Source organism: Dasypus novemcinctus, chromosome 21 (assembly GCF_030445035.2).
Source record: "Dasypus novemcinctus isolate mDasNov1 chromosome 21, mDasNov1.1.hap2, whole genome shotgun sequence".
Classification (NCBI taxonomy): Eukaryota; Metazoa; Chordata; class Mammalia; order Cingulata; family Dasypodidae; genus Dasypus; species Dasypus novemcinctus.
In genome coordinates this window covers 49,796,307-49,940,485 of record NC_080693.1, presented here as the reverse complement: position 1 = coordinate 49,940,485, position 144,179 = coordinate 49,796,307, and the positions used below count along the sequence as shown (strand labels likewise).

The window sequence follows — 144,179 nt, the reverse complement described above, 5'->3', positions numbered from 1 at the left end:
TTTTAAGCTTTTTGTTTTAGGCAGGACTGGAGCAGCCTTTGATCTAGGGCTAAATTTTCCTCATTACCGAAGTAATACATTTCTGATTATTCTACCTGATGGGCCATGAAGTACAGGATTTTCTCCTCTGGCTGGTGTGAGCACAAACTATTCTTGAGCATGTGAGTGCCAGCAACTGTGCCTTTGCTCCCTTTGGGATGGTCTTTCCACAGTCCTGTGTCATTTCCTCACATGCATGTGCTGGTCAGTTCTCAGGTGAAAATTTGAGGGAACTCTTTGAACATTTCTGCAGCTCTCTCTCTTTGCAAATATATTCTCTCCAGGTATCTGTCCTGCAAACTCTAGCCAACTTTTCCTCTCTAAATACCCAGGCTTATCTCCTTGACTTAGGAAGATGAATGGACTCTGGCTGGGTTCCCCCCTCCTTGTGTTGCTGGGTGGAAACTCTGTCCAGGCAGTAATCCAGGGCAATTGTTGGGCTTACCTTGTTTGTTTTTCAGTAATCTCTGTCCTGAGTTCCCTGTTTTCCAGTGCCTAAAATCCTCCCCAACCCCATATATATATATTAGCAAATACATATTTTTCTAATATATATATATGTGGGAGAGTAAACCCAGTCCACTTGGTTAGAAGTGCAAGCCCTGTTATTCTATTTTCAAGATAAAACTTAAGTTTCTTGGCTCTAAAACACTCCATTCTGCTTTGGAATGTTCACATAGGTACCTTGATACTTGGCAAATAATTTTGGAGAAAACAGATAAACTCTTTGCCCTTAAGGCAAAAAAACTTTAAATAAACGATAACATACTAGCTCCCTCTCACTATCTCATTATGCTACGTTGTTTTTCTTCATAGTACTTTGCCAATTAATGCACATATGTCCATTGGTTTACTTTTTGGTATCATTCCAATGAGACTGTAAACTCCATGAGAGCAAGACTGTGTAAGAATCCAGTGTAGGGAAACGGACTTTGGCCCAGTGGTTAGGGCGTCCGTCTACCATATGGGAGGTCCGCGGTTCAAACCCCGGACCTCCTTGACCCGTGTGGAGCTGGCCATGCGCAGTGCTGATGCGCGCAAGGAGTGCCCTGCCACGCAAGAGTGTCCCCCGCGTGGGGGAGCCCCACGCGCAAGGAGTGCGCCCCGTAAGGAGAGCCGCCCAGCGTGAAAGAAAGAGCAGCCTGCCCAGGAATGGCGCCGCCCACACTTCCCGTGCCGCTGACGACAACAGAAGCGGACAAAGAAACAAGACGCAGCAAATAGACACCAAGAACAGACAACCAGGGGAGGGGGGGAATTAAATAAATAAATAAATCTTTAAAAAAAAAAAAAAAAAAAAAAGAATCCAGTGTAAGGCCAGCATGTAATCTGGAATATCTCTTAGAATATGGTCTTTGAAGCCCCCTGCATTGGAATCGTTTCAGGCAATTGTTTACCAGGCAGATTCCTAGATTCCCACACCTCCTGATCCCCCAATATCCACTGATATTGAATTTCTTAGGGTGAGGTCCGGGAATAAAAATGTTGACCCCCTTTCCAGATAATTTTTACTTACCCTTAATTGAGAGCCACTGGCTGTGGGTTAGGGAAAGGTTAGTCTACACCCTGAAGGGTGTGCGTGTAGACATGTGTGCTGTGGGCTTGGCTGTGGGTTTAACGCTGAGGGGAGAGCATTTCCAGGAGAGGGAGCCGCAGAGCCTCCAGGTAGGGAAGAGCTCTTTCAGGAAGGGTTTTTAACGGAGCAAAATGATTAGGTTTATATTTTTTGAAAAGATCACTCTGGCTGCAGTGAGGCTAGTTTCATTTATCTGAAAGTTTGCCTTACTTAGTAGCTGAGAGGTATCATGTCGAGAAGAGATCACATCTTTTGGAATCTTATTAGCTGCGTGAATGAAAAAAAGGACCTACCTTCCCTGAGCCTTACTTTCCTCACATGTAAAATGGGGATAATACTTTTCTTATTGGGTTGTTTGAAAGACTGACAGATTTAATTCATGTAAAATCTGGTACACATCAGGCCTGGGAACAGTGTTCCTTTCTTACAACCCTCCTCCTCAAGGAGCTTCTGCTCTTTGTTAGAAAGCCACGGAAACACATCAAACACTAGCATAACCACATCCAATCCTGCCCGGATATGAAGCCAGCCACAGGGCTGAGGAGTTCTGCACAATCCTGGGGGAGAGTACGGCTGGGCAAGGGCACACAGAGGCAGGGGCAGGAAAAGGCAAAGAAAGCGGTAGGACCATTCTCACTGGAAAAGACACGACTGATTTGTATACTGGCGGCCAACTATTCAACAAGATCTTTCTCAAAGACAAGCACAAATCACTTTAGTTCCAGGAATAAAGTTTTCCAAGTATTTCATGACATTTCCCTTCTCCTCTGATGATACATGTGCTGTGATTGCATAGGAATAAAAACATCAAGAACATCCTGCTTCTTGTTTTCTCCTCCCTCCCTTCCTCCCTTCCCTCCCCTCCTTCCTCCCTTCCCTCCCTCCCTCCCTCCCTCCCTCCCTCCCTCCCTCCCTCCCTCCCTCCCTTCCTTCCTTCCTTCCTTCCTTCCTTCCTTCCTTCCTTCCTTCCTTCCTTCCTTCCTTCCTTCCTTCCTTCCTTCCCTCGTTCCTTCCTCAACCCCCACACCAAGTAAGTATCTTAACCGTCAATCCTACTCAGTCAGACTGAGAATTTATTAGGGAAGCCCCTTACTCAGTGAGGGCAACAAAGCAGTTCCCTATTTATAACTTGTGAATTGAGAGTCCCCACTCAAATAAGTGTCCCAGATATTTATACGTATTGATATTAATCCATTATCTATCATATACATTAAAGACATCTTTTTCCATTTTGTTACTTGCTTGTTAACTTTATTTATGGTGTCTTGTGTCATTCTAACATTTTTCTTTTGTGATGTAGTGAAATATATATCAAATGTTTACTTTATGGGTTTTGATTTTTGTCTCCCCCTCCTGATGTCATAAAGAAATTTTCCTTTATTTAGAATATTTTCTAAAAGTTTTAAAATGTTGTTTTTCAGTTTGAGGTTTTTAATCCATATGGAATGCCTTTTGATGTATGGACTGATGTAGGGATTTATCCACTTAAAATTTTTTTTTAACAAATCAATATTTTGATACAATTAATAAAGCATAAATCCATCCAAATTGTAGAATCAGTGGTATTTGGTATAATCACATAGTTGTGGAATCATCACTTCAGTCATTATTAGAGCATTTTCATTATTCCAATAGTAATAAGAAAAACAAAAAACAGAAGAAACAAACAAAAACCCATGACCTCTCAATCTCTCTAATGCTTCCCCTGCCATACATAGCTGCTATTCTGTTTCCTTCTCTTTAATTTATTTGTATTTATATTGTAAAAAGTCTTATATATGCAATATAATCCATATTCATATTTTACATGAGGTTTCACTATGTCATACAGTCCCATGTTACATTTTTTAGCTTTCCTTCTAGTAATATACATGTCCTTAGACTTTCCCTTTCAACCATTGCCATACTCATATAATAGCTCTGCTAGTTCCAAACACCACGATGTGCTTTCACCATTTCTATTCATTTCCAAAGATTTACAAACAGCTTTTTTTTTTTTAACCAATTCTGCACAGATTAACCTTCAGCTTTCAATTCTCTACTCTCCTATTTTCTGGTGACCTATATTTAATTATTAACTCCATGAGTTTACATAGTAAATTTAGTTCATAATAGCACAATCATACAGTATTTGTCCTTTTGTGTCTGGCTTGGTTCACTTAACATAATGTCCTCCAGGATCATCCATGTTGTCATATGCTTCCTGACTTCGTTTCTTCTTATAGCTGCGTAATATTCCATCGTGTATATATACCACAATTTGTTTATCCATTCATTGGTTGATGACCTCCTGACTTGTTTCCAACTTTTTGCAATAGTGAATAATGCTGCTATGAACATTGGTGTGCAGATGTCTATTTGTGTCCCTGCTCTCAGTTCTTCTGGGTATATACTGTAGTGGTATTGCCGGGTCACATGGCAAGTCTATATTCAATTGCCTTAGAACTGCCAAACAGACCTCCACTGTGGCTGTACCAGTCTCTATATCCACCAACAGTGAATATGCGTTTCTGTCTCTCCACATCCTCTCCAAAACTTGTAGTTTTCTGACTTTTTAATAGCGGCCATTCTAATACGTGTGAAATGATATTTCATTGTAGCAGATCTATTTACTTTTATTTCCAGAGGGATATTCAAGTGTCCCAACAAGACTGATCTAGCCTTTTCCCATTGATTGGTGATGCTGCCAACTCTCCACATACATGTAAGCTGCATATTTTATTTTGTTGGTCTATTTATCTGTCTTCATGCCAGCAAAAACAGTGTTCTACCTGCCGTGATTTACAGTAAGTCTTGGTACCTAGTAAGGGAAGATTCCCCTCCTTGTTCATCTTCTTCACAATATTCTTGGCTATTCTTGGTCCTTTATTTTTCTACAAGAATTTAAGAAATAGCTGGTCAAGCTCCATAAAAGAAATCTTTGGGTTGACATTTATATGATATATATTTTTTTCAATCCCTTCATTTTAACCTTTCTGTGTCCCTGCGTTTAGGTATGTATCTGGTAAACAGCATCTACTGGGATTTTTTTTTAAAAAAGCACACTGAATGAGTTTGTGTTTGCACAGGGAAGCTATTTATATTTATTTAGATATATTTGAACTAAAAAAAAATTTTACTTTGTGTTTTCTATTTTTTCCCCTTCCCGCCCCCTTTTTTTCTTCTCCTTTTCTTTTACCTCTGGATGGCCAAATCACATGCTCCTTATTCTTTTCTTCTCCCCTCTACAGAAGCCCTACATTCTATTTCTATTCTTTTAGTATTTCATGTATACCTTCAAAAGTCTAAAATGAATCAATTATCTTTCACCTCTTCCTAAATAATACAAAACTCTTAGTTTTCCTCCAATCTCCATTTCCATTTTTCATGTTTTTGTTCTTTAGTTTGAGTTTATTTTTAATCTCTCCACTCAAAGTCAGTCAATATTATTCTTTTTTTAATAATCAGTACTTTAGCTTTACCAACATGTTTGCCAATTCTTTTCTCATCTTAGCTTTTTTATCTTCCTCTTCCTATCTGGGTTTAAAATCCCTTTGCCAAAGTATATTCCTTAAAGGTAGTTTAAATGAAGGTCTGTGAATAAGAAACACTCAGTCTTTGTGAATCTGAAGATATATTTATTTACTTTCCATCATTCTTGAATGAGAGTCTAGCTATGTATAGAAACCTAGAATGGCAAATATTTTTCCTTAGCTCTTTGAAGATACTGCTCCATTGTTTTCTGGCTTTATTGTTACTATTGTCAGCCTTCTCTATGCAATGGTTATTCCTTTCTGAGTCATCTGTCTTTTTTCTCTGGGAGCTTTTCATGTTTTCTCTTTGCCTTTAATATTTTGCTACTTCACTATAGTGTATCTAGGAAAAAGTTTATTTCTGTTCATTCTTTTCAGCACTAAGAATGCTCCTTTAATCTGAGATTTGTATCTTTCTTAAATACTGGCAAAATTATGATCCAATCTGTCTTTGAATATTGCTTTTTTCCCCCCTTTCTGTGTCCTATTAGAATTCCTGTTATGAGGAATTTTGTATATTAGAATCCCTGTTGTGTGGTCCTATCTCACTCTTTCCTCCATTCTCTTACCTTCTCTTTCATATTTTCCATTTTGTTGTCTTGGGATGCATTTCAGGTGTCATCATCAGCTCAGTTTTCTAATTCATCAGATCTATTTCCCCATTCATCATTTATTTCCTTAGCTGCAGATACTCCGCTTTTAACCCACCCATTATTTATTTACTAACAAGATTACTTATTTACTTGCTTATTTATTTCAATGACTATGTTTTCACTATGAGGTTTTCTATTTGGTTCTTTAAGATATCTAACTTTCTTTTTAAAAGTTTTAACAATGCCTTGTGATTTATGCTCCATTCTTTCTGAATAATAAAAACTTACTTATTTAAGCATATTTTTTTCATATGGTTCCACTATCTCTTGTTCTTCTTGCCAGTTCTTTCTATTTATTGCGTCTTCTGACTTTCCCTCATGTGGCTTAAGCATCTATTGTATAATATGCCATGTCCTGCAGGAAAGAGATATCTTAACCAGGCATAATATCTCTTTTTGAAGAATTTATTGTTTACCAAGAAACTGCAAATCCCCTGTAATGTGGAAAGGTGGAAAATGAGAAGAAAGCAATGAATTGTTCAGAGATGGAGAACTCACTTTTCAGAAGGTTCCTTGAAAGGTGTAGCAAGTTGAATAGGGTCAGGTATGGCCGTGTGGAGCCAAGAGGCAAGCGATTCCAGGCAGGACCAGAAAATATAAAGTAGGGAAAGGCAAGGAATTTTTTAGAAATGTTAAGCAGACCCTTCGGAGAGAGTATATGTGTGGAAGCAGAGAGAGATAAGGTTGAAAAAATAGAGGGGACATTTAACTAGTATGAGTAATAATTATAGCTAATCTTTGCTAGACACTTATAATGTGCCAGGCATAGTCCTTGGTGCTTTAGATTCATTATCTCCCTGAAAGTTTATAGCTAACCTGCTATTGATTGATATTACCATCACTTTAATTTTGCAGATGGATAAACTGAGATTTAGAGAAGTATCTTGTCTAGGTCACCTGGAAAGTAAGTCTCAACCTGGTGAAATTGAGACTCAAATTCAAGGATGTATAATATTACTAAAGCCCATGGTCGTATCAATGGAACTGTTCTGTCACTCAGCAAACATGACAATTGCTGCCAAATGGGTCCTGCTTACAAGCTACAGAGCTATAGCTACAGCTAATGAGATTTTCTTTCTCCACTGTTTTACACTGGTCTGTTGTTATTTCCCTGCATGCTTTCAGAGGACTATCAGGGAAGAGCTGACCCTAATCTCATCCTGGTGGAGAAAGAAAAGAGAAAGAGAATGTAAATGAAGTTAATATTCAATGTTGAAAAGTTATCTCGTCTCTTCAGACTTAGCTATATGAAGGTTGGGACTTCATAGGTTGCTACTAAGAGAATGGACTTATCCACCACTAGACTTATATTAGGAGAGGGATGGGCAGGTCCCTGAGGCTCTGGACAATATATCACTTGAGGCACCTAATAAGAGGGGATACTGTGCTTGGTATACAAGATTACTGATTCTGGAAAACTATTCAACCTGATTTGCCTGGGCAATTTTTAAATTTATGCTTGTTGACTTGCCATGACTATTAATAGCTCCTTCTTTACTCAGAAGGTGTAAGAGTTTAGACCATAAATTATATGTTCAACTTACTGAAGGTCAGAGCAGCACAAGGAGATTGGAGCAGCTCCCAGCTCTGTCATCTTAGGTCAGTTTTCTGCCTTAGAGGGAGCGGGAGTCTGAAGTCAGGAGGCCAGACCATTGGACATTTCCATTTCTGTTGCTTCAAAGCCTGAGAGAATAAATGATACTTTAGGGAAGTGACCCATATCCACTAAACCAAAAGACTGTTGGCAGCTCTAGGGACAATGACATCAGGTGCTCTTCTTGGCATTTGAGGGAATGAACTCACGGTGGTGGAAGAGGAGAGGATGTCCTCATCTACGAAGTCAGCAATTTGGGGAATGGGCGGATATTGGCTCAGAACTTCAGTCTCAAGAGATCCCATTGAAATCACAGTCAAGTCATGAGTCATGTGAAGAGAGGCATTCGTTGTGTCCTGTGGATGGAAGATTCTTTACAGGACATTTATGAAGTCCCCCTTTTTCTAGAAAAGAATGTGCTTATGTTGGAATAGTTCTTCTTAACCTTTGAAGTTTCTTAGACCCCCCAAAATGAATATAAAATACCACCAATATCAGGTTACCTCTTAACTTGGCATACTTGGGTTGTTGCTGATATGGAGGATATTATTTTCTCATGAAATTCATTCAGAAAATATTTATTGATTACTTATGATATGCTGGATTATTATGATCAGGGTTGAGATTGTGAGATACTAGATATTAGTGAAAGATAATGTCGTTCTTGCTCACAAAGTTTATTCTTACCATCCATGGGGGCAACACACAGCAAACAATAATTTAAAATATAATGCAATGTGTTATTTAGTAGAAGTAAACATTCTGGACATGTGATGTTGGACCTTCCAGTGAGAGGAGATGATAAGAACTGCCATGTCCTCACAAGGTAGACTATCAGCCATCATGCATGTGGCCATTTCCTCTCCTCTCCCCTCTGACTTTGGTAGGTTGCTGTCTTGACCCCACTGCTTCTCTGATATCCTGAGCTGTTTCTGTATCACAACCCAGGGCAGGACCAAGTCCACCTTGGTCATAGTCCTATGTCCAGCATCCATCTTGTTCATAGTTGCATATTCAATATAGTATTGTACATGCTCAATATAGAATTGTGGAAAGAATAAATAAATATTTGTTTCCCATTTATGTCTTTTGCTCTCACTTCTCTGTTTTCCAAAAGTCACCACCCTGAACAGAAGTGATGCTCTTCCACCCTGAGTGAAGTAATAAATGATCACACCAGTGCTTCCTCTTCTTTTGTGAGCATTCAGCCAGGCAGCTCTTTATTTTACCCTTTCTTGCCAATAATAGTATACGTGAGCTGTACCCCTAATCATGGCTACCTTTGACAAATGCACTGTCCTTGGTTCAAGCTTGTGTGCCTTAACTATCCTCCCTTAGGTTGATACCTTCTCATCTAAGAAAGAAAGGAAGGGATCATTCAGTAGAAGAAAGGGCAAAGGATGTTTTCAGTCAATTCACTGAAGAAAGCTGAATACCATGATATTTGAAGAGGTGCTCAACCTTCTCAGTCATCAAAGAAATGTGAATTAAAGAATATTGAGATAAAAACTAAAATGCCTGATAACACCAACGATTGGTGAAGATATAGGAAAATGGGGGCTCTTATACCTTGCCAGTAGCACTATAATTTGGTATAACTATTTAACAATACCTAGTAAAAATAAAGATGTGCCTATCCTACAACCCAGCAAATCCACCTCTAGAGGAGCCCTCCAGAATAAGATAAGGAGGCTCAGTGCAGCTTCGTTTGTAATGCTGAAAAACTAGAAACATCCTGATTCGCCATCAATAGAAAAAGGACAGATAAACTGGATTATTCATATAATGGACGACTACTACACAGGACCCAAAATGAATAAACTACATTCTATAAGAAGAGATATAAAAGGCATAATGTTAAGTGAATGAAAGTAAAGTGCAAAAAGCTACTCATATAAAATACCACTAGAACAAATAATTTTAAACACTACAAACAATACCACATATTGTTTATGGAGACATTCATATTTAGTAAAAGTACAAAAACATGCATGTACCAGGTGCAATGGATGTATCACGATGATGGGAGAGAGTGTTGCTGTGGGGGGAGTGGGGGGCGGGGGCGGTGGGGTTGAATGGGACCTCATATATATTTTTTTATGTAATTAAAAAATAATAATAATAATAAATAAATATTAAAAAAAATAAAATAAAAAAAAAAAAAAAAAAAAAAAAAACATGCATGATCTATAACAACTCTTAGATGCCAGTTAATTCTGGGAAGAGAGGGAAGGAGAAGGAAGAGAGGGAAGGGATGGCTCTGGGCTTTAGCTGTATTGGAAACATTTTATTTCTTTGAGGGAGGGAGAGAGAGGGAGGGGCCTGAAGCAAAAATGGCAACATGCTAACAATGTCTTTTATATCCTAGTTAATTCTATTAAATCTTGAAATGATATCAGGAATATTAGTTTCTGTAATTTTCTTAGTGTTTTGAGTTATTTTATAATAAGACGTAAACAAAAAATCCTACAACTGCCTTCTAAGGAAGGTGAGTCTTTTAAAATGAGTGGTCCTTTTGGAGTTACAAAGACTGACCCACAAGGGTGGTGTAACAGTTTGATATTACTGATGAATTCCACAAAGAAATATTGGATTATGTTTGTAAACAGATCTTTCCCTCTGGGCATATTAGATTATATTGGATTCATAGGTCTACTTAATTAAGTAATTATGTGAGCCCCTTGTGCCAGTAGGGTGGTGGGGACTCACAGATAAAAGGCACGGCAAAGGGCAGAGCTGGGGGTTTTTGATGTTGGAGTTTTGATGTTGGAGTATGATGCTGATGTCTTAAGTTTGAGCCTCAGGAAGTAAGCTCATAGAGGAAAGAGAAGCAACCTCCAGGAACATAGGAACCCAGGAAGCCTGAACTCTCGCAGATGTCGGCAGCCATCTTGCTCCAAATAGGCTTTGGCAAGGGAAGTAACTTATGCTTTTTGGCCTGGTATCTGTAAGCTCCTACCCCAAATAAATACCCTTTATAAAAGCCAACCAATTTCTGTTATTTTGTATAAGCACCTCTATGGCTGACTAATACAGGTGGAGTGAAGAAGAAAGATGGAGGGGAAAAGAGAAGTCAGTGAGAAGCACTAAGCTATGGTCTCACAGGGTCATGGAGTCTATGAATGGCTTGCCCAGATCAACAAAAAGTAATTTATGTGAAATTTGCAGTTACATATATTACTGTAACATAAACCTCTCCTTCGAATCACACATGTGTGCCTGGTGATGGTTTTTATTATTATTGTTTTTTAAAGGGAGGAAGGTGCCAGCTTCTTATTTTAGGCAAATTTGGTATAGAAAGAAATAGCATGGCAGGCTCAGGATCAACAAACCACACCATTGGCTAGCTCATTGGAAGCAGGAGTTGAGAACCAGAGTGGTTTAAAAGGATCTACCTCTTTAGGAATTCACAGACAATTTGAGGGGGACTTTGGATTTCCACAGGGAAGGGCATAAGAACAAGTGAGTTGAGGCAATCTGCTATAAATCTTGAGGGCAGGGAGACTTCAGCTGATAGTGAATGAATTTCTTTTTTAAGTTAAAAAATGTTTTTTATTAGAGAAGTAGTAGGTTTGTAGAAAGACTATGTAGAAAATGTAGCGTTCCTATATACCCTCACACAGTTTTCCTTATTATTTATACTTATGAAAGAGACTATAGGAAAATATCTGCAAAATAGGAAAAGGGGAGGGAAGAGGAGTGAAAATGTGAAGGGACAGAAAGAAAGAAACAAAATAAAGACAGTGCATGAGAAACTTGTAGCGAGGCTCAGGAGGGCACCTGAGATCTTGCTGAAGGGCACCTGAGCAATAAACAGGCCATTCTCCTTGGCTTAGAACATCTCCAGGTCCTAATAGGACTCATGGAGCAATTAGAGCTCACCCTCCCTACACACCCAGGACTTCTGCTGGAGATGGCATTTGGAATGTGGAAGATGGACTTGCCCAGATGTCTTGCTTTATTCTGACTTTCAGACTGTGGGCCACCAGAAATCTTACTAATTCATTGACTGCAGACACATTGGTCATCTCCTCCAAGTTGCTGGCAAATGATCTGATCAGAGAACAGACTAAGGTCAACTGCCCTTTTAACAAGATTGAGAGGTAGTAACTACCAGAAGGCAGAAAGGGGAGAAAAAGTTTATTTGCCGCAGCCACAGCCTCAACTTTAATCTTTTCATTTTCTAGGTCTGGTATTAGCTAGGGTCATCTAGTAGGTTATTTCTTCGCTAGAGAAGCAGTTACTACAGTGGTATATAAAGTTAGGGTGAGATGGTGAGAGAGGGGTTTGGGAGAAGGAAGAGGCAAGGGCCTGAAAGAGTGCAAGGGGAGGAGAAGCAAAACATCTTTCTTGAAAAGGAAGCAGCTCCTACAAAAGAACAGCCTGATGTGATAAAAGCAAAGTAATGAAGAACAGATCACATTTCCCTGAAAGCGGAGAGCCAAATAGCAACTGGCTTTTGGCTGTTCCTAAATCATTGTATCAGCCTAAGTTCTTCCCCAGGCCCTGGGTGGGATAGGGTGGGGGAATGTTTCTTCAGTCTCCCCAGTCACTCTATGGCAATGAGCTCAAAGCGTTGGAAGTAGTAAGCTTTCTCCACCTCCCAACCATGATTGCTCCTACCAGAACGACAAATATGGAGGTGGGGAGTTTTCCCCCTCTCAGTCCACTGGCTCCTTCTTCCAAATCCACCTCCTGTCAACCTCTGGCACTGCCAAGGCTACTTCACTAGATCATCTATCTCGGAAAGAACTGTCCATGCGGCTTGCCCCTCATCCTCTTGCTAAATGGAGTCTTGTTTAATTAGAAGAGGCCGAAGGTAAGTGGAATCTCCAATTTCACACAGCTCTTTCTGTAAGGGCTTCATTTGATAGTCCTTATTCAAAGGCATCAGGGGCGGGATTTCATTTGGATCAGACAGCTTACCCTTCCATTTCCTCCTTCCCGTATGGTTTGGCTGATTTCCTCATAAGCAGGATCCCCAGAGCTTTCTGCAGCTTGTACCAAAACACAGCCTGACTTCTTGCACCATCAAAAGACCGCAATTTCTAAAACCTGGCAGGAGCAGACTGTTTCAGTGCCAGCTGGAAAAGGGGAGAGGCAGCCTGTAAGAAGGCGAGACCTTGACCACAAGCTGAGAGATCAATGGACTTGGAGGTACAGCTCTATGTTAACCCAGCATCCTCGTTTACTCCTGAGAACAGCGGTAGGGGCAATTCCAAAGCAGAGACATGGATGAAGAGATGACAATTCAACTAAAAGCCTCGTTGGAATGATCAAAAGAATAAGTGACAGCTACGCGACTTTCCCACATACTAGCTGGAGTGGGAGTTGAGGCATTGGTCCCTCCAGAGGTTTCTCTCTTTTTATCCAAATGGATTCTGGTTTTCCTAGCCCTTCATCTAACTAGGTGCAACTTGATCTCTCTTTTGCTTTTAATTGTCATGGAGCCCAGCACAGCAACACTGGTTGAGTTCAGGTTGTGTGGGGGGGGCCTAAGAGGAGCTAGATGCTGTGGTGGCTGTCAAAAGAATCGAAGCCATGGCTTGTGGAGTCACAGGAGATGGAGAGCACATGGAATGAATTAGAAATGGTTTACCTTTGACTTACAGGGGTGTACAGATGACTGCAAATTATTAGTGAAAACACAGTACAAAATTTTTTATTTGACACTTAGTGGAAATTTTATAGAGATTCTTATCTATGAAAAGTTAAGGTCCACTAGGCCAGGGGTTTTGATCTGTTTTATTTCCTGCTGCCTCCCTAAACCTTGAAAACTGCCTAGGCATACTGTATATATTAGGTACTCAATAAAATTCTGTTGAATGAATACAGCCATTCCAGCACAAATCTTTTTTTAAATCTTAAGTATTTGTTCAAAAATCTTCCTAAATTTCTTACAGTATTTATCGCTACCTTAAAGATAATAGACTGACCTTAATTTAAATTTCTGCTTGGTGACTCAGTGCCTCATTCCAACCTAATTAATTATTAAATGAGGAGAGTAGATGGCATAAGATATTAGTGAGGGATGTATCTATTTGCACCTCTGACAAATGACCCAGACTGTGTGAGTTCTCCTGTTGTATTTGCATTATTTTTCTGTATCCTCCTTCAAGGTTAATTTATAGTTTTAACATCTTTTTATTCTTTGAGTGTCTACTGATAACCTTCCTCATTTCTAATTTGCTTTGACTCTGTGGCCTGACATGGCATAGCCTAGTGGATAAGGGTCCAGCCTTGGAGATCTGGGTTTGATTTCACCTTGTCACTTTATTTATGTGTAACAAGATAAGCTAATGAATCCTTCTGGGCCTCAGTGGTTTTGTCTTTAAAATAGGCATACAATATCTCACTGGTTAGTGTGAGGACCCAACAGAATAACTGATGCATAAATCCAATGCCAAGAAACTCACCAACCAGTGAGGACAACACATAACTTTAAAGAACAAATTTCTCTCTGGCCCTGCCCTAGAACTCAGTACCTCTTACTTAATTCCCCAGTTGAGTGGTGGAGCTCCCAAAGGGGTGTAGCGTGTGGGCTGCTTTTTCTTCGCCTGTGCCTGTTGCTCGCCTTGTGTGCTGTTTCGGAGACCTCAACACAGAACAGATGCGCTGCGGCGTGCACACCACGGGGCAGCCCCGATGCCCCTGTCTTGGTAGGAAGGAACACTTCTGGGCCTGTGCAGAAGGAGGAAGGAGGTCCTGCTGCAGTCTGGGTTCAGAGTCTCACAAAGCCTTCCCTGAATAATTCTGGCAGCTTCTCGCTTCAGTCCTTGCCCAAATCGCCTTGCCTGTCATGAAGTAACAGCTCTCTCCGTTTACGGACTTTTCTCCTTTAACCTGGTAACTCGCTCCCAGGCAGTGAGGCTATGTGGGAACAGGCACCTTTCTGTCTACTCTGCACACATCCCCTCTGCCCTTGGCCTTGCGGCCTGAATTCAAAATTCTCTTTTTATCTGTGTTACAAAGCCCAAACAGTGACACACCTGGAGTGGAAGGAGAGCTGTGAATGAGACAAGAATGGTCAGTTCCGATGCAAAAGATCTCCGAACTGAAAAGAAGAATTCCAAAGAGGTACAAATGAAAGCAACGGTGGAAACTGCATGTAAGGTAATCAGATGGAGGCCAGGGACCGTTATCCTAAGTTTCACTCTATGTCACCCCTGCAACATCCAATATGCAAAGCCAGACTCCAGTGTCGCCAGGTGCACCCAAGCAAGGGAATATCAAAGGACAACAGATCCTGCTACAAGAACAGGCTGTATGAATCCCTTCATTAAACAATGTTCATCGAGTTCTTACTGTGAACCAGGCACTCTACTCTGCAAACCAAACCCTTATCAATTCTTTTCTAATGGATATTTTGGTTTAGTGGAGGTGAGTGACATTAATTAGTTAAATAGATTAATAAATAATGCATAAAAATAATGATGATGATGGTGGTAGCTAACATTTACTGAGCACCTAACTGCATGCTTGGGATAGTGCTAAGCATTTTGCATGTATAATTTAATATTCTTAAACTATATTGAAGTAGGGACTATCATTCCCATTTTACACATATTAAAACTGAGGTTCAAGGAGGTTTGTAATTTGCCTAAGGTCACACAGCTACTAAGGAGAAAATCTGGTATTCCAATTAGGCAGCCTGACTCTACAACCTCCATTTTCAATCATATTCTGTATGTGGCTATCACTATGAAAGAAAATTTCAGGGAGGTATAACACTTTGTACAAATGGGCCCTGACCTAATATGAGGTGTGTGTGTGTGTGTGTATCAAAGAATGCTTCCCTGATGAAATGATGGCTAAACTGAGATGCAAAGGGCCAGAAGGAGTTAACTGGCTAAATGGGTTGGGAACTGGAAAAGATTTTCATGCAAAGGAATCAGTATGTGGGGTGGACCTGAGTTGGAAAATAGCACAATGTCCTTGAAAAAGTGAAGGAAAGCTCATATTCATTGGTGTTCATTTTATGGATACAAGGCTGGGCCAGGTTATGCTTGTGAGTAGCATGGGAAGCAGTGTCTCAGGGAGAGTGACGTGAGCTGATGTGGCCAAGTCAGTTTCTGCTCTGACTACACCATGGTGACCCTCAAGGCAGCAGTGGCATTATTTTTTCTACTAAACATCTCTTAACTTGAGCTCAAGATCACTAGAATATTATTTTTTTCCTCATGCTCTTCCCCGCCAGGCTTAAAAATCCTTGAATGCCTTCTCCTCACTCTTTGGATGAAGACAAAAGTACTTCATATCCCACCAAGCCCTGTGTGATTTGGCTGCTTTTTGCTTTGCAGCTGTATTTGTCACCCTGCTCCCTCCCACTGTCTGTGCTCCAACCTTCCCATCACACTGAATTCTTTTTTGGTGCTTCATGCTTCTTCCATCGCTGTTTGTCTGAACAATTATCCTTGCCCTCATTGCTTTGCTTATGTATTCAACAGTTTTTTCCTAGTATCCACTGCAGGTTGGGCACTGTTCTAAGTACTAGATCTCAACAAAAGTTCAAGATGTATGTGAAGGATTTGCAGATAAGGAGAGCAGATGATAAATAAAGATTAAACACAAAACAATACCAGCTCATGATAACAACCATTCAGTGAACTCAAGTCAAGGGACCTAATAGAGAGAACTTGAATGTACCTTTACGTCAGGTGGTGAGGAAAGTCCCTTTTTAAAGTCCTCATATTTAAACTGGAATCTGAATGATGAGAAGGAGCCAGATAGACAAAAATGATGGGGAAGAATATTCCAGGTAGAGGGAACAAGCTCAAAAGTTGGGAATGAACAAGGAATGTTTGAAGAACTAAAAGAAGGCAATTATTCTAATTGCCATTGGAGGGTTTTCTTAGGAAGACTGACCTTAGGATCACTATTGCTGTTGTGTGAAGAATGTACTAGAGAGGGAAAGAGTGAAATAATTCATGAGACAGAGAGAGAATGGACCTGGGTGGGGGTGGGGGGGGGGGGAAATGGTAAAAGGTGGTAAATTGGCATGTTATAAAGGCAAAACTGGTAATATTAACTGGTGAACTGCTTGAGTTCAGGAATGAGAGAAATAGAGAAATCAAGAATAATTCTTTAAACTTTTGGTTTAATTAACTGGATAGATAGTAGCAATGAAATGGGAAGGCTAGGGGAGGAGCAACTATTTGAGAGTTGTTACAGGTTGAATTGTCCCCTAACAATTGGCATAGACTCTGTGCTCTGCCGAACCTGATCTCCATCTTGGCCTCCTACGTTCTGTGCTATAGAAAGAAAGGGTTGGTTGATACTTGTGTAGTTTTTACCAGGAGAGGGTAGCATTCAGGATGAGTCAGTCTTGAAACTGTCTCTTTCATTGTTTAGAGATAAGGACTCTTATTGAAAATGTATTTTACATTCCTGCAGGTGATAGCAGCACAGGGACTGGTTTAATTATCCAATACCCATGTGAGATGCCTTAGATTTTTTCTGGATGGTGTGGATGCCTTTTGTATTTATCACAGCATCCGTGACCATTTTACCAGCTCATTTATCTCTGCGGAAGTGTTATATCATTTATTTCTGCATGATATAGTGTTTTAGTTTGCTAAAGCTTCTCAAAGCAGATACCATAAAATTTTTTAACAATGGAAATTTATTAGCTTATAAGCATACAGTTTTTCTTTTTTCAAGATTTAATTATTTAATTCTCCCCCCACCCCCCACTGTCTGCTCTCTATGTCCATTTGCTTTGTGGTCTTCTGTGTCTGCTTGTATTCTCATTAGGCGGCTCCGAGAACCGATTCTGGGATTTTTTGGAGTGGGAGAGAGGCGATCATTCTCTTGTGCCACCTCAGCTCCCTGTTCTGCTACATCTTCTTACTTTCTTTCCTCTGTGTCTCTTGTTGTGTCATCTTGCTGCACCAGATCTCTGTGTCAGCTAGCACTTCTGCATGGGGCAGCATTCCTATACCAGGCAGCACTCTTGTGTGGGCCAGGACTCTGAGTGGGACAGCTCGGTGTGCAGGCCAGCTTGCCTTCACCAGGAGACCCTGGGCATCGAACCCTGGACCTCCTATATGGTGGATGGGAGCCCAACTGCTTGAGCCACATCTGTTTCCCTAAGTATACAGTTTTGAGGCTGAGAAAAATGTCCAAATCAAGCCATCACCAGGTTATGCTTTCTTCCTGAAGAAGTGCCTGGACTCTGTCACATGGCAAGGCACATGGTGGCATCTGCTGGTCTCTCACTTCTTTTCCGGGTTTCTTTGCTTTCACTTTCTTGCTTCTGTGGTTTTCTCTCTCTTTGTCTGAATTTCATTCTTTTATAAAGGACTCAAGCAAGAGGATTAAGACCTACTCTGAATTAGGTGAGTTACATCTTGACTTAAGTTATGGTCCCACTCACCAAAGATCCTACTGATAATGGGTCCACACCCACAGGAATGGGTTACCATTAAGAAGATATTTTTCTGGGGTACATACAGCTTCAAACTACCACACTCATCTAATTACAATTTTTAAGGTCATTATCCTTTCTTGAAAATTCATTTGTGTACTTTCAGTTCCATTTTCAACTACCTCGATCCCTGGAAGAGTGGGCCTTTTCTGTTTCTCAGCTTTAGGTCATGACCCCCAAGTACACAGACTTAACCTCTATACCATAGGTTAGGGCTGGACCATGAGAGTTCTTAGCATTCCAGAGCTTTTCCCAGAGCTTTTCCCAAAACAAATGTGGCTTCTGTATGCTTATCTAGTCCTCAAGAGTCAGTGCAGCCTGGGGGTTAAGAGAATGCAATTGGAAGCTAAATGGTTGATTTCTGCTCCTGGGTTGGCTATTTTATAACATGTGATCTTAAACAAGTTACTTAATCTCTCTAAGTGTCCGTGAGTCATCTATAATGTGGGAATAAAAATAGTCCCTTCCTCAGAGGTTGTTGTGAAGATTAACTAGGTAACACATAAAAGTCCTTAGTAATGCTTGCATATCATGAGAGCTCAATAAACATCAGCTGCTATTTTTTTATATTATCTTCATTTCCATTTTGCTTCTGCCTTCCATGATGTTCCTGCCGGGATGATAAGAGGTGATAACTGAAACGCTATCAGTTCACACACCTTTATCTCCTTTCAGCAGGACACAGGAGAAAGAGCATGGGCTTTGAAGTCAGATAGACCTGGCTTAGAACTGGGGTTATACAACTTACTAACTGTGTGACTCTTGTCTACTTACAGCAATTTATGTCACTACACTTCAGTTTCCTCACTTATAAAATAGAGATAATAAAACCAACGTAAAGATCTTGTGGTGAAGATGAATAGGTGTCCTCATCCCCCATTCCAGTTAGCAAGATGATTTGCCATAGTAGATGATCAATGAAGTAAGCCCCCCACTCTTTCCTTACACTTGAATTTCTTTGAGATTCACTCCTCAAAACATCCAAATTCCCATCTGGGATCAATGCTGACCTCCCCTCACCAGACCCCACCAGAGAAGTCACATCCTTATGTTATCATCCAAGGGCAGAAGAGTAGAATAAATAAAATCAGGATTTGATTCCTGCTTTCCCCACATTTGTGTTGGGTAACTCTGGGCAAATTTAAACTTTCTAGCATTCTATTTTCCTCTTCTCTAAAATAGAGATAATGATATGGTACATATCTTATAAGGTTGCTGTGGGGAAATTAAATTTACTTTACTCAGTATATTTTGGGTACCTGTTAATGTGCCAGCTATCTAGATTTTAAATACTGGAACTTCAATAGTGAGCAGCTAGATAGTGTGTAATTGTGCTCAGTACAGTGTCTGGTGTACAGGAAGTTTCACCATATTATGTCCATCATCATCATCATCATTATCAGATCATTATGCTTGTGTTAAGCTATCTAAACACAGAGTAACCCAATTACATTTTATTTTTTATTTTTTTAATTTCTCTCCCCTTCCCCCCCACCCCCGCCCCGTTGTCTGCTCTCTGTGACTGCTTCTATCCTTATCAGCGGCACCGGGAATCTGTGTTTCTTTTTGTTGCGTCATCTTGTTGTGTCAGCTCCCCGTGTGTGTGGTGTCATTCTTGGGCAGGCTGCACTTTCTTTCATGCTGGGCGGCTCTCCTTACAGGGCGCACTCCTTGCACATGGGGCTCCCCTACACGGGGGGATACCCCTGCGTGGCACGGCACTCCTTGCGTGCATCAGCACTGCACATGGGCCAGCTCCACACAGGTCAAGGAGGCCCCGGGTTTGAACCGCGGACCTCCCATGTGGTAGACGGACGCCCTAACCACTGGGCCAAGTCCACTTCCCTGTCAATAATTCTTAAAGTGGATAATCTATATGTGGATAACTGCCCATTCTGGGGGTTGTTATAATTTTTCCCTGGCGTTGACAGGGAGCTCTGAGGTACCTTACATGGGCCCAGAATAAAACAGAATAATGGTAGTTGCGAGCAGGTCTCTAGTTCTCCAAGTTATTATTTTGGGTGGATGAGAATGGCCGGGAAGCGTTGGGGAGGAGGTGGGGGTAAGAAGGCACTTTCCTACAGACAGACTGTGGCACCAGACGATCTTTTTCTTTAGAGCCGATTAGCACCTAAGGGGCGGGGACAGTGCCGGCTCAGTTTCCCGTCTCCTGTCGGCGCTGGGGACTGGCCCTGGTGCCCAGGCAGCGTACAACCTGCTCCCTGAAGTCGGAGAGAGAAGATGTTTGCTCGTCAAAACACCACGTTGTAGCTGGCTGCATGTTCTGAAAGTTCACTACCCAGCTGGGGCTGCAGCCATGGAGGAGAGAGAGAGAGAAATTGAACCAGAATGTAGACAGACAGAAAGACTCAGAAAAGGCATAGAAGTAAATAGATTTCTTATTTTTAAGGAGGGGCTGGGGGAGAGATTGATTTGGGACAAAAGAGAAAAGTAGAAAATGAGTCGACCTGTGGAAGCGGAAAAGACAGAAACCAGCTACTAAAGAATAGTTACTTGACAACCTCCAAATCATAATTAGGAGAAACTTCCTCGCCTCACATTTTCCACATAAACACTCGGACGTTGGGCAGTTAATGGGTCCCTGACTGCAGTGCAAGAGAGCAGCCTCCGTCCAAACCCAGCAGCGATTGACGTCAAAGACGGAGTGTCTCCGAGCAATGTGCTCCGTTCCTCTCATTTATATGTTTGACCCTAACCTTTCCCAGATGTGAAACTGTTCTTCCTTCCAAAGAGGGAATTTCAGCATTTGAGCATCGTGTGCTCTCTGCAGCAAATACAGAAGTCCAAGTGACGGAGCTTTGGAACCGGATGCCTGCACCGGAGTTTCTCGAGGCTGCTGTCCCCTCTGGAGCCTTACTCAATGAGGTTTCTGTCTCTCCATGCCTGTAGTCTCACCTGTAGTCTCACCCCTGGAGCTGCTCCTCAGCATCTGACTGGCCACTTCCCTTTGTCTGGGTGTGGGGAGGCGGGAGTGGACATGGCAAATGAGGTCCACTCTGATCCTGCTGCAGCCTCCTTCTACCTTCGCTCCCTCCAGGCGCACACATAATTTTGCAGTTGTACCAATGTTTCTTGGTGACTCACGGCCTGTGCCTCATTTGACTTTCATTCCTGTTTATATAGGACTGCGGGCTGCTGGATTTCTCTCTTTGTCCCTTTTTGACTTGTTGGGTACCGGCTACCATTCAGGCCTAAAGGCAGTGCAAGTTGCCCGCCCCCAGGAAGCCTCTCCTGCCTCCCTTCCCTGCTCCCTCCATAGACCCCCTGCCCTGCCCTGCATGCGCTCCTAACCGTGTGCCGTATTCCACAGGTGTGTTCACTTCTCTCTCTCTGCCTTTTTTTTTCCTATTTACTTTTTTAAAAAACTTTTAAAAATTGAAATGTATCACTCATACATAAACATACATAAATAATAAATGTATAATAGTTGTGAACTAACAAAACAAACATATAACATCAAACATATATAACATCCTACCACCAATAACTTGCATTGTTTTTAAACCTTTTTAACTAATGATTAAAGAACATTGTCAAAATATTACTACTAAATAAAGTATTTTTCCCCTAACCATTTTATTATTATTATCTTTATATCATTTATATATGAACATACATAAACAATTAAGTGTATAGTAAAAGTTGTGAACTTAAAAAGCAAACATGCATAATATCATACAGGGGTCCCATACACCCTCCACCAACACCTTGCACTGTCATGAGACGTTTGTTACCAACTATGAAAGAACACTGTCAAAACCTTACTACGAATCATAGTTCTTATTTTACATTGGGTGTGTTTTTCCCCCAACCCACCCTATTATTATTTTTTAAATACATTTTTTTATGACAGAAGTTGTAAACTTATAAAACAATCATGCACATGTGCAGAATTCCCAAACAACACCCCTCCATCAACACACCACAATGTGGTGTGTCATTTGCTACAGATAAAATAATATCATCTGATTATTGCCACGTCCATAGTGAACATTTGGCTCACTTTTTCCATACTGCCTCAGTATCAACACAGTACACCTTTTGCATAGAGGCAAGAATATATTATTACCAATAACCACAGTCCATAGGTCACTCCAGCTGTATTTTTCCCATGCTTCTCCACATTTCCAACAACCTGCAGTAGTGATATATATTTGTTCCAACTAACAAAGGACACTCTTGCATCAGTACCATCAAGTACACTTCTCACCCACCTCTTGGTTTACTGTGCTATCCAGTTCCTAGATTATTCTCAACCATTCTGTCATGGCATTTACTTTACTAGACTACCATTTTCAGTCACATCCCATTTATAAACTAGCTGTTACTGTGTATTACCATCTACTCTATACATTTCCACACTTTTACAGTAAAGCTAAAACTTCTCTATATATTAAACATAAGTAGTCCACTCAGTCCTTCTCTTACCTCCTTTAAGAATCCACCACCTACCATGGGGTCTTGAAGATATTTCCCAATAATTTCTTCTAGAAGTTTTATGGTTCTTGCTTTTATTTTTAGTTTTTTGATCCATTTTGAGTTAATTTTTGGATAAGGTGTGAGATAGGGATCCTCTTTCCTTCTTTCAGCACCATTTGTTGACTGGATTATTCTGCCCAAGCTGTGTGAGTTTGACAGGCTAGTCAAAAATCGCTTGACCATACCTGTGAGGGTCTGTTTCTGAACCATAAATTTGGTTCCGTTGGTCTATCGTGTTTGTCTTTAGGCTAGTACCATGCTGTTTTTACCACTATAGGTAGGTATTATGATTCAAAGTCTGGAGATGAGGGTTCACGTTTCCTTTTTATGATGTTTCTGGCTATTCAAGACCCCTTATCCTTCCAAATAAATTTAATGATCATGCTTTCAATTTTATCTTTAATGCTGGTAGAATTTTTATTGGGATTGCATTAAATCTGTATATTAATTTGAGTAGAATTGACATCTTAATGATATTTATTCTTCAAATCCATGAGCATGGAATGTTCTTCCAGTTATTTAGGGCTTTTTTTATTTGTTTTAACATTGAGTTGCAGTTTTCTGAATACAAGTGCTTTACATCATTGGTTAAGTTTATTCCTATTTGAGTTTTATCTATATATTTTATTTTCACCACTCTTTAGTCACTTTTAGTTACTTTTACTGTTATATTTTTCATTTCTAAACTCTCTTCCAGGCCTCTCTCTCCTGTCTTTTCTTTTCAGGCTAGCGCACCTTTTAGTATTTCCTGAAATTCTGGTCTCTTGCTTAGAAAATTCTCTCAGTTTCTGTTTATCTGTCAATATTCTAATCTTGACTTCCGGCAAGATGGTGGCTGAGTGAGCTTGCCTTGCCGTCTCTCCTGGGAAGAGGCAGCTGGGCACCGCTGGAGGTTCTCCGGGACCAGGCTTTTTCAGGATTTTTTCAGGGCAGGAAGTGTCTGGACATCGATTTGGTGGGAAGGTAACGGAAAGGACTGGTCTATAAGATATAATTTGGGACTTTTCAGGAGGGGGAGGCAAGATGGCGGCTGAGTTAACTTCCCGGTTACTAGCTCCTGGGGGGAATCGGCTGGGAGGCGTCGGAGACTCTTTGGGACCGGCTGTCTCGGGATTTTTCCTGGTCCGGAGGTGTCTGGACATCGATTTGGAGGGAAGGTAACAGAGAGGATCCATCTGTGAAATATACACGGAGATCCCAGCTACGTGTGGAGGACTCCCTCCTTGGGTAGGCGGAGCCGAGGCAGCTAGCACCGCGGCGGGTGGCGGGCGGGAGAGCCGAGCCGCGCTGTGCCGCGGCGGGCGGCGGGCAAAGGAGACAAGCCCAGCCGAGCCTAGCCGTGCCGCGGCGGGCGGCGGGCAGGAGAGCCGAGCCGCGCTGCGCCGCGGCGGCGGGCGGTGGGCGGGGAAGCCGAGTCCGGCCGAGTCCGGCCGAGCCCGGCTGAGCCCGGCTGAGCCGCAGCGGGCGGGGGGGCCAAGCCCAGCCACGCAGCGCCGGGCGGCGGGCGGGAAAGCCGAGCTCAGCCGAGCCCAGCCGAGCCGCGGCGGGCGGCGGGCGGGGGACCGGAGCCCAGTTGAGCCCAGCCGAGCCTGGCGGCGGGGTTTCTGTTCTTTGTTTTGTTTTGTTTTTTTATTTTTTTTTTATTTTTTATTTATTTTTTTTGTTGTTGTTCTTGTTGTTCTTTTTTTTTTTTTTCAATCCTCTCTTTCTTGTCCCCAATATTCTTCTTATACTATTTTACCTTAACAATACAATAGGTCCTACAGGAAATACCTCACATTTGCTGGGTTTCCTCACCCTCCACTGCCTCATTTCTCTGTGAATAGATTTAGCCTATCTACACTATCCCCTTTCCCCTACAACTTGATATCCTCCACCATCTGCTATCTCTCCTATATTCCATCTCCCTTTCTTTGATCCACAAAGTGTCTAACTCTTAATTTCTAATACCTTTGTTTAGTTTTCCATCTGGTATTCGTCCCTGAAACTATTACCTTTCTTTTCTCTTTCCCTCTCTCATGAAAACAATAGCCTCTTAGTACGTACCACATTCCTCCCATATTCAGTTGTCTACCTCATTATACGTACTTTCCTACTACTATAACTCTACACAATTTACATGATCTAACCTCCATCCTCCCAGAACTCATACTGTTGCTTTGTAAACATATATCACCAATACTACTTCACACTTTTTCCTTCCTTACACAGTTGACTTTCCCCAGCACTAATACTTTCCTTTAAAGTGAGCTTAACTAGCAATAAGAAATTGGAATAAGAAGAACAAAGTGACAAAGAGAAGATATAACACTTACGCAAAAACAACAGCTAATTAATCTCCAAGACTAGACAAAGAAGCTAAGGAACTGATTAAACCCGTCAAGAAAAAATGTTGACAAGACAGCAACAAAAATCTACAAACCAAACCAGTAATCAGGAAAACATGGCTGAATCCAATCAACAAACTGAAAATCAGGAAGGGGGGCAGGACTTCGCACAAGCAATGAAAGATCTCAGAACATTTATCACCGACAAATTTGATGAAGTAATGAAAGAGGTTAACAGCGTGAAGACAACACTTGGAGGGGAAATTGCAGACATGCGCAAAAAAATAACAGATATGATGGAAATGAACACCACAATTCAAGAAATCAAAAATACACTTGCAGCAAATATCAACAGACTAGAAGAGGTAGAGCAGAGAATTAGTGATGTGGAAGACAGTGCATTGGAAATCAAACAGATAGTAGAAGTGGTCAATAAAAAGGTAGAAAAAATCCAGATAGGACTTAGGGACCTGAATGATAACGCAAAACGCTCAAACATACGTATTATAGGCATTCCAGAAGGAGAAGAGAAGGGAAAGGGGTCAGAAGGAGTGTTGCAGGAAATAATGAATGAAAACTTCCCAAATCTACTGAAAGAGACAGATGTACATATCCAAGAAGCACAGCGCACTCCACTGGTCATAAACCCCAACAGGCCCACCCCAAGACATATACTTGTCAAATTATCCAATGCTCAAGACAAAGAAAAAATTCTAAAAGCAGCAAGAGAAAAGAAAACCATCACATACAAGGGAAACTCCATAAGATTAAGTGCTGATTTCTCATCTGAAACGATGGAGGCAAGAAGGCAGTGGTATGATATAGTCAAGGTACTAAAGGAAAAAAATCTCCAACCAAGAATACTCTATCCAGCTAAACTAGCATTCAAAAATGATGGAGAGTTCAAAATATTCACAGATAAACAGAAACTGAAAGAGTATATCAACAAGAAACCTCCCCTTCAAGAAATTCTTAAGGGAGTTCTGCAGGAAGAAAGGAAAAAACAGGACAGTCAGACATGGAGGAGAGTGTAAAAGCAACAAGAAAGACAAAAATAGAAGGGGAAAATAAAATAATACAAACAAAATATAACAAACACAAATCCAACCAAAATATGGCTACCATAAATAACTCTCTAAACGTAATAACACTGAATGTCAACGGATTAAACTCACCTATCAAAAGATTCAGACTGGGACACTGGATAAGGAAATACGACCCATCTATATGCTGCCTACAAGAGACACATCTTAGACCCAGAGACTCATGGAGGTTGAAAGTGAATGGCTGGAAAACAATCATACAAGCAAACAACAACCAAAAAAAGGCAGGAGTAGCTATATTAATATCAGACAAAATAGACTTTAAATGCGAAACAATTGTGAGAGACAAAGAAGGATACTATATTTTAGTGAAAGGGACAATTTGTCAAGAAGATCGAACAATCATAAATATTTATGCTCCTAACAAGGGCGCCTCTAAATATGTGAGGCAAACACTGGAAAAACTAAGTGAAAGAATAGATGCATCTACAATTATAGTGGGGGATTTCAATACACCACTATCAACTCTGGACAGAACATCTCAAAAGAGAATCACTAAAGAAACAAAACATTTGAACAGTATATTAGAAGAGCTGGATCTAATAGACATATATAGATCATTACACCCAAACACAGCAGGATATACATTTTTCTCAAGCGCACATGGAACATTCTCCAAGATTGACCATATACTAGGCCACAAAGAAAGGCTTAATGAATTCAGAAAGATCGAAATCATACAAAACAATATCTCTGACCACAGTGGAGTCAAGCTGGAAATTTGCAAGGGACAGAGACCCAGACTTCACACGACAATTTGGAAATTAAACAGCACACTCTTAGAAAAACAGTGGGTCAAAGAGGAAATCTCAAAAGAAATCAATGACTACCTTGAAACAAATGATAATGATAACACAACATACCAAAATTTATGGGATGCAGCAAAAGCGGTACTGAGAGGGAAATTTATAGCCATAAATTCATATATCAAAAAAGAAGAAAGAGCAGAAATTGAAGAATTAACTGCACATTTGAAGGAATTAGAAAAACAACAACAAAGTAACCCAACAGGAAGAAGAAGGAAGGAAATAACAAAGATAAGAGCAGAACTAAATGAAATAGAAAATAAGAAAGCACTTGAAAAAATAAACAAGACCAAGAGCTGGTTTTTTGAGAAGATCAACAAAATTGACAAACCTTTAGCGAGACTAACAAAGAAAAAAAGAGAAAAGATGCAAATACACAAAATAAGAAATGAGAAAGGTGATATCACCACTGACCCCACAGAAATAAAGACTATCATAAGAGGATACTTTGAAAAACTATATTCCAACAAAAATGACAATTTAGAGGAAATGGACAAATTCCTAGAAATACATAAGCAGCCCATACTGACGAAAGAAGAAATTGATGACCTTAACAAACCAATCACAAGCAAAGAGATAGAATCAGTCATTAAAAATCTCCCAACTAAGAAGAGCCCAGGGCCAGACGGCTTCACAGGTGAATTCTACAAGACATTCTGGAAAGAACTAACACCAATCCTGTTGAAACTATTCCAAAAAATCGAAACAGAAGGAACACTGCCTAATTCCTTCTATGATGCCAACATTACCCTAGTACCAAAGCCAAACAAAGACACCACAAGAAAGGAAAATTACAGACCAATTTCTCTAATGAACCTAGACGCAAAAATACTTAACAAAATACTTGCTAATCGTATTCAACAACACATTAAACGAATTATACACCATGACCAAGTGGGATTTATCCCAGGTATGCAAGGATGGTTCAACATAAGAAAATCAATCAATGTAATACACCATATAAACAGATTGAGAGAAAAAAACCACATGATTATATCTATAGATGCAGAAAAGGCATTTGACAAAATACAGCACCCCTTCCTGATAAAAACACTCCAAAAGATCGGAATACAAGGAAACTTTTTGAACATGATAAAGAGTATATATGAAAAACCTAAAGCCAACATTGTTTACAATGGCGAAGTCCTGAAATCCTTCCCTCTAAAATCAGGAACAAGACAAGGATGCCCATTGTCTCCGCTCCTATTTAACATTGTCTTGGAAGTACTGGCTCGAGCACTGAGACAAGAACCAGATATAAAAGGCATTCAAATTGGAAGGGAAGAAGTCAAAATTTCATTATTTGCAGATGACATGATCCTATATATAGAAAACCCTGAGAGATCTTCAACAAAGCTCCTAGAACTCATAAATGAGTTTAGCAAAGTCGCAGGTTATAAGATAAATGCGCAAAAATCAGTAGCATTTCTATACACCAATAATGAGCAAGATCAGGAGGAAATCAAGAAACAAATACCATTCACAATAGTAAATAAAAAAATCAAATACTTAGGAATAAATTTAACTAAAGAGGTAAAAAACTTATACATCGAGAACTATACAAGATTGTTCAAGGAAATCAAAGAAGACCTAAATAAATGGAAGAATATTCCCTGTTCATGGATAGGAAGACTGAATGTTATTAAGATGTCTATCCTACCAAAACTGATCTACACATTCAATGCAATCCCAATAAAAATCAACACAGCCTTCTTTAAGGAACTAGAAAAACTAACTATGAAATTTATTTGGAATAAAAAGAGGCCCCGAATAGCCAAAGACATATTGAAAAAGAAAAACGAAATAGGAGGAATCACACTTCCTGACTTCAAAACATACTACAAAGCTACAGTAGTGAAAACAGCATGGTACTGGCATAAGGAGAGACACACAGACCAATGGAATCGAATTGAAAGTTCAGATATAGAACCTCATGTATATAGCCATATAATATTCGATAAAGCCACCAAACCCTCTCAACTGGGAGAGAATGGCCTATTCAACAAATGGTGCCTGGAGAACTGGATAGCCATATGTAGAAGAATGAAAGAGGATTACCATCTCACACCTTATACAAAGATCAACTCTAGATGGATCAAAGACCTAAATATAAGAGCCAAGACCATAAAGACCTTAGAAAGCAGTGTAGGGAAACATCTACAGGACCTTGTAATAGGAAATGGCTTCATGAATATCACACCAAAAGCACGAGCAGCAAAAGAACAAATAGATAAATGGGACTACCTCAAAATTAAAGCCTTCTGCACCTCAAAGGAGTTTGTCAAGAAAGTAAAAAGGGAACCCACACAATGGGAGAAAATATTTGGCAACCATATATCTGATAAGAGACTTATAACTTGCATATATAAAGAACTCATATATCTCAAAAACAAAAAGATAAACAACTCATTTAAAAAATGGGAAAAAGATTTAAACAGACACTTCTCCAAAGAAGAAATACAAATGGCTAAAAAGCACATGAAAAAATGCTCCAAATCCCTAGCTATCAGGGAAATGCAAATCAAAACTACAATGAGATACCATCTTACTCCCATAAGATTGGCAGCCATGAAAAAAACAGTAGAATACAAATGCTGGAGAGGATGTGAAGAAAGGGGAACACTCATCCATTGCTGGTGGGAATGCAGAAGGATCCAACCATTCTGGAGGACAGTTTGGCAGTTTCTCAAAAAATTATCCATAGATTTGCCATATGACCCAGCAATACCACTGCTGGGTATATACCCATCAGATCTGAAAACAAAGACACAAACCGATATATGTACACCAATGTTCATAGCAGCATTGTTCACCATCGCCAAAAGTTGGAATCAATCCAAAAGTCCATCAACAGATGAGTGGATCAATAAAATGTGGTATATACACACAATGGAATACTACTCAGCTGTAAGAACCAATACACTACAATCGCACGTGATAACATGGATGAACCTTGAGAATCTTATGTTAAGTGAAGCAACCCAGGCATTGAAGGACAAATACTATATGACCTCAATGATATGAAATAAGTTAACTGCCTCAGAGAGCTAGAGTCTGGAAAAGTGGCTTACTGGAAATCGGGGGGTGGAGGAAGGATGTGAGTTAATGTCTGTAGGGGTGGAATCTGTGATGAGCTGGGGGTAAGTATGAGCACAAAGAAGGGACAAAATGGGGGCAAGGGGTTACCTTCGGGTGGGGTTTTCTGGGTTTGAGGGGGGCTGGGGATGGGAAGAGGGGTAATATGGTCCAAGAAATAGGTGGGAGGGAGGGGCAACATACAAACATGGGAGAGTGCCAGAAGTTTGTTGAGAACTAAATGTTGAGTAAAACGTATCAAAGTATAAGTAGGAGGGTCACCTGGTTAGGACCTGGTTATGGTCTGATGCGGGACGGACTCCGGAGGGAATAGCTGAAGGCTCATTTTGCCAAGGTGGGTTCTACCATTGGGTGGGGTGGACCCATATCCTGGGGAAGACTAATGCCGTCGAATAGAGAGAACTGTATCTCTCGTGAGAAAGGACGGCTCCCAGGGCATTAGATTGGCAGGCGTTGTGGGCCCTAAGGGGAGGGGAAAATGGACGTGCAATGGATAGAACAAAGGTAAATAAGGGGGCAAAAGAGGAGTTATGTGAGAGTACACGAGGATGAATATAAAACAGCTAATATTACACCAAAAACATATAGGGGACGACAGACTAATAATGAAAACCATAAGACAAAACATAGGATAACTAAAAAATTTAGAAAACTGTACAACCTAAAGTATGGACCACATAGTAAGCACAAATGTTACCTTGTTTGAAAACTATAGTTTCGGAATCTGTACATCAGTTTCAGGAAATATGATATGAATAAGTTAAAAGATTATTGCTGTGGAAGGGAAAAGGTTTTATGGTGGATCTGGGGAAATACTGTATATTGTATATATGAATTTTGGTGATCTAAGACTCTTCTGAAGCTGACATTATGTTGGGATTCACTTTACGGGAAGTTTTGGATCACAGAGTGGTTCAACAATGGCAGCGGAGGAATACTGATATGGGATGTTATTGACAGGATATATATGGTTGACAGGGAGTTATACAGGGCATATGCCCAGGGTATATGGTAATGTCTATATATACTCATAGTGGAAACAATTAAAAACAACAGCTGGGGGGGGTACTGGGCTCCTGGCCGGGGGGTCACTGTTGTGGGCCCTGGGAGAGCAGCGGCAATCCTCCAGGTGCAACGGCAAGAACCAGGAAGGAAGGAGGGCCCAACAGTGGGCCCTTGATATTAATGGCTACACTTTTGAGCCTATGCACCTGCAATAAGAACAAGGCCTAGAGTAGCATTGTGCCTGGGGGTTTCCTCCTGACAGCCTTCATGTTACTCAAATGTGGCCACTCTCACAGCCAAACTCAGCGTGTAGATGTGATGCATTCCCCCCAGCGTGGGACACGACACCCGGGGATGAGCCTCCCTGGCACCGAGGGATCACTACCACATACCAGCTGAAGAAGCAACTAGAAAATGACCTTGAATTAAAGATTCAATGCGGAACAGCAGAATATACCTGTCTACATATAATAACATGACTTCGGGAAGCGGTTTGACCTAATGTAAGGGGGAAATGAAAGGAGAAATGAGATTATAAGGCTGTGAGTCTCTAAAAAAGAGTCTGGAGGTTGTCAGAAGGAATACCCCTATGTACAACTGAACAGAGTCTAAGAGACAGATAAGGTAGATACAACCCCAGGTATTGGTTCTTTTGAGGGATAAAGAGACCCACGGGCTCTATGGTCATGGCAGAAGGGGTTCACTGCCATGACAGATGGCCCTTCTTTGGAGCTGGTGTTTCTGCGTGATGGAAATGGACTCAGAGGGGATCTCTTTTCACAAGACTTGCATGCTACTTTATTGGAATTGTAGTTGGTGCTGAGTTTAAGGTATATGTAGGGGATTTGAATCTCTGGACTGATAATATGACACCCAGGCCCAGGCCTCAACAGACTTCAGCTCCTACACTTTGACTTATTGGACTTACTCCACTCAGCTAACATGGAGTTGAAGAAGGTCAACCACCACAGCATGGAGCCTAGAGTGTCTACAACTAGAAGCGGGAAGAGTGCATCCAGTACCCATGTGGAATCTAAGCCCTCACTTGACATAGGTGTGCAATGGACACAACCAATCCAATGTCCACAGAGGAAATGTGAAATGGGTGTGGGAACGGTAGCCATGGGGGCTGCTGGGTGTGGGGAACGGGAGGAAGAGATGAGATGTGGAGGCGTTTTCGGGACGTGGAGTTGTCCTGGATAGTGCTTCACGGACAATTACGGGACACTGTAGATCCCCCCAGGGCCAAGTGGATGGAACGTGAGAAAGTCTGGGCTATGATGTGGACCATTGACTATGGGGTGCAGTGATGCTCAGAGATGAACTTACCAGGTGCAATGGATGTATCACGATGATGGGAGAGAGTGTTGCTGTGGGGGGAGTGGGGGGCAGGGGCGGTGGGGTTGAATGGGTCCTCATATATATTTTTTAATGTAATTAAAAAATAATAATAATAAATAAATATTTTAAAAAAAATAAAAATAAAAAAAAATATTCTAATCTTGCCCTCATTTTTGAAAGACAGTCTTGCTGGACATAAGATTCTTGGCTGGAAGTTTTTCTCTTGTAGTATCTTCAATATATCAAACCACTGTCTTCTTGCCTTCATGGTTTCTGGTTGAGAAATCAGCACTTAATCTTATTGGATATCCCTTATATCTTATGCATTGTTTTTCTCTTGCTGCTCTCAGAATTCTCTCTTTGTCTTTGACCTTTGACATTCTGATGAGTATGTGTCTTGGAAATGGTCTATTTGGATTTTTTCAGATGGGAGTACATTGTGCTTCTTGGACACAGTATCTATGTCCTTCAATAGGGTTGGGAAATTTTCTACCATTATTTCTTTAAATATTTCTTCTGCCCCTTTACCCTTCTCTTCTTCTGGGACACCCATGACACTTACATTTGCACACCTTTTGCTGTCATTTAGTTCCCTGAGACCTTGTTCAATTTTTTCCATCCTTTCCTTCATCTCTTCTTTTGTATGTTCACTTTCAGAGGCTATTTCTTCAAGCTCACCAATCCTTTCTTCTGCCTCCTCAAATCTATTATATGATTCCAAATGTTTTTAAAATTTCATTGATTGCACATTTCATTCCCATAAGATCTGCTAGTTTTCTATGTATGCTTTCATATTCTTCTTTGTGCTCATCCAGTGTTTTCTTAATGTCCTTAATCTCTTTAGCCATCTCATTGAATTTATTAAGGAGATTTGTGTGAACATCTATGATTAGTTGTCTCAACTCCTTTATGTCATCTGGAGGTTTATCTTGTTCCTTTAACTGGGCCATAGCTTCCTGTTTATTGGTGTGGATTGTAATTTTTTGTTGGTGTCTTTGCATCTGGCTTACTAGAGTATTTTTTCTGGATGTAGTTTTTCTCTCTAGTTTAGGGTTTCCTATAATTTCTCCCTTGCTGGTTGTGCAACTGGAGCCAAGAATGTAGTTAGTGCTGTAAGCTATGGAGGCTCAAGCTGCCCTCATTGCACCAGGGACCAATGATGCTTCTTCCAATTTTCTCCTTTGTCAGGGGTAGGGACAGAGTCACAACTATGTGGAATAATCCATGTGTAGGCCTAGACTGCAGTTGCCCAGAGAGACTGATGTAGCTTCACATCCCTTTCTCCCTTGGGTGGGGCAGGGATGGAGCTGCAGTTGTGGGCAGCAATCTATGTAGTGTGGGTCCAAGATGACCGCAGTTGCCCTGGTAGACTTCTGATTTTCAGTCTAGGCCAGCCAAAGTTCTCTGCAGTTATTTGTATAGGCTGGTGCAGGGCTCCTCAGCCTCCTCCCTGCCAAAGGCAGGACTGAAACCTAGGCTAGGGCTGCAGGCTGATCTGTGTGATAGAAACTGGTTCCTGCCAACATTGAATTTTAGTCAGCTGGGCTTCACCTCAGGCTGGGGGTGGAGTCAGAATGGCAGCTACTGGCCTCTTTCTGATTTAGGCTGGTTCTCACCCCACCCATTCCCAGAGTTATCTCTTAGCCAGCCAAGTCTCCCAATCAGTAGCCAAAATTGGCAGCCAACCTTCTCCTTCTTCCCTGTTTCTGGGAAATGGAGCTTCCAGTTCCCATCACAGAACAGCTCCTGGGGCAGCTTGTACCACCAGAGTAGGATAGTCACTAGCCCCTGCGGCTTGGCCAGTAATTTCCCAGAGAAGCTGGCGCAGGTCCCTGCAGCTTCCTCCCTGCTGGAGGTGGCACTGGGGCCTAGGTTAGACTGCTAAATCATCTGGATGGGAAGAAGCCGGTCCCTACCAGCACTGGGATTCTCAGTCCACCCCGCTTCCCATGTGCCAGTCGCGGAGTTAAGATGGCAGCTCCCAGCCTCTTTCTAACCTGGACAGTCTCAAACCTTAGCTGTTCTCAGAATCATACTGTAGCCCACTGAATTTCCTCATCAGTAGTTGAAATTGGTGCCCAGCCGTCTCTTCCTCCCCTATTTTGGGGAAGAAGAGCTTTCAATTCCAGCTGTAGAACAGCTCCCGAGGCTGCTTGTGCCTCCAGTGGAGAATGGGCACCGGCCTCTGGGGCGTGGAGCCTCTACTTATGACTCTTCTCTGTAGATGGGCAGTCTCCTCCTTCTAATCCCCCAAGGATGTTGCAGGATGCTCTTCTGGTCTCCTGGAGCCCCCAAACAGGTGCTTCAGCTAGCTCCATTGAGCTCTGGGTGTTTGCTAGCTGCCCTGTAGCAGGAGCTGACTCTAGGAGCTCCTTACTCCACCGCCATCTTGCTGGTTCTCTCTCTCTGCTTTTTGTTTAGTTGGTTATTCACATGTTTATTTCTCTAACAAGGTTGAAAACCCTTTAAGAACAGGGACCATATCTGACCCAGCTTGGAGCCTCTAGCATTTAATACTTGGCCTGATACATAACAGGTATTCAGTAAGTGTTTTTGAGTGAATTAATGAATATGGTCAAAGAAATGGGGAGGATGAGGTAATGCATCCTGTCCTGTATCTTGATGACTTTAAAAGAATTAGAACTGACAAAATAGCAAGGCTTTGTACTATTGACAAAGAAAGGCAGAGGAAAATAAACATGCAGTTTACACAATAAGCCCAAGTATTGTTGCTATTACAGGTCCTTAATGTAACCCTGTTGCTTCCTAAGTACTTCACTGATATTATCTCATTTTCTTCTTACCACATCCCTTTTCCAAGTGGCATGGGGATTCTATAATCATTGTTTATATTGTTTCAAGTTTCTAGACAACAAGATTCTGTAGTCTGCGGTAGAGACATGTTCCAAGACCTCTTAACCCTTTGGAAAGTCCTGAATCTCTTTGCTGCAAACTGAGTGTACAAGTGTAAGCAGCTTGAACAAAGGATCATGGCTTTAAAATTCCCTCTGTGCTTATTCCATGAAAACCAAACTTCCTCCTCACCTCTGCACTCAGTTACCAGCCTTCTCTTTTCCAAATCTAAGACTTCTGATGTAAGGCCAGATTCACTAAGGGCTAACAGGGACACAGACTGGGCTAAATTGGTATCCCACTTCCCTGGAAGATAAGAGTGTGAACTTAAGAAAGAGCTACTCACATCTTGAAAACCCTGCACTATATGCTAGGCTTCCACTTAAAAGGGAATTGAAGGTTGTAGCAAAATCTGCAAATGAGGAAGAAATGAAAAGAGGGTTTAGAAAGCATTTATAATAACTTGCTGTTTTCAGTTTCCTAGCTGTTAAACCAAATACCACACAGTGGGGTGGCTTAACAACAGAGATTTATCAGCTCACAGTTTTTGAGGCTAGAAGGCTTGCTTCCTGGGGGCAGGTGGGCTGGGGTGAGGAGTGGGGTGGGGAGGCAGGGAGAGCAGTCGGTATCTTTTGGCTGCCCAGCAATCTCTGGGGTTCCTTGGGTTTTCTGTCACATGGCAATTCAAGTGCTGTATCTTCTCCTTTCTCTTCCTGGTTCCTTTGACACGCAGTTTCTGGTTGTTTCCTGTGACTTCCCTCTGCATTTGACTTTCAGACCTGTTTATATAGGACTCCAGATATCCCGATTAAACCTCGTCCTGATTCAGTTGGGCGGCTCCTTAACTGAAGTCACATCTTGAAGAGAACTTGTTTACAATGAGTTCACACCCAGCAGAACACTGACCAAGACCTAGAACATGTCCAAAGTGGGGTACACAGCTCAATCCCTCCACTTGCCTTCCTATCATCTGACTTGGGTCCATCTCCCTATCATGTATCCCGCTCTTGATCAAGGAACCTGACCCCAATTGTGCAGCGCTCGAAGAAAGCAGAGACAAATGCCGCCACCATGCTATTGCTTCAAACCGCATTTTCTCTAAGTGAGGAGGCAAATGTCACTTTCTCTGTGGTATACAGTAATAAGGATGATTGAGGATTTAGAGCAGAGTTATGTGCTTGTTATCATTTTGTAAGTGTAACTGGAATGAGGAAAAGAGGAATAGATGGGAGGGAGGGAAAGGAGCAAATCCATTTATCTGACAGTTTTCTGGGAGGAGAACCAGAAGGGTTAATGTCTTTCAATGGTGAAATTAAATCTTTCTGGCTTCCCACAACAGGAGATGTCCGCAGGGAATTTTCAATTTGTTACCTCTGTCTAAGGGTAGGTAGACCTCCGTTTTGGCAGAGACAAGGGCTAAATGGGTTAGGTCCTTCAGGGTTGCTCAGGTTTCATAGCTATGTAGGATATTACTTAGAATCTGGGCGTATGTCTGTGTTTGTCTTTTTCAAGACCAGAATCTCTTCGGCTGCCCCCCACAGTATTAGAGAATTATAAAAATCTAGAAAAACCCACCATAGAAAAGCATATAGTCAACAGATAAAGAAAATGAATCTCAGAGAGGTCTAAGGGACGTTTGAGGGTCACACAGCTTAGAGGCAGCAGATCTGGGACTCAACACACGACCTGAAATATTTTGTTGTTTCTGTTATTTTATGCAGTTTCTTTAAGAACGGCTTTCACTGAAAGAGGATAAAGTGGCTTCTCAGAGTTATGGGGAATTTCCCAAGGAAGTTGTGAATTTGTGAAGCTGGGAGCACTGTAGGAAATTATTATTTTGGATTTGATACAAAAGATGTGTGTTTTTCCAGTTATGGTAGATGGGGGGAGGGTTCAGATTCTGTTCTCTCTTAATTTCGAATTCTTTGTTATTTTTCTTCAACTCTAATATCAATATTGGCACAGAATTTTAGTCAATGAACATCTTCAAATCATGGGATAAGTCCATATCCATTTAAACTTTCATTAACTGATATTTCCAAGTAGATAAAGTCAAGAGAATCATGGGAAAAAAAATAAAAATAACCCCCAGCCAAACCTGATACAGAGGAGGAGGAGAAAGTAAAGGAAAAAAAAAAAAAACCCATCCCCACCCACCCACACACACACACAAAACTAACACACCAAAAAGGAGGGAGGAAACCTGGGAAAGTGAAGCTATCCGATTACTTCCCCAGTCAGGAAATTATTGCTAAGTTAATTTAACGGGTACAGGGAAGAGTAAAGTCAACATACCACAGTTCCGATGAGAGATTTAGCTCTCACTTGCAGAAAACATTCCACTGCAATGGTGAAAGAGTGGGGAAGAATAATAAAATTTATTACTGTGGGTTTAGGGATTATGGTTCTCTGAATTACTGTCTCTAACAGACATTTATGTTGTGCCTACAATGTGCTAAGTCTGAGTCAGGCATTTGTAGGTATAAAAATGATTAGGTCACTTGACCTTCCGAAAAAGTGCCCCTGAGTTCTCTGAACTGGAAAGAAGAGAAGGCAGGCCAGAAAAACTGAGTGCTGTCTGAGTTTGGGGTCAATCTGTCTTGAGGTTCCTAACTGAATAACCAGCATTATGAACCATATTTCCATCCTACCCGGCGGTGCAGGCTGAATAATGGCCACTTAAGGTGGCCACCAAGTTGACCAGTTCTTACATGCCAAAAGGGACTTGGACCATTTCAAGATCTTGAGATAGAAGCTTATCCCGAATTATCTGGGTGGGACCAATATAATCACAAGGGTCCTTATAAAAGAGAAGGAGGGAAGTCAGAGTCAGAGTGATTTGAAGGTAGGAGCTGGGGCTACAAAACAGGAATGCAGGTGGTCTCCGGAAGCTGGAAAAGACAATGGAATGGACTCTCCCCTAGAGCCTTCAGAAAGAACACAGTCCTGCTGACCCATTTTAGGACTCTGACCTCCAGAACTGTATGAGAATAAATCTATGCTGTTTCAAACCACCAGGTATGTGGTAATTTGTTACAGCAGCAATTGGAAATGAATACATCATGGAATGGAGAGAAGTAAATGTTAACCAGAGGCTGGAGAAGTCCAATGGAAGATATAACTTAGATTAAAAGTGCCTATTCAAATTTTTGCAGTTTTTTTCCTTATTGGGTTGTCTTTTTATTTTTTTTAAGAATTCTTTATATATTCCGTATATGAGTCCTTTGGTTATATAGGTTGCAAATATCTTCTGCACTGTGCCTTGCTTTTCATTCTTTTCATTCTCTTAATGATCTTTTGATTAAGTCAAGATTGTCTTGACCCTTTTTGCAATTTTACAGTTTTCTATTTAAATTTGCAAGTCACTTTCTACAAAAAAAAAAATCTGTTGTAAAATTATTGGAGATACTTTGACTCTATATTACATATATATTATATATACATTGACTTTAAATTGTCCTGTAGATCAATTTGTACGGAATTAACAACTTTACACTCTTGAGTCTTTCTATCCTTGAACATATTATGTTCCTCCATTTATTTAGGTCTTATTTACATTGTGGTTTTTCTGCAAGAGGGCTTGATATTTTTAGTTAGGTTTTTTTCTAAGTATACAATATTTTTAGATACTATTGCAAATCGTATCATTAAAATATTTTTCTGTTTTCGTAGAAACGCAATTTATATATGCTGGCTTTCTCTACTAAAACCTTTCCAAATATATTTCTTAATTTTAAAATGTTGTCTGCTTAGCAAGTTCAGAGGAAAAACAACTTTCAATATTTTTCCAGTATTATATTTGCTATAGGACTTTTTTTTTATGATTTATTTTTATTTATTTCTCTCCCCTTCCCCCCTCCCCCCCCCAATTGTCTACTCTCTCTGTTCATTCGCTGTGTATTCTTCTGTATCCACTTGCATTCTTGGCAGCACTGGGAATCTGTGTCTCTTTTTGTTGCATCATCTTGCTGCGTTAGCTCTCCATGTGTGTGGTGCTACTCCTGGGTGGGCTGTGCTTTTTTCCCGGCTGGGAGGCTCAATGCCGGGCGCATGCGTTGTGCATGGGGCTCCCCTACGTGGGGGATACCCCTGTGTGGCACGGCACTCCTTACACATGGAGCACTGAGCGTGGGCAGGTTCACCAAACTGGCCAGGAGGCCACGGGTTTGAATCCTGGACCTCCCATATGGTAGGCAGACACTCTATCACTTGAGCCATGTCCACTTCCCATCAGACTCTTTTCTTTCCTCTCCTTCCCTTCCCTCCTGTCTCCTTTTATTATTTTTATTACTAAAATACTTTAAAATTTTATGACATCTTTATATTCATCTATTAAGGCAATTATATGATTTTCTTTATGCTCTTAATGTGGGGGATCACTTAGGTTGACTTTTGAGGGAATGTACCTTGCATACCTAGAAATAACACATTTTGGTTATTCTTTTGTTGTAATTGCTGGATTTCATTTGCTAATATTCTGTTTAGGATGTTTGCCTCTATGTTCATGAGTTCAAGATTGGCCTTCAATTTCCCTTATATAAAGCTTTGGGGGATTTAGTCTAGCATCAAGATTACACTGGCTTTACACACGTTTAGAATTGCTTCCTTTTTTCTATTCCCTGGATGCATTTGGTTAAGATTAATTTTATTTATTTGTTAATGTTTGGAAGATTTCACTGGTAAAGTTATCTAGGCCTAAAGTTTCTCTTGTCCCATTAATGAGGATTCAGTTTATCTGATGAGCATAAAAGTATTTAGATTTTCAGTATCTTCTTGTATTTGTTTTGGGAACTATATCTGTTTGCATTCGTTTGTATAGTATAAACATTTTTTAACTAGGAATTTGTCCATTTTATCTAAATTTTCAAACGTTTTGGCATAAAACTATTCATAACTTTTAGAAGAATATGTTTTACTATCTATATGATCTTTAGTAATGTCCACATTCACAATTCTGATATTGGTATATTTCTGCTCTTTTAAAAAAATTGTCTAACTAGGGATTTATCAATTTTATTAGGTCTGTTTGATAATTTTTTTTTCAAATACATTTTTGGGATAGAACTAACTTCTTGAGATAGTTTCTTAGATTATGGACTTTTAGACTTTCTTCTTTTCTAATATCTGTACTTAATACTATATAGTTCCTTCTAATCTGGCTTTATCTTCGCACAAATTCTGATATATTTTCATTACTATTTGTTCAAAATATTTTCTGATTTCCATTGTGATTTCTACTTTGATCCATTGATTAATTGTTTAATTTCCCAACTTATGAGGATCTAGTTCTATTCCACTAGGGTCAGTGAAATTACTCTTGATTATTTAAATCCTTTAACATTTTTTGAGACTTAATTTATAAACCAATACATGGCTTTTATTTTTACATTTATTTATTTATTTATTTTTGAGATGCCGGGGGCAGGACCTCATATGTGGGAAGCTGGCGCTCAATCACTGAGCCATATTGGCTTCCCTGAGTTGGTTTTTTTCATTTGCATTTGCTTGTTTGTTTTTGTTTTCTCAGGAGGCACAGGAACTGAACCGGGAACCTCCCATGTGGGAGGGGTGCTTAACTGCTTGAGTCACATTTGCTCCCTGGCAATTATGCCTGCAGTTTTGGAGTAGGTGAGGCATGGTAATTGTGTTGCCCAAATCACCTATATCCTTACTGATTTTTTTATGTTGCTGGCTGCTTCAATCAATTACTGAGAAACTATGTATTAAAATTTCTCATTATGATATTAAATTTGTAGATATTGCATGAAAGTCTTATCAATTTTGGCTTTATTTATGTTGAGGCTAAATTAATAGGTGCATACAGATCAAGAATTATTATAGTTTCCTATTGAGTTGAATCTTTTATTATTAATGAATGTCCTTATTTAAGTAATAATTTTTCTGCCCTTAAAGTCTGATTACGGTAATGTTAATACAGCCATACCAGCTTTCTTTCTTTTCTTTTTTTAAGATTAATTTATTTCTCCCCTTCTTATTGTTTTTGTGCTTGCTGTCTGTTTTCTGTTTCCATTTGCTGTGTGTTCTTCTGTATTTGCTTGTCTTCTCTTTAGGCAGCACTGGGAACTGATCTTGGGACCTTCCGGAGTGGGAGAGAGGCACTCAATCTCTTGTACCACCTCAGCTCCCCGGTCTGCCATGTCTCTTAGTCTCTCCTCTGTGTCTCTTTTTGTTGTGTCATCTTGCTGCACCAGTTCTCCTCATGGGCCAGCACTTCATGTAGGCCAGCTCTCCTGTGCAGGCCAGCACTCTGTGTGGCCCAATCGCTTGAGCCACATCTGCTTCCACCAGCTTTCTTTTGATTAGTGTTTGCAAGGTATATATTTTTCTACTCTTGTACTTTCATCACTAGCATGTTCCTGCTTGTGCCTCTTGTAAGTAGCATATATTTGGACTACATTGTTTATTCAGCTTGACAGTCTTTGTCTTTCACTTGGCATATTTAATCTACTTAATGTAATTATTAGTACATTTGTACCTAATTTTACCATCAATTTTTAAAATTTCTATTAATTCCACTTTTTAAATACTTTTTTTAAACTTTTTGTTTGAATTACTATCATTAGCTTTATCTGAATGTGTGATCTTAGGGAAGTTTCCTATATATCCCAAGTCTTGGTGTTCTTATCCTTAAACTAAAATTAATATCTAATATCACTAACTGCATAAAGTTTAGAAATCATGTATAAAAAGTGGTTAGCACTGGCATGGTATGAAGCAGCCACTCAATAAACCATAGCTGCTATAATAATTATTTCTGTTGTTACTGTTGAGTCTAAAGTGGGATATTCTGGATAATGAGGTACAATATGGCTGTGTCCAATAATGGAAAAAGTTGTCTTTATTGTTTGGAGAATCACATCACCAAGATTATGTGTGTGGTTACTCAGAGTATTTGGGGGCCTGGGTTCCAAGAAAGAGAGATAAGGTCCATTGCATTCTCATTTAGGGGAAGTAATTAGGCCCTTCAACATGGCAAAGAACCAGAAGGGAAGGGATGGAGGACCATTGTGGGCACTGGGAATGGCTATACCTGTGTTCTAGTATTTACTCTCCTTCTTGCCTGTTGCAATTTCCTTCTGCTAGAACCTGAACCCTTCAACAAAGTGGTGTTATTTGTAACACAGTGTTATTGCTTGTGCTTGGGTAAATAAGGGACAGAACTGAGTCCATTCTTGGGGTGATGAGTCTTGGGAGGATGACCATGAGGTGTTAAGAAGAGTCTTTTACAAAAGCAGATGCAGTGTCAGATGGTTGACTGAAGTGACAAGGGACAAACAAGATGGCCCTATGGGACATGCCAACATCCCTACTTGGGGTGGGGAACCTGGTAAAAGACTGGGCTTCTTAGAGCAGTAGGATAGGCAGTAAAATAATTATTACTTGACATTTCAGGGAAGTGTGATCCACTATGGGATAGAGAAGCAGGAAATTTGCATTGCATTATTAGTTCTGAACCACATTCCACACCCTGCCTACCACTAGTGAGAGAACAAATGCCTGTTGCCACCTCTCCTGCTTGGAAGGGAGTTGAGGGCAGATATCAAGTTTGAGTCACATGATTTGCTAGCTCCCTGCCTTGAGCACTTGGTCACCACGGCAGTCTGCAATATTGACTTCAGAAGTGGACTCAGCAACATCATGAGCAGCAATACCCACTGCGAGATCCCAGCAACATGTATCCTCTGTCTATCTCTTTTCAGGGTGGGTGTGGGATGGGAAGCAGAGAAAATATGCCTGCTGATTTCTCAAACTCACACATATTTATTCTTGCAATCTGTGCTCTATGCTCTCAGGGCTAAGGAAAGCTGTTGCAGCTTTGGTTTTCACATCTATATACGTGGCTCATATCTCATCCTCTTCAAAGGCATGGCCAAATGCTGGTGGGTCAGAAACTCCCAGCGGGATAAAATGGCAGCTGACGCTACTGTAAAAAGGCAGAAAATCTTCTACTGTCTGAACGTGGGGGGACCTTGGTTCTTTGATCATCTTCTCCTAATTTTGATTATTATTTAGAGAAGATTTTGCCCCAGGGTAAAAAAGGAGGGGCTTTTATTGCATCCTGGGTTCCCTCCATAAACTCCACTCTGCAGACTTCATAAATTCCATCAGGGCTGAGCAAAGCAGACCTCCCTTCTTTGGGACAGGCCATTTCCTTCCACCCTACACAGCAAGTCTCACGGTCTTTCAATGGCTTCCTGGGATCTCTGTACAGAGCAACCAGGGCATGAGTTGGGCTGGTCCCTTCCCATTAAATATGATGCCACCAAGCTGTTACTGTCAGTTACTGCCATTAAAATTACAGCTGTTGGTCAGCCCTCAGTAGAAAGGGGCAACCTCTTCCCTCCTTTTGTTTCTCAAAAGTAACAAGCCTTTCATCCGATCCTGACTTTTTTTTTTTTTAATGCACATACTGACCCAGAGAGGGTTAAGCTGAGACTTTTCCCAGGCAGGATCCACCCAGCAGGCTCAGAGTTCTGAACTTGAGGACATAAACTTGCCAGGCTCCCAGGGACTGGGTTTGAGACTCCACCCTCCCTCCCTCGGCAACTATCCCCAACTTCAGTAGCTGAGAGGATATGTTTGGCTCTGAGATAAGAACTGTTTCTTCCTTCAAAGAGTAAACCCTATCAGGAACATAAACCAAAACAAAAACATGCAAGCCAAGGAGTTGTCATGGAGGAGAGACAGCTGTATGTGTGAGTATACACACACGTGTGTGTACCTGGGGTTCTCATATATGGATGCAGTGGGCATGTAAGAGTTTCTGTGTGTGCATGTGTGTCTTGTGTGTGGTTTATTTGTGTTGAGAGTCAGAAAACTCTAATCTCTTCTCCTCTCTTTTCCCTATCCACAGCTCTGCTCTTCCTTACCCCAAGGTAACCTCTTTATGATTTCTTTTATTTATCTATCTCTTTGTTTGTATGTGTGAAGCAAAAAAAACTGACAGAATTTTGGCAAAGAAGGTTGTTCGCAGATGTGAACAGTTTTTGTAGGTGACAGTCTTTTTACTGGAACAAAGTTCCCAGGCTCATGTGTGGGAAGACTCGATCCCCTGTTGACGTCATAAATCCTGCCCCCCTCTCTATCTGCCTACACTTGGTTATAAGGTTGTGCCCTCTGGCCAGGTAGAATGATTTGAGGCAGCCTGTTAATCCTACTTGGTGTGCATCAGCCATAGCAGCTGATGATCTCTTTTTAAAAATCAAACCCAAGTGCTGGTATTTGCTTCTGAACTTCCTTCATTTATCAACGTGTCTTGAAAACATTTCCCAGTTTCAACATGTCACAAGTATTCTTCAAGGACTCCCCGATACAGTCATATTAACCCTGTGATCTTGGAAAAGTATGGATGGATCCAACCAACTGTTCTTTATTCTCAAAAACCTCTAATAGCTCCCAGTTATCTTTAGGACAATATTCCAACATCTTAACATACAAGGTTCTTCAAAAGTTGACCCCAAACTGTCCTTCTAACCTAATATCCCAACGTGCTCTGCACTGTTTGGCCTCAGCTGTCCCAGCCTACTCTTAAATACGTCCCTCACAAGTGCTGCATCTATGAAGGCCTTGTTCCAGGGTAGGGTTTTGTTTAAGCGGAAAGTTTATTGAAGTGTCTTGGAATAGGCATTAACTCAGATGCTGGTATGAGGAGGTAAGTTGGGGGCCACTTCTAGAGAAACTAGGTCAAGCACCAGGCGTGAGTGATACGTTTCATGCCTGCAGTTGTTAAATGGTCACTCCCAAAGTCTATGAATCAGTCCCCAGATCCATGATTATGACCTTATTGAGAAGCAGTTCTTTGCAGATATAACTAAGCTAAGGATCTTGAGAGGAGATCATCCTGGATTATCTGGGTGGGTCTAAAATCTAATGACAAGTGTCCTTGTAAGAAACAGAAAAGGATCCACAGATGCAGAGAGAAGAGGAAAAGGATATGTGAAAATGGAGGCAGAGATTGGAGCTCTGCCACCACAAGTGAAAGTCTGGAGCCACCAGAAGCTGGGAGAGACGAATTTCTCTTCTCTGGAGCTTTTAGAGGGAATGTGACATCTTGATTTTGAACTTCTGGCCTCCAGAACTGTGAGAGAATAAATTTCTGTTGTTTTAAGCCACCACGCTTGTGCTGATTTGCTACAGCAGCCCAAGGAAACTAATACAATACCCTAAACAGAGCCAAGGAGTTTAGGAACAGATTTGGAAGAGGAAGACAGTGGTGAAATGGTTCAGACTAGTCCTTGAACCCAGTGAGAGAATGAATCCATTCACATATTGGATGCTAGCCAAGTCGCCAGGCTGGGCTGGCTGGTGCAGCAGTGCTGGGTGGGACAGAAAGTGCACTCTGCAGCTAGTCTCTGCAAATCTCCCTGGTCAGCAGGAAGGGATGTGTTGACCAGAGAACTCAGAATGAACTGTTTCTGAGTTTATTCTGTGGGGTCTAAGGAAATAACAACTCCAGGTCATAGGCCATAAGTTGTGATTATTATTTTTGTTTTTAAAAGATTTTTTAATTTTTCTCCCCTCCCCCACCCCCCAGTTGTCTGCTCTCTGTCCATTCACTGTGTGTTCTTCTGTGTCTGCTTGTATTCTTGTCAGCGGCACCTGGAATCTGTGCCTTGTTTTGTTGCATCATCTTGATGCGTCAGCTCTCCATGTGTGTGGCACCATTCCTGGGCAGGCTGCACTTTCTTTTGCACTGGGCGGCTCTCCTTATGGGGCACAATCCTTGAGCATGAGGCTTCCCTACGCGGGGACACCCCTGTGTGGCACGGCACTCCTTGTGCGCATCAGCACTGCACATGGACCAGTTCCACACGGTTCAAGGAGGCCCGGAGTTTGAACCTTAGACCTCCCATGTGGTAGGTGGATGCCCTATTCGTTGGGCCAAATCTGTTTCCCATAAGTTGTGTTTACAACTGCTTGCTATTGTGGTTTCACAAACAGCTGGGTTGATGGAGAACTGAGCATTCACTGTTTTTGAGAATGTCACATCCTGCTTGTCTCAACTCTTACTCTATTGCAAGAATTGAGCACTTCTTGTTTCCAAGTCAGTTTGGATCCAGGCTGAGCAAAATCAGGAGACGTATCCTGCTACCTGGGGGAACCTGACTGGATAGCCTCTAAGGAGTTTCAGCTCTGTCACTCTACCTCTCTCTGACTTCAACAAATTGGCTGAATGAGGTGGCATTTTCTCTTCCTGGTCAATACTCTTATTGCATGACTCCTGTTGGAGAGCCGACACCCTGTGATCCTTTGGCACTGGCTGCAGCTTAAGGAAGCAGTGAGTGACTTAAGCTGCTTCAGATTTACAAGGCACACAAGATATAACCACTTCTCAAATCCAGGTCATATATTTATTATCAGAGCTTCTTCCTTCACTTGTTTTAATAGCAATACTTTCCTTGAACCTAAGTCGTTTCATTAGTAGACTCAGAGGGTTCAGTTTTGAATTGGGCCTTGGGAATGACTCAATCTAATATCTTCACTTAACAGGAGGGAAAATTGAGGTGCAGTACCATGAAGTCCTCTGCAAGGATCCCTGAGCCAGTGAGCAGCAGAAAGCCTGGTTTCTTCCTCCTGTATCATGATCACAATTCTTTCTGATTATGTAAAGAATTAAATTTCATTCTCTCAGCTCTTTCCTTAATTAGTTTTTCTTCCTTTCTCTTAAAAATAGGAAAAAGACCATTTTTTTTAAGAACACAGAGGCATGATATATAAGTTCAGCTTGGAAAGTGACACATCCAACTGTTCTCGTCAATGTTCTCATTCTGGATAATTCAGACACCACTGGCTTTGCTCAGTCTCCTTGACACTGCTGTACATCCCTGAGTCAGAGTCTGCTTCTCAGTCAGGAAAGAGGGATGTCCTGAGCTCAGGGTTTGGAAATGTCTTCTTGGGTAAAGTTTAAGCTGCTAAGCTCCCAGTTGAGCACCTACTGTTTTGTTTCTCATCTTGGACCATGTGCTTCACAGCTGGAGCCTCTTCTGCAGTGATGCCACAGTCTGGAGAGTGATGGCATCATCAGCCTCCTTCTCACTCTTGGCATGCAACAGATGGTCTCTTGACAATAGTCCAGTGCTTCTTAAAATTTCCAAAAAAATGGCTCTGATATGAGTGTGTGGTATGTAGAACTTGGAGGCTTGAGGGACCAGCCCAAAGCAGCCAGCCCTAAATCTGAAAAATTTTAGTCTTTCTTTACCCTAAATATTTATGCAATGTAGTTATTTTCCTCCAAAATCTTTTAAGCAAAATGGTTCTAGGAAGAAGTGCCATATGTATATCCTGTTGCTTTGTGTAATCCACATATTACTTAACTGTAGGATTTCTCATATACCACTTGGTGAAACATGGATAAAACTCCCAGGGTAATCTGAGTTCAAATCCTGGCTTTGTCATGTAGCAATTATGTGATCTTGGAAAGTTATCAATCTCACCTATCTGCAGTTTCTTCATATGTAAAAAATGAATAAAAACACAAAACTCACATGATTGTCATTAAGACAATAACTGAGATTTCCTGTCACATATCCAGGGATATGATTAGTGCTTAACAAAAGTTACTTTCCCAAGTGCAGTGGCAAAGTCCAATAAAGATGGATGGTCCAGTGATGAGCGCTTGATGCTGATGGCTCCAATTGTGAGCCTGTGTGCCTGAAATATGAACTAGGCCTATAGCTGTGGGGTGCCTAAGAGTTACCACCTGAGAACCTCCATGTTGCTCAAATGTGGCCACTCTTTAAGCCAAACTCAGCATGTAGATGCATTGCCTTCCCCCAGCATGGGACATGACTCCTAGGGATAAGCCTCCCTGGCACCGAGGGATTACTATCAAGCACCAGCTGATGATGTAACTACAAAAAGACCATCAACAAAGAGGTCAACTCAGACTGGCAGAATATCTCAGCCTACATGTAATATCAGGTGTTCAAAACTGCTTTTAGACTTTGGATAAAAAGGGGGAAATGGAAAGGATAAGTGAGTTTATATGGCTAACAGTCTCCAAAAAAGAATTGGCAGGCCATCAGAGGGTGATGCTTATGCACACCTCAGCAGGGTACCAGAGACAACCAAGGTAGATGGAAACCCAGGTTCTATGGTTAAGGTAGATAGCTCTGGAGTTCAGGGCCATGTCAGGTGGCCCTACTTCAGAGTTTGTGTTGCTTAGTGTGATGGAGTTGGACTCAGATATAACCTTTCTATACATGCCTCTTCTGTTACTTTTACCAGACCTGTGGTTGGCATTTGGGCTGGTGTAAACTCAGGAGACCTGAATCTCTGAACTGTCCATGTGATGGCCAGGCACTGGGCCTCAGGAGACTTGTGACTCTTACCTTCTGGTTTCTTGGACTTATCCTGGCCAGCTAACAGGGAGGTGAAGAGGGTCAACAACCACACCAGGGAACCAAGAGTGCCTACAGCTGCAAGCAGGAGAATTGCATCCATCATCCATGTGGACTCTAAACCCCCTCTTGATGTAGAGGGGGACTGGACATAGCCATCCCAGGTCAACAAGATGGAGGAATAGAGTATGGATTAGAGTGGACTTACTGGTGTCCTGCTGGGGAGCTATTGTGATTAGTATGGGAAGAAATTGTAGTAGTGATGTGGAGAGGGTAGCTATGGTGGCTACTGATGGTTGGGAGAGGGAAGAAGAGATATGGTGTGGGGGCATTTTCAGGATTTGGAGTTGTCCTAGGTGGTGCTGCAGGGATGGATGCTGGATGTTGTGTGTCCTGCCGTGGCCCACTGGGTGGACTGGGAGAGTGTATGGACTACAATGTGGACCACTGTCCATGTGCTGCAGCATTTCTCCAGAATGTATTCACCGGGTGAGTGGATGTGTCACAATGATGGAAGAGTTTGTTGATGTGGGAGGGGTGGCATGGGTGAGGTGGGGGGTATATGGGGAGCTCATATTTTTTTAATATAACCTTTAAAAGGACATAAAGGAAAAAAAGTTACTTTCCTTTAACTCTATTTCCTCATTTTCTAAGGAAATTATTTCCTTGTAGCCGCAGGCCTAGAGAAAGAGAATCAGATGGGATACAGATACCCTCTAGTCCAACCCTCTGTCTCTGCTAAACCTACATTTCAAAGCACCCTAAAAGGAGAACTGTCTGTCCTTATCCTAAAAATCCCAAGACAAGCCAATTACTATCATTTGGCAACTCATTTCAGCTCACAGAATTTGTTCTTTTGTCCATTTGTCTATTCACAGTAAGCATTCATTGGACATCGTGATGGTTAGGTTCGTGTGTCAACTTAGCCAGATAATGGTGCCCAGTTATTTGGTCAGGCAAGTGCTGTCATGATTGTTACTGTGAGGACATTTTCTGTACTTAAATTACCAGTAAGTTGATTGCATCTATGGCTGAATACATCTACAATCAACTGAGGAGATTGCTTTCAACAATGAGGGATATCTCATTCAATCAGTTGAAGGCTTTAAAAGGAGCAGTGAGAACTTCTGAATAATACAGCTTTGGTAACAGAGGTGGGGAGGTTCTTGAGAAACAGAATCTTAAGGATGAGATTTATGAGGTTTTTGGAATTGGATCTCTACTTTGATTAGAATCAAAGGCACTAATGACTCTGTGTTCAATAATCAAGATGGCACTGATAGTCCATGGCATGTCTTGGCAGTAGAAATACACAAAATACCACCACTAGATACAGCTACTCAAATGCTAATAAGAGATCAGGCTCTGGGTAAGAGTGTTTTCTACACCTTAACAGAGTTTTCTGGAGTTAAAAGGTATAGTGTGTTGGCCAGTTGTTCCTAAATATAAAAGGGATGAACTGAAGTCTTCAAATTTGCCACTTAAACACTGCATGAAGGATGTGAAAATTTCTTTGTGTGCCCTAAAGGAAAATCTTATTTCATGTAGTTACAAACCTGAAGATTTCTGAAAACCAGACCCAGAACTTTATCGTGTGAGTGGTTGAAACATAACATAAATCAAATTCTCAACCTAGCGAGGTGTCTGTTGTTAACATGATGGCATTGATTGGAAAGGAATGGGATCTTGAAAATTGGAATGAGGACATATGGGTTGAAAACCCTAGATTCTGCTGGGTGTTTACCAGATAAACCTGCATAGTCTGCCCTGAGGAAACTGCTTCCAGACCTCCAATCTGCTTGAGGAATCTGCCACCCAACCTCTGCCAGAAGAGATTAACTCTGCTCTGCCTGATAAACTTCTAACCACCTCCCCTGAGGAAACAGTCTTCACTCCTCTGTCTAATGAGTTTAGTCCTGTTTCACCAGAAGAAACTACCAGGGAATGGCCTGAATAATTGACTTGCAAGACATTTCTAATTCTTTCCATGACCTACCCCCACCACCCTTCTTTTTCCAGACCTATAACTAGACTGTAGTCCTAACAGACCCCAAGGGTGAGGTACAAAGGGTGACTTATGAGGAGGTATGGTATACTCAAAAAACAGCAAGAGTTTTCCAAGATAGAAATCAGGGGAGTATGTGTGGGAATGGATATTAAGGGTGTGGGATAATGGTAGAAGGAATATAAAGTTGGATCAGGCTGAATGTATTGATATGGGCCCACTAAGCAGGATTCTGGATTCTGTGTTGTAGCTTGAGGGGATAGAAAGTGCTCTAACAGTTTGTTAGGATGGTTAGCTGAAACCTGGACCAAAAGGTGGCTGATATTACCTGAGGCTGAAATGCCAGAACTGCCACGATATAATGTCGATGAGAGGATCCAAAGGCTTGCAAAGACTGATATGTTAGAGTGGATTTATCTTTAAGAACTTCTCACCCACACCAGGAATGTTCAGAGGACACATCTTTCAATAGGAATACATTTCTATTGAGGAACACATTTGTAAGACTAGTCTATCTTCCCTGAAGAGCTCTGTGGTCACTCTTCTCTGTAGGTTAGATATTATTGAGGGAACTGCTGTCACAGAGCCTTAAACACAATGGGGATAATTGGATCTCAAGTTGGTAGAAGCCAAATGGAAGGACTTAAATAGCCAAAGACAAGATGGGCATGGCTACCAAAATGGACAGCAGATTAAAATAGCAATCAAAATAGTCTGATTAGCAGAGACCTATGGTGTTGGCTAGTAGATCATGGTGTACCTAAATAGATGGGCAGTCTACTAAATTCTTACTTTATCTGTATAAGCAGAAGAGTTCTAGGTCAACTGAACAAAAGTCTAATTAGAATTACAAAAACAGAGAGTCACATCTCCTTAACCAATTCTCATACTTGAGACAGTTTAGACCTGGAACCTTGTGAATGAGAAGACTGGGTCCCCTTGAGGAAGGACCCTGCTACACTGCCAAAATTTTATACTGCTTAATCTTCCTTCCAACACTCCCCAAAGAGATCTCCGGCCTTTTACCAGGATAACTGTGCATTGGGAAAAAGGAAATGGTTAGATATTTTTGGGACTTGGGCACTGGCTCAGATGTGACAATATTTCCAGGAGACCCAAAACATCACTGTGGTCTACCAGGCATCATAGGAGTTTATGGAAATCAGTTGATTAGTGGAGTTTTAGCTCAGATTCATCTCTCAGTGGGCCCAGTGTGTCTTGGGACCCATTCTGTGGTTATTTTCCCAGTTCTGGAATGCCTAATTAGAATACTCAGCAACTGGCAGAATCCCCATATCGGTTTCCTAACTTGTGGAATGAGGGCTATTATGGTAGGAAGGGCCAAGTGGAAGCCACTAGAACTGTCTCTACATAGCAAAATAATAAATCAAAACAATACCAGATTCCTGGAGGGATTGCAGAGACTAGTGCCACCATCAAAAGGACTTGAAGGATGTAGGGTGGTGATTCCTACCACATCCCCATTCAACTCTCCTATTTCACTGTGCAGGAAACAGATAGATCTTGGAGGATGACAGTGGATTATCATAAACTTAAGTAGGTGGTGACTCCAATTGTAGCTGCTGTTCCAGATGTGGTATCATGGCCTGAGTACATCAACACATCCCCTGGTACCTGGTATCCAACTATTGACTTGGCAAATGTTTTTTGTGTTTTTTCCCCCTCAATTGCTGTTAGAAAAGACCAGCAGAAACAGTTTGTTTTCAGCAGGTAAGGCCAGCAATATACCTTCACTGTCCTATGAAAGTGGTATATCAGAGCTCTAGTCCTATGTCATAATATTGTTCACAGGGAGCTTGAGCATCTCTCCCTCTCATAAGACATCACACTGATTCATTATATTAAAATGTCATGTTGATTGGACCTAGGGAACAAGAAGTAGCAACTACCCCAGACTTACTGGTAAGGCATTGTGTGTCAGAGGATGGGAGATAAACTCAACAAAAATACAGGGGCCTTTCTGCTTCAGTGAAATTTCTAGGTATCCAGTAGGGTGGGTCATGTCAAGATATCCCTTCCAAGGTAAAGGATAAGCTGTTTCATATGGCTCTCCCTAAAATTCAAAAAGAGACACAATACCTAGTTGGCCTCTTTGAATTTTGGGTGTACTACCCCAGCCCATTTAACAAGTGACCAGAAAAGCTGCTAGTTTTGAATGGGGTCTGGAACAAGAGGAGCCTCTGCAACAGTTCCATACTGCTGTGCAAGCTGCTCTGTACTTGGGCCATATGGACCAGCAGATCCAATGGTGTTGGAAGTGACAGAGGCAAATAGAGACACTGGCTGGAAACTATGGCAAGCCCGGATAGGAGAATCACAATGCAGACCCATAGGATTTTGCAGCGAAGCCTTGCAATCCTCTGCAAATAATTACTCTCCGTTTGTGAAATAGCTTTTGGCCTATGACAGGGCCTTAGTAGAGACCTAATTCTTAAACATGGGCCACCAAGTTACCATGAGATCTGAGTTGCCTATCTTTAAGTGGGTGTTGTCTGACCCACCAAGCCATAATGTTGGACATGCAGAGTAGCACTCCATCATAAAATGGAAGTAGTATATATGAGATAAGGCTAGAGCAGGTCCTGAAGGCAAGTTGCCAAACTATCCATGGCCCCCAATCCTGCCACACTACCCTCTCTCAGCCCACAGCTATGAGCTCTTGGGGAGATCCTTACAATCAGTTGACTGAGGAGGAGAAACTCAGGCCTGGTTTACAGATGTTCTGCATAATAGCAGGTACCTTCTGAAAGTGGACAGCTACAGCACTATAGCCCACTTCTGGGATGTCTCTGAAGGACAGTGGTGAGGGGTAATCCTCCCAGTGGATGCAACTTTGAGCAGTGCACCTGGCTGTTCATTCTGCTTGGAAGGAGAACTGGCTGGAGGTGCATTAGTATACTGATTCATGGGCTGTTGCCAATGGTTTGGGTGGATGGTCAGGGACTTGGAAGAAACACTATTGGAAAATTGGTGTCAAAGAGGTCTGGGGAAGCAGTATGCAGATAGATCTTTATGAGTGGGCAAAGAACATGAAGATATTTGTGTACCATATGAATGCTCACCAGAGGGTGACTTAAGCAGAGGAATATTTGAATAATCAAGTGGAGGAGATGACTTGTTCTGTAGATATCAGTTGGCTTCTTTCCCCAGTCACTTGTCATCGCTGCATGGGCATGTGAACAAAGTGGACATGGTGGTAGGGATGGAGATAATTCATGGGTTAGCAACATGGACTTCCACTCACCAAGGATGACCTGGCTATAGTCACTGCTATGTGCCCAGTCTGCCAGCAGCAGAAACTAACACTCAGACTCTGATATGCCACCATGCCCTGAGGTGATCAGCCTGCTACCTGGTAAGGTGATTATTATACGTTGGACCACTTCTATCATGGAAGGGGCAGCAATTTGTTCTACCTGGAATAGACTCACAGACTCATACTTAGGATACAGTTTTCCTTCCCTGCAAGCAATGCTTCTGCCCAAACTATATCAATGGACTTACAGCACTCTATGGTGCTGTTTCTCTCATAGCGAAGATTCATGGTCCAGGAATCAATGGGTGGAAATGGTGGCACCATTTACTATTATCCCTAGTGATACTCTAGACAAAATTTTGCTTCTGTCCTTGCAACCTTAAGCTCTGCTGGTTTACACTTCTTACTTCCAAAGGCAAGAGTGCTTCCAGCAGGAAATACAATAATGATTCCACTGAATTGGAAGTTAAGACTGCCACCTGGTCACTTTGGGCTCCTCATGCCTCTGAATTAACAGGCAAAGAAGGATATTACTGTACTGCCTGGGGTGATTGATCCTGACTATCAAGGTGAAATATGACTGCAACTACACAATGGAGGGAAAGAAGTTGCCTGGAATACAGGAGATCCCCTAGGGCATCTCTTAGTACTACTGTGCCCTGTGTTTAAAGTCAATGGAAAACTGCAACAACTCAATCCAAGCAGGACTAACATTTGCCCAAAACTTCAGGAATGAAGGTTTGGGTTAACCCACCATGGCCAGCTGAGGTGCTTGCTGAGGGTAAAAGGTAAATGGGTGATTGAAGAAGGTAGTGATAAATACAAACTATGACCACATGACCAGTTACAGAAACGAGAACTGTGATGGTTATGAGAATTTCTTCCTTGTCTTGTTATGAGTATGTTTGTATATATACATAAATCAAATGTCTCTGTTTTCTTCCCTATCTTATCCCCTTATCAGATGACATAAGTTGTTTTAGTTTCATGTCAGAGTAGTTAAGTTTAAGAATATCACCCAAGGAAGAGATGATTTCAGCAGTCAGAGAGAGAATTTCCATCTCTACTTCAGCCAGTCAGCTTCTTGAAAACCTTCACTGGAGTTCCCAACTTGAAGCCTGACATATGGAATTTGGACTTGTGCAAGCCACAGTTATGTGAGATAGTTTTTTAAAAAATCTCATAATATTTATAGATATCTCCTGTTGGTTCTGTTTCCATAGAGAACCCTGACTAATACAGACCTCTACTGTGCTGGGCGCTGTGCTAGGTCTTGGAAATACAGAGATATTTGACATAATTACTTTCCTTAAAATGTTCATAATACAGTAGGAAAAACTTCAAATAAACAATTGCAATGCCATGTAATTAGTGCTGTGGTAAAAAATATCCACAGGCTCCTATAAATCACATAAGATAGACATCTTCCAGGATATGGGTGAAATGGATGGCATAGACGGAGGACTGGAGATGCTTCCCAAAGGAGGGGACCCCTTACTAGACACCTGATAAGCGGAGATGAGCAGGGGATAGGAAGGTTCCTTTCAGGTAAAATCTCAGAGGTAGGAGCCTGATTTCAGAAAATAAAGTTGTAAGGACTCAGCATGGATGTGATGAGGAGTGGTGAAGAGAATGAGAAGGTAAACAATAGACACATGACACTGTGCCCAACTCCACTCTTGCAAACATGAAATAAATACATAAAAAGGCAGAGAAGGGAAATGGACTTTGGCCCAGTGGTTAGGGCGTCCGTCTACCACATGGGAGGCCCCCGGTTCAAACCCCGGGCCTCCTTGACCCGTGTGGAGCTGGCCCATGTGCAGTGCTGATGCGTGCAAGGAGTGCCGTGCCACGCAGGGGTGTCCCCCGCGTAGGGGAGCCCCACGCGCAAGGAGTGCACCCCATAAGGAGAGCCGCCCAGCGCGAAGGAAAGTGCAGCCTGCCGAGGAATGGCGCCGCCCACACTTCCCGTGTCGCTGAAGACAACAGAAGCGGACAAAGAAACAAGACGCAGCAAAAAGACACAGAAAACAGACAACCGGGGAAGGGGAGGGGAATTAAATAAATAAAAATAAATCTTTAAAAAAAAAAAAAAAGACAGAGAAAACAGAAAGGCTACTGTAATAATCCAGCTAAGCCATGCTAAAATTCCAGCTAATGGCAGAGGCTTAATGAGAAAAAGAAAGATTTAAGACATGGAGGAGTAGAACCTTCAAAGCAGAGGTGTACAGCTTACTGGGTCACCTAGAATCCGTTGCCCTCATTCTTAATTTTTCCTTTCCATACAGTGTTCAGGGCAGTTAGTATTACATTATTTTAGAGTTAGAAAAAGAAAAGGCAATTAAAACATTGGTTGGGAAATTTGATGTTTTAAATCTGACAATGTTAAGAATAACAGCAATAATATTTATTGGTTTTTGCATATAAAGCATATACGAGCTATTGTTAAGCTGAAAGACTGAAAAGTAATAGTTCCCATCATTTTGTTTGTTCAATTGTTCATGCCTACATCCATTCGTTCTCTGAAGTCAATATGATATCTTCAGGCTGCTGGGATAAGTAGGCATGATATTACTGTGTTAAAATGCATTATAAACTATAGGGTGCTTTAATATACATTTTCTCATCTGATTCTCCCGATGTCCTGTGAGGTAATCATTTACACTCATTTTACAGGCATGAAGCACAGATTTGTTTGAAGTCACCCCGTAGTTAAACCAGGAATTGGTTAAACTTGGGTTGGTCTGATTCTGAAGCCACACTTCTCTATATGATGCCCATAGTGAAATCAAGATTCCTTGTCTTTTGGGAAGCTATTGGGGATTCTGGGTTATAGCAGGAACCTGCGGGAGGGGCCAGACTATATCTTGGTTCACAGAACGCTCTCCCTGACCTCCTCTAGACGAATCGCTTGGCATACTGTTGGAGGGGTGGGGGTTTATTTAGTTTTCCTGGATGTTTCTTTAAGGACACTAAGAGGAACCAGCCAATATTAATCTCAAACAGGATATCCTTTAGGGAAAACACTCCACACTAAATGCAAACAAGACATTTCAAACTGAAGAATCTCTTTAGTTTAGTGTGTGTGTGCACGTGTGTGCAAGCATGTGCAAGGTCTCAGGGTCCCCCTTGGAGTTTTGGTGGGCCACTCTCTAGGGATGTATTTGAATACTCATGCTGCCCTGGTGCATCTTGGTGGATGTTTCTCCAGGATGTTCCCTCCTTCCACAGATGCTTATTTGTATACGTATGTTTTCTCTTTGTATTTCTTTATGAACTGTCATCTCTGTGTCTTTTAAAAATTTTTAACATTTTTCTTTTGCCAAAGATCTTGCTCCTGGAGTAATCAAGTCCATTAGGCCATTTACAAACAAGTGGGCTCGTTGAGTAATTCCCACCAAGTTCATCAAGGACCACCCACAGTGAATCATGTGGATCAAGAATGAATTTTCACTCAGGGACAAATCTTCAGCGGATTGTCTGACTGGCTTTAGTGTTTGGTCTCCGCCATCTCTTGAGCAATGGAAAGCAGGAACCTACTTCTACACTCTTCTTGCTGAGGCACAACCAGGGCCACTGGAAGGAGTGACACTTCAGCCCCCTATGCAATGGTCTCTGTTGCATTTATGTTTGAAAATCCCTTTCCTGCCTACCAAGTGTTCTTCTGAATACCCCATTGTTTTACTAAGACTCACCACCCTTTTGAGGGATTTACTAGCTAAATCAGATCTTTTTTTTCATGGCACGTCTCAAGGGGCCCCCCAACCCTTATCTCGGCAACTGATCTTTCCCACTGAAAACCTGGTGCCAGTGTGTCCCAGAATCCTCTCAGCTCCTGAGAGCACACTTCAGAGTAAACAAATTGAAATACCAAGAGGATATTTACATCCACTGACCAAGGTTCCAGTTTCCTTGGCTGGCCCTGTAGACAATGCACTCCTGCATCAGCCTTCAATTGTACTGTCAGATATTGATATGGGACCAAGATTGAGAAAATATTATGCTAAGCCAGTCAATAGGCCAACAAAACATTGTCTACCATTTCTATAGAGGATCTTGGGCTAAATGGTGGTTTGTTTTCACAATGATATCTGCAGTCATCACAAATCTGGACCTCTCCTGCTAAAACTTCCTGATCTATTTCCCAGAGATAATGGGAACCTGGCTTTGGAGCAAGGCACCTAAAGCTTGCCTTCCTTATGGCAGGGGACAAAGTCTTCAGCAGGCTCCTGGCCACACGGTCACACTGTGCAAAATCATACAACTCATATGAAAGGTTCTGAGAGCAATTCTGAGCATGAGTATCTCCTAGGCCAGGATTACACCCTTAATGCCAAGTCCCTCAAAGCACCCTATGGGCCAGTATTATCACCCAGTGGATGGTGACAAATTGAAACCTCTGCAATTTGTTCTGAGACCCTGAAGGAAAAGTCGAACAACTGTAAAGTTTTCTTAAATTAGTTTCTTCTGCTTTAGAAGCAAATTCCTTGTCAAGAATCTCACCATGTCATAAGAATGCAGCCCAAATTTTAGCATTTATGATCCTGAATAAGATCCCATTAAATTCTGCTTATTTCCTCTCCTTCACGCAATTTGGTTAATCGTCCCCAACCTCACATAGGTGTCACATCTTTGTCCCTTTGCTTTTTTTTGTTGAACCTGCAATGCCTTTCTCTTCTCTGCCTTGCAAAAGCATACTCATCTGTTCAGACTTGATTTAAATGTCATCTGGTTCAATTAATCTCTTAGGAACGCTTACAAAGCCCCGAGGTTTCCCTCTTTAGGCTTTTCTGTCATCTTTTCTACAATTTCCTTTTTTACCACCGCCTTTATGATACCCAGTGTTCTCCCCCAGGGCCAAGATAAGGCCAGTGAGGTGCCTACAGCACAGAGTGTAAGCAGGTAGTCACGCCTTACCCTAATCCTGGTCCTGCTCTCCCTGAACAAATCCTCTCTCAAGAAAGACTGTTGCCAGTCATTTAGACCTAAGAGGAAAATTATTGCTTTACCTCCAAATAGCATGCTTAGGCTGCTTTCTCTTAATTTTTCAATTTGAGATATTAGCTAATGATTTGTTACCATGGAGGAAGATGATTCTACTCTCTTAAACTGCTGTTGGCCTCCCGAACCTCCAAACCAGCACACATACTTTCCCCTCCCACATCCTTACAATACGATCACATCACAATTTCGAAATTTTTGACTAAATAGTCTATTTTTACATTATTATGACCTTGTAGACATGAACATTGTTGAGTCTATAAAAAATAGTATTTATACTCCTTTCTCTATAATATTTTTGTCTTTCTTAGAAGTAATGGTTTCTTTAATAATTTTGTTTGCTTAGTTATCTGTGTACCTATCACTAATTACAGAAGAAATCACTGCCGGAACTTCAAAACTTTTAATATGGTCAAAACACTAGGTAACATAAGGTAGCCTACTCACTCCTGGTTCCATGTGGGCCCTCTTATCCCAGGGGTCCTTCATTCTCCAAACTGGATTGCTTGTTCTCTGGGCTTGCTGATCAGCTGCCACAGTGGGATCCCTTTATCTTCTTCCTGGGAATTTCTTCCTTCTTTCCCATGCTGGATCCCTGTGTTGGAGCCCAGAAAGATTTTAGTCTTGGATTATTCTGTCTTTGGCAGAACAAATCCTTGAGACCTTGCATGTAAAAAAAAATATATTTTTTCTCCCCTCATACTTGGTTAGAAGTTTGAAGATGAATAAAATTCTGGTTCAGAATTCTTTCCCCCATAACATTGAAGCATTGTTTTATTGTTGTCTAGCTTCTAGCACTACTGTTATGTATTTTTTGAAAGATTTATTTAATTTATTTATTTCCCCTTCCCCCCTACCCCGGTTGTCTGTTCTCTGCTGCGTGTTCTTTTTGCCCGCTTCTGTTTTTGTCAGCGGCACGGGAATCTGTGTTTCTTTTGTTGCATCATCTTGCTGCATCAACTCTCCATATGTGTGGCATCATTCCTGGACAGGCAGTACTTTCTTTCGCACTGGGCAGCTCTCCTTATGGGGCACACTCCTTGTGCGTGGGTCTCCCCTACGCGGGGGCACACCTTTGTGGCAGGGCACTCCTTGCACGTATCAGCATTGCACGTGGGCCAGCTCCACACGGGTCAAGGAGGCCCGGGGCTTGAACTGTGGACCTCCCATCTGGTAGACGGTTGCCCTATCCACTGGGCCAAGTCTGCCACCCTCTGTTATGTATTTTGATGCTAATTTGATTCCTGATACTTACATGTGGCCTTTCCCCCCATCCCCCTTTTTCCTTCTCTTTGGAACCTTTTAGGATTCTTTCCTTATCCCCAATATTCTGAAATTTTTTGTTGACAAATTTTATGTTGACCTGGAGATAGGCTATTATTTTTCAATGCATTATATTAGGCACTTGGTATTTTGTTACTGTTTTTTTTAATCTAGAGGTTCAGTTCTGGGAATTTTTCTTGTATTATTATTTTGAAAGTTTCCTTCCTTCTTTTGTTTTCTTTTTCCCTCATTTTTCTTTCTAAAATTCTTATCAGTTAGATGTTGGCCCTTGTCTTAGTTATGTATTGCTATATTACAAAACATCTCAAAACTAAGTCTCTTAAAACAATAACAATCATTTATTTTGCTCACAAATCTGCAATTTGGGTCAGGCTCAGTGGGGATGGCTTCATTTCTGCTTTGTGTGGCATCTTGGTACCCTTCCACACGGGTCTCTCCATGGACTGCTTGAGCTTCCTCACAGTATGGTAGCTGGGTTCTAGCTTAGTATTCCAAAAGGCCTGGATGGAAGAAGCAAAGCTTCTTGTGACTTGGCCTTGGAAGTCCTAGAACATCATGTCTACCACATTCTATTTGTCAAGCAAGTCCCCCCTAGCTAAGTTTCAAGGTAAGAGGATTTAAATTCTACCTTTTAATGGGAGGAATAGCAAAGAATTAGCCATCTTTAATCTATGGTAGCACTCCTCTAATTTTCATATATTTTTCTCTTATTTTTCCATTTCTGAATTTTTTTCTAGATTTTGTATTTTCTCAACTTTATTACCAGCCAATTAATTGATTTTCAACAATTAAAAAAAACATATTGGTTTATTTCTGTGGCAGTTTGATATTGTTTATGAATTCCAAAAATAGATATTGAATTATGTTTGTAAACTGGTCTGTTATTAAGGCTTTGATTGGGCCATGTCAGTAGGATGTTGATTCCCTGCCCCCTTGGTGGGTGGACTCTCACAGAGAAATCACACCACAGAGAAGGGAGGTAGGAGTTTTGAGCGGGAGCCCAGGAAGTAAACACACAAAGGAGAGCAGAGCCCAGGAAGTAAACACATGAAAGAGAGCAGAGCTGCAGAGTCTGGAGAGAAATGAGCCCTGGGAGAGAGATGAGACTTATCCCAGCCTACAGCCAATATTGGAAGAAGATGGGACCATGGAGACTTAAAAGGAAAAGGAAGGCTGAATGTTGGTAGCTATCTTGTTCCAAAATGTGACAACAGACTTTGGTGAGAGAAGTAACTTACACTTTATGGCCTAGTAACTGTAAGCTTCTACCCCAAATAAATATCCTTTATTAAAGCCAACAGATTTCTGGTATTTTGCATCAGCACCACCTTGGCTGACTAATGCAATTTCAATTAGCTCTTTTCTTGGAATTTATACATTCTTGCTCTATGGATACAATATTTTTTCCTTATTTTTCTAAGGATATAAATTATGGTTTGTTAGTTTCAATTTTCTTCTCTCCAAGCAAGTTCTCTCTTTTACTCATTCTTTTTCATTTTATTTGTTTTGATCTCTGTCTTTCATGACAGGGACTTTCCTCAAATATCTAGTATCTTTTGGCGAACGATTTTTGCTGCAGAATGAATCACTTATAAGCTGATGGGGAGTGCTGGGTATGTGGAAGGGGTGTGTTGAATGTTAGGCATTGTTTTAGAGTGATTATGCCTGAGCCATTTTTCTCCTCAGGTGAAATGTTAGTATCTGAAGATGTTTTTTCTTGGGCCAGCCTGCTTACATGGAAGTTATCCAAATTCTGCATAGGGAGTATAAAAAGTCTGTCTGTCAGAAGTCTGGGAGCAATGCCATAAAAGAGACCAGAGCATCTTGTTCAGAATGTAGACTTTCATTGAATATCCCTGTTTTTTTTAATTGTTTTTTTTTTTTGTTTGATACTTCTTGCTCCCAGTTGCATCTGGTGTCGCCATACTCAGAGCCTCCATGGTTCATGTCCCAGAAACTAAGCCTTCCATTTCAGTCTGGGCTGGGGAAAAAAGCTGACAGGTTACTCAGAAAAAGGGCCTAGGAGATTGAGCTACTCCACACATGCACCACGCCATCACCTTGTTTTCAGTCTTACTCCTCAGCTCTACCCTCAGAAGGTATCTCAAATTCCTGAGCCTTTCTGGAACTTCATGAACCAAAATTAACTTAACTTCATTTTGGTTTTTGTTTAGTAGCCCATGGTTTCAACTTTTTCTTCTCTAAATCAGTAGAGAAGAAAGTTATCCTTTGATATTTTAAAAAATGTAGTTTTTTATCTATTACTGTCTTTTCTTCTATTCTCTTTGTCTTTGTGGGTTTCCACTTTTTCCTCTTCACTATCATTTTATTGAGATTTTGAGAGGGAGTGGAGGTAAATATTTTTGAGTCTGCCATGTTTAACCAGAAATTTGCCTGTATTTCCCTTTCCCCACCACTGGAGGACATTCAAGGGTTTCTTTTGAGATATAAACAACTTCCAGATGCCCCTGTGAAGACCCAAGGGAGTAAACTGAAGACTCTCATTTTTGACCTGCAGGACAACACCATACATAATAGGGCTAATCCGGACAGGAGTCACCTAACAGCCAGGGTTACTGAAGAGTCCCCGCCTGCTCACATCGGACGTGGAGATAGGCAGAGCCAGCTCCGCAGCCAATCGCATACTTCCAAATCGGAGACCAACGACGCACTACACCCAACATTGATTGGATGCTTCCTCTGTGTCAGGCACAAGGCTAAACACTTACATGTAGTGTTTCTCATTTAATTCTCGTAACAACCTTAGGAGGCATATATTGCTCTTACCTCCATCTTAGAGGCAAAGCATCTAAGCCACAGAGAGTTTAAGCACCATCCCAGGATGTTAGGGGAGACTTAGCTCTTATGTCACATTGCCTCCCAACTCCCATCACCTGTGTGATATGGGGAATCTGATTTCTTCTGGTGCCAGGGACCATCACATTTGGACCAAAGATTTTTGTCCCTGGCCCGAGTAGTGAGGGGATGGGAGACTCATTCATTTTTAAAATAGTAAACCAAGAGAATATGTTATACTGGGCCACTGCAAGTTCAGTGAGGAAAATGGAGGATGGGACTGGATAAGAAATGTAACTCAAATGTATAAACTATGTGTATTAAGTTTTCATGAATACTAACTGTCTTTTATATACCAGGCATTATGGCAGGAATTTGCAGAGTTTTTGTTTTGTATGAGCTTTAAACAAGTCTTAAGAGAAAGGTGATACTTTTCTTATTTTTCTCATGGTTAGATTGGTTAAGGAACCTGGCCAAGGTCACACAGATAAAAAAGAGTTGGATCTCAAACCCAAATGTTCTAAATCCGATGCTGCCTAGTTCCCTTTTAAAGAGAAGATTTCAATGTTTTCAGAAAAACAAATATTTACTTTGACAGACTTTCATCACTTTGTTTTATATGCTCCTGGCTATAAAGTGGTCTAAGAGGTAAAATTAATATGATCAGGGGGAACTGATGCAGCTCAAGCAGTTGAGTGCCCATTACCCACACAGGAGGTCCTGGGTTCCGTTCCCGGTGCCTCCTAAAGAAGACAAACAAACAAGCAGACAACACGCAAAAACAACAAGCAGACAATAAGCAAAGACAAAAAATGAGCAGGGAAAGGATGTGGTTCAAGCAGTTGAGCACCTGCCCCCCAAACATGAGAGGTCCCGGGTTTTGTTCCCAGTGTCTCCTAAAAAAAAAACAGATGAGCAGACAATGAGCACAAACAACCAACAAAAGCAATGAGTGAAAAAATGGGAAAACAGATGAGGGAGCCATCTGCGGAGGGACACAAATTAATATGATCAAGCTTCTATTAAACGTCAGCATTAGCTATATATATATTTATATATGGGGAAAGTGACTTCACCTCAGGCTTCTCATCTGTTAAAAATAGATAATTACACCTTCTATATAGAAATAACAAATATAAAATACCCTGCATGGTGGCAGGTGCCTTGTGAATTCCAATAAAAAGTAAATGTTATGACAACAATCCTATGGGCAGCCTGCATCTTTGGGCTAATAAATGCATTTGCCTTTAAACAAGTACCTGGAGGTGGGATCCTCTCCCTTACACATATAACCTACTATGCCGCTGATTTGACCAGAGGTCTTCGGGGGAAAGAAGGAAGATAAATGACAGGAACCATCTTGCAAAGTTGTTTAAGCTCATCTAGACATCATGACCAACTCAGGTCTAAGAATATATGTCTACTCTCCTGTCCAGGTTCATATCCCTGCAGAGATGACTCCACACAGTGATTTGCAGAGTCTGGTTAGGGTCCAACTGCTAAGTCAGGGAAAAGGTGCTTCGGGGTCTGAGATACCACTGGGTTCCTGGAGGTGATTAGAGGCAGAAGCTAGATGCCTCATTCCACATTGATGAGCAAAGCTTTGGCACCCCAGATTTGGTCAAAGTGAAGCAGCATGGCTTAAAACAGCTTCTCAATCTTTAGTGTGCACAGGAATCTCTTGGGAATCACAAGAAAATGCAGATTCTGCTTTATAAGGTCTGGAGTGGAACCTAAGATCCTGCCTTTCTGATGAGCTTCCAGAGGCGATGATGCTGTTGGTCTGTGGATGACTCTGAATAGTGAGAGTTCAGGAAAAGTCAGACGGTGTGGGCCTGACTTCCTTATTGAGGCATACTGGGCAGTCAACTTACCTCTTTGATCATCAGATTCCTTATCTTTAGAAGGGGAAAATGCAGCTCTGAAGCAGAGATATTTTGAGGTACTCAATGCTTTAAATGTTTGTGAAGGTGTTTGGGAAACTTTAAAGCACTATTTAAAATTCATGAGCCACAAAGTCAACATATGGCTTCTAACACAGTTCAGATTTCTAAGAATTTAAAGGAACATGGTTAATACATAATGGGTAAATTTTGTTTGTTTAAAGCAAAAGCACTCCTTATTTCTTTCTATTTAAGAAATTCATTGTTATAGTTATCTGTGGTGCATTGCTTCTTCCTAATTTAAAATTCTTCTGATTTTACATAAAATGGAAGTCATTTGATCAGTTAGAATCCCTTGGAATTGCATTGGCAAAACCTACATCTGTCTCTAGTAGACCTCAAATGAATCCAATTTATGGTTATTTGAAGATGGAGATGAGAAAAAATGCTGTGAGAAGGATTTCTGAAGAAACTACAATTACCAAACGTTCTGAGAGAGAAAATGAACAAATAAAACTTCATAAAAACAGAGATAATGATTTTTAAACAGAGAGTTACCACTCTGAGTCACTATGGAATGTCTTATGCATGACTATTAAGATAATAAAATTTAAAAATTCACTGGGGCCTGAACTCAAAATATAATTTATACTGATCAGACTAATTAGCATAATTCCTTCCACTTTGAACTTTCAGCTGATTTAATTTAATAATAAGAGTAACAATAATAATGATTATAAAGAAACCTACGAGTAATTCAATTTATAGAATCCACTTCTCAGTGAAAGCAGCTGTGGTTTTCTTGCCAAAATAGCCCTCCTCTGACTTTCCTGGAAGGCCTGGGAAGGGGGTGGGCTGTTCTACCATGGAGCCTCTCCATCAGAGGTTTTCCCCTCCCCAGGATAAAGAAGGCATTTTGGTCCTCTCAAACCCTGGGCTTTGACTACAAGGCTCTGGATTGCTTTGTATCCCTAATTACTCCTGTATCTGTAAACACAACATTTGTTTATTCTCTTCAGCTTCCCAGAACAATGAAGGCAAAGGCAGTCATGAGCTTGTACCTGGAGAACAGTTCAAGGCGGTCTAGCAATGTTCTTAGCAGTCTGGGAAGGAGGTAAAGGGTCCCTGCACTCGTGCTGAAACTAAATCGGTACGGACTGTGTACTATGTTGACGGTCTGTGGGGCTATGAGAAGTCACTCGGCTGGGAAGGGACATGCCCAGGCAATGGTTCTCAAAGTGTGGTTCCTGGATGAGCAATGTCTTGTCACTTGGGAATTTGCTAGAAATGCAAGTTCTTTCTAAACCTGATCTACTGAATCAGAAGCTCGGGCAGGGACTCTGCATTCTGCAAATTGACACGCCCCTGCTCCTACGTGTTTCTGGTGCATAATCAAATTGCAGAACCATGGCCCCAGGCCAGAAGCCAGGGTCACCATAGCAACTTCTCTCCTCAGTACAGCGGCAGCCTACTCACACATATGGAAACTACAATACCCATGGCACCGAAGCGTCATGCTGTCCTTTGATAACCTCACTCCCAATAGTGTGCTGGTGCTTTGATAACCTCACTCCCAATAGTGTACTCCCAATAGTAGGGTCTGTGTAGGCAGACCTGATATGCAGCATTCCCGTGGTGATTTGTTAATTAGTATAAGTGCTCCCATCATTTCAATGTTGGTAGGTTTCAAAGATTTCAAACTCCAGGAGTTGGGAAGAGATGCCACCAATTGGCTCTCCCAAGTTGGTTGGAGCCACTGTGTCACTCCTCATCCCCTAACGGAAAAAGACACCCTTTTCTCTCCAGCCTTTTTATCCACCATCCAATGATCTCAGCCGATTACCTAGGAGAAAGGAAGATAGTATTTAGTTATACACAGCAAAAACTGTTTTTACCAGTTACATTCCTGGTTTGGCTCTTTCTGAAGGTACTTGCTTTTTCCCAGAGAATGAAATGTGATATAATGTGGGGAATAATCTGGATTTGTAGTTAATTCATGTAGAGTCTAGCCTAGGCTAATGTGACCTTGGTCAAATCACTTCTGGGCCTCAGTTTGCTCATGAGTAAAATGAGGCAGTTAGGTTGGCTGAATTATTATAAATAAAGCAAGGGGTCCATGGAAAGATTCCAGGGAGTCCATGAGCTTGAATTGAAAAAAATCAACTTATCTCTATTTTCTCTGATCTCTGATGTTGAGTGTCATAAAACTATCTGCTGCTATATTCTGAGTAGGGGTCCATAGTTTTTACCTGACTGGCAAAGGGGTCTGTGGATCAAAAAAAGGTTAAGAACTCCTGAAATAAAGCGTGCTATTGACCATCACGCTCTAAACAGCCTCTTTATCACCACTGATCAGTGTGACTTGACCATGCCCTGTGGAAGACACATCCAACCAACTGGTGATAGAATTCCTTTTAAGGATCTAAACAGCTTCCTTTGAAAGCTAAATCTTCCATAATCCAGTCCCTTAGGAAAAAGAGACTTAAGTCTTTGCCACAGTTTTCAAACTGAAAAAGTAGATTAACAGAAAGTGTATTTGCTTTGGAATATGGCAGGTGTGGTTTTGAATTGTGGTCAGATACTACTATGTGACCTAAAGAAAATTACTCAACATCTGGGAACCTTAGTTCTGTAAGATGGGGTAATAATATGTGCCTTTTAGGCTTGTGGGAATAACAGAGGAACAGTATGCAAAAGTAGAGCAAACCCTCAGTAAATGATAGAATTTACCATGTTATTAAAGAATGCTGAATATTACCGAAAGCAAATTAGAAAAGAGAAATTGAAAATAATAGACACAAATCCTTATCGTTTAGAGGAGAAAATACTCAAGATAGATATGTTGCGTGTCCTCAAATGTTTGAAGGAATTAACCTTATTTTGTTTGGCCACCAGGGATAGTACTCGGTAGACTCCAGGGAGGCAGATTTGGGGGCAACTTCAGAGTTCCCAGTCACCCGGGTTTACTGGTTCTTAGGTCGGAAGGCCTCCAAATGTAATGTGCCTGTGAATCACCCAGGGTTCTTGTTACACTGCAGATTATAATTAGGTGGGTCTGGAATGGGGTCTGAGAGTCCGCATTTCTAAGGAGCACTCAGGTGATGCTGCTGCTATCTTGGCTCAAGGACTATTCTTAGACTGGCAAGGTCTTAGGCATGCATTCTCAGAGGGGTGCTATCATGCCCAAGAGGATGAAAATTGTTGGGGTGAGGGCAGAAAAATTACAGCAGGAAAAGCAATTAGGAAAAAATGTCTAAAAGAGCTCCTAAGGGGAGGGGGCTGATAAAAAAAAAAAAAAAAGGCGAGAAGCACTGCCTTCCAGGGTAGTATTCTGCAGAGGAATTAGGAACTCAGAGTGGAAGCCAGGCCACCCCCATCCATGCTGAGGGCAGGAATACTCTTCCCACTCCAGAGTTGAGGGGATCCCTGGGTTCTACTATTAAAAACCCTGCCCAATGGGAAGACAGTGTTTTACAGAGCCTCCCTACACACAGCCCTCTCTGTCTTACAAAAAGACCCACCCAATACACAACAGAGAGGTAAACACTTTCTCAAGGTCCAGAGATGGTAGAATTTACCATTAGACATTGGACCCCCAGATAGCGGTGATTTTTAGATCAAAAGAGCCACAAATGTGCAAGGGCTGAAATGCCAAATCATCTTCCTTGACGCTCTGTGTACATCAGCTTGTGTTCACCTGGACCTGCTGGGAAGTCCCCAAGGCCTGCCATGGTCAGTTGAGGCAGTTAGGCACTCCTTAACTCTCCACCCTGCTGACCCTGTAGTTGACTGAGTGGTGCTCACCCTGGGCAGAAGAGGCCTGACCCCCTTAACTTCTTCTTCCCTCTGCCCTGTTACCCACCACCTGGATAAGCTTTCTGACTCTCCATTTCCTAATCTACAACACAAGAGGATCTAATTGTAGACTTGCTGTAAAGTTTAAATGAGATAAGTCAGTGCAAGGCACCTGTTAGCTCCATGTTAGATGCTACTATTTTAGTGCTGCCACTGCTATTATTACTAAAACGATGACTGGGGACAAGCTAACGATCTTGGTTTGATTACTGAATGACTGAGTAGAGCCTGTTTACCGCTGTCCCTCTGTCTTATTTACATTGCACTTCTCTGACGTTTATGTGTGTTTCCTTAGGAAAGGGCTGCAGACCATGTGTTCCTGATAGGCTCAGGAGTTCCTTGGACTGCTCCCCAAACTGCCCTCCCTACTTTACCAGCATCACTGGAGCTGGACATCTCAGCAGGCTGTCTGGCCGGCACTTGCTTGTCTGATCTTACAGAGATCATCAAGGCTTGTTTGAGCCAAAGTTTCTTCTTGATCACAGCACGATCTGATTCCTTGCTTTCTTCCTTTGGCATGTTCGTGATTTCCTAATGAGACTGAGGAGTTACCTCCTCTGTCATCTGTGTCGCATTCTTGCTTGATGCACCATGTGGCCTGCTCTTCTAACCAGACACAGCAGTGGGATGCTTTCAATGAGTGTACCCACAGGTTGCCAAACTTTTCTTAAAGGGCCAGATAGTAAATATTTTAGGCTGGCAGGCTACATGATTTTTGTTGTGACTTCTCAGGTCTTGGGCCTGGTTCTCAAGTCTGTGAAGGGAGGAACAAGTCCTAGGTTATCCCAGGCAAAGTAGGATTTGGGCCTGTCCCTACCCAGCCCAGGGACAAGTGGGAACTCAACTCCTCCCAGTAGGCTGAGAGTTTGGCCACCACCCCGTCTCCTCTACACCATGGTTCTCAGGCCTGAAACCCTAGGTAGGCAGAAATGAGACATGAGCTCTCAAGGGGACAGCTGCTGTAGTTCTTCAAGGCATGTAGGCCTACCCTACCAAGTTTAGGAGCAAGTGAAGGCTTTCAAATGATGCTCCTCTCAGCTGGCTGTCAGTTCTGCCTCTCTGTCCCCCTTCCATTCCAAAGCTTGGTTCTCGTGCCTGTATTCCCTGAAGAGACTGGGAATGAGGGTCTGTGGTTCCTAAAGGCATTTGGACTTATCCAGAGCCCAAGGGCAAGGCAGGACTCCCAGTTGTCCCCTACCTACCCAAGTTGGCAGCCAATTCTGCACCAGAATTACTGTAACAGAAAGGACCTGAATTGCCCTTTCCAAAGTCTGTGTAGATTATTATATAAGTCCTTAGGACCAGAAGTGCAAATGGGTTTCATTTTGCCAGATTCCTCATTTGTGGATCCAACTGTCATCCATCCCGCAAAGCTTGCTTGCTTTGAGAACCCAGATGGACTGTGTTCAAGCTTCCCAGACTAATAATGTGTAAATCCCTGCAGCTGCAAGTCAAATCAATGTGTTCTCTTTCTGCTTTCAGTTAATGCAGATCAGTTCTTCAGTCCACATTCGATTTTCAATTCAAGGGACCAAGTTCCATTTCTTAAGAATAAATAACAGATGGCAAAAATACCAACTTCATTCATTGTTTTGTTCCCAGGGAGAGAGAAGGTGGGAAGTAGCCATTTCTGCAGGCCTCTCTAGTATGGTGCAAAGAATGCCAGGCTTGGGGATGAAAGAATAGAATTGAAGTCCTCACTGTAAGCAACTTTGAAGAGTCATCTAGCCTGACTGAGCCCTAGTTTACTTAATTGGGGATCATGTTAAAAATTAAACAAGGGAAAACGGACTTTGGCCCAGTGGTTAGGGCGTCCGTCTACCATATGGGAGGTCCGCGGTTCAAACCCCGGGCCTCCTTGACCCGTGTGGAGCTGGCCATGCGCAGTGCTGATGCACGCAAGGAGAGCAGTGCCACGCAAGGGTGTTCCCCGCGTGGGGGAGCCCCACGTGCAAGGAGTGCGCCCGTGAGGAGAGCCGCCCAGCGTGAAAAGAAAGTGCAGCCTGCCCAGGAATGGCGCCGCCCACACTTCCCGTGCCGCTGACGACAACAGAAGCGGACAAAGAAACAAGATGCAGCAAATAGACACCAAGAACAGACAACCAGGGGAGGGGGGGAAATTAAATAAATAAATAAATCTTTAAAAAAAAAAAAAAAAAAAAAAAAATTAAACAAGATGGAATTTATAAAGGCATTTTGTTCCCTGCAAATGTCTATGCCTAAGGAAGGGAATGTTTTTATTTCATTTTCAAAGATGGGGTAATAATTCAAATTTTGTCAACTGATAATGTAGAGTTAGTTTCTGTTTAACATAATTCATATCTCAGATTACATACGGTTAGAGGGGAAATGGACAGAGAGGTCCTAAATATAGGTTACAATGTTTCCTCAAGAGAATCCAATTATAAGCAGTTTATAAACTCTTTCATAAACAGAGACCTCTCTGGAACTACTATAGATGGGGGTGATATTGCTGTGCCATTCCTACTTAAAACAAAAGGCAACTTCATGAATCTTGGCTAGAATCAACTCTAAAGAATATAGCACCATGATCTTCTTCCTAAACATTTCTCTCCTTCTAAAATTGGTTTGCCTTTTGTTGTTTTTATTTTTGAAGGATCAGTTCCTCAGGAAGAATACTCAATAAATTCATTCTCTATTAAGGTTTTCCATAGAAGCAATTTCAACCACATTAGGTCAAATGAAATGGGAAAGTGAGTTTGAACTTGCCATGAAATAGGCATATTTATTCATTTGTTTTATCGTTCCCCTTGAGAATGATGTAGCCACACCAAAAAACTTTTCAATTGACAGGTCTTAATACCCACTGAATCTCTCTCATGGGAACATGGGAATGAGGAGGTCACCTCTGGTCTTGGTTAGGATTCTGGGAGTCAGGACTGGCATCCTCAGAGGTAGAAGGATCTGTTGAGGGCTCCAGACCTTCTCTTAGGGGTCCGTGGCATTTTTTATCCGCAACCGTGAACTTCTTTTCTTGCTTCATCCTGTTTGGACGGGCATCTAGGTTCCAGGAGATCTTGTAGTTTCTGACCTGATTCGCTTGTTGGATGGTGCATCTGAGGCCTGCCCTTTGTAGAATCTTTATTCTGTAACCAGGGCAATAGGTGCTGTGTCCCTTTCCCAGCCCATGTTTGGGGGCACCCTTACAACCCTGTCACCTGGGGTTGGATTCAGGCACTTCAAAATTGCCTCCTTTACATTTAGAATAAGATCAAAAGTATCTGGTACAGGTGCACTAAGTAAGGGACACTTTCTTTTTCCTTCTTCTCATTTGATTACAGTCTAAGGCCCACAGCACTGTCCACCATCCTTGTCTGGCCCTTCCTTCTATCCCTCCTGAGGCTTTAGGTTCAGCCTTTAGTCTGCCAAAAAATGGGACTTTTGAGTCTTCCCTCTTAAGTTAAAGTTTTGGATTGGAACCCAATCCAATTGGAACCCAGTACTGAGTTGGATTGGGCAACCAGCTCAGTAGTGTGAGGCTTAGACAAATTGAACATAAAGGAGTTACCTTGGAACCATTTGCACCAGCTACCTTTCCTTTGCAGCCCTACTATTGTTTGCAGTCCTAATGGCTAAAGGTTATTTCTGATCCCTTGGGGATCCTATCAGGATTTACATAAGTAATTAAAAGCATGCTGCGTAAGGCAGCTAAATGCATCCGACAGTACAATTTTAAGCAGGAAATTGCAAGTTACTCCCATTCACTCCCAAACCACTACGACACTTATTTGAACACTTTATCTTGGTCCACCTGCCAGAAAACTTCTCATTCTCTTCCCTTACATGCAGGGAACCGCCTTTCCTTGGATATCTGAACTCGGAAATATTTAACTTCTCCCAGGAAATAGCTCCATTCAAAGCTATTGTTCTTAAGCACCAGAGCCATCAGCTTGAAAGTAACTTGCGTAAATCAGTGATGTTGATTGCTAAACACAATGGTAATTGCTAGGGACTGTAATAAAAACACAACATAGTCATATGAGTAATATGTGACATTTGAAAGTAGTATGTAAAATTGACTTCTAATATCATAATTCTGCAGTTAAAGGAACAGAGTAAGCAGGTATGTGACTATTGCGCTGATGTTACTTTCCCTGTCATCCCAACCCATGACAAATATTGCTAAATGATTATAATCTGTTTCCCATTAGTCCCTGGAGTCTCTCAGAAGGGGAAGCTGAAGAATTCAACACATACTTATTATACAACATTCATAATCCTTTCCTATCCAGTGGCTAGTAAATACTTTACTAGAGGTAATATAAATCTCCAAAGAGAAACAAGGCTTTTCTTCTCTTTTTTCACTATGATCTTTGAATTCTAAATGTGTTAAATAAATTTTCAAAACCAATATCAAAGATGTGAACTGACATTGAGACCATCTCTGCAACTCTAGAGTGTGGGGCTCCTGATCTAGAATGGACATGTGTGCACACCCTGTCAGTGTGCTGAGAATGATGTGTTTTGGAATGTGTACAGTATCTGAAAAGAGGGCAGAGGGACTCTTGGTGGTTGAATGGGTTGGGAGGCAGGTGTCATAGGATCCCAGGGATAACATGCCTCTTTTCAGCCATGGCAGGAGGACCGGAGCAGAGCTAGAACAAGGCAGCAGTAGGATTTAAGCTAGGCGCATGGTCAGACCAGCGAAGGTAAAGACCAGGGAAACTCACACTTAGCACTTGTGTGGTCACAAGCAAGGTTTCACTGTGGTGCAGTGGGAAGAGAATGGGCATGAGGGCAGACAGAGCTCAGTTCAAGTCCCAGCTCCATTCCTCCCAAGCTGCATGACCTTGAGCACCAAGCCTCAGTTTCTAATCAGTAAAAACACCTAAACAATATGTTCTGTACATGTTGTGGTGAGGATTAGTGAGACATTTATAAAGTACTAATTTACCTGGCAGTATTAGACCTTTAATATATATTACTTCTTTATGCCTTCGTAACGCAGTGAGAACCAGACAGGACAGACTGAAGCTGATTGGGTAGCAGAGTTAACACCTGCAAGGCCTTCCAGACATTACTGCAGGGTTAGTGACAGAAAGGGTAGCCAGAGGTATATGTAGGCAGACCTCTGAGATGGCTCCCAAGAGTCCTGCCCCTTGGTAGTCACATCCTGTATCATCCCCACCTCTTCAGGTGGGTGGGATCTGTGACTATGATGGGGCAGTCACTCCCATGATTTAGGCTATGTTATATGGCACAATTCACTTTAAGTGAGATCCTGGTGGAGATGACCTAATCAGGTGGACCCTTAAAAAAGACAGGGCTCTTCCTGGAGAAGGGGATTATCTGTGAGGGAGATTCCCCATTTCTGGCTTTGAGTTGGATAAGGTCACATGACAAGGACCTGAGAGTGGCTTCTAGGCGCTGAGGGCAATCCCCATCGACAGCAAGCAAGGAGAAGGGAACTGAATTCTGCCAACAACCTTTGAGCTGGAGGACCACAAACCCCAGATGAGAAAACCGCCCAGGTGACACCTTGATTTCAGCCTTGTGAAACCCTGCGCAGAGGAGGCAGCTGTGCTGTGGCCACATTTCTGACCTACAGAAATTTGAGATAATTAATGGATGTGGGTTGAAGTTCACAAGTTTGTGGTAATTTGTTATGCAGCAATAGAAAACCAATAGAAAATAGCTTTAACCTGATCCACTTAGGTCTTTTCTCTTGTCAATCTCACTTTGAAGGGCATTTCAGAATTATGAAATTTATCTAACTCTGCCAGGTGTTATGGGTATATGTTTTCATGCTTGTCTTCCCAAATAGCTTGTAAGTTCATTGAGGATGGGGTCCAGTTCTAGCTCAATAAATATTTGTTGGATCAAGTTGCCTTTGCGAAGCATCTGGTCTTCTACAAAGCGTTCACAACCCTGATCTCATTTGATCCTTGCAGTGACTATGATACTGAAGCAAGGCAGTGAAGGAAGTCCAGACTCAACAGTAAAAAGGACTTATCTAGGAAAGGAAAAAGCCCCACACCTTCAACTCCCAACCCAATGAAGTTCCCACTCCATCAGAGCTTTTCTCCAAGGCAAGTATCCTAGTGTGAAGAGTTATGCTGCAACAACGCTGATGGTTCCAAAGCATCAGAGGCAAGGGGAATATTGCCCAAGACTTTGCGTCCCACCTCATACTTTGCAGAGCTCTGAGGACTTATGTATTTGCTTTTCATGCTCCATTTTGAAGGACAAGACAAATCAAGGAAAATATTCCTTTGCTTAATGATAGCATCAATATGACAAACATGCGGCCTTAAGGAATTATTTCAAATGTAATAACTCATTCAATGTCTCAGTAGCTCAATACTCAGATCTTATTAGAAATATTAAGGGTCTTGGAGTTTTTTTAAGCTATCCCTGCTGGTGCCCATACCCATGGCTGCTAGAAGATTCAGAAGAACTCTAGGATTGGGAATACTGCGTTTCTTGATGCCAAGATCATATTTAGCCTCCAAATGGCAACATAATCACTACCTCTTAATTAATCAATTAATTCATTTAAGAAATATTTAAGAAACACAGTGCTATGTACCAGACATATATTGGTGCTCAAAAACAGACCTGGAGGGAAGCGGCTATGGCTCAAGTGATTGAGCTCCCGTTTACCATGTGGAGGACCTGGGCTTGATCCCAGGACCTCCTGGTAAAAAAAGAGAAAAGGTGTCCAGACTTGTGTGGCGAGGCACAGGACCCCACAGAGCACCCAACCCCCCACCCCAGCACGGCAAAGCTATGCACCAAAAAGTCGATGACCAATCAGATAGAAGAAAAAAACAAAGAGACAGACCTGGAGTCTATCAGGATCTAGAAAGCTGTCCCTGGATTCCCAGGGTGAATTTAGGAGCTTCGTCTACTCTATGCTGTCATTCACTGTATATGTGACATTGATTCATTTACGACCATTACCTGTTAAATAGCACTTTTTTTTTTTTTTTTTTTCGCCAAAAGCCCCATAGGAATAAGTGCTGGAGCCAGGAGTTGAAGATTCAAAGAGACATAAGCTTCCTTAGAGCAGGGACTGTGCCCTTTGTTTCTTGTAAGCCTGGGACTATGGTGTCTGCACAGAGAAAAATATATCTCTCTCTCATTGCATTCAATACATATTTGCTGAATACAGATATTTGTCACATCAAGAGACATTTCATTTCTCTCAAACATGATAAAACTCCTGGGTCTACTTCCTGTGGGGTCTCATTCACAAAGGAGAAAAGTCATCTATGGGTATCCTGGACAGGCCAAAGGCAGATATCCTAGGTTACCCCCTTTTTTTGCCTAGGAATCTGAGGGTGTTGCAACAGCTGTTTATAATTGCGGGCCAAATCCTAAATTAGCAAGTCTAAGTGGAAGAGTCAGCCAGCCATTACCCCTGGCCTCTGAAAGCATCTTTAAAAAAAAAAAAAACATGCCAAAGCAACATTGACACTAGTGCTGGAGACTTTAAATAACCCCCAGTTCCGACCGCCACTTTAAATAACCCCCAGTTCCGACCGCCAGCTCCTAAGCCGAGCAGCCCCTACGCACACACACTGTGTTCCTGGCTCCCTGAGTAGCAGATAACTAATCAGCATGCCCTGGAAACCCCTTTTAGACCTCAGGCTCCGTTAGCAACAACACAACAAACAGTTGAAAGGGCTTCTGGGTGTAAGCTCCTGGCTGCTTCAGGAATTGTTGCTAAAATAAGGGGGGCCAAGCTGCAGGTGTTCTCAGCCTTCAGCAGACAAGCTACTAGTGCCGAGTCAAGGCCAGGCAGGTTTGGCTGGGCCTAAGAGGAAGTCCTTAGGGTAAAAGCCACGGACTATTCTGCAGACCCAAGCAAGAAGGAAATGGGGAGAAGTATTAATTTCCTTACCAGAACAAGTCAACCTTCTAATTAAATTTCTGACCCCAGGCTCGGACCCTCCAAGTCATTATCAATATTGCTTTAGGTTATCTGTTTGAAACTTAAGATTAGACTGTGCCATTTCTGCTTAAAATCCCTGTCTGAACTGCCAGGGATAGAAAACAATGTCAAATCCATGGCAGGCCTTTAGCTGCCTTTTGCAAGCTGGCCACAATTTACTTGCCAGCCTAATCCTTGACCACTGATATGTACGAACACTGTGGTCCAGCCGCATGGAATTTCATGGCCCAAATATGCCGTGTAGCTTCTTGCCTCAGTGCCAGTGGTTCTTACTCAGAGGTGAATTGGTCTCTACCACCTTGCCCAGGGGGCATCTGGCAGTGTCTGAGGATATCTTTGGTTGTCATAACTGGAGTGAGTGCTGCTAGCACCAAATGGGTAGAGGCCAGGGATGCCGCTAAACATTTCCATGCATGGAACAGCCCCCACAAAAAAGAATTATCTGGCCCCAAAACATTAACATCTCCTGGGGTTGAGAAGTCTCAGCATCAGTAATTTGCTCTCCTTAGAATTCGCTCCCTTCCTGCTGGCCTCCCTCCTTCCTTCCTTCCCCATCTGGTGAAATGTTATTCATCTTTCAAGGCTCTGCATAAATTTTCCCTCCTCTGTGAAGCCCCTCTCAATCCTGCTCTCCCTCTTCTTGCCTTAGTTTCTTTGTCCAGTCCTGTAACATTGTTTCCAAACCATTATTAAAGTACTTTTACTGTTTAACTTAACCTTTCTCAAAGCGCTAGAGATGACCAAAAGTCCTTTTTCCCTTGTGAACTAAAAAAAATTGTGACCCTCCAATACTATGCTTGGTGTAAGTCTAGACACAAACCTTGTCCCCAAGGTTTCTGTACACCATGGTCACACTGGGCTTGGACCACCACATCCTTGACTTGCAGGTGGTCATCATCCTGTGGGTGCCAGCTCTGCTCTTCAGCACCTCAGCCCAGAGAGGAAATGCAGACCTCTCCTCTAAATTTACAAAGCCTTAGCTTACACAAGGCAATCTGTGCTGAGTGGGTATACTGGAAGGAGTTTGGAGGGAGTTGACATCACAGCAGTGCGACCTGTTTCAAAGTGAACATCAGACATCTCAGTTCTAGAAGCCTTTGGCCATTTCACTGCTGAAGATGTTTCCATAAGTGCTTCCCCTGCCGTGCTCCAGGCACCATGCCAGCTTCACTAGCTCCTCTCTCCTCCCCTGACACTCTTGTTTCCTCCTCCCCTCTTCCCTATGGGATTAGCCCTAAGAATTTTATTTTTATCTTCTTATGCTTGGTCCTGCCTGTCTCATTTTCCCCAACTCAAATTCATGTTCGCTACTGCTCAAACAAATCAATCAAGGTACTCAGATAGGAACAAAAATGGAGACACTGGGCCTTCAAGTAACAACCTTGGAAGGCAGGTTTGGTTAAAAATAGTAATTCCTTAAAATAAAAAAAAAAAGAAAACAACAACAAAAAGAAAAACTAACAACAACAAAAAAACAAACCAAAAAACCCCAAAAGAACCAAAAAAATAGCAATTCTTTATTATTATTACATTTTACTATCTGATGCACTATCTTGAAGACACATTCTTCAAAAACAGAGGTTGAACCTCATTTATCTGTACCTCAGGGCCTGAGACAATGTCAGGTATGTCATTGATCATCAGAGGCTATTGAAGAGCTATTCTCCCATTTTTGTTCTGACGTGGAAAGAGGGTTAGTTGAGATTCTTTCCTAACTCTTTGGACTCCAAGTGGATTTTGGAGGTTGGGGGCTATGTGGAGCCTAGACTTGGGCTTCATTATCTAATGGCAAATGGCCCTGAAAATGCAAATGCAAAGGGTGCTAATTTGCAACCCTTTACACTCATTGAGTATCTCTAGAGGACGTAGCAGCCCTCTCAACATTTAATCCCCTTTTGTTCCATTACAGAAGGGAAATAAAACCAAGGATAATAAGCCATCTTTATGCCTTGGTCATTTAGTGTCAGGACACATGTTATGTACAGTTTTGTGGGTGAGAGGGTTTCAAAGGAAGAAGCTTGGACTTAACTTAGGGAGGCTAGTTTTCCACTTACAATACTTGATTTAGTGGAAACTAGTCCTCCTAAAGGTAGCCAGCTGTTGGTTGCCTCTTCTGGATTGTGGCATAGAGGCTTTTAATCTTCAACAAATCTGCAGGTCCCTCTGGAAAGCTCCCAAGCTCAATAGGACTGTGGACTTGCAGAAACTCATGCACAAGGCTAGGGAAGTAGATTGTAGTACAATTCAGGGACCAGAGCTATTGCAAGTGCTACTTCCTCTACTATGTTAGAACTCTAGCCACAATTTTTTCACACTTCCAATGGTAAAATAATGAATTATAAATAAATGCATTAACTTAAAGAGTACAAACTCTTGAATATACAATTTATTTGTGATTTCCTATTGTAGAAGAAAGAATACGAATGATGTGGGCTATGGGTGGGAGGCTGTTCGTCTCTTCATAGATAACCTAAGCTGTATGGGTCCTGACCTGTGGGTCTGGGACAGTAAGAGGCTGCAGCCCTGCCCTTGGTGACCATGGCCACGACTCCAGTCCCGGAGAAACAGTTTAGCAATGCAAACTCTATAAACTTTAAATATTCAGGGAAAACGCAAACCAAATGTGCTAAAAGCTTATCTAGAATGTATGAAGTCCGTGCTAAAAGCTTACCTAGGATGTGGAAGATATATGCTAATTCAAGACTATTGAGTGCTGAAACAAAAGAACTATTTGGCCCTTCCTCTCTGTATAAAAGGAACTCAAAGATCTTGTTCAGGGCTCGGGTTTGAAACAGAAAGCTCCTGAGTCAGCCGGCCATCAACAAATCATTTTTTCCTTCTCAAAGTCATTCCTGAGTCCTGGCCTTTCTATATGCAAATAATCGCTCCTCTCTCATCTTCCACAACAAGAACACTGTTAAAATATTACTAAGGGTGCGACGGTTTGCTCGGTCGGTAGAGGTGGGGTCTGGTTGTGGACGAGGGGTCGGTCCAGCTTAGGACGAGGGGTCGGTCCCACCTGGGACGAGGGGTCGGTCCCACTTGGGACGAGCGGTCGGTCCGGCAGCAGACGAGGGGTCGGTCTCACAGGGGTTGCGCGGTTCGGCTGACGGGGTCGCCCGGCAAAGCCGGCGACGAAGGGGTCGCCCGGAGAAGCAGGCGACGAACTGGGGACAAGGGAGGCCAGGCCCTTGTCGAGGGCTCTCAGGACTGGAGGGCGCACGGCAGAAGAACTACCGCGGAGACAAGGTAAACACGCAAGTCCACTTTATTGAGGGAGAGGCAACAGTTTTATAGGGGCTGGAGAAGGCTGATTGGTCGAAGCCACGCCCTGTTCTGATTGGTTGCCGGAGAAAGGTCAGTGGGCGGTACTGGACGGGGGAGGGGTGGTGATTAGGGATTGGCTGTTGCTGTTGCTGGGGGAAGTGGCAGGGTTTAGTGATTGGTGGCTGCTGTTGCTGGGGTGGGGGGCAGACTGGAGTTTCCTGCCCACGCCTGGCTGTTGCTGCTGTCGGGGGGAGGGAAAAGGGCAGACTGGATTTTTCCGCCCTGCGCCTGCACAGGGAGAAAGAAGAAGAAGGGTGCCGCCCCACAAGGCATCGTGTGGCACCATCCGGGAGGAGGGGTGGCTGCGGAAGCATGGCTGCCGAGAAGGGGAGACCCGAGGGCACTCTGCGCCCATGCCGAGCTTCCTTCAGGGGTGGCGGTGGGCCCGACCAACCACCCTATTATGGGGGCAGCGGCTTGGAATAGGCCTAACCACGGCCGCCGCCCCTCGCCAGGCCAGCAAACCACACTTCAGCCTGAGGGGTGACCGCATAAGGGTACTTCCAAAAAGTGAACATTGATACATTGCATGCAGACAGCATGGGATAAAAGGTGATATGGTGGAAAGGATGTAATGGGATGGCAAAGAACATAAGAAGACTTAATTTCTCATTCCAATTCTGCCAACAGTAGTTGAGAATCATGATCTCAGTTTCCTCAACTCTCTGAGAAAACAGGATAACAGTAATAGTCTTGCCAACAATATAGATTTGCAAGGAGGATCTAAGGAAATAGAGGATTTGGAAAAGCTTTGGAAGTTTAAATAGCTTTGTGGAGCATAACAATAACATTGGAGTTATCTGGGCCAGAATGGCTAAACCATGTAATAGTCTTATAGCAGAGTTTTTTAAACCAGTGGATACAAACATGGCAAATTGACACAGTCCTGGCCTTGTGCTTTGATAGATTCTAATTTCATTAGAGACTCATTCAATGACAGAGTTTCCAAGTGATTAGACACAGCATGAGAAGGATGAGGTTTCATTGAATGAAGGGAATGTGAAGATGCTGAGGCTGATATGCTCAGGGACCTCCCACAGATTTGCTGAGACTGCAGGGTGGCCATTGAGGACATTCCCTTTAAGGGCTTTCAAGGGTGTTTATGTGGTGGTGGGATGGGCATTGGGTTTCGCCTACCACAGGGACCTCCCTGAGGGGACCCTGCCACCACAGTACATATGTTGACTACAGAAAACTTGGCATTTCTGGTCCAGTGCCAAATACCATTTCTCAAAGCTTGGAATTTTATCATTAAAACTAGACGGCTTGTGGGCATCTATGTTAGGCACAGGGACCAAGATTAATGTTTCCAGAGACAGATCGAGGAAGGTCTTCCTTTGTTATTCCCTTAATTTTCTATTATCCTAATGGATTCTGCCCATGAATGCCCATCCAAGGCATTGTGTGGGTATTTTCTCCTTGAAGTTGGTGGAAATCCCACAGAAGACTCTGTGGGACATCTTGGGGGTGGTAGTGGTGGGGAAATGGGGACTATGGGTGCTGCTCATCTCTCAGGATCTCCTCCATGGCAATCATTTCACAAAATGCGAAATATGCCCATTAGAAAATTTAAGGAGAACAAGAGTTGGGAGGGAAAAGTGCGTTACAGCTGCACTTTTTTCAGTCTTAGTCCTGGTAGAAAAGAGAGGACACCCTCAAATGGTGCAATTCAGGAAACTTTCATGAAAGGACAATTTACAAAGGGGTGGGGATATTAAGGGAAATCAACAAAGGATGGTGAAACATGCAATGGCAAACAACAATTGGAAGCCATTACCACCCCTAGGTCTGATGGGTCAAGGGGAAGGAGAGGTTACCTGAGATCAAGAAGAGCTGTAGGAGAGAGTCACTGAGAAGGAACAGATGCCATGGGTGGGGAACACAATTACTAAACCCCCTCACCTAGCAACCAGTGAGAAAAGATATAACTATTCTGATCTCATTATCTTCTTTCCCTTGGTCTCCTGCCAGGGCTTCCCATTTGGAAGTCAAAGGACAAGGGCAAGTGTAGTAGCTGCCCATAGCCTACCAGAGGTTAGGAAATCTTTCCAGAAGGAAAATGGAAGATATTTAGCACTCTTTTCTTGGCTAAAATATCCTATTTTAAAACAAAACACTGGAAACAAAAGCAAACATGACTTAGTGGAAAGATCCTGGAGCCATGAGTAAGGAGATCAGAATTCTAATCTAGTTTCAGCTTTGCTAAAAGTCTTGGATAGCTTGCATCACCTTTCTGTGTTTAGTACTAGCCCTTCTCCCTTCTCCAGGTTAGTGTGAGGAAGAAGTGAGCTTATCAGTGCAGGTGAGTGGTGAATGTGGGAAGATGATTTGATGCCTAGTAATGATAGGGGGAGTATGAGCAGTCATAATGTTGTAACTTAGGGGGAGGGAAAGAACATTGATAGAGCACTCAGATTCCTTGGAACCTGTTGGAGTCAGAGCAAGTGGAGCAGAATCCTAAGAATAAGCAAAGCCCTGAGAGTCAGTGAGGCATTAGGGCATGTTCACTGACTGCTGCAGATGTGAGTTTTGAAGCCAGATGACAGGGATGCTCTGTTTATTCTTGAATAAAAGGAACAGCAAAAGGCTATTTGCTGTTCTTGACTAGCTGCCAGAGAGCACAGCAACAATTATGCATCTCAATGATCATGTGTCTCAAATTGACTCTGTCCCTGTTTCCTGCTCACTTTTTAGAATATACAATCCAGAGATTATGGGATTTGGTCAAGGCTAAAGGAAATGTTGGAAGAGACATTAGTAAAAATGTTGGAAGAGGTATTAGTAAAGTACAGACTCAATACAAATTTCAAAGAAGAAATATGGGAGAGAAGCAAGAAAAAGTGGAAAAGATACAAGAAGGGTCAAATGTAAAATTTGTACAGTTCATCCCAGGCAAAGCCCAAGAAAGGAACAGAGAATATGTAGACAGAAAGATCACTGCTGGGGTAAGATTGAGATGCCTGGAGCTGAGTACCTTTTGTGGTACTCAAAGTCACCAAGATTTCGAAGGGCCACAGAGAGGACAAGTTCTGAGTAGAAGCTAAGGGGAGAATGATGTTAGACAAAACCAAGAGAGTTAGAATGAGGATGTCCCAGTCATATCTTCAGGCTGATCTTTAACCAGGACCTAGAAAAAACATCCAAGACATAGGAAATTGCTCCAGGTACTCTCTAGCAAGCTCTCCATTTCAACCCTACTCAATAATCAGTTTTCCTTTCTTTGGGGAAATCTTTCCTGACCCTCCTCACCAGGTCAAGCCCTGCTATCATAGGTCCTTATAGTGTTGGGGATATTGCCTCTGTAGCACTTACCACAGGTACCAACTTTACAACTATTTTCATTGGTGTCTGTCTTTTCCATAGAGCCTTTGTTCCAGATGGGCTAGCCCATGCTTATTTGCAAATCATGGCAATCCCAGATCCTAGTTCTGTTCACAGGATTTTGTACATTCTTAGTCACATCAGTTAGATAGATAATTAAGCAATGAATAAATGTTCTGGTTTCTCAGATTCTTATTCTGTTTCCTGGTTGCCCGAATCTCTAGCTCTGCTTGAACTCTAGATGTCAATGCATCTTTTGCCTTGCTTTGGTTTCAGTTTATACCCTGGAGACTGTCTTGGTTCCAAGGTCTGAGTCTAATGGATTGGCTAATGGTTGATACAAGGACTGTATAAGTAATGATGGAACAAAGTACTTGAGGAAAACAAATAAGAAGGACCAGGAATATTGAGCAAATGAAAATTAGAAAGGTTAAAATTCATTTTTATTGACTTTGGCTGTCTGTAATGGTAAGGCATAGAAGCAAGGAAATCACAAGAGAAGAAATTCAAAGAATGCCCTAAAGAACTAAATAAAATCAAACAAATTTGAGAAGAGGGACATTGAGCTCATCAGTTCCAACTCATAACTTTATATCTCTATGATGTCAATGGTTTATACCCAGATCATTTGCCTCTTACACTCCTGGTTTGTATTGAACAACACCTTCAGATTAATCCTTCCAAACTACTTGTTAGCCTTGAAATTGCCTTCAGCCCACCCCTCTGCAGAGCAAACAAACAAGTAAAAGCACCCATGTCTTTAATGGCTCTTTGTATTCACGGTTCCTATCCTGGAAGCCCTAGACTCCTACCAAACCAAGAATTAAAGATAATAATGCTAAATATGGCTACATTTGTCACATTCTTACTAGATCCTAAGCATTGTGTTGGAAGCGTCACAGTTATTTTAACTTAATTTTACAACAACCCTATGGGAGAGACATTCTTATTATATACATTTTATAGATAAGGAAAATAAGGCTTGATAATGAAAAATTTGCCTAAAGTCATGCAACTAGTCAGGGGTGGAGCAAGAATTTGAATCCATGTCCATCTAATTCTGGGATTTAGGCTCTCATGAAGGTAGTAGCAGAGGTGTACAAGCCCTTCTTGTTACTTCTAAAAGAATCATAATAATGATAAAATGTCTTCCATTGCTAGAGTCACAATAATTCTATAGTAGAATATCAGTGAGTCCACTCTGATCCATATTTTATTCCTCCAGCCTGAGGACCCTGGGATGGCGATGTCTACTCCATCTCTAAATTAAAAGGGGCTTAGATCCCTCTTGGCTGATGGATGGAATTCTCCTGCTTGCAGCTGTAGACTCTTTCAGTTCTCTGGTATGTGATTGACCATCCTCACCTCCCAGTTAGCTGACCTGGGCAAGTCCATCAAACAAGAGTGTGGGTGTGGCAACTCTGCTGAGGCTTAGGGCCCAGCTGGCACATAGACAGTCAAGAGATTCAAGTCTCCTGAGCGTACACCAACCCCAGTGCCAACCACAGGTTTGGTAGAAGTGATAGAAGAGGCATGTATAGATAGGTCACATCTGAGTTCAATTCCATCACACTCAGGAGCAAAAATTCCAAAGTAGGGCCCTGAAGGCCCTGAACTCCAGAGCCGTCTGTCATGGCTGTAGGACCTGGGTGTCTCCATAGTCCTCAGGAACACCCTTACCTGGGGCTCTTTCTGAGATCCTGCTAAGATGTGCATAAGTGCAACCCCTCTGATGACCTCCTGACAATGCCATGGGAGTTGTTTAAGGCAGGGAGAGGGAAAAAGAGGTGTGATATTGGGACATTTTCGGGACTTGGAGTTGTTCTCGATGATATTGCAGGGACATATGCAGGACATTATATATCCCGCCATAATCCCTGAATGGACTGGGAGAGGGTATAAACTACAACATAAACTATAATCCATGCTGTGTAGCAATGCTCCAAAATGTACTCATCAAATGCAATGAATGTATCACACTAATGAAATAAGTTGCCAATGTGGGAGGAGTGAGGGTTGTGGGGAGTGGGGTATATGGGAACCTCTTAAATTTTTTAATGTAGCATTTTGTGTGATTTATGTATCTTGAAAAAAAAACCATAAAGCTGGCATCGAAATAGAGCAGGGTAAGAGTCATAGCCTCTGAAGCAAAAGACCAAGCATTTTCTTCATCATAACAATCATAATGATTACTATAATTGCCATTATAGTAGATATTAATTGAAAATCTAATTTGTACCAAGCATTATGGGCTAAATATTTTCTATTTTTCTTAATCTCTGTCTTATTGGTAAGGAAACAGGCTGAAAAAACTGAATCTGTGTTTTGCATCATTAAATGGTAAGTTTTATGAGGCCAAGAACTCTGCCTGTTTGCTTACTATTTTATCTTCAGCACTTTGCCTGGTCCAGAGAAAGTGGTCAATATGTAAATGTTGACAGCATGTAGTCTAATTACAAAGTATGTGTAGACTCTCTAGTCAATCAAAAGCTGCAAATAATTGACATAAAGGAAAAAGATTTCAGGTAAAGAGGGCAACTGTTGCTCATGAGGTGACCAAGACCGGAGCTGATACGCAGGTCAATATTCTAAGAGAAGATTATGGCTTGTGGTGGGGGAACTGTTTAGTATGGACAATGCTCAGGTTAGAATATAAGTTATTTCGATGTTTTTTATTAGAGGGTGATATGTGGAAAGGAAAAAATAAGGTTAAATATGTATAAAATGTATAAAATATACAAACATCCATAAAAATGAAAAAATTAATTTAAAGGTACAAAGAACTTCAAAGCAAGCAAAAAGAAGGTTGGTGTTTGGAACAAATTTCAAGGGCATGTCAAGATGAGAAAATATGATTAAATAGAAAAAATTCATCAAGATTTATATACTTAAATATTTTTTAAAAATTTCTCATAAGAATATAGGATTGAATAATGCCAACTTATGTTTGCTTGCTTATAGTCTGTATATATTTCAGAAAGTCAACAGTAGAATTATCATTGCTTATAGACAAAACTGTGATATGTAAAGTGAAAGCCACTATAATCTCTGATCACAAAATGGTTCATTTGAATTCCTCAAAAGTGAAGAAATTTTGCAGAGGCCTATGGAATCTGACAAAATTCTTGTGGAAATATGAAGAAAAAAATGTAAAAGAGCAAGATGAAGAGCATGGACTCTGCTCTCTTTTTCTGATATCATAGTAAGAATTTTTCAGTAGTATGAAGAAAGCTCTCAAGTGAGGGGAAAAAAGAAAGGCTGAAGTCTTTGAAGAACAGAGACAATTATACATGGTGACAGAGAGGAAGAGAGGGGGAAAAGGCGAAGAACTGTGTGGCTAAATATTGAAAATCAGATATCAGTGAAACATTATCTGTTGACAAATTCAAGATGATTAAGGAAGAAAGAGATCAAGCAAGACAAAAGACTCTGCTCTACAGACACATTCCAGAATGTCCAAGGAGGTGACGAGGGGAAGGGGTGATGATGCACTTAAAAGAATGGATTAAAGTTGTGCCAAGAAATAATCTGCTAATGAAGAGTCTTTCTTCTTCAGAACCTGTCAGAGGCAACAAAGGGAGAGAGAAAAGGACAAAGACAAGCCATGAAAGACTAAACATGATTAAGAGCAGACCTTACAGTTCCAGATGTGAAAACCAGGACCCTGTTGCTAATGAGGGGATTAGGCCCAGGTCTGCTAGCCTCTTGGGGACTAAGGCAACTTCAGACGACTGTAGGAACACATCTTTGAGTGCAAAGTCCACTGGTCCAAGGGAAAGGAGTAAACTGATAAACTTGATGTAACAAGAAAGTTTAAGGGTGATATTTAAATGAAAAAGGGAATAAATATGCTGTTAATTTCTGTATTAGTTTCATATTGTTGTGGGGCAAATTACCTTAAAAATAGTTGCTCAGAACAACACAATTTTATCTTACAGTTCTGGTGAACAGGTCCAAAGTGGGTCTAAACATTAAGGCATTGGTAGAGCTGAGTTTTTTCTGGAGGCTCTAGGGCAGAATCCGCTTCCTTCCCTTTTCCTGTTTCTACAGGCAGTTCATATTCCTTGGTTCATAGCCCTTTTTCACCTTCAAAGGCAGTAATGACACATCAGGTCTTTCTCATATCACATTGCTCTGACACATTCTTTTCTTCCCCTTGTGGTTACATTGGATCCACCTGGATAATCCAGGATAATCTTCCATCTGAAGGTCAGCAACCTTAATTCCATCAGAACTGTAATTCTCCTTCTCCATGTAACCTAATATATTCACAGGTTCTGATAATTAGGATGTGGACATCTTCGGGTGGGCTGCTATTTTGCCTATCATGCATAGTATTGAATATGAACATCCAATCAAACCTCTAAAATGCCATTAGCTCCATTTTATAGACAAGACAGACTTGGGGAGGATAATTGCCTTATCCAAGGGCATGGCTAGTACCACTGACAGATCTAGAATTCACCTCAGTTTTCTATGACACCAAAGTCTGGTCTTTTCCATCCTGGATGTGACTGAAAATATGCAGTATCTATCACAAGCTGTAAATCAGAGGAATCCTAAGGAACAATGCAGTAATGGGAAGAAAAAAGCTGTTTTATTGAGGAACTGCAGAGAAGCCAAGGAGCATGCCAAATAACAGGAGAAAAGAAATGATAAGGAAAAAAGAAAGGTTTTCATAGACAAAGTTTAAGACCAGCCAAACAATTTAGTGCCTTATGGGCTGCTGAGATGTTTTGATTGTGTCACATACCAATCTGAGCTCAGAGAAAAATTTTAGGCTGATCCATATTTGCAAATATCCTAAGCCTTAGGTTTCCTTTCCTTGTTAGTAACTAACTGCTATATTTTATTTAAGGTTAATTTCAAATATATTTTATATATCTTTAAGAGTCCCAAATTCCTTGTTAGAAGCAAAAAAGGTATGACTACCTAACAAACCAAGATATAATTGAGAATGAGAGTATGAATATGAATTGAGACCCACACAATTATCAGTTCTATGATCAATGGGCAGGAAAAGAAACTGAAGCCATAAAGGGCAAGAGAGAAAGCTGGCAATGTGGTTCTTAGTCTGGGTGGTCTTTCGATATTCTCACACCCAAAGAAAGGGTGTGGGAAGGAAGCACAGGCCGGACAGCTACATTGGCTTGTCCCAGCCACAACAGAGACAGATTCAGTGGCACTTAAATCACACGGAATCTACTAGAGAACTTAGACTATAAACTCCACAAGGACAAGATCTTTGCTTTGTTTTACACTGGTAGCTCAAAGTCTAAAGAGTAAACACTTATGGGATGGACAAAAGTGGTTTTAAAAATGTAAATGCCCAGGAAATTCTGAAAAAGAGAAAGTCTATAGAAATAAACCTTTAAGAGTATAGTTGTAAAAAGCAATTTTTTAAGTGGGGAGAAAGAAAAGAGAAGAACCAGGAGGGAACCAGCTGCTAGAAATTACAAGGCCAGCCCATGGCCTTATGTTGGCTCAGAAACAAACATGGAAAGCCAACAAGTTTGAGGCTTGGCATCAGTACAAGCGGGATTGGACTATTCCCTCCAGGGGTGTTTTAGGAGCTCAGCCCGCTAAAGAGGGGCCACAATGTGGAGGTGGAAATCCCTGTGGGAAGGGAGTGCTCCTTTGAAGAATAAAGGTTTTACAAAAGGGAAGATTTATGTCAGGTGAAGAAGTAGAGGAATGAGCAGCAGAATAAATGAGTGGAGATGGGTAGAGACAAAACTTAGGGATGCTTAAAAAATTCCCAGGCAATAGCACTGACTGATGTGTGTATGGACTTTTTGGTAAGGTTTAATACCACTAAAAACCTGAAAGTAAGCCAAGTACCAAAGGCTCCATTAACACAGTATTAAGGTTCTAACTGACAGAAAAAGGAAGGGAATTCAGTGTTAATATCCTCCCCTTTCAGCACAGGGGCATGGAGGGAGCGTTTCACAGGCTACCCAGCTCCGGCAGTCACTAAGCTGGGTACACCATGATAAAAGTAGCAATGCCTCGGCCCCAAGCAAGGTTCAGCAAAAGATCCTTTTATCTTCCATCCAAAACCTCCACAGGTGGCACTGGCATCCCCATCCCTCAAGGCAACCTGTACTCTTGGTTATCAAGAGGGCCAGATGACCTGGGTCTGTATATTCAGGTGGTAAGGCCCAAGGCAGGTCATTTAACATTTTAAACCTCAGTTTCTTCCTCTGCAAAGTGGCACAAATAGAACCCATTTCTTAAGGTAAAGTGCTCTAGCAAGTGCTAGGTACGCTGGAGGGGCCCAGCAAACAGAGCTGGCACTATTATGCACCCTTAGCACACCCCGGCACTTTGGGGGCTGCTTGCCAACCTGGAGTAGAGTCTTGGAGACAGTTCCTACAGCCATATTTTGTAGGAAACCATTAAAAATGATTTGGAAACTTGTTAGAAATTATATGCATTTTTGGAATCTCCCAAATGAAAGGTCATATTTGATAACAGCAGCTAGTGGGAACCTGGAGCTGAAACTGGGTGGGTTTTCACAAGAGTTCACTTCCTTTCTTTCCTGTTGGCTTTGTTGCTGCTGTTCAACTGAAAAAGGCTTGGACCTGAACATCTGGGATTTGGGAGAAATTTAACCCTATGAGACTACACAAATTTCTGTCCTGATGTGCTTTCTTCTGAGGAGAGGATATCTAACTCTGCAAGACGATTCTGATTTCCCCAACTATTTTTTCAAAATTATGACACAAGGATCCCAGAACTCAATGATTTTTCTTTTTTACCTCCCACCTGTAGACTTTTTCATACAAACCTTTTTAAGAAACAAAATGAATTATAGCCTGTAAATTTTTTGGTGTTGGTTTGCCATTATGTCCTTTATTCACCAAAATTATTTAAAGATTTGGATCATGCAGTATACATTAATAAGAGTATCTCATTTTCACTTCTGATGAATAAAATTCTTTTTTGGGATACAGTTGAAAATAGAAATAAGGTATGACAAAAGACAGCAAGACCCTCCTGGCCATTTCTCATGCCTATCACTGCTGTAGGTTTATATATCTTCAGTAGAGAAGTATTAGCAGCATAGTTTACTTAGCTGGAACAAGGTTTGGGTTAATAAATTATTCCTGCTTGACTACTCACGCACTGAATTCTTAGATGATACACTTGGCAATTTTTTTTTTGTCTACATGTTTACAAATATGTAATGGTGAATATGCTTGCAAAGGAATGAATTATTGTCAATGTTTATTATCTGGAAAGCAAGACATTGGAAAAAGACTGGAATTTGGTGATTTAAAAAATACATTCTGCATGAAGGAGAACTCGATTTTATTCTTTTACAAATATTTTCATGTAATGGCATCTCTGGTAATTTCGGCAAAATAACCTGAGTCTCACTAAGGTCATTTATTAATATATTCATTCAATATTTATTTACTGAAGACTTTTCTGACATGGACTGAGGCTAAAGCAGTGGACAAGTGAGAGGAGCACAGAGAACCTGCAATGTGGTAGGTGCTCAAAATCGCTGTTTTTCTTCTCTTTCTATTGAACAGATTCACCATGCCAAAAATTTTTAATTATTATTAGCATTGTTCTACTTTCTGTAAATGCATTGGAAACATTGGTGCAAAATTCAGAGCTGACTTTCTGAGAAAGTGTCCATGAGTTTGCACCAAACAGAAAAGCACAAGATGAAGTCTTCTATGGGAGTTACAAAATTTACAACTTGTTTCTAAGCCAAGGGCAGGGAGAACCCTCCTAAATAAACACTTCTCTCATCTAGATGAAGAGAAGTAGCAGAAAATCAAGCTAGCAAGCTTCCCATGACTTCATTGCAATTCACTCTGTGACCTTCTGCAGCTGTGTGGGACACACCTTCACAGTTCCTCCCAGTAACCCAGAAACTCTGCAACAAGTCACCTTAGGAAATCTTTACAGTCTTGATTAAAAAAACAGTACTCTGAGGCTGGGGTCAAGAACTTTCTGGGCACCACTAAGAAAAATGACCTGGGCTGGACCTAACCCAGATGAAAAAAGTAAAGATTATCTATCCACTACAAGTATGCTTATTTTCCTCCCTCCCTCTCTCTCTCCCTCTCTCCATCCCTTCCTTCCTTCATTCCCTCCTCTACATTTTAAGTTCCTTGAGGGCACAATCATAGCATAGTATCTTAGCACTTGGCAGAGTGCCTGGCATGTAGACAGGAAATAAATATTAAATGAATGAATGAATGAAAGACTGACTGAATGAATGATTTGTTGAGAGCCTACTCTGCATAAAGGATGGTGCTAGGCCCTGAGTGGGGATGGAAAGGATAGTGGATTCAAGGATAAAGCTACAGTCCTGTGTTAGTGAAAGTCTATGCCCAGCATCAATAAATGAGAAGCACCAGGTTTGTATTCCATTCTACCACATTCCAGCATGTGAGCTTAGGGAAATGACTGAAATCCTCTTGAGCCTCAGTTGTTCAAAAGTGGAATAATACCTACCAGTCCTACCTAGCAGGGTTGCTGTGAGGATGACATGATTTAATGTGTGTGAACCACTCTGTAAATTTTTAAGCTATCAAGATATTTAGATCTAAATGGGAGGTAATACACATATACATGCTGATGAATACAAGTATAAATGATGATGGTGCAAGAGAAGTTCAGATAAGATGTCATGCATGTGGTTCATACTGTAATTGTAATTAGAATAGTACTATAAATTCAATGTTTGTATTTATCCTCAGTTTTATAGATGAGGAAATTGATATTAGAGAATTTAAGTAATTTGCCCATGGTCACACAGCTAATAAGCTCAGATGAGATGGCCAGATCTCTTCATCATTGAACTCTGTGCCTATTCCAAATTCAGTCAAACGACATAGAACTATATTAAGCAAAAAATAGTGTCATTATTGCCACTTTTCTTTTTTAGATATTACTCTGATTTCAAACTTTGATCGTAAATGAAAGTATATCTTCTCTGCATATTCATAAATGATCTCAAGAGGATTTTCAGATGTAGTTTCTCAGAGGAACAAGCTTTTCTGTCTTTCAAATAATAAAACAATATTCAAATTACAGAAAACACTTGTATTATTTTTTTCATGGGGAAAATAGCGCTGGACTCCTTGTCCAAATAAAGAGGCGGTCAGTTTTGAATAAATGGCAACTAGAGGGCTATAGTTTACCTTCACTTCCCATTCAGGACCTTTTGTCAAATACAGATGTGATGTTCCCCCAGGAGAAATACAACCTTAAAGGACGACAGCCAGGATGAAGCATGTCCATCAGCGTGGACTCAGCACACTGTCAACAAGTAATACATTTTCCTCTCTGTGACGCTTTCCCTTGGGCCCTGTACGGGGTCCTCCACACGGAGTTCCAGACCTCTGCCGTGTGGATTCTGGAGCTGCAAGGCCTACGGCGTGCCCTGAGAAAGACGGTCAGTGGCTTCCTTGTGCTGCTCATGCTTAAAAGAGGCAGGACATGTGTACCTTTTAGGTAGGGGGTGGGTTCCTGGAAATGACATAAATAATGGAAGCAGTGCTCTTTCTGGGTGGTTCTAGCATGTTGCCTTTGAATGCATGCTTCAGGCATCCTACATCTTCTCATCCTTTTTCTTCAAATCCTCTGAAGTCAAAACATGCCCCTGACTATAGTTTCTTTCAGATACTGTACAGCCTCCCACGTCTCAATAAGGTCTATGGCAACCTTTATAACATAAAAGAACTTTCTCTCTTCTCTTCTCCTCTCTTTCCTCAGCCATTTCCTTGCTAAAACATGCGCATTTTATCATTCTGCTTAATACTCCTCCTTGGCATTTTAGTTGCACCTCCAGACAGAGACTGCCTGGAGACAGGCTTCACCATTTATTCGCTGTGCGACTTTGGGAAAATTATTTAGTCTTCTTGCACTTTTGGGTTTTTCATGTGCAAAATAGAGAGAAATAGAAATAGCACCTACCTCCCAGGGTTATTGTGAGGACTGAAAAGATCAGTATCTGTAAAACATGTCTGGCACATGGAGAGCACTAGATAAGGTTTATATTCAAGACAAACAACAACAAGAAAACATTCATTGTATGATAATGGTCCTCATTCTACAACACTGTCTGACCAGCCATGAAATTACATATGTGTGTACACAAATATACACACACATATATATATATCTGTAGATCACTGTTCAGTGCTGCAATATACATATATTATGTAAACATATATGCAGCAATGCATAGACATATGCTTAAAATAAAAACATCATCCAAGAGAATCTCTACTGTAAGAAATCAGATCTTAATTAAGGAAACAGTACATGTGTTTGTTTTTCAGGTTTTAACATGAATTTTAATTTGCTTCCAACATCAAGTAAAGACCAACATCTCCTTCTTGGTATTTCTCATCTTTAGAAACAGCAGATTTTGTTTAGCAGTTTTGTGATTGATTCATTGATAAATGAACTGCAGAACTGGTGTTCCTTCTCTTTGCTGTTATTCTGCTAGATAGCAAGATAGTATGGGTAATAATAAAAATAGTGATTGTGAGTTTTGAGTGACCAGTATTTGCTAGACACTTTTCATGCCTTACCCCATTCAATTATTATAGCAGTCCGGTGAGGTAGGGACGATTATCTTCTTTAATATAGGAGAAGGATCCAAAATGAAGTAAGAAGGGACACATTCTAAATTCCAACTCAGCACCATTGCACTTCCAAGCCTAGGCTCTTTCCACAATAAAATTGTAACACCCTGCAGATGACCTTCAAACCAGGACGAAGCACACCTTCATCTCTTCAGAAAGAATGTACTCTCCACAAATCATCAATGACCGTTGCAGTCCTTCCTGAAGATTCTGTGCAAGATGCAGGAGAGAACCTATATTGCATACCACACAGCAAAAAACTTAATCCCTTTTAGGTATTTCTGCTCACATTCCCCAAGTTCTTTCTTCCCAGCAGCTGCTGGGGTTCTCCTTTCCTTCAACTTTCTTCCAGTGATCTGGAGTAATTTAGTGTGCTGCTAACTTGCAAATCCCTTTCAGAAATCAAATCCCCAAAGGTAAACAAAACTTTCTTCTTTAGAATGAAGTAGAGACCTTAGATGGCCAGTTGGACATAACCCCCAACACCAAACATATTAGTTTCCTTCCAATAACCTGGAATTCTCTCTCCAGAGGGGATCCCAACCACTAAGAAATGTATGATTGTTCCCCATATGTTTACATAATGGTTTGCGTTTTGGAGCACCTACTATGTTCCAAGAACTATGTCTTGGGCTTTTCATTATTGTTACTAATTCTCACAATAACCCTATGCTACACAACTTCCTTAGGACCAGGTGACACCTCCTGAATTATCAGGCGGGATAGAGTGGAACACAGGAGGAGTGAGCCACTCGAGCACAGTGATTGGGGGTGTGGATCTGAAACCAGGCGGTGTGTTTTCAAATCCCAGCTCTGTCATTTTCTCCATTTGGGGCCTTGAATAAGAGACTTCACTCTCTAAGCTTCAGGTTTTCTTTTATTAAAATGGAGATCAAAACAGTATCTACCTCAAACTGCTGAGATGAGGATTAAACGAGATATTTGTCAAGTGCTAAGTACTCAGTGAGAGTTATTTGTTGTTAGTATCATCATCCTCCGCAGCAGGAGCAGCCTTGTGCTGGCCGTGTTGGAGGTTCTCTTCCTTATGTCACTGCTCTTCTATCTAGAAAATGGGGATAATAATACTTTGCCCTTCCCATGCAGCAAGAATGATTAAGAATTATGATGCATATGAATGTACCTTGAAAATATATAAAAAACCACATAAATCTCTGGGAAAATTATTCTTTATATATCCTTATTGGAACAGGACTGAGAATTGCTCTAGGTCCATGTGATTCAGAGTAGATGTCTGCATTTGATTCCTAAATCAATTTTTCAAGCAACCCAGTTCAGGAACAACATATCCCCTCTCTCTAGAGGTCAATCCATAATTGTCATTTGACACATTTACAGTCTACTTCCCTCAAAGAAAATGCTCATTGAATCTTGTACAATAAACCATTTCCTCGTCCTGGTGCCGAACAACAGCAACCCACAGGCCCCTTCTCCATTTCAATGAGCAAAATGCTGTTTGTTTCACAATCTAACCTACTCCACTTCCCACCTCATTCCCAAGGGATTAACTCTTCCTGCCCAAGGGGAACACAAACTCTTCTTGACCTAGCAAAAGTGTACTCATTCCAAAACTGCAAACATAGCAAGATAAAACAGGCCATTTCTAAGTTTTCCTTGGAGGTTGGCCCTTCTTCACTCTCTCAAAGACCTCTATGTCTGGACTCACCATCTGTACTGAATCAAAATGAACCAGGACTTGACTTTGGAGGTTAACAGCATGTCAACATTTTATGGGAATTACAGCCTCTTTGTCTTGTCCCCACCAGGGTTAAGAGTTAACCAAGATTCTCAAGGTCTTAATACCTGTGAGTTCTGGACTACTCTCTCCAGCAGGCCTTTTAACAATCTCTGTGTTGATGCTGTTAGGCTGGTCTTATTCACTCTCTGACTCTGAAATCTCCCTACTGACATGAGAGAATCTGCCTGCTCCTTCCCACCCTATCTGCTTTAGAGCATTGGTCATGGGGACACAAGACCTAGGTTTGAGTCCTGATGCAGAGATTTGCTAGCTGTGGGTGCTTGGGTAAGCCAGCTTAGCCCTGACATCTTCCATTTCCTTAGTTTCCCCATGTGGCTGTTGTGAAGATTAAATGAGATAATGAAGGCAGATGCTCTTTCAACAGCTGGTACATGATACAAGCTAAATTAATATTAATCGAGGGAGGGGAGATTGTTCCTTTGCTTTCTAAGTCTTTATAGCTCCCATATACTCTAGAGCCTCCCATCACCACCCATATCCTCATGATCCTCCTAGTCCTGGTCTTAGCTTCCTACCCCATCTGTTAGATACACTGACTTTTACATTTGGTGCCTCGAAAGTGATTTGTCTCAATATTCGAAGTCTATGTCAATTAAAATTAATCTAATGGATTTTTCAAGGCTTCTAAGTCCATTACTACTAGAAAAAAATCCCAATTCAAATGAGACATCTGGTTCTCACATATAGAGGGTCCATGCATTATTTCCATCTTTGTCCAGCTAACATGAAACCTCATATAGACACAACCCACTAGTCCTCTGTTTTCTTTTTTAGGGAGTAGAGAATATCATAAAGAAAATGAAGAGAATATGATGAAAGTCTTTTCTGAGGCACATTAATTTCTGTTTCACTGTAAGTCAAATCACTTGATTGTTCTGAGCAAATATTCGTTGAGCGTTTCCCATATTTTTGATTCTTAAAAAGTAAAAAAAAACTCCACGTTGTCAAGTCTCTTCACAAGGGTAATATAGACCCTTTTGCAACCCTACCTTTTCATATAGAGAATATTAAAGTATTTGTTGCAAATCCTAGGATTGAGTTTTATCATTGGAGTAATGATTCCCAGCCTCAGAGTCTAATTGCTAATTTTAAATCGATGACAATTTTATAAATATTTGTGAAATGTCTACTACTAGCCATGAATGATCAATGACGAACAAGATTCAGTGTTTTCCCTTTAGAAGTTTATAGTTTGAGGGAAAAAGACAATCACTGGATAATTAAAACACAGTATGATCAGTGCAAATGTCAGTTCTGTAAGAAGGCACTGAAAATATACACACACATACACATAAGAGCTGGTATAGTTTTCATCCCAGCTCAAATGTCAGCTTCCTCTTTCAAACTCCCCCAGAATTTTATCTGAACCTCCATGACGGCCCCTTTCCATTTTTGCATCCTCCTCAAATATTTGTAGAATGAGTGGGCAATTTCCTTACCTTTTCCAAACACAGGAAGCTGGTATCTACAGCTAAATGGTAACTGCTTGATCTCAGATCCTGCATACTCTTAGCCAAGTTGCTAGCTGAGTGATAAAGTCCCTTGGAACCCCACCCCTGAAAACTTATATCTTTGCATGACCCCTGAAAGGGCTAGGAATTTAATGGAATTAGTAAATCATCAAAGAAAAGAAGCCATATCTAGAATTTTAAACATGGCTGACCTGGCCATGTAGTGTGCTGTAGTGGGGGTGGGAAGTTATAAAAGCCAACTGTGGCTAAAGGGTTTTCCAAAATATTCACCCAAGAATATCCTGCTTCTTCCTCCCTTGGCCCAAGATCTCCTTTGCACCTCTGTTTGCTTCTCCAACTTTCATGTGAACTCTGGCTTCTCTCTCTGCTTCTGTCCCTTCCTGAGTTTGGAGAACTATCCTATCACCTATCTGACCAGTGATTCGACCCCTGTTCTCTGCTTTCTGTGTCCCCTTGACTTCAGTGTTATTTATAGCTTCAAGTAAAGGACCCCCCCAGAAGGTAGCTTCCTTTCTGAGAAACACAACCCCTTCAGGGAGGGAAACTTGACAACTAAAAGAAGGATTGGAGTGTTTGACAACCAGCCATTCCATTACCAACTGTGAGATCCTACAGAAGAGACTACCTTTCTGTGTCTACTTCCCCACCTGTAAAAAGAGAGATAATATCAACCTCAGGTGGTTATGAAAATAAAAATCGAATATTTGTTTACATGTTACATGTATTCATCAAATAGCATTTGTTTCCCCTGTCACCTCTTTCAGCTGCGGCCTCTGTTTTCTCACATATCCTGATGTCAGTGCGACATTCCCAAGCAGAAGGATTAGGGAGATCCCTTCCTAGGGAAATTCCAGACTGAACTACCTGTGGTGCTTCTTCTTGCTCTTCACAAATTATTTCTTGTTGACTCTCTCAATTTATTTCAAGAACACGTGAAGTAATCCCGAATCCAAGGCATGCTGAAAATTTTGTCATAATTGATACAACTCATTGATAGTTGAACATGACACAAATTCATGTATCAATAATAGTACCAAAGGAATCAGGCTCAATATAAAAGGATGCCTTACATAATTCCTAAAGGGATGTCCTGGCTATTTAATTTTTAACTTGTACCATATGGATTTTATACTACTTTTCTGTATGCATAATTTTATTTACATGAACTGGGCTGTGACAATATTCTGCCTTATTAACCTAGGTCTTAGTGGATCCTTATCTCCTGAGCCTCACCCTGCTGTCCTTTTGAAAGAGGGACTTATCACCCCTTTCCTTCTTGCACCAACAAAATGGACACATCAAAGAAGAGAAGCAATCTAAAGAGATTGTTAAAGAAGACCAAGAATGCTTCCCAAGACATGGAATCCAAGGAATGTGCCAAAAGGAGATCATGCTTTCAACCCTCTATCCTCCAAAACTATGGCTGAGTAACGGGTCCTTGCCCTTTATCCTTACCCATCACTGGGAATGGGAAAGGCAGAAGGAATACTTGTCTCCTAACAATGGTGGGAGTGTCACAAACATAGATAACCTCCAATTTTAAAAAACAGGTCTATTCCTCACTGATATGACTTAAACAAACTGAGGAGACTCACAGAGCTAGAGTCTGGAAGATAGGTTATCAGAAAACAGAAAGAGAGTAGAGGGTGGTAAGCTGATGCTCAATATGGGCAAAATCTACAATAAGATGGAAGAGGGTTTGGCCAATGGGTAGGGGTGATAATAGTGCACTGATGTGATTGGCTTCAATGGTGCTGAAATGTGAGGGAGAAAAAGGTGGGAGGGTTAGGTTGGACTATCCATGGAAATGGGGAGAGGACTGGAGGAAGGAGCAGGTGAATTCTGGAGATGCGTAGGTCTGTGGTTAAAACTACAATGGTGGGAATATCCTTCTGGCAAATAGGGCAGGGGAGGGTTACCGATGCAGAGTGATGGGGTGAGGGTATATGCAGGATAAGATACACCTGCAGCATGCTTCCATGGAAAATGAAAGTGTTCATCTTGTCATAGTGTGCTATCTCAGTAGGTGGAGACTCACACAATAAACAAGAAAATATTAAACTCCCATCCTGGGAAGTCCTGCTATGTACTCAATTAGAGGGGCAAGAATCTTTTAAGAACATAGGCAGTGCCTAATAAAAGAAAACAGACCAATATGTCAAGCCCTCAATCTTATTGCATGTAACTATGAATCTTATTCTTCAAAAATTGAAACTTAGTGGTTATCATAGGTTCCAAGGGGAGGGAAAGGAAAGAATAGAATAGGTGGTACATAAGGCCTTTTTAGAGCATTGGAACTGTTCTGCATGATCTTGCAATGATGGATATAGGCCAAATTAAATTTTGTTAAAATCTATAAAAGTGTGTACAGTGCAAAACATAAACTGTAAATGTAAACCATTGACCATGGTTAGTAGCAATGCTGAAATATTTGTACATCAGTGGTAACAAATGTAGCATACCCATGTAAAATGTTATTAATAGGGGAGAGTGGGGGAGGGGTGGGGGTTGGGTATGTGGGAATCCCCTATATTTTCTATGTGACTTTTCTATAACCTAAAGCTTCTTTGAAGATAAAATGATAGAGCAAAAAAAAAAAAGACTGGGAACATAGGAAAGAAATTGTCAATGTACATAAAAGATAATAGATCTTATGATGATGAAAGACACATTGAAAAAATTTAATTTAATTTAATTTTTAAAATTAAAAATTTACTTTTATTTTTATTTTTGTATTTTATTTGTTATTTATTATTTTTTTTAATTTATTTTTTTGGCTTTGTTCTGGGGGAGATTTTGGATCACAGAAGGGTCACAACTATGGCAGGGGGCTATCACTGGTTTGGGGTGTCAGTGATGGGGAAACGTGTAGTGAGGGATGCACCTGGGGCATGCCTCCATGGAATATGAGTATGTTCAAGTGGTCATGGGGAGTTGTCTTGGTGGGTGGAGACCCACACAATAACTGAAGGAATACTGAATTCCCATCTCGTGAAGTCCTGCTACGTTCTCTAATAGAGTGGCAAGAATCCTTGGAATACATGGACAGTGCCTAGTGAAGGAGGACAGACAATTATGTTAGGCTCTTTTTTTTTATTTTAAAGATTTATTTATTTGTTTATTTCTTTCTCCCCTCTTCCTCCCCCTCCCCCATTGTCTGCTCCCTGTGTCCATTCAGGATGCATTCTTCTCTGTCTGCTTGTCTTCTCTTTAGGCAGCACCAGGAACCAATCCTGGGACCTTCCAAAGTGGAAGAGAGGTGCTCAATCTCTTGCGCCACCTCAACTCCCTGGTTTGCCATGTTCCTTATTGTCTCTCCTCTGTGTCTTTTTTTGTTGCATCATATTGCAGCACCAGCTCTCCACTCAGGCCAGCACTCCTGCATGGGCCAGGGCTCCGACTGGGCCAGTTCACTGCTCAGGCTGGCACTCGATGTGGACCAGTTTACCTTCACCAGAAGGCCCTGGGAACTGAACCCTGGACCTCCCATATGGTAGACAAGTGCTCAGTTGCTTGCACCACATCCACTTCCCCATGCTAGGCTCTTGATATTGATGGTTGTACTTATGAACCTTTTCTTGTGAAATTGAAACTTAGCCTAGTATTATACATTGCTTAAGAGTTACCTCCTAAAATCCTCCTTGTTGCTCAAATTTGGCCTCTCTCTAAGCCGAATTCAGCATATAAATGTATTACCTTCCCCCTGGCATAGGACATGATTCCTGGGATGAACTTCCCTGGCCCCAAGGGATTACCACCAAGTGCCAACTAGCAAAGCATTTGGAAAAAGACTTGACCAAAAGGGGGAAATATTATATACAAATAATTTTTTATGGCTAAGAGAGTTCAAAGTGAGTTTGGAAGTCATTCCAGAGGTTATGCTTATGAACATCTCAGCAGAAACCCCTTAACTGCCACAGTAAACAATTCCTCAAACAGCGGGTCTCCTGAGGGACCTAGAGACATCTAGACACTATAGGCAGGGCAGTCAATCTCAGGAATTTGGCACCCTGTCACTGGGCCTTACTTTGAAATATATGCTTCCCAATGTAACAGAGTTAGACTCATTTATAATTTCCCTACACATGACTTTTCTGCCCCTTTTGTTTGAACCTATAATTAGCACTATACTCTTTAGCTATATGTCCCAGGAACTTAAATCTTTAGTCTGTTCATATGCCAGTTGAGTCCTGAATCTCAGCAGAGTTGCAACACTTACTCTCCAGGTCACTGGACTTGCCCAGGACAACTAACAAGGAGATGATGATGGAGAACACCCATCCCAAGAAACAGAGTATCTATAGTTGCAAGCAAGAGAGTTCCATCCACATGGAATCCTCCACATGGGATCTAAGGCCCCTCTCAATCAGAAACAGAATGGGCATCACCATCCCAAAATCCTCAATATTGAGAAATGAACAAACATAAAATAGACATTATTATTCTAGCAATGGAATAACTTACATCTTTGATATAAAGACAGTGAGCCCCAGAGGTTCTGAGGAGAGGGAGAGGGAAGAATAGGTATAGCATGGGGCATATTTTGGGAATATTGGAATTGTCCTGCATGACATTGCAACGATGGATACAGGCCATTATTCCTTTTGTCAAAACCTATAAAATTGTGTGGTACAAAATGTAAAGCATAATGTAAACTATATATTAGTCCACGGTTATTAGCAATGCTTCAGTATGTATTCATCAATGGTAGCAAACGTACCACACTAATGAAAGATGTTATTAATGGGGGAAAGTGTGGGAGGGGGAAGGGTGGGGCATATAGGAATCCCCTTTATTTTTTTAAAATTTATTGAGGTATATCACTCATACATAAACATACATAAACAATAAGTGTATAGTAATAGTTGTAAATTTACAAAACAAACATATATAACATCATACAGGACTCTCGTACCTCATCCTACCACTAATACCTCACATTGTTGTTAAATATTTTAACTAATGATTAAAGAACATTATCAAAATATTGCTACTAACCAAAGTATTTTCCCCCCAATCCATCCTATTATTATTATCTTTATATCATTTATATATGAACATACATAAACAGTAAGTATATAGTAAAAATTGTGAACTTACAAAGCAAACATGCATAACATCATATAGGTGTCCCATCCATCAACCCTCCACCAATACCTTGCATTGTGAGATGTTTGTTACAAATTATGAAAGAATATTGTCAAAATCTTACTACTAATTATAGTCCTTATCTTACATTTGTTGTATTTTTCCCCCAGCCCACCCTATTATTATTTTTTAAAGATATTTTTATGACAGAAGTTGTAAACTTATAAAACAATCATGCACATGTTCAGAATTCCCAAACAACACCTCTCTATCAATAGACCACATTGTAGTGGATCATTTGTTACAGATAAGATAATATCATCTGATTGTTACCATGTCCATAGTGTACATTTGACACACATTTTCCATACTGCCCCATTATCAATACAGTACATCTTTGGCGTAGATGCAAGAATATTATATTATTACTACTAATCACAGTTCATAGGCTACTCCAGTTATATTTTCCCATGCTTCTCCACATTCCCACAACCCTGTAATAGGGATGTACATTTGCTCTAGCTAACAAAGGACACTCTTGCTTCTGGAATCCCCTATATTTTAGATGTAACCTAAAGCTTCTTTAAATATATATATATATCAGGCCTATAGTTAATAATACTGTATTGCAAGATACCTAACTGGTTGACTTATTTACTTATAATTACTAAATATGTAAGTACCAGACCCTCTTCAAAGTAAGTACTTGAACAAGGCTGACAAATTCTCCACTCTCATGGAGTAAAATATTCTAATCATGCAAAAAAGATAATAAATACATTGATAGAAAAAATATCAGAGAATTAAAATGTGTCTCTATGATAGTGGATGGCTGAGTTGTGATTTTAGATTAGATGGGTAGAAAAGTCCTCTTTTTGTTGAGGTACTGGGAGTGAGGGATTGAACCCAGGATTTCATATGTGGGAAGCTGGCATTCAACCTCTGAGCCACATTGTTTCCCCTGAGTTGGTTTTTTCATTATTTTTGCTTCTTGTTAGTTTTTGTTTTTTTCTAGGAGGTGCTGGGAACTGAACCTGGGACCTCTCATATGGGAAGCAGGTGCTCAACTGCTTGAGGCACATCCACTCCCAGAAAAGTCCTCTTTGAGGAGTGAGAACTAAGCTGAGAACTGAGGGGTCAGGCATACAAAGCTCAGGGGGAAGAATTTCCAAGGTGGAGGAAAAGCCAGTGCAAAGGCCTTTGAGTGAGAACAAGCTTCGTGTTTTTGAGAATTAAAAAGAAAGAAAGCTACTGTGGCTGCAGTGTAGAGAGGGGCACACAATTAGGTTGGAAAAGTGAGAGAAAGCAAATCCTTTAAGACTTAAGAGAAGGTATTGTGATGAGCAGTGACATGCTATGATACTTGCTTTGAAAAGAACACTTTCAGGGCTAGGTAGAAAGGGCTGTGGGGGTTGAGAATAAAAGTGAGACCAGTCCTGAGGTTTAGATGTGCGGTGATGGTGATTTGTGGTAGGAAGGTGGTAGGAAAAGAGTCTAAACTATTCTACAAATAAAGTTAATAGAATTTGCTGTGGGATTATTTATGGGGAGTGGTAAGAAAAAAACAAGAATCAAAGAAAAATATTTGAATTTGCGTGCAACAACTGGGTAAGTGGAATGAATGGAATGAGAAGGGGTATTGGAGGATCAAGTTGCTGGGGGGATGTTTAAATCTATTTTGATTATTGAAAATCGGCAATGCTTCCAAGAAGGCAGTTAATATAGGAATTTAGAAATCTAGGGAAAGCTCAAGACAACTAGTTTATTTTGGTAGACCATGAAGTTGCACAGTTCAAAGCTTGATATTTTACAGATGCTCTTTTGGGGTGTTTTGTGACTAGAGTGAGTGTTTGGTTTCATCCAATTTAAAAAAAGATCTGGCCTACAATGAGTGCAGTGATGCTTTCTGCCATACAGTTTGGGATTGGGATTGCCAATCCGTTTGTGTACTAGGAAGCTCCCAGATCAATTCCTTAATGTCCTTATGAGTGTTCCTTTAACTCTCTTCCTATTACGGGTGGGAGGGCCTTCTCTTCAGACATTTGTCCTTATCTGGATCCCCACCAAGTCAAGAACAGTTGTGCTCTAAGACCAGCTGGTTATTAAGACCGGTATAATAAGCTGTCGTGAAATATAGTCTTAAATACTGCTCAAAAATATTGTATTTATTACTTACTATAAAGCTATTTTTTCATAGTAAACAAACACTCCTCCACTCACATACCTTTTCTGAACATTTTCTTAACTTCCTACATCAACTCATTCTTGATTCCCCCTTGGAAACACCACATACCAAAAGGCAGGCTGCTTCTATTCCCACGTCGATGTATTCCAGGTGAGAAGGTGGTTGGGGTCAGAGTCCTGAAGTTTTTGGGTAAAATACCTGCTCCTCATGCTACTTATCTTTGCCATTCTCTATCCTTCCTCATTGCCTCCATAGTCCAACTTCTTGGTCATCTCTCATCCACTGAGTTTTGGCACCTGATCATTCTCTTTCTCTCCACCCCAAGTTCTCCCATCATCCTGGATGACCTCAATATCTTATTTCTCTAAGGCACTCAGTAGTATGTCAAGGGTTACATACATATAGAAAGAAAATATAACACATCCCTGGATTCAAAATGTTATTTGAAGTTTTTGGAGGAGGAATGTGCACATTATAAGGAACACGTATATATAGAATATAGAGAAAATATAGTCTAGAACTCAACTACATGGAGATTTTTAGAGATAAAACAGTAGAGATGAGATATTCTCCAGACATTCCAGGCTGCACAATTATTATTCTCTCTTTTTAAGGATTCTTTGGTGAAGTGGGAGAAGTGCCAGCCTTGATTCTCAGTTCCTTGAATGCCTCGATTCAGTCACCAGTTCCCATGGAAGAATAAATAAGATTCTTATTATCCAGAACGTCTTTATCTCTGAAATTTTATTATCAAATATCACATTCTGTCTTGCAAACTTTGCCAACTTGCTTGCTGAAAAATTGTGTCTTATTGTTTAAATTCACATTTCTTTTGACCAATAATGACATTGATTTTTTTTTCACGTTGGCTGGTCATTTTTATTTTTTCTTGCTTATTTTCCTATAGAGGTGTCCATTTCTTATAGTTGATTAGTACATTCACTAATAAAAATGTCTTATTTAATTTTTATTTAAAAATTTATTTATTTGTTTATTTCTCTCCCCTTTCCTCCCACCCAGTTGTCTGTTCTCTGTGTCTATTTGCTGTGTCTTCTTTGTCCGCTTCTGTTGTTGTCAGTGGCATGGGAATCTGTGTTTTTTTTTGTTGCATCATCTTGTTGTGTCAGTTCTCCATGTGTACGGTGCCATTCCTGGGCAGGCTGCACTGTCTTTTGCGCTGGGCGGCTCTCCTTATGGGGTGCACTCCTTGCACGTGGGGCTCCCCTACAGGGGGACACCCCCGCGTGGCACGGCACTCCTTGTGTGCATCAGCACTGCACATGGGCCAGCTCCACATGGGTCAAGAAGGCCCGGGGTTTGAACCATGGACCTCCCATGTGGTAAACGGACACCCTAACCACTGGGCCAAGTCCTCTGCCTTATTTAATTTTTATTACTTTGTTTTAAAAAATACCTGGTGATTTAAACTGACAGCTTATTAAGCCTTTAAGATTATTTTAAGAATAATTGATTTATGCAATTAAAATATATTATTTAACACTGAGCCATATTTAATTTTTAAAATATGTTTGTACTGAAGTATATCATTCATAAATGAACATATGTAAACAATAAGTTTATAGTAAAGATTGTGAACTTACAAAATAAACATGCATAACATCATACAGGGGTCTCATACATCACCCCTCCACCAACACCTTCCGTTGTTATGAAACATTTGTTACAAACTATGCAAGAGCCTTGCCAAAATATTAGTACTCACTATAGTCCCTATCTTACATTTGGTGTATTTTTCCCCCAACCCACTCTATTTTTTAAAAATATATTTTTGCTACAGAGGTTGTGAATTTACAAAACAATCTTGCACACGTGTAGAATTTCCATACAACACCCCTTCACCAACACACACACCGTGGTGGAACATTTGTTACAGATTATGAGATAGAATCTTCAGACTATTACCACCAACCATGTTCCACAGCATTTATTTAGCACACTTTTTCCATACATCTCCATTATCAGCACAATACACCTTTGGCATTGATGCAAGAATATTATAGTATTGCTGTTAACCACAGTCTATAGGTCACACCAATTGTAGTTTTTCCGTGCTTCCCCACATTTCCACCATGTTTAATTTTAAATTTGGATAAGTCTCATTTGGCAATTTATCTGTGGCCAGTTCTTCTGAAATGGACCCCTTTCCTACCTCTGGTAATTATAAATAGTACCTGGAGTCTCATGAAAAAATTTTAATTCATTTTCACAAATTTTTGTGTCCAAAATACTGTATCTCTGAGATAAATTACTTCTTGAGGACAGATTCATTTATTTTTATAACTAATCAAAAAACTATCTAGTTAATAATGCTTATGGTGTTACTCCAGACCTTGTTGGAACTACGAGGAGCTTTGAAAAGATCCAAGAAAGTAAATCCAAATTACACCCTTAGATGCAAGCTACCCAGGACTACTACTCAAAGTTGCAGCTCTTTGCAGGTAATGAATTTTGGCCTCTCTCATTTACTTGAATCAACAACTCTGAGTATAACCTTCCTCCATGGCAAGAACTTCCGTTGGGAAGTTTTTGCATCTGTGTGGCAGCTGTGTATTTGTATGAGTCTGTGTGTGTGTGTGTGTGTGTGTGTGTTTAGTCAGGGAAAGCTCAGTCCTACTATTTTCTACACTTAGATACTTGGTAAAGTGCCAATGGTCTCCTTGTAATAGAGGTTTTCGTATTTGGACACAAACACTGATTTTGGAGCTGGGAGCTGGATGCTATCATTGACAGGAAGAAGCAAGGTCAGTTTTTTCTTCAATCCAAGAGGCAGAAGGACTTTGAGCTACTACATTCCCAGACAGGAAAGGGTCATGGAAGCTGGCACTCATATCTTCAATCTTCCCAGCCTGGCTCTGGTTCATGGCAACTAAACTTAATGAGCAGACTCTAAACTGTGCAGAAATGAAAAAGTCTAATAAAGATCAACCTTGACAAGATTTTGCCCTTCTTGCATATTCAGATATTATACTGAGCTTGAATGAGCAGTACCTGTTCTCTTTATAGCCGTAGAACAAGTTTGCCTTAAGGCCATAATGTGTGGAATCAGGCTGCTTAGTTCTTAATTCCTGGCTGGGGGACTTTGAACAAAGAGCTCACCTCCTTGAGCCTCATTTTCCTCGTAGGTAATAATATTGCCCGTTTCATAGCAGTGTTGTGGGTTTTGGATGAGTTAATGTTATAAAAAACTTAGAATAGTGCCCATTTAGGAGGAGAACTCAGCTAAGGGTTAACCGTTACTATTTTTCCTAAAAAATAATAAAGCACTTATATTCTTTTCTCTCCTTCCTCAGTCTCACATTCATCCTGGAAAATGCCTGAGAAGTTATTTTTCCCAGTTGTCAGTGGTTAGAAACCGAGGCCTGGGGAAGCAAGGGGACATGTGACAGATCAGAGTGAGGCCGTCTAGATGCGCAGACCAGGAGCAGAAGCCTGCTCCTCGTGATTCCAGCCCAGCTTTGTCTCCCGTGAACCAAGGGGACATCCTGCACCACCATGCGCTCTTCAGGATGGAATGAATACCATAGTTGTAATCCGAAGCCCCAACAATTAATGTTTGGGGTTACTTTGTCAATATTCCTCTTCTTGTCCCTTCCTTAAATGGAGGAAAAAACAATGCCTGCATCAAACATATACCAGGAAGAATCTGTGCACACCCCCCTCAAATAACAGCAATAAAATATCATGAACACAAGGTGCCCCCAAAAGGTCTGAGACTGTTTCTCTAGAATATAAGTATTTTGAAGACAGGGACTTTTTTCTTTTCAACTGCTGTGACCTTGTAGACATTTGTTGAGTAAATGGATGGATTGGATGATTCATTTCCCTTGGGCTCCTTTTATCAAGTTCTCATTAGGCATCTGTCACATACCCATGCAACATATACCTATTAAAAGCCAGTAGGGGCCAGGGACCAGACCAGTTTCCAGGAGTGCAAAGGCACTTAAGACAGAATTGTTGCACTTAAGAACTCAAAGTCTAGTAAGGAAAGTGGGAAGCATCAGGTAGAGCTGGGGGCACAAATAGATGAGTGATCACCTCTTCCTGGCAGGAAAATGATAAGGTGCTTTACAGCAGAATCAATCCAAAGATTGATTTATGCCTACGCATAATGGAAGCCATTAAATTAGAAAATTTAGCAAAAGAATAGATGCCAATCCCCAAGAAATATAAAAATGTAAGAAAGGAAACAAGGCCATGCCATGTTTTTATTTTTTATTTTTAGGTTAAGAAGTGGTCCAACCAGATTTGTTATTAACAGTTTGCATGGAAAATTTCCCTGAGACGTTTATGCATGGCCTCCACATGCTCCCTCTGTCACCACAAACGAACCTTGCTTTGCAGTTCCTAGTCAGACCAAGGCCACACAAATGGGAGCAGCCCTGGACCTAATTGCTCTGTCTGCTCCACCCCACAAGATGCAGCTGAACCCTCCTGTCTGCGTCCTCAGGCTGGTTCCCTGACGACAGAGCTATGGGAAATGAGATCTTTGAAAGGAGTGTTACCATTGTCAAGGATCTTTACTGAGTGTGCGCCTGCCTTCTGACAGCTCCCAACCTGGGTTCTCCATGTGTATAGATAAGGGAGGGTCCTGCACAGCACTCTGGACCTCAGGAGGCACCCAGAGGCTTACATTCTCGCTTATCCAAGCATCAGGCTCCAGTTGAGCCTCCACATGGACATGCCATAGGCTCTCCTGGCACAGCTACTTCTAGGTTGTGTCAAAGAATGGTGTAAACCTTGACGGCCCATGTGCTTGCCACATCATTGAAATGCAGGTATCCCAGGGTCCTCAGTGAGGCCAAACACAAGGGAATAGAAGAGTTTGAAGAAACAAACTTTCACCAACAGACACTGATTATCTTTGGGTAAGAAAGGGATAAATGATGTAGAGATTAAAGGGACCTGCATTCTTTTTTAAAAAAAAGATTTATTTATTATTCCCTGCCCCCCTGCCATTGTCTGCTCTCTGTGTCCATTCGCTGTGTGTTCTTCTGTGTCAGTTTGTCTTCTTTTTAGGCAGTACTGGAAACCGATTCTGGGACCTTCTGGAGTGGGAGAGAGGTGCTCAATCTCTTGTGCCACCTCAGCTCCCTGGTCTGCTGCGTCTCTTTATTGTCTCTCCTCTGTGTCTTTTTTAGTTGCATCATCTTGCTGCGCCAGCTCTCTGTGTGGGCCAGCTCTCCACTCAGGCCAGCTTGCGTGTCACCAGGAGGCCCTGGGAATAGAACCCTGGACCTGCTATATGGTAGATGGGAGCCCAATCACTTGAGTCATATCTGTTTCCCGGGACCTGCATTCTTCCTGACAGGGACTGACAGACACCACCAATTAGGTCACAGCTAACCAACCATAATGCCTCCGCCTCACTGTGTTTGTCCTCCAGAAGGCAATCAGAACTCTGTAACAAATGCCTGGGGTCATAAAGCACCTTCCTGGAGCAACAATGTGTAAGAGAAAAGCGTTTTCCAGGGCGAGTTAGACTCATTTCTATTCACACTGCCTTACAACCTAGATGCAACGTAGCCAGAGGACAAACACTGTACATACACTTATTCTAGCCCATTTTATACATCTGTCCAGGTTAAGTGACTTGCCTAAGTCCACCCAGCAAAGAGGTGACACACCTGCCTCTTTCTTAGCCAAGGTCATTTTTCCAGCCACACCTTCCCTACCCTTCTCCTTCTCTCACTGTACGAATCTCTTCTTTATCCGTGACACAGACCCTTTACTCAAGCTGGGCCAATTTACTCAGGCACCTTGTCTAGAATGTTTTTATTTCTAACTTGCCAACCTCATACCTTTATAATTTGGCAGACAGCTCACCTTCATGATCAAATCTTTCCCAAAAGCCCTGGCTGAATAAGGGGACACTAAAATAGCAGGGGTAAATGGGTGTGGCAAGGGGGGCTCAGACAGGAATGGATGAATGGATAGATGTGCCCTTTTGCATTTTCTGTCTCCTCAATCTGAACTCTTACTCACCCATGCACACACAATCCAGTTTAGTGCATGCATTTCATGGGAGAAGACCGGCTCGGAGAGCTGAAACGACTTCTCCAAGACTGTACAACTAGTTAATAAAGAGTGGAGACTAAGTGCTTCTCCAGGGAAGTCTATTCCTCAGCCTACACAGGAATTAGAGGAGACTCCTCCCTACTGTGTTTCTTCACGTTTTTGCCACTAGAATGTTGACGTCCTTGCAAAATACACTACACATGGCTATTCCCAAAGCTTTTCCCAAAGCTTCTTGAGACATCTCTGCTGCTTCCAAGTGCCACCATCACCTCTGGACACCTCCACCATCACTGCTAGTGACTGGAACCAAACCTTCTCCTCCCCATCCTCCCCAGCCCATCCGTGTTCTCACTGTGGGGAGAATGCCTCCCTCCCCTTGCAAACTCTTCACAGTTTGTTACCAAAACAGAGTTTTTAGTGTAGACAGTTCTTTCAGTTTGGTTTGTTTTACTTCTCATAGAATTCTTCTTCATGTGGAAAATACCCAAATTACAGATGCAGAGCTGTACTCATAAAACCCTGTCCCCTTTGAACCCTGAGACTTTGTTTCTGATAAAATCCATCTGTCTGCCTCCCTCGGTCCTTTCCCAGGAGCCCTTCCAGATTCTCAAGCAAATAGATGTCCAGTAGGCCCTGCCCAGGAGTCTGCCCAGTGCCCCCAGATGTATCAAGATCCAGGAGTCTCAGACTGGCATCTCTGAACCACTAGCACTGTGAATTCAAGAATCGTATATCCTGCCATAACCCACTGAATGGACTGGGGGAGAGTGTAAACTGCAACGTAAACCATTATCCATGTGGTGCAGCAGTGCTCAAAATGTATTCACCAAATGCAATGAATGTGCCACAATGATGAAAGAGGTGGTTGATGTGAGAGGAGTGGGAGGGTGGGGTGGGGTGGGGTGTGGGGTATGTGGGAACCTCTTATATTTTTTATTTTTTTAAAGATTTATTTATTTAATTTATTTCTATCCCCTCCCCCTGCCCACCCCGGTTGTCTGTTCTCTGTGTCTATTTGCTGCGTCTTCTTCGTCTGCTTCTGTTGTTGTCAGAGGCGCGGGAATCTGTTTCTTTTTGTTGCGTCATCTTGTGTCAGCTCTCCGTGTGTATGTGGTACCATTCCTGGGCAGGCAGCACTTTCTTTCGCGCTGGGCAGCTCTCCTTACGGGGCGCACTCCTTGAGCGTGGGGCTCCCCTACGCGGGGGACACCCCTGCGTGGCACGGCACTCCTTGTGCACATCAGCACTGCACATGGGCCAGCTCCACACGGGTCAAGGAGGCCCGGGGTTTGAACCGCGGACCTCCCATGTGGTAGACGGACGCCATAACCACTGGGCCAAGTCTGCCGCCCTATTTTTTAATGTAACATTTCTTGTGATCTATGTACCTTATAAAAAAGACAATTTAATTAAAAAAAATAAAAAAGGAATCGGAGGGCAAACTGGGGTGCAGAGCAGGAATGGTAGCACCTACTCTCCTCTTAGATATTTTTGTTCTTGCAACGCCAGGCATTTCTGTTGAATGCTGCTACACACAGTACTTATCCAAGGGCTGGAAGCCATTTGAAGGCTAAAGGCAACTCCTGGCTGGGCAAAGGACATTAACCCGCACATCTGTTTAAGGAGCTGGGAGGCTTCTTGGTAGAGTTCCTGACCAATAAGTCTCTGAGAAAATCCACACCTGCAACTTTTTCTTTGCCTTCAAACCTAATTGCATTTGGATCAGGACTGGGAGGCACCTGTAGCACATTATGGAGTGTCCAGAAAGGGGTGTATTGATGATTAGGAAATGAGGGTGCCCTCTCCAGCTTCTATCAAGGGTTTAATGCCAAGGTCTTGCTCTCCTGACTGCTTAGGACCCAAATGGGATCCCTGGGTGCAATTACTCAGGGTCTGTGTTTGCTCCTTGGAACACAGAGCAGACCTCAGTTACACTCAGCTTTGGAGGCTCTGAAGCAATTGTGAAAAAGATCCACTCAATTCTGTTTCTTATTTTGTAATCTCCCCTTTCATCTTCTTCCTTCCTTTTTTCCCTTTTTTCCATCTTCTTAACTCCTCTTTCCATTCTTCCTTCAGCTCCTGCCATTCCCCTTGCTTCTCTTTCTCCCTCCTCTTCCCTCTTCCTCATTTGCTACCCCTCTCTCTTGCTGTTGCTTTTCTCAGGTGCATTTGAGCAGAGTTTGGTACTGGGCAATTTAATCTAGAAATTGGCCTCCAGTCTGATCAGGGCCTCGTGGTGCCTCATGACTGAGAGGGAAGGGTTCATTCCTCCCAGGCCCGGGGTCTGAGCCCTGAGACATTTCCTCTATCAACCCCACTAAGAAGCTGGGCAAACTTCGAGAGTAAGCCAAGGGAAGATTCACTTGGGTGGGCCTCAAAGAGGGAGACACGATGCTTAGAGAATCTGACAACCTGGGTTCTCATCCCGACTTTCCCCTTGGCTTGTACTTGGGCAGGAAAACATGCCCCTCTCCATCGCAGAGATCTAGCTGCCAAAATGAGGGTGCTGGACTCAAAGGGTTTTTCTAATTCCTTAATTCTTGGTCCCCTTTGTTTTGGTCTTGCCATAGTTATATTTTTTCCACTATAGCTAATGTCATCCTGCTTCTGGGAAGAACAAGATTATAATGCAAGGGGCATTGACAGAATTCCCAGGCAGGGGGAAGGGAACCACTCCTGTATGAATCTGACCCTGAAACTGTGGAGCCTGGGTTCCACCCTGCCTTCTTTTAGCCACCCACAGTCTCTGGCTCCAGCCTCAGTAGCTCATTTCTCACTGAGACCTCCCACTGGCCCCAAGAACATGCTGACCTCCTTTCTCCAGTGCGTGTGTGGAAAAAATTCTCCCTTTTAGAAACATGCAAGCAGATTTGGAGATTTAAAAATGAACACTTATTAAAGGCAACACCACAAAGGAACGTAAAGGAAATATTTCTGGATACAGGCTTTAGAATGTATTTGGGAGCCAAGCTCAGATAAGCTAAAATCTGGACCTAAATTGGTTTGGGGCCTACTGAGCTTCCAGATCTAACAGGATCCTCAGACCCTCTCAGAAGACTCACTCATTCATTCCAATTTTTATGGAAACAAAATTCCCTTGTTACCACAGGAATTCTGACAGTCTCTGAAGTCTCCTGTGTGATGGGAATATGACCAGTGTTTGCTAAAACCAGAGTCATCTGGTGTGGGAGGGGATGAAGGGAACATATTAAAGATAAGCATCCTTCTGCTGAGATGTTCTTTCACCACCTACTCTGACCCCCTATGTCTTAGCTCCAGCCTGGATCACTAAAGTCCCTGCGTTTGAGAGCAATGAGGAACCGCAGTCTCTCTGTCCCACGGCCAGTTGAATTTCTGGGAATGGAAAACCAAATTCAGGAATTCATTTGGGGAAAGAATCACTGATTGGTTGATTTGTTTCCTTGTCATCAGACTTGGTTTCATCTCTGTTCATTACAGTTTGTCCTTCTTGCCCTCATCTGAGCCAGACCAGCAAGACGGGAGTCAGTCACAGCCTTGGCCTCCACTCCACTCTGTGGTGAGGAGATGCCGGGTGTTGTGGGGAAAGAGGGTGGGGCTCAGAGATGATTCCCATTTGCAGAAAGTATAGTAAAAAGTTTGGGCAAATTATTTGTAGTAGAAAATGCACAATTGTTTCCAGTGAAGAAGGAGCTCTCTGAAGAAGGGAATGGGGAGAGAAAACAGATGCTTCTCCTGATATACTCAGTAGTAAAATGAGCCAGTATAGTCTCTTCTTTCTAAAGTATTTCAGTTACAAATTTTTAGGTTGGTGATAGCTGGAGTGCACTGGCAACAGGCACTTTGGATATTCATACTCCTGTAGCTCTTTATAAATCATAACCTTTACAAATAATTACACAAGGAGATTAACGTAAGTATCCGTTATGCTTGCCATTATGCCTGGAAATCTTTGAGACGGAACAGGATTGTCTTGCCACTTCTCTTCTGAATGAATCATGACTGTTCCTGACGCCTCTTTGAGTTATGTCAATAAACCTTATTTTCCTTTCAGAAGTGGAAAACCAACGTCAAGTGACTGTTTATGACTGGAAAGGCAGAGCCAGTGTTAGAAATGAGATAGCATCAGAAGCTGCAAACTTCTGGTACTAGCTCTCCTTTTTACCTCTGGAATATGGAAGAACGCTAGACATAAATGTTCTACTCAGATCTCCTTTGTAAAGCTCAGTACGTAATTTCCAATACAAATAGAAACTGAGGTGAACGTGGATAACAGCCTTGTACACTCGTGTATGTGAAAGTGTCAACTATTAGGAAAATCGACATTGAGAACACCTGGAATGAAAGGAGGTACCTAAAGTCACATTTCTTTGATCACTTTTGCTGCTATTTGAGTAACTTCCTGCCATTGCTGTCACCCAGCCCATTAAAGGTTTAATCTTGAAAGATGATACTTCTGGGAACATAGCACTGCCCCTGAGTGACTTCTCCCCAACATGTCATCCACCATATGCTCAGAGTGTCACTTTACTACAGTGTGGGAAATAGGCTATAACTCTACACTCATGAGTAATGAAACTCTTGGGTTTATTACTCACACCAGCTCCGGCTGCCACAGGGATAGTTTCTCCTTCATCTGTATTTCAACTTCCTATTTCACACTATCTGCAACCACACCCACTCCCCACTCTCCCAGTAACCTTTCCCTCCTCTCTAGCTAGAACTCTCTCTCATGATATCTTCCCACCTCTATACCCCTCAGCAACTCTTACTCAAACAAAAACCTTTTTAGCTGAATCTCAATTTTATGGTGCTGTGTCCATTCAAGACAAGGCTCCCTCAAATGAAATAATTCCTGACTTGACATTCTCTCTGGCAACAAAATTTGCCAGACCTAGAGTTTTCCCCCCAATCCACAAAGCCCAAGGAGAAAAATATATGAAATACATGTCCAAGCTATTCTTTCTTTTGCTGTTTGTACTTCTTTCATCAGGGACCTCTAAATTTTTGCCCACAATTTCTCCGAAAGCTTTGTATGTTTTACCCACTTTACAGGTCACTAGCCTATTTTAATGACACAAAGTTCCGATTTCCATATGATCTTCAGTGCAAATATTCACATAATTCCATTTAAATGAAAATAGACACAAAGATACTATACACAATTGTGGGGGGCAGAGTATTAATTTTTTAAAAAATTTTTTATTAGAATTATAAAAGTGAGATGTACACATTTTAACAACTCAAAGAATATAAAAGGGTCTAAAGTCAATTCAATGCTCTCAGCCTCTCCAACCCCAGTTCTACAGTATGAAGTAACTAGTGTCATGATGCACATAAACAAATGGATATGTGCAATGTTTTTATTCAAAATGTGGTTATATGGTACATATTATTCATCTGTAACTTTTTTCACTTAATGGCATATCATGACCATTCTCATTTATTAATAGACAACATCCAAATTTTTCTATTGTTTTAAATTCACTACTTTTTAAGAATAAATAGGGTATGTAGAGGATATATAAAGAATAAAAGCAATAAATACACAGTCAAAATGTAAACAATAGAAAATGGATATACAATAGAAAGTATCTTATCTTTTCCCAGATTTCTAGTACCTACTTCTCAGAAGCCACAAATCTTAGTACTTTCTTGTGACTCATTCCAGAAATTTGGAACAATGAGTCTCTCTCTCACAAATAAATGTCTAGCTCACCCTCCCTCTTCCTCACAATTATAGGTTAGAAAAACAAAGAAGATCTTTACTTCTCTACACACTCAGGGTCTTCATGAAATCATGAAGCATCAAATGAAAATCAGATATTTCTGAGAGAAAGCCACAAACCACCTGCACTTGATAAAGGGGTATTCTGAAAGCTCACAGCAGGAAAAAGCCTCTGCTACCAACTAGTCCAGAGAACTGTAACCTTTTTACATTTCACTGATCCCATTGAAACCATTGAAAGCTATGAACCATCTCATCAGAAAAGTAAGCACATGTATGTGTTTGCATATAAACCCTGCTGTCCAATCCTGGGAGGATCATAGATATCCTGCAGCCCAGTGATGGCCCTAGGTGAGAAATAACGGATCTGGTCCGGTTGCCTTTGTCCTCTCTCCACTCATTATAAGGGGAGAAACTGAGGCACAAATGGGTAAATATTGCAGATGGTGTGAGGAAAAGCTACACCCAGGACAAGGTCTCCTGGCACCCTCTCCACTGTTGATTTCGATGGCACCACCATGAGCGCACACTTTGTTTAATCTTACTCTACATGTTAAAGAAGTGAGATCATGGTGAAAGGGAATAATGTGGCGAACCTTCTGCATAACATTATAAGAGAAAATGAGCCACAGTTTAGTCAGACGACAGAGTATATAGTATGCCTACTGGTCAAACTGGTCTGACTCTTTCTATCAGCTTCTTCATACTTAGTCCATGAACCAACAGAATGTGTTTGAACCTGGAAAAGCAATTCCTGGAATAAGAAGGAGGATTTTTACTATCCCTTGATGATAAAACCAAAAATTTGTGATTTCTGATATCAACTGCTAACTCCTTAATGAACTATGTGTATGTTGTAGTAAGATTATCCTGAAAGGTAGATAATGTTAAATTTGAAGACTTCCTTCCGTACTAGAGAATGTCCAAAAGTTCAGGCCCCTTCTGCTCCCTAAGAGTCATTTAAATTCTTTTGATAAACATATATCAGGCACCTCTGCTAGCCAATGAGTAGATGTCAAGGAAGTAATGGTGTATGGGATGAGTAGACAAGGGAATGAAAATTTCCCTTATGCAAGGATGTATATAGGACATGTTAAATTATACCCAAAAATGTATAGGAGCCCAGAGGCTAAAATGTAAATCATAATGTAAAACATAAGATAACTAAAAATTTAGAAAATTGTATAGTCTAAAATATAGACCACAATGCAAACCCAAGTGTAACCTTGTTTGAAAGCTATTGTCTCAATATCTGTATATCAGTTGCAGTAAATATAGTATGAACATGTAAAAAGATTATTGCTGAGCAAGGGACAAAGTGTCTGATGTTGACTATGTGGGAGTACTGTATATTATGTATAAGAATTACTGAGGTCTAAAACTTTTGTGAAGACAAACTTAATTAGAAAAAAAGAAAAAGAAAAAGAAAGGACATGGATCCTGAGGAAGAGATGGAAGAAGTTGCCTTGCCAATGTGCATACAGGGCAACACTTATTGCAGTGATGGAAGGCAAAACATCAAAAACAAAGCTTTTTAATTTTTTAATTTTTTGATACCCCCATTTATTTTTACTTTAATTTTTCTAAATTAGTATGTATTCTATATCTAACCTCTAAACCCATCACTATATCCCATTTTACTATTAATGGAACCTGGCAATATATTGGGCTTCATTTTCAGGGAGGTTTTGGACCACAGAGGGGTTCGATGGTGGTGGGGGAGGAATACTGGTGTGGGGTGTTATTGGTGGGGGGTGCGTGGTTGGGAGGAAGTTCTCCAAGGCATATGTGTGGGGTGCAAAAAAATGTTTGGATATTTTCATAATGGTTACAGTTGGGAATGATGGCTGGAGGAGTGCTGAGTTCCTGGCCAGGGGAGCTCTGTCGCATTCCCCAATGGAACAGCAACAATTCTATGAGTGCAATGGCTAAGACCAATAAGGAAGGATGGTCCAACAATGAACCCTTGATGCTAATGACTATGCTTGTGGGCCTGTGGGCCTGAAATAAGAACTAGGTCTAGAGCTGCAGTGTGCCTAAGAGTTACCTCCTGAGAGCCTCCATGTTGCTCAAATGTGGCCAGTCTCAAAGTCAAACTCAGCATGTAAATTCTCCCCAGCATGGGACATGATTCCCGGGGATGAGCCTCCCTGGAACCAAAGGATTACTACCAAGTACCAGCTGATGATGTGGCTGGAGAACAACCTTGAATAAAAGGGTCAACTCAGACCAGTAGAATATCTCAGCCTACATGTAATATCAGGAGTTAAAAATGCTTTTTGATCCTGAATAAAAGGGGGAAATGGAAAGGGCAAATGAGTTTATATGGCTATGAGTCTCCAAAAAAGAGCCAGGAGGTCATCAGAGGGGTCACCCTTATGCACACCTCAGCAGAGTCCCAGAGACAGCTAAAGCAGATTCAACCCCAGGTAGTGGTTCTTCTAAGGGCTACAGAGACCACAGGTTCTATGGTCATGGCAGATGGACTTCAGTGCCATGTCATTTGGCCCTACTTTGGAGTTTGTGGTCCTGAGTGTGATGGAGTTGGACTCAGGTGTGATCTTTGTTCACAAGTCTCTCCTGTTACTTTTACCGGACCTGTGGTTGGTGCTGGGGTTTAGTGTATACTTGAGAGACCTGAATCTCTGGACTATCCATGTGATAGCCAGGCCCTGAGCCTCAACAGACTTGCAACTCCTACTATCTGGTTTATTGGACTTACCCCAACCAGCTAACAGGGAGGTGAAGAAGGTCAACCACCACACCAGGGAGCCAAGAGTGCCTATAACTGCAAACAGGAGAATTGCATCCATTGTCCAAGTGGAGTTGACGCACCCTCTCAAGAGAGGGGTGGAGTGGACATAGCCATCCCAAGGTCCACAGAATGGAGGAATAGAGTATGAATTAGAGTGGACTTACTGATACTCTATTCTGGAACTAATGTGATTAGTAGTGGAAATAAATGTAACACTGAGATGGAGAAAGTGGACATGGTAGCTGCTGAGGGTGGGAATGGGAAGAAGAGATGTGATATGGTGGCATTTTCAGGACTTGGAGGTGTCCTGGGTGGTACTGCAAGAACAATTACTGGACATTGTATGTCCTCCCATGGCCCACTGGGTAGACTGGAGGAGAGTGTAAACTGTAATGTGGACCATTGACCATGTGGTGCAGCAGTGCTCAGAGATGTATTCACCAAGTGCAATGAATGTCCCGTTATAATGGAGGAGGTTGTGGTTATGGGAGGAGTGGGGTGAGGGGGGCGGGGGGTATATGGGAACTGCATATTTTTTAAATGTAACATTAAAAATACATTAATTAATTTTTTAAAAAAAGAAAATTTCCCAGCAGGCTTCCCTCCAGGTAATGCTGTAGATGTCTGAGCAGTGTGCTAAATAAAGGAAGCATATTCTCAAGAATAACTCTTATATTATAATGTATTCCTTCTTTGTGTTTACTAACAACTCTTGGTTCTAAGATAGGGAGGCCTCTGGCTGGCTTGTGTAAACCTTACCTTGGCTTACCTCATCACATTCTTCTCTAAGCCCAGAATCCAGATCCAGTCTCCCTGTAGTGGTTTTATCAGAACAAAATCACTTCAATTGTTTCCAGGTGCAATGCAGACTGGAAAATGAGAAGTTTGGGCTCAGCATATGACTGAGTTTATGACTCAGATCACTCACCTCATCGAGGAAGGGAAGCCCTATGAACTTATTTGGGTCCCAAGAAGCATAGCCTCTGGCATCTCCATAAATAGAAGCCCCACTTAGGGAAGCAGCTGGGTAGCTGATGAATTTCTGAAATAAGGGTTCCAACAACAGGGTCGCTATGTTGTACTGTTATGTTAGCAATTATCACAGAGGAAGTTAGTCTGGGATTAGGACCAGACTTTCCAAAGCTAGACTTGTAAACAGTGTGGAAGTAGGCTTTCCTGTTGGTGATAGAGAGATTGACATTTGACAGCAGCCTTTTGTGTGGCAATGACAGGTCCGATTATTCTGAAGCTTGACCAAGCGTGTAGTTGATTAGATTATGGTTTAGTGGGCGTTTCAATTTTGGCACACTGAGAGCTAGATTTAAACCATGGTTCCAAAAATTTTATGTCTGATAATTTTGTGCTGTGCTAACCCAGGTGGAGTTTGTAGCTGAGGTGAAGACTGCGTTAATGATTTAAAATTAAAGAGGGACAGTATAGCATGGGAGAGTCATGGAAAATGCAATTCTGTCATCCTAAATTGTCTATGAATTCTGAAATTAACTGTACTTTGTTTTCAGGAAAATTAATGCTCCATTTCAGAATTTAAAAATGAAGCAATGGGTGTATTAACTGAATACTGGGGCCCAGTATATACGTAACAATTTTTTCCCAAATTTGAAATTGAATGAACCAAACCTTATTCTGTTGAAGGAAAGAGTCTCTTTATTACAAGGCCCTAATATCTGGAACAGATTAAAATGTTAAGAAGCTAAATGTTGTTTGCCTTTGAGCCAACAAAATAAAATGTTGTTGGAAAACAACTCTATTACCCAAAAGAGAGAAATGCAGGGGTGGCCAATTAGGTCAATCCCAAGGAATATTTTGACTTCACCCAATGATCAGTTCTTACCACAGAAGAGAGCTAAAGATCTTAATAAAAGTAGTTATCATGGGAGTAGTAATTAGGTAGATTCTTGATTTTATTCAGTACATTATAAAAGAAACACTCAGGTATAAGTTTGTTTCAAACAGACTGATTATCTTCAAATCCAGATTTAAGACATTCTGAGTTTCACAATTACAAAAATTAGTTATAAATAGTCAGTTCTTTCAAAATATTGTGGAATAAAATTACAGATGAATGGTGAGACATAGGGTTTATGATGGAGCAGAGACTGATTTGAAGTTATTCATGATCCTACTGTAATAAATATTGTCCCTAATAGTTTTGACAAATCACCAAAATTTAATAAAAAGTTCAAAATCCAATGGATGTCATCTTTTTTTGGATGATGTAAGAAATATCATGGGCCATTAATTGTGATCACTCTGAAATGGCTCAGTGAACTGATGATTTTATTGAAGGCTTAACCTTGGGAATCGCTTAATCCTATAAGAAACAAGAGTGAGGCAAGATTGAGAAATGTTTTCATTTGCAGTTAGTCTCATTAAAGTGTGTGCAGTGATTGGTTTTCTCTAACAACGTGACACTAAATACATGACCATGTCATAAATCAGTGACCACAGCAATTTTGATTGGGCAGCTCAAATATTTTGGTGGCTATGAGCCAATGAATGAACAATATGAGGTTTCTAGGAAAACATTAAATGGCTAGTGGATATGAATAAGATATGATATATTGTCTATAACTCCTAATAGTACAGAAATTTAGAACTGTTCTATAGACTTCCCTGACTACAGGCCTTCAACTTCTTTCAATTTCATTGGCTCCTTCCCCTCTGTCTCAGCTTGCCAGGGCAGCTATGACAACTATCAGAACTGGTTTGCTTCCACAACTGGAATTTATAGCCTCATGTTTTGAAGGCTCGAAGTCCAACATCAAGGTACGGTCAGGGCTTGCTTTCTCCTGGAGTCTGTAGCATTCTGGCAATCCTCTATCACATTGTGATCTTTCTCTCCTTTAGTTTGCTTATCTGGTTTCCACTGATGTTTGGCTTCTGCTGACTGCATCTGGATTTCCTCTGCTTGTAACACAGACTGAGGCCCACCCTGATTCAAGTTGGCTTCATCTAACTAGCATCTTTGAGGACCTTATTCACAGGTGAGTCCACATCTTAAGTATTAATAACATCTTCAAAGTCCTATTTACAAATGGACCAGGAATTAGGACGTGAATGTGTCTTTTGCGGGTTACGTGATTCAATCTTCAACACCCTTAATTTATGAATATGCTTGATTATTGTTTTTAAATCTTCTTTCAACATACTTTCTTTTTCTAACTATGACTTTTATTCTTTCCAACCACCACTAAATACCTGAAAGATTAGTATACTTTCATTATAAGTATTTCCTTATCTATTTCATTTTGAATTCGCTAAAATCTATCTTCACAATAATTGCTCTTGCTCAAGTCACCAATAATTTCCTAATTTACAAATGGCAAGATCAATGGGTGTTTTTAGGTACTCATCCTCTTTGATCTCTAAGGTAGTAACACTACCATGATATCCTCCCCCACTTTTTTTTTTTTTTTTTTGAGGTACCAGGGCCCAGAATTGAACCCATGACCTCATATGTGGGAAGCCGGTGCTCAACCACTGAGCCACATTGGCTCCCCTAGCTGGTTTTTTCTTTTGTTTTCTTGTTTGTTCCTTTTGTTTTTAGGGGGCATTGGGACTTGAACCTGGGACCTCCCATGTGGGAAGCAGGCACTCAACTACTTAAGCCACATCTGCTCCCTCTTAGCCCCTTTTATTTATTTATTTGATGGTAAAACTATACTCTATTATTTTAAAAGTGAAAAGACTTGTTCTCTAAAACAAGAAAGGCTGATAAAATCAATATAAAGCACAGGAGATTTTTCTGATAAGATACAGAAGCTTTGCCATCTAGGCAGGTTACTCATAGATTTTAGAAAAATCTTTCCTTAATTTTTTAACCAATCAATTATACTGATACATATTACTAAAGCATAAATCCATCCAAAGTGTACAATCAGTGGTATTCAGTATAATCATATAAACTTCAATCATTTTTAGAGTATAGTCAGTATTCCAGTAAAATACAATACTAAAACACAAACACCAAACCAACAAAAGTCATCGCCTCTCAACCTCTCTATGCTTCTCCTGCCATGTATAGCTTCTATTCTGTTTCCTTGGCTCTAGATGATTTGTATATAATTTTTGTTAAGTCATATATAGGCAATATCACTCATATTCATATGTTACATGAAGTTTCACTATATTAAACAGTCCCACCTTATGTATTTTAGCTTTCCTTCTGATAAAACGCCATGTTCTTAGAATTTTTCTTTCAGCCATTGTTATACACATATGATAGCCCTGCTAATTACAAACACCGTGTTCTCTCGCCATCTTGATTCATTTCCAAAGATGTAAATCTTAACCAAATCTGCACAGATTAAACAGATTAAACAACAACTTCCTATTCTCTACCCTCATTCTATTTTCATTGACCTATATTCTAATTATTAATTCCAAGAGTTTACATAATATATTTAGTTCATAATAGTACAATCATACAGTATTTGTCCTTTTGTATCTTGTTTGCTTCTCTCAACGTAATGTCCTCCAGGTTCATCCATATTGTCATATACCTCAAGATTTCATTCCTTTTTACTGCTGCATAATATTCCATCATATGTATACACCATAGTTTGTTTTTCCATTAATCTGTTGATGGACACCTGGATTGTTACTAACTTATGGCAACTGTGAATAATGTCTGTATAAACTTTGGTGTGCATATGTCTATCTGTGTAGCTGCTCTCTGTTCTTCTGGACATATCGCTTGTAATGTTACTGCCAGGTCTCAAGGCAAGTCTATATTCAACTTCTTAGGAACTGTCAAACAGTCCTTTACAGTGGCTGTACCATTCTACATCCCACCAATAATGAATAACTGTTCCTATCTCTGCATACCCATTTCAATATTTACAGTTTTCTAACTTTTTAATAGTGGTCAGACTAATAGATGTGAAATGATCTCATTGTGGTTTTTTGCATTTGCCTAATTGCTAGTGATGTTTAATTTTTTCATGTGTTTCTTTACCAGTGTATTTCTTCTCTGGACAATTGTATTTTCAAATCTTTTGCCAATTTTTAATTGGGTAGTCTTTTTATTGTTGAGTTGAGTTTATATATCATGGGTATTGAGTCATTATATCATATGTGACTGCCAAATACTTTCTCACATTGAGTCTACTGCCTTTTCAACCTTTTGATAAATTTGTCTGAGGTGCAAAACTGTTTTATTTTGAGGAGGTTCCACTGACCTAATTTTTCTTTTGTTGCTCATGCTTTGGGTATAAGGTACAGGAAACCACCATCTATGACAAAATCTTGAGATGTTTTCTTTCATTTTCTTCTAGGAATTTTACAGTTGTCACTTATATTTAAGTCCTTGATCCATTTTGAATTCAACTTTGTAAAAGGTATGAGATAGGGGTCCTCTTTCTTTCTTTTGGATATGGCTATCCAGTTTTCCCAGCATCATTTTTTGAATACACTGTTCTGGCCCAGGTGAGTGGGCATATCAGCCTTGTCAGAAATCACTTGACTGTAGATGTGAGGGTTTATTTCTATATTCTTGTTTCTGTCCTTATGCAAGTACCATGCTGTTTTTACCTCTGTAGATGAGCAATATATTTCAAAGTGAGGAAGTGAGGGTCCTCCAACTTTGTTTTTCTTTTTTAAGGCATTTTCGGTCTTAGCTCCTTTTAAAACCCTCTCCTCCTTTGAATGTGGGAGAGTATTCCCTTCTGCCTTGCCTCTTCTTTCTGTTCTTAATCTTCTTTATGTGGGCTTTTATTCCTCATCCTTAGATGCTGGTGTTCCAGTAGGTTACTTCTTAGTCCTCCCATAGATTCAGCAAATACCTATTCCCAAACAATGATTCCCAAAGTTCAACAAAGATTCATAAATTCAACAATTATTCATTGAGCCACTTTTATGTGGTGGGCACTGGGGATCTAATGAAGAATAAGACAAGATACCTGACTTCAAGGACCTTGAGGGTAAGTGTGGAAACAGCCAGAGAGAGATAATTTCTTTACAGTGGAAGAAAACACCTTCCTTCAAGTTCCATCTCCCTTTCAAATTTTGGATGTATATTTCCAGCATCTTTAATTGAATATTTCTCAGTCACCACAAACTCAACATGCTGAAATAATCATCTCTTCCCCCCTCCCACGCTCTGCCAACACTTTACTCCTTCTTCCTTATCTTGGTTAATAATAAAACCATACAGGTAGTTGTCTCAGCTAGAAGTCCCATAACCTTCTTCATCTCTTTCTTCTTTCTCACCCTTCTAAACCAGCAGCTTAAGTATCTCTCAAAGCTGTTTCTCCTTTCTAAAACTTCTTTCCATGCCTTATTTTTAGCTCTTTTCCTCTCTGTACTATATTATTCAATCTTCTGAGTGATCTTCTTGTCCCACAAATCTTCCTTTCCAATCCAAATTACCATTGAATTAGTATTTTAAATCACAGGGCTGTTCATGCTGCTCCCAGCTCAGCCAAGCTGTGATGGCCTGGTTTCTGGGTACCTCTGTACTCTTTGCTTCACTAATAGCCGCGACCAGGACCCTTGCCCATGTAAGAGACCCTACAAGTCGTAGCACTCCCTGTCTTCCTCTATTTACCCTGAAACTGACCCTAGTTGATAGACATGGATTTGTCTTTAGGTTTTTCTTATTTATGCCCAGTTTTGCTGCATAATATTCAGGATCCAGGAGAGGCCAGCCATGAGCCCTAAAGCTTATTTCCATAACTCCATCTACCATATCAACTTCATGTGTACATTCACCTCAAAAATTGTTTATTGAACTCCTAAGGTATACCAGCCACTACAATAGGTTTTTAAAAAATATGTATATGTATATGAAAAATTCCTAACCCTAGGAAATTCAAGAACTAATGGAGTCAAAGATCATTTAAATAATTGCAAAATTCTCTTTTAAATGGTGAAACAGGAGAATGTAAAATGTATAAAATGTAGAGGGAGTGTGATTGTGTAGTTTCCAAATTCTCTACAATGACACCATTGCTTTTGTAATTAGAGAAACTAACAAACCTATATAGGATGATTTTTTTTTAAAAAACAAAATCAGAGCTCCCTGGCATCCTCTTTCAAAGCACCCTGTTCCTTTCCAGTAAAGCACTTACCTCTATTCGTAATAATGCATCATTTGAGAATAGAGACCCTATCTATATTGCTTGCCATTTTATCTCCAGTGCCTGGCTCAGAGTTTTATGTCCAATGTACCCATTTGCTTGAAGGAAGCAAGAGGGAAGAGTGGAAAAAGCAAAAGAGAAACAAGACAGGATGAGAATTTGGGATCTTTCAACCCTTAAATCTGTTACTGTTTTGCTGCTGTAATTAGTTACACAATTTTCCCCCCCTTTTCTATAAAAAAGGAATGGTGATCCATTCTCAGATTCCATGGCTTGGGTTATGTGAGGAATAAATTTGATTCCCTCCGTGATGGAGCCTGGCAGATGGAGGTGAAAGGGGACCACAGATTCTGACACAACAATTTTTGCAAAGGGAGATTGGGAGAGAAAGGGACAGATAATGAAAGGATAGCATGGCCTCGTTCATAACAGAGAACAGCAACTGCAGCAGCCAAAGTGCCTGGACTTAGATCTTCGTAGACCTGACCAACCCTTCCTCAGCAGGCTTGGTGTGTTACTTTCCTGAGCCTGTCTTAACAAGTTGCCACAAACCTGGAGGCTTTAAACAGCAGAAATGTATTCTCTCACAGTTCTGGAGGCCAGAGGTGTGAAATAAGGGGCGGGCATTCTCCCTTGCCTCTTACAGCTTCTGGACCACCTACTTTCATTGCTTTGACTTTCCCACACATGTCAAGATCCTCAATCTAGATGAAGGGACTTTGTTTATGGCAAACATAAGTGATGGATGTGCATATCAGTCATGGTCCCCAAAGGAAACAGAGGGCACATTCAACTGTGTAACTGAGAATCTGAGGCTTACAAAGTCATGAGCAACAGTGTCACACCGTTCATAAGGACTGCATGGCAGAGTACCCTGGGCTAGTAACAGGGGCATGTCACTTACCCCTTGGCCTGAAGGGGCAGTGAGAAAGAGAGAGTGATCATCAAGACCTGAGGCAGAGAGCTGGATGGAGAAGACCCTGTGACAGTCACCCCACAGTGCCCCTACAGCTGGTGAGCCACAGCAGTAAATATCCTAACCCATCCCTTCCACCTAATTTTTGATCTCTTGTTGTGGTTTCCATTGGCCAAATTTGACTTTAAGTCTAAGGGGAAGGTAGGTTTGGGGATAGGGGAGAAACATGAAATGCATCCAGTAAGATGGGGAATTGGGAAATAATTGAATATCCGGTCATGGTACTATGGCTAAAATAATAGACATGATGTTGCATTGCTCCTACAAATAGCAATGAATCTTTAAATTAACCTGATAGATTGAGTCTTTTGAGTTCAAGGACCATATCCCTCATATATCTCTCTATTTCCAAAGTCTAGCATGAGGCCTAGTATATTAGCAACCTCTATATACATGTTTGCTGAATTGAATTATTTTGAATTAATAAAGGGACTATGGCACCTCGTATAATGAACTAAAATGTTTTAGAAATATAATATCATTACCATCCTGGTGGGAATGGAGGGAGTTCCTAATCTCCAGGCTCAGAGTAGAACTAGAAATTGGGCAAGGGACTGAAAAAAAAAAGGTAATTGGATAATTACGTGAACCTTTGAGTGACTTTGAAGAATAATCTGAGATTTGTAGGGATAGAGTTTTGATTTCTTTCTCATGAGTTCCCTGGGAAGAGTCAGAAGAGGCTGGGTCAGCATTACTGAATCCTTATTCGCAAGTGCAGAACACATGCAGGAGCGCAAAGATGATTCTGTCATCACCTCCTCATGGAGCAACGGGGAAGCATCCAACACAGTGCATGTTGCTGTAAACAGACCCTCCAAGCAACGTGCTGTGGACAAGGTGTGATGAAGATCTCAGAGCCCTCTTTCTGCTGCCCACACCTTTCTCTTCAGGGAAGACACTCCTGACCTTTCTAATTTCTCAACACAAGAAGCTGTTCAACAAGATGTTAAAATCATAGAATTCTGGACCAGAAGGGCCCCTAAATTTAATTTTGTTGTATGCTTTCATTCTGTAGCAGAAGCACATGAAACCCAATGTTAACATTTGTGAATGGTTTACCTAAAAAGGGTTTATTTCACTCATGGATAAAACCCAACAAAGCCAAGGCGCCCAAGTCCATACCAAGCAAATAGGTGTTGTGAAAAAACAAGGCCTTTGCCCACCAAACTCCTTTGACAGATGGGGATTATGTTCTCAACTGGAGTCTTACCTTTCTGAACCTCAATTTTCTCATCTATAAAATGGGAATCATAACTTCCTCCCAAGGTTATAATGATAAAAGTGAATGAATATATGTGAATTTTGTAAACTCTAAAATGTAATAAAATCCATTCATTTATTCATTAATAAATGAACAATATTCACTGAGAGCCACCTCTGCCCCCTTTCACTTAGGCTTTGAAGACCACCCCTTTTGAAGGGTGGTCCTTTCTTCAGACTCATTTTTTCAAATTTAATTTTTTTTTTTTTTTGGAGGTGTGAGGATTGAACACAGGACATTGTGCATGGGAAGCAGGTGCTCAACCATTTTCTCTACCTCCACTTCCCATCATCTTTGTTTTTTAAATAAACTTTTAATTTTATAATAGCTTTAGATTTCCAGAAAAAAAAAGCATGAAGATAATACCGAATTCCCATATATTCCATACTCTGCCTCATCAATTTTTCTTTCTCATGTGGATCCATTGATCAACATACAAACCTATGTTAGTATCTCCCATCTCAAAACAGAATGAAAGTATCTTTTTCCATTTTCCCTTCCACTTCATAACAAAACTACTGAGATTTATTTATCTCTCCTAATGGTCTTTACTATTCCACCCCCATTATCTCCATAACCCACTTTTGTTCTGATGACTCCAATGACTTGGGTTTCTCAAAGTCCTCTATGGTGCTGAGCCCAGAGGTCAATTTTCTGTTTTCATCTTATTCAACTTCTCATTAGTCCTCAGTTCAGTTTCTCTCTCCCTCTCTCTTGGAAGCCTTTCTTCCTTGGCTTCTGTGATACCACACCCTCTTATTTTGCTGGCTATCCTTCATCAATCTCTTTTGCTAGGTACTTCTCTGCTAGTTCTCTGAATGTTCACTTCCTCTGGGAGTGATCAGAAGCTTCTTTTTGCCCCTTCATTATTCAATACGAGGTGATCTCGTCCAGTTTCATGGCTTATATCCATCTCATATCCAATAATTCCAGGTTGATATTTTCAGTGCTGATCTCTGCTTTGAGGATTGGAATTGCATATTCATCTTCTGCGTTGACATCGCCATTTGGATGTCTATTTTTTTTAAAGATTTATTTATTTATTTCTCTCCCCACCCCGCAGTTGTCTGCTCTCTGTGTCCATTTGCTGTGTTCTTCTCTGACCGCTTCTATCCTTATCAGTGGCCCTGGGAATCTGTGTTCCCTTTTTTGTTGTGTCATCTAGCTGTGTCAGCTCTCTGTGTGTACAGCGCCATTCTTGGGCAGGCTGCACTTTCTTTTGCACTGGGTGGCTCTCCTTACGGGGCGCACTCCTTGTGCGTGGGGCTCCCCTACACAAGGGACACCCCTGCATGGCAGGGCACTCCTTGCGTGCATCAGCACTGCACATGGGCCAGCTCCACACGGGTCAAGGAGGCCAAGGAAACTTGGACCTCCCATGTGGTAGGTGGATGCCCTATCCATTGGGCCAAGTCCACTTCCCTTGGATGTCTATTAATTATCACACATTTCTTACAGCCAAACAGAACTCCTTATCACTCCCTGCTCCCATCTTTACCTTCTCTAGTCCCCCACTTCAGTAAATTGCACCATTCCCTGGTCAAGAAAGAAATACAAGCATTGTCCTTTATTTTCTGTTTCCCTCACCGTTTATATCCAGTCTCCCAACATGTCCTCTCAACTCTACTGCAAACATATACCCTCAATGCATCCACTTTTTTCCTTCTCTGCACATCATCTCAAGCCCAGCCTACTGAAATGACTTCCAAACTGGTCTCTTTGCTCCATTCTTGGACTCTCCCTACCCCTACTAAATACATACTTCATATGGCAGCTGAAGTGATATTCTTAAAATGTTGACCATATCCTGTCACTTCCCTGTTTTAAACTACTCATTGACTTCCTTTAGCGAATCAAACTTAAATCCAAACTGTCTATAAAATACATTGGTCTTCAGGACTTGCTCTACATGATTTGGCCTTCTCTCTCCTCTCAGACCTAATGTCCTACCATTTTTTTTTCTTGCACATCAGCCACTCTTGCCTGCTTTATGCACTACAAATGCAGGAAGCTTGTTCCTGCCTAAAGGCTTTTCACCTGGTCTTCCCTATGTCTAGCAGATTTTGCTCCCAAATGCCATACTGTAACTGGCTTCTTACCACCTTATCAGAGACGCTTCTTAAGTGCCTTGTTTAAAGTATCCCCTCTCCCTCTAGTTAATCAGTACTTCAATTCTTAGTTTTGTTTTCCCCACTGCGCATATCACTATTTTAACTGTCTTTGGTCATTGATTTGTCTGCTTTCCTCCTTTAAATGTAAGCCTCTTGAAGGCTGACTCTGTCTTTTCACCATTGTACCCAGGGCCTCAACCTCACTGGCACATTGTAAGATCCTCAGTAAGCATTTGTTGAATGAATAAATGAATGGATGATCTCAGCATTAGGGATGCAGTGGGGAGCAAATTTAAGGGATTTTGATGTTTTTTTTTCGTTACTTTACAACAGGGTACCTCTGATCATAGCATCAAAAGGGAAGCGGACTTGGCCCAATGGCTAGGGCATTTGTCTACTACATGGGAGTTCACGGTTCAAACCCTGGGCCTCCTTGACCCGTGTGGAGCTGGCCCATGTGCTGTGCTGATGTGCGCAAGGAGTGCCGTGCCATGCAGGGGGTCCCCCATGTAGGGCGGCCCTACGCACAAGAAGTGCACCCAGTGAGGAGAGCTGCCCAGTGCAAAAGAAAGTGCAGCCTGTCGAAGAATGGCACCGCACACATGGAGAGCTGACACAGCAAGATGATGCAATAAAAAAAGAAACACAGATTCCTGGTGCTGCTGATAAGGATAGAAGCAGTCACAGAAGAACACAGCGAATGGACACAGAGAGCAGACAACTGGGGTGGGGAAGGGGAGAGAAATAAATAAAAAAATAAATCTTTTAAAAAAACCCCACTAGGACAACAGATGTAGCCCATTGGTTGAGCATCTGCTTCCCATGTATGAGGTCCTGGATTCAATTCCCAGTACTTCCTAAACAACAAATAAACAAACAAACACCAATTTAGAACCATATAGGTATTCCCACACTGCCTGGCCACACAACTTGAAAAGAATATTGAGTATTGAGAGCTTTGTGGTTGACTAGGGAATGGGTAGGTAATTTCCAGACACTTGCAGTCCCCCAGGTAAGACATGGTTATATGTCAGGACTATACAGCTTCTGAACAGTGTAGTTAAAGACTGTTAACTGAACATCTAACTTGTCCTGGGAACTCTACCCAAAGCTTCTCATGTATAATCTCATTGAATCATTCCAATAATCCCATAAGACACGCATTTATTACCCCCTTTTTACAGGTGAAATAACTGAGGCTCAGAAGGATCAATATGTTGCAAAAAGTCACAAAACTAGTAAGACAGATCAGCAATACCAAAGCCTGTTTTACTATCTATAGCATACTACGATTTTGAGATCTAAGTCCTGTTCTCCAAATCGTAAAGAGATGAGATGTGGAGGCGTTTTCGGGACTTGGAGTTGTCCTGGGTGGTACTGCAGCGACAGTTACCAGACATTGTATGTCCTCCCATGGCCCACTGGGTGGACTGTGGGAGAGTGTGGGCTATGATGTGGGTCATTGACCATGAGGTGCAGCAGTGCTCAGAGATGTATTCACCAAATGCAATGAATGTCTCATGATGATGGAGGAGGTTGTTGTTATGGGGGGAGGAGTGGGATGAGGGGGGTGGGGGGTATATGGGGATCTCACATTTTTTTAATGTAACATTAAAAAAATAAAGACAAAAAAATTGTAATAGAGAAAGGTAAACTGAAAACTGGATCCCAGGTTCCAGTAAGACTAAAACTATAGAAGTAATTCATGTTTTGGGATGAATCCAAGTTGTCCAGTATTGGTAAGATGAAGAATCTTTGTGTGAGAAACCAGAAGGTTTAGAAAAAGTATTCTAGTACTAAAAATGAAAAGGAACATTCTTTACTTTTCTTATATTCATTCTTCAAATCCCAATAGATATTTGCGGAATGCCTACTATGTGCCAAGCTGTGGGTATGTAGAAGTTATAAGACTTCTGGGGATATAGAAGCTATAAGACTGACACAAAGTTGTTTGGAGGTTTCCTTTTGAAGAAGGAATGAGGTTACTTTTAATTTTTCACCACTTAACACCATTTACCTCCAATTCCTCTACAGCAATGGACTTCCTTCATGGTCTGGAGTCAGCTAACCATTGGAGGACAAAAGAGTCCTCCTGTGCCCGCCATGGAGATGTTGCTTGACACAAGACACAATATTAGTGATGGAACTAGTTGATGCCATTCCTGCGCAGGCCATTTTTGGTTCAGCTTCTGAGTGTGGATTTCCTTAATTAGTTAGGCTTCATTTGTGATGTAGAAAACCTTCTTTGTACACTGGGTTTGGGAAATGGTTAGAAAGTATAATTGTCAGGCTTTGGGGGAATGACTAGATAGGAAGGGGATGAAGAAAAGGGGAGAGTAAAGGATATCGCTAAGGTTTTGTGTGTAAGCAACGAGGTCATTGGTGGTGTTATTTACTAGCATGGAATACACTTGAAGAAGAGCAAGATGTTTTGTTGTTTTGTTTAGTTTGGTTTAGGGGAAAAATCATGAAATCAGTTTTGAATATTATAAGGTAGATATATCTATGAAGTGTTTAAGTGGAATGTTCAATTGGCAGCTAAACCATAAAAGATGGAATCTTAAAGAAAATCTAAAGGAAATAAATGGTAATGTCAAAATAAAAGGAAATGTCAATAAATGGTAATAAAGTCATGAGAGTGGAAAAATGAATCTTCTGAGAGATGAACCATGGAATTCAATGACCCAGATGGAAGGGATAGTTTTGTTCTATTTAGACAAGGCAGTTTCTAATTCTGAGGATTTTTTTTTTAACATCTAAGCTTCTTCCCCTGAGAAAGAAATAATTTTCCAACAAATATAAGTAAAACAAATGGAGAACAAAAATCAAACTCCACCTTCTCTTTTAATATTGTCTTTATACAAACTTATCTTGCCTAGTACTTTCATCATCAAGTCAGCTAACCATTCCTGCCAAGGGAAGGAGGTGGGTGTGGAGATTGAATTAAGCTCTAACAAAATGAAGCCACTACACTTCCCCTCCCCTTGTGTGCAATCCTGTATCATCCCAGTTGTGACTGATGTCTCCGATAAAAGAGTCATGCATCTGTGGCTCATTTAAACAGTGTTGTGCAACACATACTCTATCATGATCAAACTTTTTGTTTTCTTTGAATTTTGAGTTGTTCATAAAAGGAGCTTCTCTCTCTCTAGTGCTCTCTCTCTCTCTCTCTCTCTCTCTCTCTCTCTCTCTCTCTCACACACACACACTTCTCTCTATCTTTCTCTTTCTCTTTTTTCCTGGAGAAAACACTGGAATGCACATCGACTTTGAGACAAAAGGTCTAGCTTTTCATCCCAGCTCAGCCACTTTCCATTGAGTAATGTTTAGTTCCTCCTCTCAAACAAGATGTATCAATCGCCTTCAGGGTGCTGTGGGACTCACGTGTACCTGGTGCATTCTGGAAGCTAGTGTGGGCATCCTCAGTGGCCTGTCAACTAGTTATGCTCTGAACCCTAATTTTGTTCAGAGTAGCAAAATGCCCAACTCTTAGATTGAACCACATGAAATTATCTTTAGGTAAGTTAAAAATGCTCAAGTATTGGCAACTTAAAATGCTTCAGTCTAAAATAAACAAAATCTCTCTTCCTCAGCTTTTCTTATAATTAGAGGTGGCACAGAATTCTGGTCAATGAGATATCAGAGGAGGCATGCATGGAGGCAACCTTTCCTAAATTAAAAGTTGAAGGACATTTTATCCTTCCAGGAATATAGACCTGATGTCTGCAGGAGCAGCTGACATATGGGAACCTTGAGGATGAAAGCTACACATGGAGGTGATAGAGAACAAAGCTAGAAGGAGCCTCAGTCTGTGTTAATTTCCTTGACAAGTAAACCTCTTACTGGCTTAATCCACAGATAAATTGCGTTTTCTGTTTCCTGTAGCTGATTGAAGTCTTTTCTGATACTGTGATCTCCAACAAGTAGTTCCTCTTAACTTCCCTCCCCTCTCATAATCATCTCATTCTTCAGAATTTTATAATTGTTGGGTCGCTGAAATAGGGCTTCCTCTCAATTCAGATGCAAACCCAAGCTATTAGTTGGAAAGATTTCGTGGGCAACAGTCACTTGATGAAACAATCTCCCCCTCAGGACAACTACTAACATTTCTTGAGCACATATAATGTGTCAGACATCAATCTCTTTGCATACAAGATCTCACTGAATCCTCATAACAAGTCTAGAAGGAAAATATTATCCATCAGCACCCACATTCTATGGAGATAAGAACTCACATCTCAAGGCCATTATGCCATGCTGCCTGGGTTCAGCCCTTGTGCCATGGCCAATTGTGCTAAAGCTTTCCCACTCTGTAGAGTTCTTTATTTCATTCTTCTATCCTGCCCTTCTCTGCAACAGCACTGTTCCATGGAACATTCTGCAATGATAGAAATGTTCTATATCTATACTGTTCAGCAGCCACTTGCCTTATGTGATCACTGAGCATTTGAAATGTGGCTGATGCGACTGAGGAGAAGAGTTCTTACTTTTGCTTGATTTTAAGTAATTTAAATTAAATAGCTACAATGTGGCTAGTGGCTGCTCTATTGAGCAGCACTGCTTTAGAAGACCACAACCAGATCATGTCCCATGGAAAGTCTAATCTATTAGGTGCTTCCTCCCCAGTGACTGCCTTTGAAAGTCCTGACATTTTCCAGGGTTGGTGGTTGTCATCCTCAGACCTTGCTCATGGAATGGACTAGAAGGGATCAGATCTTTTTAGCAACACCCATATCATTCTTCAAACTCAGTGTTCTAAAGAATGACAGCATCTGGCTTCACTGTGTTGTGTGTGACTATTTTCCAGCAGAGGTAGAATATCAAAGTCGCCGTGCAATGATGGAAATAAATATGTGACATTTTTTGTGGGTTACAAAACGGTTATGAGACCATCATTTCTTGAGAGGAGTGATTTATCTGGGGAACTTGGATATTTAAAAAGCATAGTTGGTATGAAATGAAAACCAAATGAAAGTAATAAAACCCCATAACACTTTTATATTTCAAAGTTAAAATATCACTGATAATTTCCCTACTTCCAGTGTGGGCATTAACCTCTCCTTTATTTCTTAATTCAGTTCCGGATGGTTTCTGACATTACCATTTGGGTCCCTACATCAGGAAGCAATTGATCTAGTCAAGGAATTCCTTAAGAAAACTATTTATAGTCAAGTAGCTGAGACAGTTACATGGCTATTTACAAACTTCCTTCAAGTGATGTAATTGGACAGGGTCACAAGGCAGAAAATGGTGATTGCTATTTTATCTCCCTAATTTGGGAGAGGAACCCACAACTGTTAAATGGGGTGAACCAGAAAGAGCACAAGATAAGCAATTAGGTAAACTGGCTGTGACTGGTCAAATCATTTAACCTCTCTCACTTTTAGTCCCATCATACATAAAAGTTGGGATAATGGAACACTGTCTTTCTAACTTCAAAACTTTTACTTTTATGGTGCATAGTATATATTGGGACAGCAGCAACATGGGACTTTGGGTGATCTGTAGAAGAGTGAGAGAGATGCCAGAAACTATTGCAGTGGTTAAAATAAATTAGAATGAGGAGAAGGCAACAGAAGATCCTGAGGGATCCTTTGGCCCTAAACCAGTGATGCAGATTTGGAAAGGAACAAATTATCCCCAAGGACAGTAGCACAACTGTAGAAGTTCACCCACACAGAAACCTGAAGTTTCTGACTGCCTGGCTTTGAAAAGGGGTGTGGGAGTCATATGTAAAAAGGATGTTTGAAGAAGGGAAAAGAATGACCATGTTGGAAAAAGTAGGGGTGGGGTGGGGCAGGAGAAGATACAGGAAAGGAGGACCAAAAGAAGAGGAGAGGTCACAAAAGGAAAATCTAAGAAAGGGTAGTAAGACTTGCTATTATCTGCCATAAGTATCTTCTGAAATACATTAGTCCAGGCCACAGTCTTCATCCATCTGGATTATTGCAACAAACTCCTAACTGGTATTTTCTCATCACTTGCCCCCTCCAATCCATTCTGTATGTGCAGCCAAAGTGATTTTCCTAAACTACAAATACAATATCATTCCCTTACTTAAAACTCTTCGTCAACCTTCCCATTGCACCTCAGAATAAGTTAATTCTTCATTATGGCTTTCCAGGATTGTCATCATACTGCTGTATATCCTTAACAGGGATCAGCAAACTTATTCTGTAAAAGGGTATATCATAAATATTTTAAGCATTGAGGACCATAAGGTCTCTGTTGAAACTACTCAACTCTGCCTTCATAGCAAGAAAGCAGTCACAAGCAATATGGAAATGAACAGATGTGGCTGTGTCCCTAATAAAACTTTACTTACAAAATCAGGCAGCCCATACTGACCCCCGCCCTGTGGTTTAATACCATCAACCCAGCCCAACCCCTTAAACCTCTGCATTCTTGACCTACTGACCTTACAATTCCCTAAACATGCTCTGCTCTCTCTCAATATTATGATTTTGCACACATTATTCCCTCAGTCTAGATCACCTGCCCCCCCATCTCTTTGTCCAGTTAACCTTCACTCATCCTCCTGATTCAGTTGGACCAGCCTCACCCCAAGACAGTGTCCCACTTATCATACTGTAATATGACTTACCTATTCAAAGATGTCTCTCACACTACCCTAGATATAGGATATTGGAGGGCTGGAAAGATGCATCATTCATTTTTGTAATCACCCTAGTACCACTAGTAATTAACGGACACAAAAATCAATTTACCATTATGAACATTTGTACTCAAGATTTCTTGCTTGGCAAGCAGACGTGACTCAACTGATAGTGCGTCCATCTACCATATGGAGGGTCCAAGTTTCGATCCCCAGGGCCTCATGACCTCTGTGGTAAGCTGGTCCACGCACAGTGCTGCCACTGCATGCAAGGAGTGCTGTGCCACGCAGGGGCATCCCTGAGTAGGGGCCCCCCCACGTGCATGGAGTGCACCCCACAAGGAGAGCTGCCCCACTTGAAAAAAGTGCAGCCCACCCAGGAGTGGCACCATTCACACGGAGAGCTGATGCAGCAAGATGACACAACAAAAAAGAGACAGCTTCCCAGTGCCACAGGATAATGCAAGTGGACGCAGAAGAACACACAGTGAATGGACACAGCAGACAAGAGGGGGGATGGGGAGAGAAATAAATAAAATAAATCTAAAAAAAAAAAAAGGATATCTTGCTTGGTCTATTGCCCAGCTATAGAATATATGGCAATGTTTCTGATGATTAATTTTGTTTAGAAGAACACAGACCATATTTTCAATAATTCCAGTTCCTGGAAATAAAGAGTTTGATATATAGTCCCAGAAAGTAATTAAATTTCAGTTGGAGGGCATTTCAGGAGAAAAAAGGGTAGTGTATTGACAGAATCATATGACTTCATGAAAGACTATGACTCATTTAAAGGAGTAAGATGAGGGATAAACAGAAGGCACTTAGCAAACAGATCTGAAGTGTGGACTGGAAAATACATGAGAAATAGCACTGTGACAGGAGAGGACATATCTGCTATGTTGTTTTCACTAGGGACAGAAAAGAGTTTCAGCTGAGAGAACTGACAACCAGAGGCATGCCAACTATGTAATCTTCATAGAAAGTGTGAGAATGGAAAAATATTTCCAGTGTGGAGAACTGGGTCTTGGCAGGGTTTCCATGGAAGGAGATTATGAATAACTTTCTTAATGAATGTGAAAATCACTCTAGTGATTGTCCTAAGAAGAGGTGGGTAACATTTTCTTGGACAACTGCTGTGTACCAAGTGCTGTATCCTTTCACTAATAATCCTCACAAAAACATAGGAAGCATGCCCCAATTTTATGGGTGATAAAGATGAGGCTCAGAGGACTTAAACAACTTCTCTAGGGTCACATATCTCTGTTCTTTCCACTGCACGAAGCAGGTGCAACAAAGCCAGTGTCTAGCTGGAAGGGAAGGGAATTAAAAGAACTGAACTAGTAATGCCTGCCTAAGTGAATGGAAAGCGCCTATCTGGATTTGCAAAAGAAGGAAAATAGGAGACTAAGAGACCATCCTGGGTGAAACGTCTATGGTTTATGTTCTCCAGCATTCATCCCCCTTCCTGACAGCACTCCCATTTCCTGTTGTGGTATATCTGCCCCTATTTTATGTAAACTTGTTGGGATTGTAAATATAGAATCCTTTCTCTTGCCTTCCTGTATGGAAGTTGAAGGGATCCCCTGGAGCCTCTTTCCGCTAGATTCTTTCTCAAACCTCCCTGAAACTCAGCCTTGACCAATCAGATTCTTTCTCTTAATACTTTAAATCTTGAGTGAAAGAGGAGAAAATGGTTGGCGTTCGTTCATTCCAGCAGCACCTTGATGGATGATAGTTCCTATTCTGTTTCGAAGCCTATTTGTCCACCTCTCCACTGATTCTTTGACTCCCCAATTATCTCCCAGTAAATCTCCATTTTAAGCCAGAATTGGTTTATATTCCCAGCAATGCAAGATATAACTAATATAAACAACCTATGCAATTTGAATGAAGGCCCAGAAGGAGAGAACATTAATCTATTAGAGAAGAATCATTGAGTCTGTGATAAATCAAAGAGAAGAAGCCAAAAGAGTATGTGAGGAAAAGAGAAATTCAGAGAAAGCACTAAAGCACTAATTAAAATTACACAAAGATGATGGGGAGTAAGTGTATCTCAGTGGTTGAGATCTGCTACCCAATATGAGATCCCGGGTTCAATCTCAGGTACTTTGTAAAAAAAAATTACACAAAGATGGTTAAAAATCCAAATTTAAGGAAAAATCTGTCCATCAACTAACATGCTATAGAAAGCAAAGGTGCTGAGAGAGAAAATAACATGCTATGGAAAAAAAGGTACTGAATGTAATTTAAGTGCAACATACAAGGTTGGCTATAAGGAATTATATTTACTTCATTAAAAGAAACGGAGCACGATCGCCTTTGTTTTAATAAATGGTAAATGAACTATTTAGGTCTTAAGCATGGTGGAGAACAGATTTTTATGAAACCACGTATCAATATCTGAAAGATGAATCAAAAGTGAATAATTCATTGGAAGTTTTATGATATTGGTGTTAAAGTGTTAAGAGTCATGTCCTATTAAAGAATGAATATGCAACCACTATATAACAAGGATTGTGATGGAAAGAGATTTCACATATATGTAGATAAAGAGAGAAAAGTCATAAGTAAGCAATGCATAAGTTCTGAAGCCAACTATTTAAAAGTAGTTTATAGGAGATGATAAATTGAAAGGTATTTATTTTATTTGAATTTTCAGTAGATGACAATATACTTACAAAACAAAAACAAACAAAATGAAGAAGCAGAACTGATAGGATTTTTCTAACATAAAAGAAATAGAGCCTGTGACAATGGAAGTAAAAGACCTTGCCATTTTCATTAATTTAGTTTTCATTAAATCTGGATAAATTGGAAAAATATTTATAGATTAAGCAAACTTTTGATAGTTGAAGAAGAGTAACCAGAGAGTGGTGTGGTGCAAACTTAAACTAATATAAAGGAGGTTGTGAAGGGAAGGCACAGAGACCAAGATTTTGAAGAATAAAAAAATGTACATTTGCAGACATTAACAGAGTGTGTATATAATATTTACATATATATATGTATATATAAATTGAAGATAAAGAAACTGGAACAGAAAAAGTTTAACTATAAAAGTAAAATGACCAAACACATCATAATGATCAAATTTATGATCATTTATGGGGGTGGGGCTGAAATAAGAATAAAGCTCCTGGCCTGTGCTGTGGCTCTCATATTCTTGACTTGAAACAAGTTCATGTGTCAACGTTAATAGGAAGATGATGCTAGACAGTCAAAATACATGAGGGAAAGAAGGGACATTTCATAGTTCATCAAGTTGTGAATTTCAAACAAACAAAGGTATGAGAAGCAGAGTAAAAGTGGTGGGGAGGTAGGTCAAAGTCAAAACTCATATCATGGATAGAAAGAGAGGTAGTTGAATCAGAAAGATTTGAGTACAACTCCCACCTCTGCCATTCTGCACCCATGAGACCTCAGGCAAATTGCTTAATCTCTATGAGCCAGTGTCCTCATACAACGTGAAGGCGGGTGGGAAGAGAACATAACCATCTTGTAGAGTTATTGTAAGAATTACATTTTAAAAATATGTATAACATACAGCATAGTCTCAAGCACTTGAGTAAGAACCCAATAGATGGTTGCTATTGTTTGATAATCTTTGATTATAATGATGCTGGCAATGAATAAATTAAGATGGTACAACTTTAACTTGACTTCTAGATACAAAGAAGTTGTGAGCCCTGGGACCTGTCTCTGTTTCTCATTCTAGGTTTTCATGAAAATAACCAATGAAATAATGAAAAGATAGGAAAAAATTCTAAAAGTGATTGAAATATGAAAGAGTTCCAATTACAGGCCAGAAACTTTGAGAGGATATACTGTGGATGGAACCAAATGCTATTGACTTAGGGTTAATGCACACCTCCCTGTCGTAAGAAAATACAAAGTAATAGGAAACTAAGTTGAAGAGACCCCAGAAAATGGATAAATAGGATAATTTCAGAGATGGTTAAGGAACATACAGCAAACACGCCCTTGAAATCTGTGAATTCTGTAAATTAGTAGAACTGGAAAGTAGTTTCAGAGAGACCTTGAGATTAAGTCCTTAGTTATTTTAGGAAGGCTAGCAAGAGTTTGTCCTTGATATACTAGGCAGTAGCCACTTAAAAAGGTTATAAACCTTCACGCCTTATTCCTGAATTAGAGATAAGACAAAACACTGCACTGGATATGCAAAGTTAACCTTGACCTAATACTGCCAATAAACAAAGAGAAGGAACTGTGGATATATGGAGTTTTACCCAATGGTACTCCCTACTCTCTTTGGGTAACAGAATTACAGAACTATAAAAAAATTCATAGTTAACCAGTTTACTAGCTTAAAGTCTGAGAAAAGGTGTCAGATAGATAGTGAAAAACAAGATAAAAACCACTGTGTGAAATAAACCTGGCACAAAGTGCTACATACAGTGTGATTCCAATTGTATAAAATGTAAATATAAATAAATACATAGAGACAGAATTAGAAATAGTAAAAAACAGAATTAACACTAAGGAATACCAATGTAAAAGACACCTTAGTGATGATGTCCCAGAATGCAAAGAATTTAAACAGTGATAGAAAAGATGATTGAGCTCCAATACACAAATTATTGTTGTAAAGAGATCAATATCTGAACATATTCAGATACAAATTCCAAATTTCAAGGTTAAACAAAAAATCCTATAAATTTGTGTGCCAAATAATCCAGCTATCAACAAGGGAATAAAATGCAGGCTGACATGAGGTTTCTCCCTGTCATTAAAGTAAAAAACCAAAACAAAAAAACTTGAAATTTTTGAGAACAACAGTTGTAATCCAGGAATTCCTTTGTCAGCCAACATAGGATCCAATGATAGAAACAGTAGAAAGGATATCACTCACATGGTCCTCCTAATAAGTATTACATACACAATTGAGCTCAAAATAAAGAACTCAATAATGAGGAAATCTGGACATAAAAAATAGGCAGTGAACATTGTAATCAGTTAAATGTAGACATTTAAAGAATTTGTTAATATAATTATAAAGTGTTATAAAGACAGCAAAAGTAGTCATTTAAAGAGAAAAGGTATTTTAAAAATTGCTGATAGTAAATTTAGTCTGTAATCCAAGATCACATCAGCAAACACTAGGAAACATTTTTGGGTGGCAGAAATATAAGTTAATGTGGTCATCTTATAACTGAAGTAGATATATTGTTTAGAGATATCTGCTTCGAGATATGACAAATTAACTGTATCAAACCAATCCTGCCACTATTACCAATGATAAAAGATGAATAAACTTTATATAGATGACATAGATATAGATAGATATAGATACAGATGTAGACATAGATATAGATACATATATGGATAGAGATATAGATGTAGATGTAGATATATCAACAATAATAGCTGTGAAGGCATCAGAAATAAGGCAGCCAAGACTTGATGGGCCTCAGTGCTTGAGGAGCAAGTGCTGAGAGCCTTGTATTTACTGCTGCTTTTCCCTTTAAAACCCTTTCCAGTTTAAATCATAGGTTATAGAGAACAAAAAGTGTCAGCCTGTAAGTGATCATTTTCCTGAGTAGAAGAGACAAAAACTGGAGTTTAGGTTTACCAAGACTTGAGCAATCAAGACAAGGGAGGAAAAAGAGCCATGAAGTGAGCCCAATGCTCTGTGTACAGTTTCCCCTCAAGAGGACAAGAAAAGAAGGAAATAGTTTAGATACACAAATAAATATAGGTAATGGTATCACAAACGCCCATGTTTCCACCAACCAGCTTAAGTCATTAAACAGTATTATTATATGCTCATATCCTCCCCTCGGTGGTCACTGAATGAAATTTTCTAGTCCTGTTACCCTCTGGTTGGTTGGGACACTTCGACAATTGACTGCTAATTGTTCTGAACTGTTTGCAGTGGAGATTCACTCAGAACCATTATTCTTTGATTTTAGATAGCACAACTCTAACTGATTTAACACTTCTTACCATCTTCAAAACTGTGGCTGGTCCAGGAATTTGCTTTATCCTTCAGATCTCTATCAGTAATTCCTTCTCCTTTCACAATCTGAAACTACTTTTTCATCTGTCACCTCAATCTTGTGAGACAGAGCTATGTGAACCCAGCATCGAATTCCCCTGCCAATTAGATTTCTGCTCTCGGTCCTATCTAAACTTCATTCTGTTCCTGAAGAATGAAATTTTTCTTTAACTTATTATTGAAAATCTCTTAACACATACAAAAGACAATAGTATAATGACCTTCAATGTACCTCCCTTTAATGATTATTCCTGTCTAATCTTTCACCTGTATCTCCTGGCTTGTCCCTACATCCAGATTTATTTTGAAGCAAATTCCAGACATCATATCACATCATAAATTCATAAAAATTTCAGTATATAACTCTATAACATAAATACATAAAAGTTCATTTTTCCAGAATGTTCTTTTTTTGTTAAAAATTCTCTGTAAAATAACATAATGGGTCTCTTTTGATTCACCATTGTTATCTTTGTGGTTGTTTCATTATTTTTTCACTATTGTATCCCTTGTATAGTACCTGCAACATACTGAATAAGTATTTGTTAAATGAATAAATAAATAAATGAAGTGAGAGAGGATCACCTATGGAAATTAATACTGGAATACTTTTCTGCCTGGGTTGTAACAAAGATAGTGGAAGCTATTTGCTTAGAAAGAGTGGACAAAATATAGTTACAAAGAGTCTAGAAAAACTCATTTAAGGGGGTATACCTAAGACAGCCAAAATACTGAAAATTATCAACGTGAAATGGAAAAGAAAAATTACTCAGGAAAATAAAATAAACACTATATTAGAGAGAAGAACAAAAGAAGGTAACTTTCATATGATGAGCTTATACAACACTGATAAGAAACATTTGGAAAGATTTGGTTAGTTTGTCAATGAGAAGACATTATTGGCTATAAGGATATGTTTCGCATGTTAATGTAATTTAGTAAAACAAAGACAAGGATAAATAATAGAATGTCAGTGAAAACTTTTAGAAAACTACTAAGCACTATCTTTTGGGTTTCAACAACTAAGCTTTCTTTTGGAATTCCTCAAAATCAATTTAGGAAGGTACACAATTTGGAAGATATTTCTGGCCTCAGTAGCCTGACTTAAAATTGAGCTGAAATAAAAATAATACCTTGTGCTATTAATAATTTCTTCACAAGAAGTTTTATGAGTGGCCCAGACTCTTTCGTTTGCTCCTTGAGACCCAGTCTTCTTATATTCCCAGGAAACTGATCTGTAGCAGAAACCACTCTGTTTCTTGGTTCCCAGTGGGCTGTGATCATTAGCACATGCTTTCAGGAAACTGGAGGAAGTGGAGAGCAGGTTTGGATACTTTCCCCACCTCTATTCATGAGGATGGCTTGGGCTGGCCACTGCTCTCTACACAGTTGTCTCCTTCCAGGGTTCCGAACTGCTCCCTCCCCTCATACCGTTGAGTCTAGAGTGGTAACAGCTCACTGTTACTATCCCTGAAGAAGTCTACCCATACCTTTGAAAATAGCCCCATTATGGACCTGCCTCAAATTACCCTGACTTGAATGTGCCTCCTTTCCCTTGCTGGGTCTCTAAGTGAGAAATACAAGGCAGGTGTCACATA

The 144,179-nt window shown here is 41.0% G+C and overlaps 1 long non-coding RNA gene across 1 annotated transcript; it reads left to right on the top strand.

Annotated features, from left to right (window-relative positions):
* Positions 1-43,354: 43,354 nt before the first annotated feature.
* LOC101416392 (uncharacterized) lies at positions 43,355-99,454 on the top strand. Its single transcript, XR_188158.4, has 4 exons — positions 43,355-43,548; positions 90,288-90,355; positions 92,080-92,280; positions 97,929-99,454. It is a non-coding gene; the product is annotated as an uncharacterized lncRNA (long non-coding RNA).
* The last annotated feature ends 44,725 nt before the right edge of the window (positions 99,455-144,179 follow it).